The 123,054-nt window shown below is 35.7% G+C and overlaps 2 protein-coding genes and 2 long non-coding RNA genes across 4 annotated transcripts; 1 reads left to right on the plus strand and 3 right to left on the minus strand.

The window, feature by feature from the left end:
• Positions 1–5,968: 5,968 nt before the first annotated feature.
• On the minus strand, positions 5,969–6,836 carry LOC138322843 (uncharacterized). Its single transcript, XR_011208494.1, has 2 exons — positions 6,234–6,836; positions 5,969–6,126 (listed from the first exon to the last, which is right to left on the minus strand). It is a non-coding gene; the product is annotated as an uncharacterized lncRNA (long non-coding RNA).
• A 3,493-nt stretch (positions 6,837–10,329) lies between these two features.
• On the minus strand, positions 10,330–32,321 carry LOC138322844 (uncharacterized). The gene is made up of 2 exons (XR_011208495.1): positions 31,678–32,321; positions 10,330–13,623 (listed from the first exon to the last, which is right to left on the minus strand). It is a non-coding gene; the product is annotated as an uncharacterized lncRNA (long non-coding RNA).
• A 10,542-nt stretch (positions 32,322–42,863) lies between these two features.
• LOC138322845 (A disintegrin and metalloproteinase with thrombospondin motifs 3-like) lies at positions 42,864–66,452 on the plus strand. The gene is made up of 23 exons (XM_069266984.1): positions 42,864–43,142; positions 44,131–44,161; positions 47,856–48,175; positions 48,392–48,485; positions 48,862–49,016; positions 49,395–49,478; positions 49,801–49,954; positions 50,386–50,491; positions 50,746–50,889; positions 54,625–54,760; positions 55,341–55,451; positions 55,858–56,000; positions 57,699–57,762; positions 58,090–58,195; positions 58,478–58,614; positions 59,290–59,416; positions 59,637–59,726; positions 60,047–60,210; positions 60,989–61,127; positions 61,717–61,849; positions 62,134–63,316; positions 63,750–63,891; positions 64,916–66,452. The coding sequence occupies exons 1-23, from the start codon at positions 43,053–43,055 to the stop codon at positions 65,035–65,037; spliced, it is 3,975 nt and encodes a 1,324-aa protein (XP_069123085.1). The 5' UTR covers positions 42,864–43,052; the 3' UTR covers positions 65,038–66,452.
• A 315-nt stretch (positions 66,453–66,767) lies between these two features.
• On the minus strand, positions 66,768–104,214 carry LOC138322846 (uncharacterized). Its single transcript, XM_069266985.1, has 4 exons — positions 102,609–104,214; positions 71,516–71,629; positions 70,850–70,987; positions 66,768–68,424 (listed from the first exon to the last, which is right to left on the minus strand). The coding sequence occupies exons 1-4, from the start codon at positions 103,042–103,044 to the stop codon at positions 68,114–68,116; spliced, it is 999 nt and encodes a 332-aa protein (XP_069123086.1). The 5' UTR covers positions 103,045–104,214; the 3' UTR covers positions 66,768–68,113.
• Positions 104,215–123,054: the final 18,840 nt, after the last annotated feature.

Consider the following 123,054-nt stretch of genomic DNA (forward strand, 5'->3'; position numbering starts at 1 on the left):
GTAATAGGGAATACATACGATGAAAACACTACACTAATTCGAGTGAAAAATGTTCCACTATCTGCCTTTGACGGTCAAATCAAACGTGACCTTGAGCTCAAAGGTTGTGAAATTCAGAGCCTATATAGAGAAAGACTTAGAGTAGATGGATACCTCACCAATTGTGAAACCGGTGACCGAATAGTTATTGTCAAGAAGCTGGAAAATCCACTTCCAACATCAATGACCATAGGGGGAAAATACAGAGCCATGATAAGACACAGAGGTCAACCCAATGAGAACGCTCACTGTAGCAACTGTCTGCAGGCTGGCCACGTAGCCAGAGACTGTATTAACGATAAAGTGTGCAGACATTGCAAGAGCCCAGGTCATATCCAGTCTAACTGTCCTTCATTGTTGAAAGATGACAATAGCGCTGATGAAAGCTCCGATGATGAGAGCGACAGCGAAAATGACGACGAACAAATCGATGATGGCAATGAAACTAAGTCCGAAAGCCAAACGGAAACCCATAAGCATCCAATTGCAACTGATACAACCAATGTGCCCTCAACAGACATAACCCCTGTGCCCTCATCCGGATCAACAAATGTGCCCTCATCAGCAGCAGAGTCAACAGATTCCAAAGATGAGCCAAGAAAACGAAAAAAGAGCAAAAAATCAAAAGGTAAAAAACAAGAAAGTAAACAACCACAGAATCAGACAATCATAGACTCTTTCCTGAAAGAGACTCCCTCCAGAAAATCAAGTCAACTCCCGTCGGATGTCAGATCCCCACTGGATGAACTGAACAATACCCCAAAGAAAAAATGTAATGCCAAATGACAAAAAAGAGAGTATTTATGCTTAACTGAAATTTATTAAAAACAATCATAAAAAACTACATTCAAGATATGGATAGAAGGAAAGAAGTTAAAATTTGTATAAATTTATCTCTTTTTGAAAATGCCACAAAGTTTTACACAGCATATACTTACAAATGCCTAAAATATCAAGTAAGTTGGTTAAAATATGCACAATGCTATATATTACCCGTTATAATATTCCTAAGTATATCATTTTATAACAGTATATTTAGTATAGTTCTAAGTGTATCACATTATGTTTGTTGTGTATCATATAATAATAGTATATATAAATACACAAAATATTATGAAAACTGGTTAAAATTTGCACAAAGTTATACAGTATATGTGATAATATCTCTATATATACCGGTATCATATTATACCAGTATCAAATTTCTAAGTTTAGTATATTATGCCAGTTATGTGTTTCACGTGATTGTAGTACTAAGTATAGTATATTGTAACAGTAGGATATCTGTAAGTGTATCACAATGCATCTGTTATGACATATGTGAATTACATTACATTTTTATACATAAATGCTTAACATGTTATAAAAGCTGGTTAACATATACACAAAATTATATATTACATGAGAAAATATTTCTATTTATATTATATATTATCAGTGTAATATATTATACTAATATGATAATATGTGTGATATTTAGAAGAGTGTTACAGATTATTAAATATGAAAGTTTATTCCAGGAATCACTTATACATATAATAATTCAAAGTTTATATGCATATGGTCACTTAAATCAAAATATGCACGTATTGAATTATTATATCTCAAAGATAATATATCATCACAATGATATTACTATTTGCTCATATCCTAATTTTGATAAGAATAAAATTATCTTGAAATATTATCTGCAAGGTAATATTACTAAAGTGCTAAAAAGATTTTTTCTAATATTATTAGAATTCAACATATGGTACAACTCTATAAAAAGAGAAATGAAATTGAATAACCTACCTCTGATTCAATTGTTTTATTTAAGTGTATGTGTGCATACAATTTTATACATGAAAGTATATGAAGACATCCGGCTATGTGTATGTAAACATACTAGTGTGGTCGGCAGGTGTATATATGTACATGTATATATATGTGACTATGAGACTGTATGTCTGCTGTTTAGATATGTATGTACGATTATATTTTTATAAATTTTATCTGCAATACATAAATGAATAGTATACGTAAGAATGGATACATTCCTGGCTAGATCTTTTTCGAGTGTGTATATACATGTAGGTGTAATATACATAATACTTACCAAAATATTTTTACTCTTCTACATAACATGTTGCAGAAACTACATTTTTTGACTGCTAACACACAAGGTTTAGGTGATAAACAAAAACGAGAGAGATTCTATACATGGGCTAAATATCAAAAAGGTAACATAATCCTGGCACAAGAAACACATTTTACAGCAACTAATGCCCCATTCGTACAATCAGAATGGAATGGTGAAGTATTACATAATTTTGGCACCAGCCAGAGCTGTGGGGTAGCTATCTTTCTAACAAAAAACTTAGAGTATGAGATAATTGATGTACACAGAGACAACGATGGCAGGCTTTTGCTAGTTAATTTGAAAATAAATGACAATGTTTACACAATAATAAATATTTATGCCCCTAATGATAAAAACAGGAGAAATATTTTTTTTAAAAATTTGAAAACATTTACACAAGAACACAGTTTAGGCCTAATTATCATAGGTGGAGATTGGAATGAAATTCAAGACACCAAATCTGACAGAAAATCTAGAGTAAACCCCCAAAAACCTGTAAAATCTTTAAAGTCACTGATAAACGAATGTCGTTTAATAGACTGTTGGAGAATAAAACACCCAACCACAAAACAGTTTACATGGAAGCGGAAAAATGTAAATAATGAGGCTAGTAGAATTGACTATTTCCTTATACAAAATGAACTTATTCATAAAATTTCATCAACTGATATAAGACCAGTATTAATTAAATACACTGATCATCAAGCTGTATCACTTTATCTAAATGTTGAAAAAACAATACGTGGACCAGGGTATTGGAAGTTAAACAATAGTCTGCTAAATGATTATATGTACCAAAAAATAATAATTGAAGTACTTAATGAATTTAAAAAATTAAAAGAAGATAAAAGCATGTCAAGTCGAATGATATGGGATCTATGTAAAACTGAAATTCGCGAAAGATCAATTGAATATGGAAAAAAGAAATCAAAATTAAGAAAGAATATTATTTCTGTATTAGAAAATAAACTTAAAAAGCTTAACGAAGAAAATACAGACACAGCAGAAGAAATAGATCAAGTCACAGAACAGATAGAAGAACAATACACTCAAATAGCTCTCGGTTCGCAAATAAGATCACGCGCTAAGTGGTTTGAACATGGTGAAAAGAACACTAAATATTTTCTTTCTTTAGAAAAAGGAAGACAAATTAAAAAATCCATTACTAAACTAAAAAATGAAAAGGAAGAATTACTGACAAAACAAGAAGACATAATCAAATATGAGAAACAGTTCTATGAAAAAATGTATACATCAAAAAACCCAAATGTAGATGACATAAAGCAGTATTTAGGTTCAATAAATTTTGAAAAGATACTATCTGAGGAAGATAGCAATAAATGTGAAGGTTTATTAATTGAAAATGAATGCTATATAGCTATAAATAAGATGAAATTAAACAAAGCTCCAGGCTCAGATGGATTAACAATAGAATTTTACAAAATATTTTGGCCACATTTAAAAGAAATGTTAATAGATTGTCTAAATGAAGGCTACTTAATAAATCAACTAGCATATTCACAGAGAGTAGGAATATTGTCATTAATGATTAAAAAAAGATCCATTAGACTTAAATAATTGGCGACCATTGGCACTTCTAAATATAGATTATAATACATTAGCACACTGTCTATCTGAAAGAATAAAACCAATCCTACCTAAAATTATAAATACTGATCAGAATGGCTTTATCAAAGGGCGCGACATAAGATATAGCATTAGACTTATTCAGGATATAATAGAATATGCCGAGAAATTTAATATTACTGGATCTATACTATTTTTAGATTTTGCCAAGGCATTTGATTCAATAGAATGGGAATTTATGTTTCATACTTTGAAAAAATTTGGATTTAAAGAAAGTTTTATGAAATGGGTTTCAGTCCTATACAGTGATATATATTGCATAATAACAAACAATGGATGGCTATCAGAACCAGTAAAGATTATGCGCGGAATCCGTCAAGGATGTCCGTTATCAGCTCTACTTTTTGTAATAACAGTCGAGACATTATCAATGAAAATTAAGCAAGATATTAATATTCATGGAATCCAAATTGAAAATTTAAAAGAAAGACATTTTAAAATCTCACAACTAGCAGATGACACCACCCTCTTCTTGAAACATAAACAAAGACATAGCTGCTGCCCTAAATGCTATAGAAATATTTGGTAGTCTTTCAGGATTAATCCTAAATAGAAAAAAATCACTAGGTCTAAAATTAGGAATTAATAAAATAAACATAGAAGATGACTTTGAAAAGATTGATTGGTCACAAAGTGAAATAAAAGCACTAGGAGTATACTTTGGGCTTAATGCTATTAAAACATCTCAAATCAACTGGGAAAGTAAGATTGAAAAAATAAATAAATTAGTCAATACATGGAAAAGGAGGAAATTATCAATGATAGGGAAAATACAAATTGTTAAATCATTACTTATTCCTCAATTATCTTATCTTATATCTGTACTGACTATACCAAAACATATTGTAACAGAAGTAGAAAAAATTATTTACAATTTCATTTGGGAGGGTAAAAGTGAGAAGGTAAAGCGAAAAACTCTATGCAGATCATATAGCGAAGGAGGTCTTAACACACTTGATCTCAACTCCTATATTACAACTATACAATTAGGATGGATAAAAAAATTAAAAAGCAATGAAGAAAATCAATGGAAAATCATACCAAGATTATTTTTAAATCAATTTGGAGAAGATTTGTTAATTTTTTCAATGAATATAAAACACACAAAACAACTAGAAGATTTCTCTAACATTCCACAATTCTATCAAAATATCATTAATGCTTGGGTAGACATAAATGGGAGAAATGTGAAACCCCCCAAAAACATAACAGATATTGGAAAACAAATAATATGGGGCAATCAATTCATCACATATAATAATAGATCATTGATCTTTAAAAATTGGATAAAAAGTAATATCATCACTATAAAAGATCTGTTAGATGTTGAAGGATACATAAATGAAAATGTAATATTGAACATATTACAAGATAAACACAATTGGATATCACAAATATCAATACTTAAAAACGCAATACCTAAAATATGGCAGGAAAAATTAAAAAAATCAGATATATCAAAATACAACATAAATGAGAAATATTATGAACTGTCAGTTGTTATGACACCCTCACTAAAAACAATACCTATAATTAAAATTACAAACAAAATCATATACAACAACCTGATTGAGAAAATATCAGTTAGACCGATTGCATATATATCATGGGAAAACACATTTATACATTTTAAAAAATCCGAGATAGAACACAAATTAAGAAAATCCCTTCAGTTCACCTTTAAACATTTTGAAGACAATAGCCAATGAAAATATTTAAATGGAAACTGATTAACAGAGTTCTGGCAAATAATTACCTACTTTATAAATGGAAAATAAAAGATAGTCCACTATGTAATACATGCGGAGTTGAAGAAAATTACAAACACTTTTTTGTAGAATGTAAATATATTAAATCATTTATTGCACATGTCAGCGATATGTTCAGTGAACTAGTTTATTGCAAAACAAATGGTGACATTGGAAATTGTAGTGTTAGGTTATAAAATTGATTATGAAAAATATGAAGGAGTTAACTTTCTACTTACTTATATAGGCTACGTCATTTACAAGGCCTACTACACAAGCAATTGTAAACAAAAAGCAATAAACCTAGAACATTCACTCAGACGAGAATTACACTCAGTCATGAGAACTAAAAAGTACAACAAATCACCTCTCCCAACATTCATAAAATCAGCTTGTGAAATCCTCGGAATAAATCTTGACTCCGATATTCTGTGAAACTTTGATAGTAAATCCAGTTGGTTTTCAGTAAAATGACATCAAGATTCACACTCAAATCTTCCTAATCCTTCACCATAATTTTCACTGTCCTTGATAACTTTCCATGTAGCTGTCCTTTACAGTACACTTCATCTGAAAAAGATTAACAGAACGACACGTGTCATAATATATTGGAAATAATTATTTTTGTGCAATATTAAGTAAAATACACTATTTATACTGACGTACATAATACTCACCTGAAATAGTTATCTGTTCAAACCATTGTTTTCTCCACATACATACAAATACTTCGCACAGGTACTTCTCCAACGAAAAAACCACGTGTATGTTGTTTTCGTTATGATTTCCGGTTATGAGAGTTATCTTCTTCCGGTTTACACTAGTCATCGACTCAATATTTTTTTTTTTTCATTTCGATTTGCTTTATTATGGTCATCGACAAATTCGTTATAAAACTACTATAAAAGTCAAAATATATGATGTATTATTTATATGTTGCAAAATAGTAATTTATCCATTGCATAGTTCATTCGCATTTTGTCTGAGTTATGTCCCTTGAAAATCTTTGATTTAATATCCAAAATCACATTTTTTAATGTCATGGTATTGCAAATGAGACAAACTTTTAATTTATATATTCAAATACATTAACTTTATTACAATATGTTTAATAAGCAATAATCTTTGAAGGGAATTAATGGTGACAAATTGATAAAAATATTATTGTTAAACAAAATTTGTATTTATATACCATTTATATACATGTTGTACATTTTGTGTGTCTGAAATAAAAATTTTCCTGTAAAAAAAAAAAAAAAAAAAAAAAATCTTTAAATTTAATTCATTTTAAGGTTGTATTCTTCTGAGGTTTCAGTCCCGTTGAAGTCTCGTTTCGACAAAGATCAAAGAAGTTATGAGATTTTCAAACACAATTTATCAATACCTGTAGCAAGTTGCCAGTTTCAAATTTTGTCAAAAAATTACATTTCTAACTTCAGCAGATTTTTTTATACGGGGATTTTAAGAAATGGCCCATTTGGCGGCCATTTTGAAATTGTGTCTTTTTTCGCTTTGAGTAGAGCCAAAGTTTTACCATTTTTTACTGAAATTGTTTTTACTTAAATCATCACTGCACCAGCATTTTTAGCTGTATCGAGCTAATTTTTGCTGTAAATCTTTACTTGGTTTGTGATAATTAAAATATTGAGCATTAACGTATGAAATGATTCACTTTTTTCACTTTATTTTTACATTTAATGGTAATTTTAGCACTTTTATTTTTCACTCTAAAATACTGAAAAATAACAAATATTCAAGTGGAGCAAAAAATTAAGCACACGGACCCCCCATTTTTCTGCCTGATTCTGAAAGAACAACCCTTTCCCTATTGATATGCAAAATATTAACAAAAGTTTAATACCAGAACTTTTTCTATAAAGGGTTAGATTTGGCAAAAATGGCTGAAAATGGTGCATTTTGTAGCTCAAAATTAAGGGGTAGGGGTAGCATATGTTGTTATTATGAGAAAAAAATATTAGTCTTTTTGATCAAAACTGGTATATTTTAAAAGAAGACTACTGGAAAATAAATTCTACAAACATAAATACATATCAATCACCTCATTAGGAAATTATAGCTTTAAAATCTTGTGCATATGGTCAAAACGGCAAAATTCCCATAAAATCCAATATTTTGTCAACTAGGTATCTTTGAGCGACAGTAGCTCAAAAACGAGCACACGGACATATGTTTTTTCTTTCATTTTCTTTCATGGTATGAACCCCTCTTTCCAATAATCTATATGAGAAAAAAAGTTTAATACAAGAAAATTTTGACTTCTAAAATGTCTAACCTTCATTTAAGATAATTTGCAACAAATAAATGTGATAATGACTTTCTGGATAGCTTTGGTGAAAGAACGTTCAATTGTTCAGTCGTTCAATTAAACGGCATTGTCCTTTATTTATATTTTCAATGTGCTATATGATTTATTCCTTAAAGTATATTACCATCTACAATGTAAATGTAGAGTTACATGAAATTAATATCTAGCATATAAAATTACTATTGGTAGCAGAGGAACGGAAGTTTTGGGGTTCTATTGATGATAAGAGGGATAATGACTCTAATTCGGGGTAAAATGTGCGAATATAAATAGCGCATAGCTTAAAAGGAAGCATAGTTATGACAGATTTTAAAGCAATAAGCAAACTTTACCGATTACAGATTCCTAAAACATTAATTATCTTTATCAATAAATATAAGGTATAAATTGGACATTGTGCTCCTCAGATCCAAAGACAAGCAATGCACTCTTCAACATATGTAACATTTATAGTTGTATTTTACATTATATGAATCATTACGTACTACACATATGTTAATGGCAAAACCTTTTCGATACACATGATCTTCAAGTTCGTAGCAGGATCGTAAGCTATTTTGAAAATGGTCTACATTGAAACCGCTATGTATAAAACGAGCCACGTAAAACGATCTTGATTTCAACCTAACCTACGTCCCTAGTACAAAGACCACGCCGCCAGCGCGACCCACTGTAACACACTAGCATAACGCTGCTACCACGAATATCACTTATGTGTTGCATTATTTTTATGACTTTGTTATGACCAGCTAACGTTTACGACACATACCGGAAGTTTTTTTGGTTTTGTTAGATAGGGAGATACTACATGCATTTTAAAGCCACAATAAAAATGAAAACTCTTTATCCATATCACTTCCACTTTAAAAATTGGAAATGATTCCCAATATAATGATGATAATAATATTAATAGAAACCTTTGTGGTGGATCTTTCACTTTTATTCATCCTACGCGACAAAACCACCGTGTGAACGGAACAATGCCGTAGTTTTAAGTAGCATACAGTAGTGTTTAGTCGTTTCCATTTTTTTTAACAAAAGCAACAATGTAAGAAATAAAAGTAACGATATTTGTTTACATGCAATATTGAAAAGATGTAAATAAAGTAACGACTGTAAAATATTTCACTATTTTAATCTGATGTTACCGTCCTCCCCGCCTTAGGCGATGTCCTGTGCAAGCGTATTTAGCATTTCTAGGTTTGTGATATTTCATTTTATCACATAACCCACCTGATATACAGCCATTTCGCCAGTGTAATGTAACCTGCCCTCCTTGGATTTTTACAGTGCAGATTGGAAGTGAAATTCTTTGAAATGTATGTTGCAAATGCTTGCAAAAATAAACAATTCGTTCACTCGTTTCATAAAAGCTCAAATGAAATTAACACTGTAATTAATAGCTTACATATAACGACACGTTAACGTTTCATGTGCGTAGTATATACTAGTTTGATTGTGTTAGGCTTCCAACTTGGTATGCTTGAAAGCATGTTAACATACAGCTGCGTTTGTTGTTCAATGAGAACTTTTAAAGTTTATGGATATCAAATGACCAAAATATGCCAAATGGAATCGGTAATGATTCTTCCCTTGTCATCAGAAATACTTAAACAGAAAATTTTATTAAGTAATTTAAAGCTTCAGAATCTATACTGACATTAATTAGTTTGTATGACACCATTTGATATTATGAGTTTATCATTTCTGGCCCCGATTTCTCGAAACAAAAGTGCAGACTTAAGTCAAAACTGAAGATTTCTCTCTATGAAACTTATATGAAAATTTATGACTTAAGTCAGTTTTTAACTTAAGTTTGTTTTGAGAAATCGGGGCCTGGGCATGTAAAAGTATCAGTTGACAAAGTTGTCTAATAATAAAACGTTTCTTGCAATGTTTAATCTTCCTGTGTTTTTGTTGACCAGATTGAGTTTTAAAAATGATCCTCGTTTAGATATTTAACAGAATGAGATAAACTACTACTTGCAGCTGCTCCATGTACTCGAGTTGTATGTTTGATTCCTATAAAGAAACAGTCATTATGCAACTTTTTAATGATTCATTCTTCCTATATTGGAGTCGTGATTTTCATGTTTTCCTTCAGTGTTCGGTTGCTCTATTTCAAGAACAATGCAATGCATTACTCAAAATGCAGCTTTTGTTTGGATGTCTGTTTCTTTCTTTTCTTTCTTGGCATTTTTTCTTTGTATGTTTGTTTGTTTGATTAATTAACGTCCTATTAACAGCCAGGGTCATGTCCATTTAAGGACGGCCTCTCATGTATGCGGTGTGTAGCGTGTATGTAATATGAGGTGCGTGTTATGTGAGACTGCGGCATATTCGTGTTGTGTCTTCTTGTATAGTGAAACTCCCTTTTTCCTTGTTCTCACTTTAGCCATACCGAAAAGAGTTTCTTGCTTATGGCAAAAACAACAGTAGTCGATGTATTAAATAGTTTCTATCAGTCCTTTTTATTTTCGGTTATTGCATCACAAGAAATATATATACAGGTATGTGTGTTTGTGCATACAGAAACCGTTGAGGTCAGTGCTTACCCGGTTAATTCCCTGAAGGTACTTGCGCAGGAATGTTGGACCAGTAAGCACCACCCAGCGGACGTCTTCAATTGCAGACAGGGATATTTTGCATAGGAGTTTCTGTCAACTTAATCAGAAAATGTTCAGTACTGAGTAGAACAGTATTTTGACAATAATTTGCAATCAATTTCATTTGTGGGATTTCAATATATAAAAGGATTGTATATGTTTGGGTCCACAAAAACAAATCATGGTTTATTCTATTAAACGCTATCACTTGAAATGTTGACAATTCTCTGATACTAACAGTAGTCGATCATTTTGCATCACTTCAAATACAGTTGCCACGGAAACCAACCTAAGTATATCATAAGTTAAATTTAATCTGCAATTAACATTTTTGCATCTTGTGATCCTATTGACGTGCAAACTTAAAATGAAATTTAAGTGTCAACACATCCTCATTAAATAATATGTTGTTCATGCTTCTCAAAGAAATAAAATCGGACAAACTGACCAATTTTCAAATTTACAAACGCAATATACATACATTGGTAATGGTGGCAACCCGAACTCTACAGTTCAAACCCATATACGATCCTTTGCTTTTGTACATGTTATAATATGTTGTATTATTTTATTCAATGTACTAAAGAGGATACATGTATTCAATAAAGCTCCACACTATTCGACACTAACTTAAAATGATATGGGTGCTTACTGTTGTCCCTCCCATGCTTGACGAAAGTCACCGATATGCTTTAAAGTTTCACACGATTTTGCTTTAATTACATAAACAAAAATTACGAAAAAGAAGAAATATTCTTAAATAAAGTCGGTGACAGTTAACAAATACTACATCTTACTATTCCTTTTCAGTATACAAACATATTTTTCACATAATTATGTGACTTGCTTTAAATCGTCTGAATTGCAAGAACGCACATTTTTTTTAACTGTTACGGGGTATAAAATGAGGTTGAGGTACATTACAGGAATGTCTGTGAGAATTAACAGTTGCAGTAGTACATATCAAAATTGTATATATTCTAACAGATTGAACATTGCATATATATTGTAAAAGAAAACGTCCAATTAGGATCAGTGGCCAACCCAGATTACCCTTTGCAAAACTAGTGCTCTATCAATTGCGTGTTTGACGATAATTATCAACACCACATATTTCTGTCGATAGTTGACCAATTTCCGTCATAACCTGTGGTAATTTTATTTTTCTGATATTGTTATATAATTCTTTTATGAAATGTTTTATAACCAAATAGGATTTTAATAAGACAGTTCGGTTACTGACGCTTTTAAAAGAGGCACAAACATGTCGCCAGCGCGTTTTAGAATTGACCCCGTGAAATAAGTTTGATTTACTCGCCTGTATTCGTTTTTGTGCTCGGCAATAACTTCAGAAAGCTCTGTTTAGTGATCTGATTTGGATACTGTGTATCTAAATGTATCAACCTATTACATTGTACACTTTATAATTAGTAATATAACTATACTAACACGTTAGTGTAATACCAATATCCCTGGTGTATTATGTCTGCTATCATACCATTTACATATCAAGCCTCTAAAACATCAATACAACTCCACTAAATCCATACAGTATCTTTTCGTTAAGCAGAGTCACTTGTGTTTAAAAAATCAAGTATTGACGGTTGCGCCGATCATGTATGAAAATGACATCATAAAGGTGAAAACGACGTGAATTGGAAAATCGCCTGACGTAACAATTCAATAGAAGGTAATTCTGCAACACGAAAATATCCCGATAGGTTACTATTGACTTGGTATAAAACATTCGTTTATTGTTGTCTATGATAAACTACTCAGGTTCATAAACGATCACATTGATATGATGCATGTTTCCCTTAGAATATAGATACATTGTATACTAGGTTAAATATATGCATTATTGTTCTCATTGTGTTTAAAAATCATCACCAAACGCATATGTATTACTTGTTACAGTACTACTGTTGATTTGAGGTTCGATACCAATTAACACGTAATATCATAATTATATTCTGTGTGATATGTTTCTTTATTTTTGACTATACATATCGAGGGCCAGATGCATCATACAACTATAAACTATTCACTAAGCAATCACTAAGCTATTCAATATAAAACATTACGACAACGAAACTTTATAAATTCCCAACAACTCAAGACCATAAAGCTAGTGTACAGTATCGCCGATATAATCATATTAAGTATAGCAATGATTATTTGTATGCAAAGCTAGAATCTTTCAGTTTCTTAAGCATGTCAATAACGCATTGCTAACAATTTGAATTAATTTTGAATAAGCCATTTACCAAATGTGACGTCATGAAATCGTGACATCTTAATTGCCGACCATTCAAATGTATCAACAAGACCAACGCTGAGAAACTTCAAAGCCTTGCAATGAGTTTTAGTTTTCTTTCTTTAAATTACGGAAATCCCAGAACTAGAAAGCCTCATTTCCAGTGTCGGTATGACGTCACGGCCTGATCGATACGTCTGATAAGGAGCAGGCTAATTCAGAGGATGATGGATAGGCAATGTACCTATGGATGATGTTTACATCTAGATTACCACTGCTGCTCGAGCGTCTGTTTGTCTCGTCAGGGATATAGTCTTCTAATATCTGGCTGACCTAGACGTGTAGTCCATTGTATCAGTATTGCTCATTTTACACGTATTTGTTATTATTTCTAGCTACAGTGTATCTGCAATATTACTAACTAAACATTATCATATAATATTTAAAATATGTAGCTAAATACGCATACACAAATACAAAATCCTTACGCATGACTACAGTTATTAATAATAAACTATAAAGGAATGATAACTGATCATGTCACGTGACTGTTGCGACATTGCTGAGAATTTCATAGGAATGAATATTTGTGTTATATCAATATATATTTTCGGTACAATTTTTCAATGGACGAGTAGTAAGTATACATTTTATGGCTGAGATCATCACATCACTGTCCGATTAATATTTCTATCAGTTCAGGTTCTACTGTGGAAACAGGTACACACATGATGTTTCTCTCCTAACTCGACAGCCCGCGTGTGTGACGTCACTACAACACCACACACTTCCGAGTCTCAGTCCAGGGATTTTTTTTCTTGTCCGGAGTGACCACTAGACCGTCGTCCGGCGTGTTTTCTTCAATGAAGGCTTGTAACCTGCAATAAAAGTAAGGTAATATCAATTTGCCCTATGATAAAGGATGATATAATGAATTAATGTGTCCGCTCTCACGGTTCTGATCAACATTGATACAACGACGCGACGACGGAGCAAGAATTAGGAAATTCGTGTTATCGTCATCGCCTTGTTTAGCTTAACCCATCATCATAAAATGGGTTTTTGTCTAAGTTACAGTCATAAAAACATTCGTTGACTAAATAAGTTCAACAGTGGTAATTTATGGAAATGATAGTAGTACTTTGTTGTAAACCTCATCTGATCGCATTTACCAGTTTGATCATATGCCTGCGTATTAGTAGAGGAACGTAAATCTGTAATGCCTTGTATCTATAAACGTACTCATTCTCAATTTGAATAGTGTCTACAATGTTACAATCATCCCACAATTGCCTGCATAATAATCCATTAAATGATTAAGGAGATTTAACAGTAAATGCATTGCAAATGTTGGATGTTCCACGTAACAAATTACACACATCAGCAAATGATTGTTTTGGTTGTGCAAAATAAAACATTTTACAATTGGTGCCCCCGTGATGGAGCGACATGACGATTTGACCACCCGAGAGTCGTTATGTCACCCGAGGGCGTATTGTTTTATTAAATAAATATTACTGTTTCTTTCCAAATTGGACTTATTGAAAATATTGAAATATTCTGTTTCAATTGCCCATATCAGGTTAACATCGGTGTTTGCATAAAAAATGCTGGGTAGCAGGATACATGTACTATCTATTAAATATAACGTAAGAAATGTAACAAAACATTCAAACCACACAGTTTATGTTGTAACTATCGTTTTGGATTTCGTCTATGTTTTCTCGTAATTGTTGAGCTTGCGGGAGTATTCAGAATAACACGTTATACTATTACCGTACATGTACATACATGTATTTCCGATATGTTTAAACTTTGACTAAGAAGGGATCATGGTGGGAAATAACATTGTAGATTTCAATAATCTGTTTATCATTAAAAATGTTGAAAATGTCGACCAGGAATCTACTGTGTTAATTGTAAGCTTAGGCCTAGCGCACCGGAGAAAATACCGTTACCATAGTCATGCCCCGGAGTCTAAACAACTGTCAGACACGTCTCCGTACAAATTTGACGCAAGAAACATAGATGAAGTGATTATTAAGAATACTAATTAACATTCAATTAATGCTGGTTTACCTTTAACCATATGTTAATCTGTTATAAATGTTACCTAAACCAGAGCAAACGATTCGTCCTGAAGCCGCCATATCTCTTTTACACGGAACCTCTCTACAAACATCAACAGGTTACATCTAGAGACTACCCGGATGAAGCTCACGCGAGGGTGACATAACGAGGGCGACATAACGATTCGGGGGTGACATAACGGAATTTCATTCGATGCAGCGCGATTACAAAATGACATGACGATTGTTTTTCATCCCGTGATACTGTATTGACTAATCAAAAGCACTAATACATGGATGAGGTATAATAAAAGTAAATATCATCTACGGTCTTACAGATTAAAAAAACATATTTCAATCGGTACCGTAAGACAATTATTTCATCTCCAAATCATGTAATCGGGTTATAGAGTTGGAAGGATACCAACTACCACCGCAATTTGTCTTGCAGTTTGAACATAATGGCAGCCTCAGCTGCCCTTTTTATGACCTTGTATTATGACGCTTTTCCTAACCTTATCTTTCTTTCATTGCATGTTCGTTCTTTCCAATGTCTCCCACGACTCTCTCACTTTTGGCAAGTAGTTTTGAGTCATCAGTCTTGTGATGGAGGCTCTGGTTGTTATATTCCCTGGCCGAGACATAGCGAAATCATTTAAAATAGGGAGTTCTTGTTTCTGCTTAACGACTTGTTTGCCCGTTAGTTGTAGGTATAATGTGACTAGATCGTGTTTCTTGCCAGTAATCGTGAGCAATACATGCACAGAAGAAATGCGGAAGGTCCTGTTAATACAACCAAAACTGATAGGAAGTTTGACAAAGTGAAAACTTTAAAACACAAACTGCTTATCTGCTCAATGAAGGATGGAAATCGCTCTTTATAATATCGTCTATGACGACAGCTTTGTGTCACCGCTTTTATCTAGATCAACATGGGTATTAAAGGTACTCCCCCGCCGCCAGATCATAAATGGTGCTCATCATTTGAATTATACTTTGTTTTAATAGGGTATATTTAACAAAATCAAATAATTGTTTTTCTTTAGTACTTTTTTTCAGTACTTCATTCCATATAAGACAATGGTGGTAATGGTGTAAAGTAAGTAACCTTTAAAACTGAAGAAAAATTCTAATTTGTCTGTTCCAGTTTTTTATTGAGGAAAATACCATTTGCCAGCGGTGAAGCATCTTTGATAAATAACATTTTATTTTTTGTATCTTTAAGATGGTGCAATTCTTTATTATGTATAAGGAGATACTGAGTGAGTCATGGAAATATGTATACAGTTCTAATGAACTTAAATTTATCAGTGATTGTCGAACGCGTCCGATTGTTCCGCTGCTGTATCGATAGGTTATATTTTGGTATGGTGTTATCTAAGACACATTCGAACGCGCCGACTCTGTTGTAGAGTCTTAGACAGGTCAATAGGCTCTTGGTCCATCTATTGTACAGAAACGCGAGTCAATACAGATAGATTGGACAGGAAATTAAGGAGCATATTGCCAACATAACGAGACAACTCGTCCCAAGTGACTGCCCTCCAGTCCTAACTCTGATATAAATGTCGGCCATCAGACGCAAGCTATGATTGGTCTACACGTTAATGGAAGGGACTTAAAGACAATTACTGCAGCACATGTTGGCTCCCATGGGACAGCAGTGCTTCGGTAGTAAACTGTATATGTATACACACCACTGGGTGTATGTACTAAACAGTGATCAGTTTAACCATGAAAAGGTGGTACAGAAGGTAATACTAAATTCAATTCAAATTCATAAAGCACATATGATAATTATCATGTTTGTCTTTAACAGCTAAGTCTCGATGTTATCATTTATCAGCAGCTTGTTGAGATGCAATTCGTATTGTTTACAACGGGAAAACTGATGATGCAAGATAGAATGCATCCCAATGTAACTTTAGATTTTAGTAGATAATTCAGAGAAAACCTTCGGATATGGCAATGACGTATTCAAGAAAGCTTTTATTGTTTGGTCTATATGTATTTCTTAATTAATTTGAATGTAATATTAACGTCCTTGTGTATACCCGCTGGGAGATCCCGTGTTTGATAAACAATATCTAAGCTGGATGGTATTACATAGCTCTAGACATAGATATCTAATGTCATGAATTCGTAGGTAATTAATTAAATATCGTCCTGAAGGAGTCCCTCATCTAGTATACATTTTCATTATTGGAAAATGAGATAGTTTTTGTAATGCTCTTGTCCCATTGCTTAATATAGATAAGTGGAATAGGATGTTGGTGTGTACCGTACGCTTTTTCATAATTAAATTACTTATTGAAACGTTTCAAATGCTACCAGTCATCAATGTTACAAAAACAAAGATTTAATTTCATGTTACAAATAATATATCAATATCAGTAAACCTTGTTTCAAAGATACAGCTAGAACAAATGAAAAATAAATAAATTTCAATAGACATTATAACAAGATTTTCACTACAAGGAACACTAAAGGATGGCCTATGTCTTTGAAAGTCATCATAGTTATCTGTTCTCACCAAAACTAGGCAATTGTTGTACTAAATTAGATATATCAAAGCTAGCTACATAATTAAAACAGATTGCATTCGAAATCAATTTTATCCACAGACTGTGTATTATTGGTTGATGGTAGCAGTTTGTCCGCTATTGGCCAGAACAGTGTGTGACTGGTCATCCTGGCTATTGATTTTATAACATCTAGATTAATGTCCGTGCTCTACCCCAGCTTCTCGCCCTGGGAATTCGAAACTTAAGCGAGTCTTTTATATTGTATTATGTCCCCGAGAAGGGCCAATATTCGCGCTTCCTCCTCTCTAAAGAACATACAGGGATTCACAGTTAGTCAACAATTAAGCGCGTTTCTAAATTTCATCTGTCAGATTCAGTTAGGGACTCGATCAGAAACTCTAAATATAGGATCGCTGACGTCATATAAGCTACATCGTTTGTTATTTAAGGTTTATCACTCTCGCGCCTGCGCTCCGTTTTACTTTAGACATAGAAAAAATATATGCTTATCATAAAGGTACTTATCAATTAACAGACAGCCCAGTGCATGTTTCATGCATTATCAGTTTTGATATCCTTTATTTTATAGTTTTGATACATATTAAAATGTGTCAAAAAATGTTCGTAGCAATTTGACCTTGAGTTTTGAAGTCTGCAATTGGCATTGACAATGAAATACGTATTTAATACCGGATATAGAATCTCTGCTAAGCTAGATTGGCCAGAAAGCAGGGAGACCCACTGATCGGATTCTGCTATCGATTACGACAGAATATTGCATATCGCTATGTGTTTGTGGGACTTATACCATTTGAAAATAAATGAAACAATTCCATCATCCTTGCTTCATATCTGTTCACGTGAGGAAGTCTCAGCCGCTGCTCGTCAATGCACTTCTATTGATCTCTCATAACATTTTAAAACACCTTGTACTGACATTTTGGATACACTTGGATTGCGTTGCCTAGAAACGCAGGCGCTATCGTGTTTCGATCAAATCATATGCTATAGATATTTAACTTTGTTATATTGATTGATGGCATACGCCAGTGTTTTCCTCTTGATGAGGCCTCTCTATCGCTTACTGTTGTTTTCCTCTTGAGGAGGCCTCCCTAACGCTTATTGTTGTTTTCCCCTTGAGGAGGCCTCTATATCGCTTACTGTTGTTTTCCCCTTCAGGAGGCCTTCTACTGCTTACTGTTGTTTTCCTCCAGAAGAGGCCTTCCTATCACTTACAGTTGTTTTCCCCCTGAAGAGGACCTATTACTAACGGTTGTTTTCTACTTGAGGACGTCTCCTATCATTTACTTTTCCCTTGAGGAGACCTCTTTATCGCTTAGTGTTGTTTTCCCCTTTAGGAGGCCCCCTATTGCTTACTGCTGTTCGCATACTATTGTTTTCCCCTTGATGAGGCCTCACTATCACTAACGGTTGTTTTTCCACTTGATGAGGCCTCCCTATCATTTAATGTTGGCTTCCCCTTGATAAGGCCTCCCTATCGCTTACTGTTGTTTCCCATTGTAGAGGCCCCCTCACGCTTACTGCTGTTTTCTCCTTGAGGAGGCCTCCTATTGCTGACTGTTGTTTTCCCATTGTTTACCATGCAAGGGGACCCTTTGCTTACTTTGATTATTTATCATTATTAACGTCGTATTAGCAACCATGGCCATTTAAGGACGGCCTCCCATGTGTGCCATGTGTTGCAATGTGTGACTGTCTGAAAATTTCGGGAAGCTGCGGTATATTCGTGTGTGTATCTTTGTAATAGTTGAACTCGTGCCATTTTATAGTGCTGTCTCACTGAAACATGGTGTCAACTACATCGAATAAGTACGTCCCATGCATTTACATATTATACTGAAACGTGCATGCCACAAGTCACTAAAGGATGGCCTATGTCTTTGGCCTATGTCTAAGTCAAAAGGAAACCCGTTCACTACTTAGTACACTAAGAATTCTTTTCGTGAGGTTTTTGTTGATAGGACGTGATAACTGTACCTTCTAATATCGCGTGATCATAAAAAGCTACTAAAGGACCCTTATACTTTTTATTCAATTGATTTACTGAAACAAGCGCCAAACATTTGTGTGGATGGTCCGCCCGTTGTCAGTAGAAAAATTAGTGTTTGAAATACCCATAACGTTCTACAGCACGCACATATAGCAGTCTCTCAGAACACATACATGCACAATAAATTGTACGGTCCATAAATGCTCTTAAGATTAGAAAAGGTAATTTTAAAAGGTAAATGAAGGTACTCGAAATAAGCACTGCTCTTCCCAGCTACACTGACTTCTCTGGTCGTGCACTGAATCAATACTGCATGTATTTGTAGTGCAGTCAAGAGTTCATTCGGATGTAAAAAGTGATTATCAGAGTGTAACTTAGGGGCATATCTGGTCAAGGCCTGGGGCCATCACGCAGAAATCCCGCAATAATTGTCATGGGACGGAACACATGGGGCTTGTGATTAGCTGTTGATGATGAAGGGGAAAGAAAACTTATATAAATACTTCTATATGAGAAACAAATATTGCCTAATTTTCACAAGGGGGGACATTAAAGACTGTCCAGCACAGCCAATCGCCTTGTCTAATCCCATAAAATATTTAATCTAACTGAAGCACGTACTGGAAGCAGCGAATGGTCTGCTTGCTTATGATGTATGGTTAGTGACAAGCCACTTCGATCAGTGTCGGACATGAAGGATTCGTCTAATATTAAAAGAAGCAATATTTAAATTGTTGATTAGCGATTGTTTGCTTTATGGGAGTGTTGTGCAGCTACGTTTTTTGTATAATTTCTGTGGTGTTCAAACATCGATCAGCTAACAGCATTTTTGGGTATATTTAGTGGTAATTTTCCCTTTCGAAATACTTACAATCACATTTTCTTTTCTATATTTACACGAACATTCTCTCCACCTTTTCGAGATTTAACCTTTGTAGGGAACGCTATGGCTTATAAAACTTGCCGAGACATATCGATGTATGCTAACGTGTCAATGCTAGTTTATGTTCAATATTGTATTTGAGCTGCTACCTAGCTGTTCTACTTCAATCATGAATTAGCAAAAACTACAAATTTATAAAGTCAAGACAGAATTCAGAGCCTTCCTAACAAAGACGAACACTCGAATGAAGACCGCAATTAAGGTATCAAGAAAGATATTGGGATGATCAAAGTCAAGAGGAATATTAAAAATGAGATCTACAATTTAGTCAACTTTTACGATCACGAAATGGTACAACAGGTAAATGTTTTACTCTAACCTGCAGGACAGCCAGTTAATTATAAATTTGATAAAGATGACCTATTTTCAGAATCTACTCCAACACACCGTAATATCTCACTATACAGTGAAACTTTGATGTATTAATTGTATAATTGTAATATTGCATTCAATTTCCCTTCATTTATACTACATTTATTGTTTTAACTTTTAGTGTAAGCGTCTTCCAATGTTCATTGGATAAACACGATGTCATTGTGGTAAATACGGTAGAGGATATTAATTATATGTGACAAATTCTGATTAAAATTGTTTACGGTAGAACATTGAGTGTATTGTTTGTGTCAGATTTAGTATTGGTCTGTAGGCCAGCCTCGTGTTTGAGAACGGGGGACCGAGATTGTTCCAATACGGCTGATCCAATGCCTTGTATACCAGGATCAATAATCTTCCTAAAATCGACAGGAGTAGATCAGTGGCCGTACTTAACTGGACAATGCTGGACATTGCCGGACACAATCTGGTTTAGGTTGACATAAATTGGATCATGCAAGTTTGCGGTACATTGTACATTCAGGCATTGGCGTATTTAATACAATATACCATAAATATTCCAACATGCGGTTAGCGCCTTTACGACCGTGGATAACACTTAGGAGTCCCCACAAATTTTCTCTTGTGAATTGTGCAAATATCTTGGATAGAGTTTTGATGGGATGGATTCATTTCACGGTTATTTTGTTAATAAGATCAAGGCTATTCAAGGACAGCCTTCGCTGTATGCAATGTGTTGCATGTGTGGATGTTTGCGTTAGGTCAGTTGAATGATTGACCTAACGTGTTATTAATAGCTAAGGTCATTTAATGATGGTCACCTTATATGCGTTGTGTGTGAATGTTTGTATGTATCAGGAGGCTGCGGAATACCCATGTTATGTCTCTTTGTATTAGTGTAAATGTCCATTCTATAGTGCGATCCCATTGAATCATGTCGCCAAAGAGTCCTTTTATGTTGAGTGCTTAGAAGCGCTAAATTAAAACTTTTTATATATTAGTTGCGACAGAACACTCACATGGCCAAAAGTGAGGCGATATCAAGAGAGATGTTTGGAAGAAGAGAAAATAATCCAAATCAAGTCGCCTTTTTCAACCCATCGTTGCCAGCGGATTACTGAATGAACAAGAAATCTTCTATACATCCACATCGCCCTTACCAAACAATACTCATCTTAAAATCAATTTCCGCGTATTTGTGTCGCATACCCAGCATCTCAAACCAAAGTCATTCACACACGGGTTCTAAAACGCAACACATTACATATGGATGATGATATTTAAATACGTAAAGTCTATCAACCTGCATGAGTCTTTGCTTGTGTATTTGATTAATTTCACTTCCTATGAACAGCCAGGGTCATATAAGGACGGCCTCCCATGTATGCAGTATGAAGCGTGTGTGAAATGCCAGGTGCGTGTTTTGGGAGACTGCGGTATGTTTGTGTTGTGTCTTCTTGTATAGTGGAACTGTTGCCTTTTTATAGTGCTATATCATGCTGAAGCATGCCACAGAAGACACCAAACAACACACCCCACCCGGTCACATTATACTGACAACGGGCACACCAGTCGTCCCACTCCCTGTATGCTGAGCGTTAAGCAGGGGCAGAAACTACCACTTTTATAGACTTTGGTGTGTCGCGGCCAGGGGGGAAGAACCTAGAGCCTTCATCACAGAGGCGAACGCTCAACTCAAGGCCAAAAGTGAGGCGATGCCAAGGGAGGCATTAGGAAATATCCATCTCATAATATCTTATATTGTAGTGGAAGTGAAAATTATATGATCTGTATGTGGATATGTTATGGGGAGATGAAGGAATGTCCTGTTACACGAGTCAATATCTGGTGGAAAAAAGAAGGTACGAACAGGGGTCAAGTGGCATTCCATAGAATTGTACAAAAGCTAATAATAATTCAATTCATCAAAATTATGTAATCGCTTGAAGGAGGAACGATACCTCTTGGTGGGGTATCGTTTAAATGAGGATTGTTGTTTGTTTATACTCCATACGGTATATTAAAACACTGTTAAGATACATGCTACGATGGCATAGGACTTAAGTAAATACGATTGAAGGCAATAATCTTAGAAAGATGAAATGCTATTTTTCTTAACTGACGTCGTTTTCCATAACCGCTATAGTGACAACGATATAATTTCGAAATGTTTGGCCCGACATCACTACACTGCCACCTCCACACGTAAATTAGACGGGTGTTGGTGCTGTGTCTGTATTGGGTGGGGTTTGTCATCAGATTTCTTGAATCGTCAAATATTTTTGCTGAAAACTGACAAGCAAATTCAAATACATTTTTATTCCAATTTCTAACATTGTCATTAAATATAGCAATCATAAATGCCATATACGAGATATCTTTATACATTATCGTGTTGGATTATGGTAACCATTCATTTTAATTTGTCTTAGTGTGTTGATGAAGTAAACACTATGTTTCATTTGTGTACCAATCCCGTTTATCACCCCCTACACACAAAATGACACATGTGTGTGGGTGTGATGGGTTGAGATTTGTTGAACGTTATATCGACATATATGCGATCTACGGAGTACTTTTAGAGATCCGGAAATGTAAAAGTTCCAAAAGCACATCTAAATTTAAATAGTGATCTCCTAAACAAGTACAAATAGTTAGGTTTTTTAAACATACATTATGTATATTCAGGCGCTGTAATCATTTCAATAATAAAATTGTTTTGATACTTTACCAATGTAACGCTTATAACTACATACATACAAAGATACATTACTTATAACTACATACATACAAAGATACATTACTTATAACTACATACATACAAAGATACATTACTTATAACTACATACATACAAAGATACATTACTTATAACTACATACATACAAAGATACATTACTTATAACTACATACATACAAAGATACATTACTTATAACTACATACATACAAAGATACATTACTTATAACTACACATACATACAAAGATACATTACTTATAACTACATACATACAAAGATACATTACTTATAACTACATACATACAAAGATACATTACTTATAACTACATACATACAAAGATACATTACTTATGACTACCTATTTGCAACGACAGGTATTTAAGATAATCTTTTGATAATAATCTACACAGACCGTTAATTCTGGTGTGATATGTCCAATGCTATGAATTTGTACAGTATGCACTAAGTGACCCGGATGTGGCGTAAGAGAAACATCAATACTAACTTGGCCGCATTGACCTTGGGAGACTCCAAGAATATGTCAACCAAGATTGATTGAAAGCAATTGAAGTGTCGTTGAGTCCAAAGAGCTTTGCAGTCATACCTTGCAATAGCTGTTCGCAATCTAAGCCTCTGAAAAGCGTTCCGATCGAAACTTTATGCAATTTTTGTTGAATCATATGCGATACCTTATAGGGATGATAGTTACTTATTAATTCCCCTTTACACAAGGAATGCTATTCAATTGCCGCATATCGTTCCATTTCCGTTCTCAGTTTTTATTTCCACTGCACCCCATTTTGATTCGCTATTTTATTACCATGTTGAAAGCGAGTAACGTTAATGGAATATGGGACTACTATTAAGTGGTCACTGTCAGACTAGCTGCAGTAATTGTGGGACTACTATTAAGTGGTCACTGTCAGACTGGCAGCAGTAATTGTGGGACTACTATAGAGTGGTCACTGTCAGACTGGCTATAGTGGACTGTGGGACTACTATAGAGTGGTCAATGTCAGACTGGCCATAGTGGACTGTGGGACTACTATAGAGTGGTCACTGTCAGACTGGCCATAGTGGACTGTGGGACTACTATAGAGTGGTCACTGTCAGACTGGCTATAGTGGACTGTGGGACTACTATAGAGTGGTCACTGTCAGACTGGTCATAGTGGACTGTGGGACTACTATAGAGTGGTCACTGTCAGACTGGCCATAGTGGACTGTGGGACTACTATAGAGTGGTCACTGTCAGACTGGCCATAGTGGACTGTGGGACTACTATAGAGTGGTCACTGTCAGACTGGCCGTAGTGGACTGTGGGACTACTATAGAGTGGTCACTGTCAGGCTGGCCATAGTGGACTGTGGGAATACTATAGAGTGGTCAAAGTCAGACTGGCCGTAGTGGACTGTGGGACTACTATAGAGTGGTCACTGTCAGACTGGCTATAGTGGACTGTGGGAATACTATAGAGTGGTCACTGTCAGACTGGCCGTAGTGGACTGTGGGACTACTATAGAGTGGTCACTGTCAGGCTGGACATAGTGGACTGTGGGAATACTATAGAGTGGTCACTGTCAGACTGGCCGTAGTGGACTGTGGGACTACTATAGAGTGGTCACTGTCAGACTGGCCATAGTGGACTGTGGGACTACTATAAAGTGGTCACTGTCAGACTGGCTGCAGTAATTGTGGAACTACTATAGAGTGGTCACTGTTAGACTGGCTATAGTGGACTAAAGGACTACTATAGAGTGGTCACTGTTAGACTGGCTATAGTGGACTGTGGGAAATACTATAGAGTGATCACTGTCAGACTGGCCATAGTGAACTGTGGGACAACTATAGAGTGGTCACTGTCAGACTGGCTATAGTGGCCTGTGGGAATACTATAGAGTGGTAATGTCAGACTGGCCGTAGTGGACTGTGGGACTACTATAGAGTGGTCACTGTCAGACTGGCCATAGTGGACTGTGGGACTACTATAGAGTGGTCACTATCAGACTGGCCATAGTGGACTGTGGGACTACTATAGATTGGTATTGTCAGACTGGCCGTAGTGGACTGTGGGACTACTATATAGTGGTCACTGTTAGACTGGCTATAGTGGAATGTTGGACTACTATAGAGTGGTCACTGTCAGACTGGCCAAAGTGGACTGTGGGACTACTATAGAGTGGTCACTGTCAGACTGGCTAGAGTGGACTGTGGGACTACTATAGAGTGGTCACTGTCAGACTGGCTATAGTGGACTGTGGGACTACTATAGAGTGGTCACTGTCAGACTGGCCATAGTGGACTGTGGGACTACTATAGAGTGGTCACTGTCAGACTGGCCATAGTGGACTGTGGGACTACTATAGAGTGGTCACTGTCAGACTGGCTACAGTAATTGTGAGACTACTATTGAGTGGTCACTGTCAGACTGGCTATTGTGGACTGTGGGACTACTATAGAGTGGTCACTGTCAGACTGGCTATAATGGAATGTGGGACTACTATAGAGTGGTCACTGTCAGACTGGCCATAGTGGACTGTGGGACTACTATAGAGTGGTCACTGTCAGACTGGCCATAGTGGACTGTGGGACTACTATAGAGTGGTCACTGTCAGACTGGCCATAGTGGACTGTGGGACTACTATAGAGTGGTCACTGTCAGACTGGCTATAGTGGACTTTGGGACTACTATAGAGTGGTCACTGTCAGACTGGTTATAGTGGACTGTGGGACTACTATAGAGTGGTCACTGTCAGACTGGCCATAGTTTACTGTGGAATAGAGTCGTCAATGTCAGACTGGACATAGTGGACTGTGGGACTACTATAGAGTGGTCACTTTCAGACTGGCTGTAGTGGACTGTAGGACTACTATAGAGTGGTCACTGTCAGACTGGTCATAGTGGACTGTGGGACTACTATAGAGTGGTCACTGTCAGACTGGCCATAGTTTACTGTGGGATAGAGTGGTCAATGTCAGACTGGCTATAGTGGACTGTGGGACTACTAAAGATTGGTTACTGTGAGACTGGCTATAGTTGACTGTTGGACTACTATAGAGTGGTCACTGTCAGACTGGCCATAGTGGACTGTGGGACTACTATAGAGTGGTCACTGTCAGACTGGCCATAGTGGACTGTGGGACTACTATAGAGTGGTCACTGTCAGACTGGCTATAGTGGACTGTGGGGCTACTATAGAGTGGTCACTTTCAGACTGGCTATAGTTGACTGTGGGACTACTATAGATTGGTCACTGTCATACTGGTTATAGTGGACTGTGGGACTACTATAGAGTGGTCACTGTCAGACTGGCCATAGTTTACTGTGGGATAGAGTGGTCAATGTCAGACTGGCTGCAGTACTTGTGAGACAACTATTGAGTGGTCACTGTAAGACTGGCTATAGTGGACTATGGGACTACTATAGAGTGGTCACTGTCAGACTGGCTTCAGTACTTGTGAGACAACTATTGAGTGGTCACTGTCAGACTGGCTATTGTGGACTGTGGGACTACATTTGAGTGGTCACTGTCAGACTGGCTATAGTGGACTGTGGGACTTCTATAAGTGGTCACTGTCAGACTGGCTGCAGTACTTGTGAGACAACTATTGAGTGGTCACTGTCAGACTGGCCATAGTGGACTGTGGGACTACTATAGAGTGGTCACTGTCAGACTGGCCATAGTGGACTGTGGGACTACTATAGAGTGGTCACTGTCAGACTGGCAGCAGTAATTGTGGGACTACTATAGAGTGGTCACTGTCAGACTAGCTATAGTGGACTGTGGGACTACTATAGAGTGGTCACTGTCAGACTGGCTGCAGTAATTGTGGGACTACTATTAAGTGGTCACTGTCAGACTGGCTGCAGTAACTGTGGGACTACTATAGAGTGGTCACTGTCAGACTGGCTGCAGTGGACTGTGGGACTACTATTAAGTGGTCAATGTCAGACTGGCCATAGTGGACTGTGGACTACTATAGAGTGGTCACTGTCAGACTGGCCATAGTGGACTGTGGGACTACTATAGAGTGGTCACTGTCAGACTGGCCATAGTGGACTGTGGGACTACTATAGAGTGGTCACTGTCAGACTGGTCATAGTGGACTGTGGGACTACTATAGAGTGGTCACTGTCAGACTGGCCATAGTGGACTGTGGGACTACTATAGAGTGGTCACTGTCAGAATGGCTATTGTGGACTGTGGGACTACTATAGAGTGGTCACTGTCAGACTGGCCATAGTGGACTGTGGGACTACTATAGAGTGGTCACTGTCAGACTGGCCATAGTGGACTGTGGGACTACTATAGAGTGGTCACTGTCAGACTGGCCATAGTGGACTGTGGGACTACTATAGAGTGGTCACTGTCAGACTGGCCATAGTGGACTGTGGGATAGAGTGGTCAATGTCAGACTGGACATAGTGGACTGTGGGACTACTATAGAGTGGTCACTGTCAGACTGGCTGTAGTGGACTGTAGAACTACTATAGAGTGGTCACTGTCAGACTGGTCATAGTGGACTGTGGGACTACTATAGAGTGGTCACTGTCAGACTGGCCATAGTTTACTGTGGGATAGAGTGGTCAATGTCAGACTGGCTATAGTGGACTGTGGGACTACTAAAGATTGGTCACTGTTAGACTGGCTATAGTGGACTGTGGGACTACTATAGAGTGGTCACTGTTAGACTGGCCATAGTGGACTGTGGGACTACTATTAAATGGTCACTGTTAGACTGGCCATAGTGGACTGTGGGACTACTATTAAGTGGTCACTGTTAGACTGGCCATAGTGGACTGTGGGACTACTATTAAGTGGTCACTGTTAGACTGGCCATAGTGGTCTGTTGGACTATTAAAGAGTGGTTAATGTCAGACTGGCTATTGTGGACTGTGGGACTACTATAGAGTGGTCACTGTCAGACTCGCTGCAGTAATTGTGAGACTACTATTGAGTGGTCACTGTTAGACTGGCCGCAGTACTTGTGAGACAACTATAGAGTGGTCACTGTCAGACTGGCCTTAGTGGACTGTGGGACTACTACAGAGTGGTCACTGTCAGACTGGCCGCAGTACTTGTGAGACAACTATAGAGTGGTCACTGTCAGACTGGCTATAGTGGACTGTGGGACTACTATAGATTGGTATTGTCAGACTGGCCTTAGTGGACTGTGGGACTACTATAGAGTGGTCACTGTTAGACTGGCTATAGTGGACTGTGGGACTACTATAGAGTGGTCACTGTCAGACTTGCCATAGTGGACTGTGGGACTACTATAGAGTGGTCACTGTCAGACTGGCTAAGGTGGACTGTGGGACTACTATAGAGTGGTCACTGTCAGACTGGCTATATTGGACTGTGGGACTACTATAGATTGGTATTGTCAGACTGGCCTTAGTGGACTGTGGGACTACTATAGAGTGGTCACTGTTAGACTGGCCATAGTGGACTGTGGGACTACTATAGAGTGGTCACTGTCAGACTGGCCATAGTGGACTGTGGGACTACTATAGAGTGGTCACTGTCAGAATGGCTATTGTGGACTGTGGGACTACTATAGAGTGGTCACTGTCAGACTGGCTATGGTGAATTGTGGGACTACTATAGAGTGGTCACTGTCAGACTGGCCATAGTGGACTGTGGGACTACTATAGAGTGGTCACTGTTAGTCTGGCCATAGTGGACTGTGGGACTACTATAGAGTGGTCACTGTTAGACTATATGACAAATACTATGAAAAAGGTCACAAGATATCAGTATAAAATGAATAAACGTTCCCAGTATCATTAAGACATACTAATCGTCATACCACAGCATTTTCAATTGTTTGTTTGTTTATTTGATTATTTTAACGTCCTATTAACAGCCAGGAACATATAAGGTTCGCCTCCCTTGTATGTAGTGTGTGTGAAGTGCGAGATGCGTGTTTTGGAAGACTGCGGTATGTTCGTGTTGTGTCTTCTTGTATAGTAGAATTATTGCCCATTTTAAAGTGCTATATCACTGAAGCATGCTGCCGAAGACACCATACTGACAACGAGCGAACCAGTCGTTCCACTACCATTTTCATAGACTTTGGTGTGTCTCGGCCAGGGGACAGAACCCAGAGCCTTCCTCACAGGGGCGAATGCTCAACTCAAGGCCAAAAGTTAGGCGGTGACAAGGGAGGCTTTAGGAAAGATAAAGTCAGTGAGGAAGAAGAGAAAAGATAAGATCCTTAATTTAGTCGCCTTTTACGATCATGCAATAGGGGCAGTAGGTACAAATATAACGCCCTGTCTTCTCAAACACGTCAATATACGCAACAAATCACATACAAGGGAAAACGTCGTTTTATGACTTTAGGTGTTAATGGGACGTCAAAATAATCAACCGACTAACCAACGTGATAATGATATTACGTTAATTGCTTCTCCACCTCCATAAGAGAAAATTAAAAATACTTCTGCAAAAGTCAACATTTAAATAATTTCGAATGAGGTTTTGACAGAAATATGCTACAATGTAAACTAAATTCATCAATCGATAGACATTTGTGGAAATGTTAAAGCATCTTTATTGCGTAAATATACATTGGAATAATTTTCAAAAGCGTATCCATAAAACGTGTTCATTGAACCGTTTTACCACCGGGGTTTGAGGTTTAAAATCACTCGGCGACGTGACAATAGCGTATATTATATATCCGTCCCGGGGGCTCTGGACCAGTTCCCCGCTAATATAAATATCAATATGTTCACAGGGCAGCTATCTATATGTAAATTCCTATCAATTTAGGTTGGATGAAACAGACAGGTCTAAAGTTTACAGAAATGACAATTGTTTACTCACAGATCGATAGTGGCTTGTGATGATACATGTGTGTACCAACCCTTCGCTGTAACAACAGTCTGTGGTTATAGTTGATCCGATTAATGGCGACATGATTGAATGGGCGGTCTAGTTAACAAGGTGTTTGAGATAGTGGTTATCCCCTCACAGATGCTATACACTGCCCTTAAAACCTTACACGTGCAGTTTCACAAATATACATAAATTACACAAATAAGTAAACCTTTTTAATACAGGCATTAGTATATAATATTTATCTACTTATTCATCTTCTCTAACTCATTAACTGTTTTTTCGAAAGTTTTCTCAGAGCTAAATTGCCATCAAATTGTTACGTTTATGAAACAGAACATTTGGAGGGCAGTGTACGTGATTCTCACTGTGGTACACAGCAAATGGGCACCAGATAGAATAGCGTAGGGGACATGTTAGTACTACCTTATTTATTAGATCATCGTCTTTTGAATGAGCAGTGAAAGACAACGAGACTGAAGGAGCTGTTTTGCAGAGATCTACCAAAAACATAGATCAGATTAAAATGTTTGTTATGCACTTATTAACGAACATTAGAGATATGAAATTTATAAAATAAAAAAACAATTTTTAGAGGGGACCTGAGGGAATAGACAGTTTTAGTGTTTATCGTCGACGCATTTACCTCCGATATTTCCCTTCGGATACCTGTGTAATTCCAAAATTGGTATTTTTATAAAAGTGTGTTGTGTGGAATAAGGAGTGAAACTGAACAATAATGATTAAGATGACAATCGCAATTTCAAAGGGGAAAGACCATTTTGGTACGTATATACGCAGATACATCCACATAACACGGTAATTTAGACCGGTGTTTCATCTTAGTTGTATATAATAGTTCTTAATTTTAAGATGACTAAAATACTTTAACTTGAGACTGCAATACTATTAGAAACATCGATGGCTAGTCTCTACAATTGCTAAGGTAAAAGTATGATGGTACTACAATCATAATAGAGAAACAAGTACATTGTACGTCTTACTGTGTCAATCTTTTCATGACAAATTTTTTATTTGTTTTTAATGTTAACAAAATAGATGTTGAATACTATTTCAAATGTACTAAACATATGTCTGTTAATAACGTCGTCACGAATGTTAAAATATCGAGTATAATGACGTTATTTGAGACGTTAACCTGTGACTGTTTACGGCGTATATACCACACAACAACATTACGTCACGTTGGAACTCTGATTATTTGTTACAGGTAATGTTACGCTAAAACAATTGCTTTTCTCTCTCTGATACTCGTGTATTATATGACTAACAAACTAGGTAAACTACCGGATGATTAGTATCGTACGAGGTGCCTTACTTTTCGATGAAACAATAACAATAACATTAATAATTTCGAACTTAATGTGTTGGCAATAAACCTGCCATTAGTTTGGCTACTATCCAGTTATGTGACCATTTACCAAATAATGACGTCACTATACTCACTGCCTTATTGCCTCGGAAACCTTCAGTCGCTCAACGTCCCGATGGAACTTGAGGCTCTCCACTTGCACCTTGAGTTCGTCACGGTCCATTTCGGACAATATTAGTTTTTCACTATTACGTATAGGTTACGCCCTCAGATGCCAAGCACTGTCCAAAACGATGACCAACATACATTCGGCGCTACAGCCTTAACATTACTACACACAACAGTTTCTAGCCCTATACCATATAGGAGTCAATATTGTATAAAGATCAATCCTCGTCCGTCAAACTTTACAAAGTGATACAGCAAAATATCAGTCTTCGTCCTCTCGACTCTTGGTAGTTTCTCGTCCTAGGTCCGTGCAGCCTGCTTCACCTTCAACAATAACATTGTTTCTTCGTCATACAATCAATGGGATAAAAGCTGATTCGGCTCATACAATCACTCCCAACGAAAGCATTAGCTATAAGTATGTGGGACACGCAGGCCTCGCTCCAAGCACGCTCCGTGTTGGCTCGGATTTTATCTCTACATTGACGTACATCGGCTTTGGAAAATTAAGCAAAGTTAGTCATTGGGAATGAGGTATCGTGATTTTGATATTTGCCGGAGAGAGTGTGTCGGAGGTAGGCTGGCGCTCGGCTTCCCTCTTGTCGTTTGGCTTCTCGGGGTTAGTCTGAGCGGGACTACACATCTGTGCAATATCAGCTATTGATTTTACACACATTTTGGCATTTCTGGATACATTTTATAGGTCACGTTATACAACGAAGTCGTCTTTACTATAAAACTTTCCTTTCGTAACAGACACATTGCCTTCAATTTCATTCCTGTTTGTTTACAATTTCTATCTTTACAATGTTAGTGCTCAGGTATTTTGCTATATAAGACGTACTACAAGAGAGCCCCGTTTCGATCTTATGAATATTAATGTAATATTATGACGGTATATATGGCATTAGGATATGTATTAAATGAGGGTGTGTACGGTTAAATAAGCGGACATCTATAAAGTTGCTTTTTTTTTCTATGAGATTGTTTCTGCTGCTCCTATAGCATGATCGTATAAGGCGACAAAATTTAATATGTTATCTTTACTCTTCCTATTTAACTGGATACCGCCTCACTTTTGGCCTTCTGTTGAGCCCTCGCCCCTGTGATGTAGGCTCTTGGTTCTGTCCCCTGGCCGAGACACAACAAAGTCTATAAAAGTGGTAGTTTCTGTTCCTACTTAGCGCTCAGCTTTAAGAAAGTGGCACGACTGGTTCGCCCGTTTTCTGTTGCTTGGTTTCTTCGGTGGAAGCTTCAGTGATATATAGGGATTGGATTTTGCTTTTATATTAACCATGCTTGTATGGAGCAATTCCTCTAAGAATATATTCAATATGGGGCGCGTTTTTAACGCAATACAAATATCAATTGTAATGGAAGTTTTCTTTATTTCAATTTTGCAGATTTAGTTGCCATAATAACAATATGAAATATGCACAAATCAAACGAATTCATATAAATATATATACAAAATATCGATATTATTTGCCTGATATATCTAATGAAAACGAAGGATGTTTCCGTATACACTCCGCGTTTCAATAGAGAAGATTATGTTTCAGCTTCAGTACACTGGTGTTTCTAAGCGAGGTCTTACGATAAAGGAGCGACCGTCACATTACCGGAAAGATCAGGAATCACACCACCGAACAAGGTGCAGACCTTGTAAGGCATTAACTTCTTCAAGTCGATAACCGTTCATCACTAACCATCCCTTTGACTAGTTCTATTACTTTTGTATTTTCCGTTCGTTGATTGTTTTTAAATAAGCAAGTGATAAACGTTTGAGGGTACTACGACAAATTAATTCCAATTCTACTTATGCTAACGGGAACTGATACTAATGTCAATCATTTGCAGGATACGACAAAATGCAGTCACCATGTTAAGACTTTTGTTTTCAATATTCACCAAGTCAAGTAAGTTGTACATAGGGCTAAATTCGACATGTTCGAATAGCGATAGAACGAGAAAATAAAGATCATTTGAAATCTAGCTTGGCAAACTTGATTGAAATTTGGCATCGACAGAATGCAAACCTTTGTTCAAAGAAGGAGTTGATTATTAGTTCAATACACACTGTAATTACACGCCATACTAAATTCCTGTATTAGTTCTGAATCTAGTAATTAATAGATGTTATTCTGACGAAGTCTCGGTTAAATCCTATTCTGAAGACCTGGGGACACATTAAATAAGCCAATAGCACATTTGAGTTCTAAGATACCCGAGGATAACATTCTCTGACTGGGACACCATAATTCTCATGCGGGTTGTAAAGCGGATGATACATATAAATCCAATATGGTCACTATATTATCCGCATATTGAGAATGCATACGACCACAGCATTATTCTGGGTATTTATCTATTTATTATCTATATATTGGTTTCCTTGATCGAAGGTTATATGCCACTATCCTACAAAAATATCAACATAGATTCTATACCATAATCCTAAAACTATAGTCAAATATTATGTATTGATCCAATCCAAATGAAAGCCTACACTATCCTACAAAAATATCAACATAGATTCTATACCATAATCCTAAAACTATAGTCAAATATTATGTATTGATCCAATCCAAATGAAAGCATATACTGATTGGAAAATAAAAAGTCATATACTATGCTAAACATCCCGGTCGACGATATGTTATCGTTGCCAAATTACACATAACCCTTCTCCAATGTAACTGTATGCGTACATTTATTTACTGGAAAGGGCCAACATCGAAACAGGACAACAGTGGATAAACCATTAATGTGTCGGTTCTATTTCAAATGTCTCGCAATATAACGTCATAACCTAGGGGGTCATCTACAGTTCATAGCTTCCAATGACTGCTCCACAGTTAATTCAATATTGTCATGTGACTGTCATGTGACTCTTCCACGATCCCTGACCTTTTTCCCCGATGTTTTATCTATGCTACCGATGGGAGTTACAAAGGACGAGGGTGTACGTATTTGTCTTTGACAAAAACTGATGGTAGTAATTACAGAGGGCATTTAGCTGACTGGCATTCAACTTAATGATGTTGAAAGAAAAGCTGATTGAATAGCCTGGATTGTTTCGAGGGTATCGATCCAGGAAGGAGTCCTATCAATCACCTTCTATCGACGCCGCACTTTTATGCTGTGTTGGGATGAAGTACACTTCCCTGTCGGTCTGTCTGGTAGATAATCCGAGAAATGTCTGACTCGATTTTAGTCCGCCAGCTCGTTGGATAATCTGGATCCTATCCTCATCACGGTAGTTCATATGCTTAGCATTTGACCCGAAGATGGAGGTCAAATTACTGCCATAATTAAATGACCTAAATCATCGTTTATCGTCCATTATCGTCCGCCGTTGCTTTATTCTTTAAATTTCAAAATACTACTCACTTCTGATGTCAAATTGTATTTCAACTAATTTGGCGTAAAACATCTCTGATAAGGAAATCTTGTCTTTATAGTTGTGTCGTATGTACTAAGGAACTAACTAGAGAGGTCCCGTGCAAGCTTATTGTAATTACTAATTTATGAAATTGCCTTAAAAGTTTTTTTGTGAGATACTTACGAAGAAAGTATATTCATTTTATGTTTTTTTTTCTCCTTTGTTATTTAAATTCACGTTTTTTAATATATCCGCTATATGAATTCCTTTATTGTAAGAGGCGACTAAATTTGATTTGTTTTCTTCCTAAGTAATTTATTTTGTCTCCCTTGCTTTACATTGGTATGTCTCTGAGGCAGGTGTTTTCATTTGGTGTAAAAAGTCGGCAAGATTATTACGTTGTAGGTTGCCACGTAGGTGTTTTTATCTTATCTCGTTCTGCAGTTCGGTAGGGAACATCAGGTTGGTTTTGTTTACAATACTCAATTAAACGGTTGAAGTATTCAGGATCTGAGATTTTTAAAATCCCACGGATAGTTACCAGGACTGTTAAAAGACTGCATAACGTACTGTGCGTTTGGTCCAATTTAGAAAATCACTAGCGGCAAAAGATAATTTCGTACTTACTGTATACGTATACAGCTTACCAAACAAATGTTTCTCAAGGCCGTATTTTACTGAATAATATCGCATTCCCTGAAATATTTTCATAGTTTAAATAACATTGCATTTTAAATAAAATCTTGCAATATTTAAGTCTCTTTTGTTTACTATTGTGTCTATTTGAAAGAAAAAAATATTAACTCCTATTTACTTTATATGGAAATGTTTATACACGTATAACATTATATGTAATGCCTTTTTTGGTGTGTTATATAATACATGTACGGTATATACATATATAGTAAATAGGTGAATGTATTTTATCATTATAATATCTAATGTAACCACAAGCCCTCTGCCTCAGGGTCAAATTCAAATTCAAATTCTTTATTTGCATTAAGTTTTTCAACTTATTTGCTTTTTACAAAGAATAATATCAAAATACAATTTGCATACATACAGGATAAGTGGAGAATGGACAAAGGGTCGCGAGTTCGAATCCCACGTGGGGCTAATAAACCCAAACATGTCATGTCAGAACATAGTCGACGATATTATTGGCTCGGGTAGTCAATTAAGGGTGTTCATTAAATAAACAAAAAAACTGAGCTTTTGACATACTTGATGTATGTGTTTCGTCTTATGAAAAAAACAAATCCGACTATAATACGTATCATGTCTGAAGTCTTGTAAAATGTCGTACTGTTAAGCATAGCTTTGCCTGTTTGAGTGCCATTACTATAAATACCAGATTAATGGCAAGCATGCCTTGGACCCTGATCACGAAAAGTGGGAGCCGAATTGGCCCCAGACGCTATGTTAGAAGTCATGTTTGCACGAAAGAAAATGGCCAAGTGGGACTAAAGTGGAAGGAGACATGCAAGTGTTCGAGCAACTTGTGGAATGTCGGGCCAATGCCGAAACAAATATAAAAGAAGATGCAGGGGAAATTGGCTAGTCTACTAACTTTGGTTATATATAAGTTCTTATATGTCCAACCCATATATCCGTGATTAATGCGGTAAGCCGTTCACGGCGTCGTTCAGCCTGTCGCTGATTGCATATTTTATATGATATGCTTTCTCGGATCATCCTCATTATCCTCTTTCAAACCGTATTGATTATCGATGAATGTAACTTCCAAATTAATCAGAAAATGGTAAATCCTTGTAGCTGTTTTACTTTGAGTGATTTTCATCATCTTTTCACAACAAAGGCACAAACTACTCAATCGAATGGAATACGATATTATGTGTTTGCATCTAACGCTATGATTCAAGGTTGGGCGATGCAAAATAAATATTGTTACATTAGATAATGAGGAAATATGAGAGATACTCATTAGAGAAGTTTTACGTTGTTTATGAAGACTCATAACATGAAAAGGAGACGCCGTTAAGTATTGCTATGGTAACAACGATCAAGTATGAAGTGTTTTATGTCACAGCTGTATCTATGGATGCTAGGAAGTAATCCTAACCGTGTAGAGAAAAAAGATTACCGAATTTTAAGGCAATGTGTTTCTTCATCAAGGCATTAAACACATATACAAGGCCACATGTTATGGAAGCAACAATAGAAAATTAATAGGATGCCAGGTACACCTCTTCGAATCGTGATCATAATGATGACAAGATACGTGTACCTATATAATTGTATGGACTAACACCTTGATTAACATTGCGGCCTAATACCAACTGCACACTAAAATAAAGGAGAATGCACAAGGCGCTTTCTATACTGGATTCAAACTATTTGGAAAAAAAAACCTATTGTGATGAACAATAGACAAACAATGACTACATGAATTACAAAAAAACGACAAATGTCGATTGTACTAAAGTACTGAGACTCAGCAGTCATCCATGCCAGATGAGTTGCCCTTTAGCCTCACCGGTACGGTGATCACGTACGTCTTTGGCAACTAATTAATTACCATGCTTCTATTGAATCTGAAGGATATGATATATTCACTGTAATTAACAAAATTGATTCACTGTTCAAATCAATACAGTATCGACGTACGTCATATAGTTTTATTACACAGATCCCAAGAAATGATCTGGCGTATGCAGATTTTAGGACAAGTTTAAGGCCAGTACGTTCGAATGAGTGAATAATTCGCTCAGAGATCTTACCGGCCTACCCAACATCTTTGAGTAGGTTAAGGTAGAAACATTAAGGTATGGGAAAGTTCCAACTCTCGTATGATCTATTCCTCACAGCGGGCTGGTGGAGACATGTAATGCGACTATGCCAAGGCTAACAACAACGTGAAATATAATCGGTTCAGTGAGTGAAAAACAATGGATTATAAGATTTTAAATGAGCAACGTGAATATTCCCCGTGCATATGGAGTGTAACATACATACATAAATGTTTCTTGAGTATTCCTTCTCATATTTAACAGTACATGTACAACATGATTGTAGCAAAACACAAAAACGATTGACAACATTAAAGTGCAGACTTTATAAATGTGACAATGTAGTTTGAAATTCAAGTAAACCATCAATTGTAATTGTAATTAACGTTGATACCAATGCATTAATTGTATCGTGATTGTTTCATATACTTGATAAAGGTGGTGTAAATGTTAAAGCTAATGTTAAAAAAATCATATAGAAACTGCCAACAGACCGAATTTCTTTAAACTTTACATATCGAAAGTACTACTAGTTGTACCCCTTTTAAAGAAGACTACAATTTCCTTTTGTGATTTTAAAAAGGCCCAAATGGCCTGAAATCTCCGTGTTCATTTTTCATAAAACTGCCTCCACAAATATACATTAATATGTCATCTTCTGTTAAACATTCTACATTTATTTATTCATAAATCATTTGTGTAGATTCTATACTTTATATCTGAGTATTTTTGTTCAGATTTGAACGGACAATTTAGTTTTAAATACTTATTTAAAAAAGAAATAACACTTTCTGGAAAATGGTAAACGAAATATTGCTCTGTCATCTCATTTCACGTACCTATAAAAGTCGGTGTCCACAATTTTGTCCGGCATTAAAAACATTCTCAGGACATTCTCTGTCTATGAGTAAATTTGTTTTAAAATCCAAATCTGAAAAAACAGTTTTTGGGAGATTTAAATATAACGAGTGCAGGTAGCAACAGAACTGTTAATAGACAAAGCTAAACATTTCCCGACTCAAATTTAAGTGAAAATTAGTGTATAGTAATAATTGTGGATGCTAAATATAATGGTAACAGTTTCGAAAATATTAGATGCAATGGTAACAAAATGGAGGCCTCTGATTGGCTGAAATTTAGATAATTTCAGATTTAAGTGAAAATTGATACAAAGGGGTTATGAGGTATGTTGAATATCATGTCATCGCTTTCAAAATGGTTGTTTGCCATGTTAACAAAATGGGAGCCCCTGATTGGTGGAGATTTAGATATTGTCAAATCTAAGTGAAATTGGTATATAGGAATTATGAAGTATGCTGAATAACATAAGAACACTTTTGAAAAACTTGGTTTCCATGGTAACAAAATGAGCGACTCTGATTGATTGAAATTTAGATGTAAGTGAAAATTGGCACATGTTGGTAATGAGGTATGCCGAATACGATAGTAAGAGTTTTGAAATACTTTGTTGTCATGGTAACAAAATAAGGGGCCTTGATGGGTTAAAGTTAAAATTGAAACCATTGTGGTGTTAGTATTCTTTTTATTTTAAACACATTTTAATTGAAAATCAAATATAATTCTGTTTTGTTCTTTACTCTGCTTAAATTCAATTTCAACACTTTTTATCTGCAAAAGAGGGAAGAATAATCTTAATTTGTATCTTGAGTTTGAGTTACTAACGAAAATACATTCCTTTCTGATTTTCTAAAAATTTATTATAATAAAATAGACACCATTTGCCTCACCCAAGAGCATATCTTTTTTGTACTGTTAGGGGAAATGCGAAATAAGAATCCGCTAACTTTATAGAATATATGTTAGTATACAAAATTATATCAGTAATTGTTTTTTTATCACGGCAACTATGGTTAATTTTAAATTTACAGTCACCAAGGACAATTTTAGGTCACCTGAGACGAAGACCTATTCTAACCGCCTTTTGTCCGTCGTGCGTCGTGCGTCGTATGTCCGTAAACAATTTACATTTTCGACTTCTTCTCCAAAACTGCTGCAGCAATTTCAATGAAATTTTGCACAAACCTTCTCGGGCATAAGACCAATCAAAATTGTGAATTATATGGTCCAGGGGCCAAAAGGGGTAAAATTGAATAAAATTTCAAAAATCTTCTTCTCCACTCACAGATGTGTTGGAACCAAATGCCCTTCATAGAGAGAAAGGTCTTAAGGCCCTTTATACAAGTTGTGAATTATATGATTCTGGGGTCTCTCGTTTCCCCCTGGGGAGGGAGTTCAGTTTCCTGTAGTTTATATAGGGAAAACACATTTTTGAGCATTATTTGGTCCTTTGTTAAAGGAAATTAGTCGAATTTTGTCAGAATTATCAGTATAAGACGGCCATTGAATCTTTTTTACAAATTTTCCATGACTGACCCCCAGGGGCCTTAGGGGCGGGGTCAAAAGTGGTCAAAATAGGCAAAAACTTCAAAAATCTTCTTCTGAAATTCTGCAAATGGTAGAATCGAATACTCTCTATAGATGGTAAGGTCTAAAGGTCCTTTACAAATTTTGTGAATTATACGACTCTTTGCCCTGCAGGTAGGGCGTTAGAATTGTACCTGCTGCTCCTATTGCATGATCGTAAAAGGCGACTAAATTTAGGATCTTATCTTTTCTATTCTTCCTAACTGACTTTATCCTTCCTAATGCCTCCCTTGGCACCGCCTCACTTTTGGCCTTCAGTTGAGCGTTCGCCCCTGTGAGGAAGGCTCTGGGTTCTGTCCCCCTGGCCGAGACACACCAAAGTCTGTAAAAGTGGTAGTTTCTGCTCCTGCTTAGCGTTCAGCATACAGGGGGTGGGACGACTGGTTCGCCCGTTGTCAGTATAATGTGACCGGGTGGGGGTGTGTTGCTTGGTGTCTTCGGCGGCATGCTTCAGTGATATAGCACTGTTAAAAGGGCAAAAGTTCCACTATACAAGAAGACACAACATGAATATACCGCAGTCTCCCGAAACACGCACCTCGCACAACATACACGCAACACTCCGCATACATGGGAGGCCGTCCTTACATGACCATAGCTGTCTAAAGGTCCTTTACAAATTTTGTGAATTATACGACTCTGGGGTCTCACGTTTCCCCCTGGGGAGGGGGTCAAGTTTACAATGGTTTATATCGGGAAATTACATTTATGAGCTTTTTTTGTTCAATTTTCATAGGAAATGGGTCAAACTTGTTTAGAATTATAAGTCTGAATAGCATTTTAATATCATATCCATATTGGTCCTGATCGACCCCATGATGGCAGAGAGGCGGGGCCAAAAGGGGCAAAAAGGCTAAAACTTCAAAAACCTTCTTCTTCATAGAATCGAATACTCTTACAAATGGAAAGGTCTTGAGGTGTTTTGTTTTTTTATAAAAATGTGAATTATATTACTCTGGGGTCTCACGTTTCCCCTTGGGGAAGGGGTCAAGTTTACTTTAGTTTATATATGAAAAACACATTTATGAACATTATTTGCTCAATTTTCATAGGAAATGGGTCAAACTTGATATGAATTATTAGTCTGAGATATAGGTCTATAACATTCATGTCAGTCCTCGCTGTACCCTAAATTTCTGTTCTTTCAAAATTTGACATTCTGTACTTGAAAAATCTATTTGTATTCAAAAGATATTAAATATCATTATAAATGGGTATACAAGAAATATTGATGTATTATTAACACAAAAAATAAAAAAATAAAATATATGTTCAAAAAGTTACCATAAGAGGTCACATAGCCAGAGTGTTGTTAGAAAACATAATTTTAGGCCCTTAATGCCTTTTTAAAAATTGCAAAATATATAAAAAGTGCATATAAAGTAGTCATGTACCTAGTCCTGTAACACTGCAAAATTTAAAAAAATAAGAGCGTAGGCAGATTTTGCAACCCCACATTTGATATTATGTACAGTCGACGTAGTATGTACGGTTTTCCTAAAAATCAGGGAAAATACTTAAATTTCGAATGAGACGAAGGATTTCTCTCTGCAAAGACAATGATCCAACTGTATGTTTTATTTTGTTATCACGTTGGTTCTGTCTTATTGACGTTAGATAATTGTAAGACCTTAGGAAAATATATAAAAAATCATTTAAACCAAATATTTATTAAACAATACGATATGAACTAGTAGAACTATATAACACACATAGTCAAAAAGGTACTAATATTTCATGTAATGATATAACTGTTACAGGCTATAGTTTGTAAATAATTGAATGGCCGAGACACACATGTCAATTCTCGTTATTTCCTCAATACAACATACGTGGGACCAATACTTTGTCCATAGTCATTATATGTGACCATCGCAAAGAAGTAACTGTGTTGGAAAACATTGAACTGCTGTCCTGGTATTTTTCATTCAATACGCACATATATACGATTATCTTTAATCATTTTAACAATTATAATTCATATCAATTGGGGTATAATTATAGATCTACAGATCTAGATCTGAAGTATGAACGAAAATGATAAGTCCTTAATCATTCAGTGAGACAATGACGCAGAACCAATAATTTATTTTCTGTTGTATATACTACTTAATAGACCACCAGCGATGATATTATTGTACGTTAGTCCACGATGAAAAAGTCCCTTATCACATCCAATAAAAATCTAAAATAGTCAGGGCAAGATCCCTTTATACAAAATGTTTAGCTTATCATGTTTCGTGTTGAAAATTATAAATTAAATCAAGATGTCCTTGTACTCTTTTTGTTTTTATGGAAGTAACAACCGTGGGAACAATACCCACATTAACAGGAGAAGTGAGCCGGGTAAAATGCTTTGTATGCACGTTTGTCGATCTACAGACGGGCGCTCGCCGACATACAACATCCAGTTACAGATAACACACAGTGAAACTAAGTGACGTCACGCCGATTTGTGAAAATGAGGTCAAAGGGCAATAAATTGTAGATTTACCAATAATATTGAATGGTTTAGTTTAATTGTTATGTCTTTGCCACGTGTTATTATGGTAGTCTGATCGACATGAAGTAATTGCCGACACGTTTTTGCTCAGTACGCCTCTAATAGGCAAAGCTTTTGTTAAGGTTACCGTTTCCAACATGGTTTTTGGTAAGAAGTGAAGCCTGTCGAGGTATATAGCTTCTGGTTTTGCTCTTACTCTACAAACATCAACAGGGACTCGTTAGTGAAAACAAGACGGACAGAATCATAACAAACGTCATGTTGTCATCAATTAAGTATTCCACGATATTGGAAAATGACGGTCTTCAATTTTTAAGACTTGTCATTGCGCTCGGCTTCAGTTTACAGGTAAGTCAAAAACGCACGTGGAATTAATTTTATTCTAGTTAAATATCTCATAATGTCATAGGTTTTTTTTATTTATTGCTTAAAAGGTAACATTAAATTCGTATTATAGTAGTTTGAAAGTTGTAAGTTGTTTTAAATATTTCACAATCATCGAACAGAAGTTGATTATTTGTTGCATTATATTGTGATCTACAATATCAGTTATTTTCCATATTTTAAATAGACTACAAATATTAAGAATGGAGAGTAATGATGTAGCATCATTGTATAAGTTTCACCTAACTTAGTTTCACTATGTGTTATCTTTAACTGGATTTTGTATATCCATCACGGGTAAGGCTATGTCTTCTATACTTTTTGCTACTGTCGTTTCACAATGCATTTTAAATATGGCTTAAATTGTCACTGTCGGCAAGTTCTATTGTTTTCTACTGCTAAATGTTACCGAGTGATTTACGACGTCACATGAGCCACGAGTACACATCTGTAATGTTTTGGGTATACGTTACAACCATGTGCACTGCTTGCCCGCTCTGAAGATCGTAAACGAGCTCCACTAGAGCTGTGTTGTTCCTCTGTTATGCTATGTGCATTAGCACACCCATAAAGCACTGTGATGAAGATACACCTCTACGGAGACAACAAACACCTGGCTTCTTTCTCACACTTAATTTTTCTAAAGCCTCTATTCATATATTGCACTGCGTCAAATCCACGGTTATGAATAAAGTAGTTCTGTATATAAATGGATTAGATTACAGACATACTTTTATAAAGTTCTGTTTTGTTATTAGTTAAAAATGTTTAACCTTGGTAAAGTCAATTGATATCATAATTGATATAAGTGATATCTCATATGTATTTGGTTATGTAAGGTAAATACAATTAATATTAATCAAATTATTTTCTGTACTTGAGACAGTCATACATTTACACCAAACACTTTCATTCAAATACCATTGATATACGATTTCATTGTCTGTTTCAGTTTGTCAATTCTGTCGGAGCAAACAACTTTGGTAAGTAACAGACTTGTATAATATATATCTATGTGCCATTTTTAATTATTGATTCATATTGTCATGAGACTGTGAGCAATGTAAAACTTTTCCCATTGTTTAGTATAGTTTTGTTGTTATCAATGTTTATTTTCTGTGTTTAGTAGATGTTGATGAACGTTATAATTATGTAACTACAATGCATGTATGTCTGTACACTCAAAGCTATTGGTATAAAATGGAATATTTAAGACTGAACACGGTATAGGAAAGCCTGGTGGTGATCTGGCAAGGGTCAGTAAGACCAGACAGTACACCGACATAACACTTGTAACGTATCAGTAGTAAACATCACTAATGTGTTAACATCAGTAGTAAACATCACTAATGTGTTAACAGGAGATCACCAATAAACACCAGCAGAGGGGTTTCCAAGTGAAATTATTTGATAAGAATCAAGGTTGTTTGGTATAAGGTCGTTAGTGATGTCAAAACAATCCAGTGATGTCACTACAGCACACGTGCTGATGACATAGGGGTTTAGTTGTTTAAATTTATTTAAGACATACAGTTTCTTTTTAAATATCATTTAAAAGAGAAATTAGAAGCCTTCATTTTCTTGGCACTAAGAATCATAAATATTAAACCATTTCAACATTTAAAAATACCCTTGTTTTTCAAGTATTGTCTATACGCATACAATATAACTTTCTTGTAATATTTTGTCGTGTAGGGGAACAAGACCATAAGATACGACAGCCGAATTATAACACATAATCACCCACTAGTTTAAAACTTCGAATAGGAGATTCAGCAGAAATATAATGACCAAGCTAAAATTTAACGAAATGTTTCAAGTCTACAAACTGGTCGCGAGCCTACGTGTGCCATAGAACAACAGCAAATGTGGATTTCGTACTGTAGGTGAAATTAAAAATAAGATAACGGAACTGCTGTCGGCGATGCTGTGCACACAAATCTGTGGTAGATTCAAGTTTCATCGAAGATAAAATTGTAAAAGGGTACTGTTAAATCACCTTTAATAACCTGCAGGCGTAGTGTAAATCATATGTTTGTTAAATTGTTAATACGCTTAAATGTGTGACCCTGTCTTTCCCAATTCTTAGCGCGTTCATTCCCTATCGGAAGAGTCTGAACTCTACCACTTGCCCCGATGTTTTCCGTTCTGGTTTAACGCTCAGTATAACGAAAGTGGGAATGATTAGAGAGGGTGGTTGTTTTAGAAGGATAAACAGTCTCATATAACATGTCAGGTGATTTGTAGATGGTGTTAAGTTTAGAACAAAGTAAAAAATGATAATAAGAAATAAAAACAGTAATATTTTAGGTACTATTTTGGTAATCTTAAACAGTACACTGTTAATATTTCGATTTATTCATACATGTTCTACTCTCCTAGTTCATGAGAAAATCAGTGATTGTGTAAAAACTACCTGCCGCAGAAAAAAAGGAAATTAATCCTGTAATTCTATTTGCTAGCATTTGCAGTCTCGAATAATAAAACTTGCCTTGATATACAAACCAAGTGCGTATGACTCAGACAGTTATGAACAGCCGCGAGGTATTTTTTGAAGAAGAATATCTATTAAAGTGCGATCGCTGTGAACTTTATTGAAAGTAAAGTAACACATGCATATGCACATTGCAGACAGGTGCAACACACCGAGATTGCACCACAATGTATGTTCTGTGAACAGCCAAATGCCTTTGGTTGTTTAAATGGAGGATAACATTATCAGGCGCCGACTTATCAAAACAAATTGCAGACCTAAGGCAAAACTATTCTCCTTATTTTACATACCGGTATATGATTTTGTTGAACCAAAGTCAGGGTTTGATTTAAGTTTGTTTTGACCTTCATTCCAATGAGAATAATAGGTACCACATAATACCCGGTAACGTTTGTGCGGGACTATTGTTTCTATTTGTGATGGAATGACGTCAAATGATGATATCTCGCGCTAACGTCATTTCAGCGGGAAGATTACAAAGGGCAACGTTCCATCATCACTGGAGATACCAGTCCCATTTCCATTACAAATGTATGCAAAATAATTCTTTTGATTGTTTGTTTGATTCAGTTAACGTCCTTTTTAACAGCTATGATCACGTAAGGACGGCCTCTCATGTGTGTTGTGTACTGCGTGTATGTTGTGCGAGGTGCGTGTTTTGGAATATTGCGATATATTCGTGTTGTGTCTTCTTGTATAGTGGAACTATTGTCCTGTTTATAGTGCTATATCACTGAAGCATGCCGCCGAAGACACCAAGCAACACACCCCACGCGGTCACATTATACTGACAACAACTCACACAAACAAAGCAGTGTTATACTGACTATGTGATAATAAACCAAAGAGTATTAAATGCGGTAGCCAAATCCGTATAATCAAACGAAATGTCAAAGACTTTAGAAAAATAAATACGCTTAACAAACCAAAACTCAAACCAACTGGATCCGGTTTGTTATATTATTCCAAGGATATCGAAATTGGTGTTGAACAAATTTATGGACCACAATGTTCACATTTCTCCAATGGCACCAGGCTATGTACTACCCTTCATGTTTTATGTCGATTGATATGAAAAGTGGAAATGATATCAATCATTAACCAGCTTAGTGTAAAAATCACATGGACAGATTAATCTGGTGTACTTATGTAGGGTCACGCGAACTGGATAATTATCACCTCCAGGCACATCGATCGATGGAGCAGGATTTTATAATATTTAAGTAAATGTCTCATAATTTCTTGTGACGTAAATGATTTGAAAAGGTAGTAAATACATTTCATTTCTTTCTTAAAAATCAATGAGATTAGGCAGAGAATCATCTGTAAACTATTTAAAGCTAGTTAAACGGTAAAAGACGAAACCATTAATAAATCGTACTGTGTTTTAATGAAGTGTCATTTTAATGTAAAGTTACAAAATACCAAAGTTAAATACATTACATAGACAACAGCAGCATTAGTCTTTAAAATGTCTTATCCTTATATAGCGCTGACATATTAATGTTGCATCCTTTGTTTCGATGGTTTTATAATTCATCTAAGGACCAATAGCAAAAAAAAAAAAAAAAAAAAAAAAAAAAAATCTGAGATCAGTCTTGATCAGCTTTCTTTTGAATATTTCTTTACATATACTATTGAAACTTTAACATTATTTTGTAAACAAGCTTTTTGTACAATCAACGATCTGAAAATCAAAAATATTATACTCCAAAATAGTACACAATAAACATACATACTGCTACTGTATTTTAAGCTTTAAACGTTGATTCAGAAATGATAAATAATTAATCATTTTACTTATCCTCTGATTGTTTATACCTCCACAATAATTACACTGGTGTCTGGATTCAGTCAGTCGTAAAACATCGGTATTGTTTTCAGAGAAAGAAACAGCGATTAAGGTTTGCTTGAGGCCTACGGGACAACAGAATCGTTTTATGAGTGTCGGAGTTGTCTTTCTTCGAATCTCTTTTCCCAATGCTTGCTGACTACTCCTAGTGAAATTTAAAATAATATATAATATAATTTTATATGTTTTTTTTTTTCAAATAAGTGCCTAGCCGTCTAAAATGTATTATACATACCGGGAAATCTCCAACTTAACATAAAGAGTAGCAATCACCCTGCAACACTGATGTTACTGTTATATAAGGTATTTATATAGTGTTTTCAATTGACAGGTTCAGACATTGGTTCGCTTTGTCCTGATGCAGAAACTGATCACGTTTACCCCTACCTTATTGATTCCGATGGAAACTTTTTATCATTTTCATCACGACCTGAAAACTTCACAGATAAGTTAACTATATCATTTTCAAGGACAAAAAGACTCACGATTTTAGAAATATCAAGACAAGTTATCTATCCTGATTCTGGGACTCTTTTGTGGACGGAAGGTAATGAAACTTATTCCGAAGAATTGTCTGAAAGATGTCTGTATCAGGGCCGAGTTGTTGGACACCCCGACAGCAGTGTGGCAATCTCCCTTTGTGACGGTCTAGTAAGCTGTTTTCATAATAAAATAACAATAGTTTAACTGTTTTAAATTTTTGGTTGTAATACATATTGAATATGCTACCATTACATTAAAAGATTATTATTATCGTTTTAATTTCCGTTTTAATGAGAGGTTGATCACAATATAAGAACATTTTAGATTTTGCAAATTGATGTTATATGCTTTATATTCTACTATATATTTCCTATTTTTAATCAGAATGGCTACATTATGACTGAAGAAGAAGAAATGATGATCGAAAAACGCCCAAGCAACACATATCATACTCTTTCTGTGTGTAAAATAACGAACGGTAAGTGCATTTAAAAACTGAACAATAAAATATAATAACATTACATACCAATAAAATAAAAAAATAGTAATCAGCATCATAGGTAATTATATTGAATCAGTATATTAATTCAAGGTAAAATTATGTACATGGGTTTAAAATTTCGTTATTGAAGCATTTCGTATATTTGGCAGTTTCTCCGTTGATATAAATCGTCTATAACCCCTAAAAATATAGATGTTACTGCAATTTTAATTTTTAAAAAATAAAAAATTACTATAAAATTGCAATTGCAGAGTCTTCTGATATACTTGCTATGGAGATACCCCTCTATCAAAATAACGAGTGACTACGAACACTGATGATCTTAAATTTCTTTATCTTTACATCAAATTAGATGACAAACGTCAGGAGGAAAGGAACACGCGCAAACGAAGAGCTGTACCCGGAAGTAGGAAGTATATGGAAGTGCTCATAGTCGTTGATACCAAGACTGTGGATCTTGTTAGCAATGAAGCAGTGAAAACATACGTCCTTACCATCATGAATATAGTAAGGACTTTATTATGTCAAAACGAACTGCATTTTATGCTATGATATGATATAACGAGCTGTGTTATAAACCACTTTGAAAAATTGAAGAATTAAAAGATAGTTCAAAGTGCGTTTAATATGGTGCAATCCAATGCAGTTTGAAATCATTTTTCAACCTGCGTATCTTTTCCATGTCGGTTGTAACAGAGATGAGTGGGTTGGTTGGTTTTAGTGATGTTTTCAAGATCATCCAACGGAGAATAGGATCAACCTAGCTATGGTATTCATGTGAGAGATTTAAATAATTTTTAATCATATTTGTAAGACATACCTTGTATTACAAATATTTCTTATTATTGTAATTTTATTTAAAAACAATGACTCTATATATTACAGGTAAATCTGGTTTATAAACACGAATCACTTACTTCAAATATTGAGGTCGTTACTTCGAAGATTATTATGATGGACAAGGCTACGGTTGGTATATTTTCAGTAAAATGTAATGGCTAACATGTTCCTACAATGTAAAGACAGAGAGAATGATTCTTTTAATTTTACGAGGCAATGATTCCAATGCTTATATATTGTAGTTACAAAGACAAAAAGATAATATACCGCCTTAACACGACATATTGAGGTAAAAAGAAATAAGTACTTTGTAATATTACAAACAAAAGTAACTTAAATAAGATCAACGAACACATTAATAGTTACCATTCAGTTACAAAATGAAATAAAAATGTTATAAGTGATAAGGCTAACTTGATATAATTCTTAATTGTGCAAATTTATTTGACAGGAAAAAAAAGTAATTCGGGCTTCAGATGCTAGAAGGACAGTGGACAACTTTTGTAGATGGACTACGGTGCAGGCCTATAACAACCGTTATTATGGTGGCGGCATCAACTTTGACGTGGCAGTCCTCCTCACCAGGACGGTCATGGGACCAGCAGGTGAGAAGACATTGGCTCATGTTGTATTCCTTAATTTGGCAGGGGCATTGGCGATTTCCTCTTTGATATAAATGTGTGTGACAATTCTTTGCTTATTGTCAATTTTAAAAGAAACAAGCCATAAAAGTCATATCTTTATTTGAAGATACCGGTATTCTAAAGAATTAATTTGACTGAGAACATGGCGACATTAGTTCCCTCTAATAAAAACAACGATTAAATAACCTTTTTAACCATTACCTTAATATACTGTCCAAAAGTACAGGGCATTACTTCCAATTCAATGACATTACTAATGCTTTTATTTCTTCTGATCTTACTTATATATCTCCCTCACTATTCGGGTACAGGTTATGTTGTTTACATATCCCCCTCACTATTCGGGTACAAGTTATGCTGTTTATATATTCCCCCTCACTATTTGGGTACAGGTTATGCTCCAATCACCGGGATGTGTAACCCGTCCAGAAGTTGTGCTGTTGTCAAGGACGACGGATTTACATCGGCCTTCATTGTGGCGCACGAAGTAGCCCATGTGTAAGTAACTAAACGGTACAATTCCTTATCATTTGTATGCAACAATATATAACAGGCAAACACACTTTCAAATTAAGAAATTATTTGAAAGTGAATGCCTTACATTTTGAAAAAGAAATTAGACAAAAATTAAATAGAAACATTTTTCTTTGAATTGGAATTTAACAATATGTCAAATTGGTTCTTAATGGGGAAATATTATCCTATTATATATGAATTGATATAACCATATTATTGTATAACATTTCTAACAGTATTGGTCTTTATCACGATGGGCATGGAAACACATGTCGTGGACGTCAGTATGCCACTGCTATCATGGCTCCTATGGTTCAGGCTAATCTCCAGCATTACTGGTGGTCAACCTGTAGCAACGACCGCATGAATCAAATGCTGCCGTAAGTATTTCATGACACGTATCCATACCAAATGCCCTTTGCACCCCTTAAGAGTATCCCTCTTTCCAATTGTAACTCCAATAGTATCTAATATCGTAATTATAAGTGGATGTCTCTTTAATGAAATGTTGAACAACGTTACAAGTAATCTAACAAAACGTTGTAACTAATTTCGCTTAATATTTACCGCTATTAAAAGTTCTTACGAAACATTTGATATCAAAGACATCTTTTAAATGCAGCTATTAATCTCTTTAACCATTTACAAATGATGTCGTGCCAGGGGATGTTTGTAAAATTCCGTGTTTGTGTCTGCCCTAGGTATAGATTTACAAATTCTCGAACCAAATGCTACCTCTAGTATCGCGCTAAACATATTTACCTGGCCGGGCTTCCGTGTATTACGCTTTTCTAGTGAGCATACAAAATGTTGTATAGAGAATCACCTCTTATCTAACTCCATGTTGCCGCAATTACTTCTATATCCATTGATTACAACTCTTGCTTTTCGACATCTTTTATGTTCTAAAGCTTTAGAAATCACTATAGGAAGAGTATTTGAGAATTTTGATATTTTGTATTTATTTATCATAATGAACGTTTGTACATACAAGTAATGTTAAATGTCTGCTGTTTACAATGTTGGCACTTTTTAATTAGCCAAATGATTTTAATACATCCCTACTGTATGATGTTATCATCAGAATTTACCTCTCGTACCTGTTGAACTCAGTATTATCAAAAGTCACTAGATATTGACAAAACACAAACGCGAATACTTCCATAATCAAAGGATATTCTCCCTGATTGTAATCAATGCTTAAATAATTCAGTATAGTCTAAAAATGGCACGCAGTATTCAACAGCAGTTGAATACTGCGTGCCATTATTAGATCATATATACATTGTGTAGTCCATTGTCTTTTGTGTATATGGTAGTCCTTCGTTGTACCGCTACCTTTTGCCTGGTGTCGCTGTTGGTGTTGTAACAGGGGGGGGGGGAGGAGGGGGTATATAACGGGGTTTTATATAGTGGGAAAATCCAAAATATTTTGCATAGAGATACATTAGGGTCAGCGCCATATTGCATGCTTTTCAGAATATCCTATTTTTTCTGCGCTCATGGTAATTTAAGGAGTGAAAGGGTGAAAAATTCTCATTTTCATTTTTTTCAAAGTACTAATTAAATAAATATAAGAATTGAGATAATATTTTTTGAATTTTTTGCTTGTAAATTTTGGGTTTGTAAAGTTCAGTTTGGAAAACTGATGAAATATAATTTTTTTTAAAGTAGGACACAGTGATCTACTTAAGAATTTGTTAGATTTTTAGCATTAAAATTTTAAATATTTAAAACTAAGATTTTTCAGCGATATTATAACTTGAGATTGATGTTAAGTATTGCATTTGGATCTTGACAAGACCTGCATAAGATGAATGCATCCTAAGGTCACATTGGCTAGGTCACGTGCATAAATTAGGTCCTATTCAATGTATGGTATCATCTATCCACTAAGCATACGCTGTTTTCCCATGTGTAAGCAGGTTTCTAAATTATTTAGGATTATTTTATCAGCTTATTGCAAGGAACGACTGCACTGAAGGTAGGATGTTATAACTGTACCTCCTACCACATTGCAATGATCGTAAAAGGCACCTAATTTGGAATCTTAATTTCGTGGATACAGAGATGAAAATACTCAACCATTTCAACCATTTCGAAGATTTCTGGCATTTGAATAGTATTTTGCCATGATCTTCTTCCGAAAACTATATCCAAGGCTCATATTTGCTGGGTCTCGTGCAAAAATTAGGTCACTTTCAATGGAAATGTTAAGAGGAAATAATAAGTAACATCTACATTGCAAGTATGATGTTAGAATTACGCCTACTACCACATTGTATGATCGGAAAAGACGACTAAATCTGGGATCTCAATTCTAGTGGCTACATAGATAAAAAAGATATATTGGATATCTGTCTCAATCATCACATAGAGAAGGTTCCTCTATCATGAAGATTTTATTATCACCACAAACCAATTATTTCCAAGAAAAAAAAACCCTGTTGTAGTGAACGCTAGATGTTAAACACTTTATATTGTTTTCTAAAGCCACTAGATAAAGGTTCCTTTTACGATCATGCAATGGGGCAGCAGCCACAATTCTAGTTGTTGCTTGAGATTCTCTCGTAAAACAAACTTAATGAGCTTAAACACTTGCTTAGGTATGGAAAACTCATAAGATATATAATTGACAGGATTAATTCCCGTCACCCACTTCATGTGACCCTAAGATGCAATAATCTTAAGCAGATCATGATATAATCCAAATAAATAAAGCTCTATACGTCGCTATGAAAGGGTTCAAAAAGTAAAGCAATTTCATCTAAATAACCACAAAATTAAGATTCCTCATTTAGTTGCCTTTTACGATCATGCAGTGGGGCCACAGGCAGAGTTTTAATATCCTACCTTTAGTGAAGGTATTGCGTGAAATAAGCTCATCAAACAAGCTGAAATGGTTTAAAAACCTGTTTTTAAACATGGGAGAACAGAGGATGCTTAGTGGACTGATGATATCATTTATTAAACATGACCTAATTTATGCACGTGACCTAGCCAATGTGACCCTAGGATTTAATTATCTCAAGCAGGTCATGTCAAGATCCACATGCAGTATTAAACATTAAATTCAAGCTATAAAATCGTTGAAAATCTTATTTGTTAATGCTAAAGTGGAACAATAATGAACTAGGTCGCTGTGACTTACTTTTCAAATGTTTCATCAGTTTTCAAAACTGTTTTTTTATGTACTGGTGTAACCTAATGCGATCACTTCGAATACCATTCGATTCATACGCGTGCCAAAACAAGCAGGTTTACTGTGAATACGCTTCAGATTTGGGATATAGGGATGCCAAACATCCGCGTAGTTTATCGGTAAGGAATACATCCTGCCCCTCGTCGGAATTATATTACACAGACAAATTGTATTACAGAGTTCACAGTCAATATGATGTTCATACACCTAACCTGTATGAGTCGGTAACGCACCTGCCACGTGCCGACTTCTAATTGGATCAGACGCTCGGAAGAGGGACATACTCGAAGTCTAATTCGATTTCAAAAATTTCTGCCATGACATCCCCGACCTCTTCTCTAGCTTGTCTCGTATTGTTGAGATAAAGGATCGATACCAATTGGACAAAGCCAGCAAACACTAAAACTATCTGATGTGTGGACTGTCAATGTGGCAGTACTTAATTTCAGATCAATTTTCTTTAATATGTTTGAACATCTGAATCAGTTAAAATGGGTAAAACATCAAGTTGTTTTGCCTTTGTGGGATTTAATTCGAGCCGTAGACAAGACGTGTTGTTGTGGGAAAATGTGTTCAAGGACCTATGCAGATGTTAATTATAATTAAAGAGCAATAAATATCAAGACAACATAAGCGTGAATAATAAAACATTGTGATAGTTGTATTCACAGCAGTCCATTTTAACAGTTTTCTAACTTTATATTGAATAGGTAACATTTTCCATTGCCACAAAATCCATCCGAGGTATATATTCTAAAATGGACTTTTACCACAGTCGGTCTGTGATGTTATAATGACAATTTATCAAACAAACTACCTTCTTCCGATACATATAGCACGGATATGAAGTAAAATACTGATTAGTTAAATACGGATGAGTTTAATTTCATATAGTTGTTTTATCATTTGATAGGCGGTTGACTTGTCTTAACAATAACCCACTCACCAGAGAGCATTCGGATCACGTGACAGAACCACTCGGCGATCTTTGGTCATTTGATCAACAGTGCCGGTACGAGTTCGGAGGCAGGCACACGGCTTGCAGGGCGGTATGCAATACTATATATGCCAATTGTATTTTATTATCATCTTACTCAATGAACACCACTTGTATCATTTAACTCTTCAATATTCAAGTTTTTGTTGAAATGAAAATGGACATGTGTAACACAACTTAGCTTTATGAGCTGACCGTATATACTCATTTCACTGCTCTGTATTATGGTATTATGTAAATATAACGATTTTCAATAGTAATGCCAAAATTATTTTTATCTCTTATTTATATTTATATTTGTAAAATCAAAACCATTGCCTGTTAAGTATTGAAATTATCAAAATGTGTTTTTTTTTTTTTTTTTTTTTTTTTGGGGGGGGGGGGGGGTGTTTGTGTGTGTGTGTGTGTGTTAAATATAATATTAAAAGCTCTTCTTGATTTGTGACTATGAAAATTACAACACATATAACTTTAATATATATACATTTATAGTGTATCAAAATATCCCGTTTAAAAAAAATGGGACTATTTGCATATAGGTTTGATATTTAAGTTTCTCTCTTTATTGTCAGATTATTGAATATTAAACTGAAATTTGAATGCGTGATGGGTTTTTTCTGTCTAATGAACAGTACTACGGAGATCTTTGCGCCCAGCTATGGTGTGGTGACGCGAGTGGCCGGAGGGTTTGTAAGACGAAGCGGGCCAGAGCACTAGATGGTACCTCTTGTGGCAAAGATAAGGTAAACATACAACTACTCATTATTTCTATATAATACAAATCAGTAAACATGCGTAGAAATGTTTGATATAAGTTACTGTATCTTAAAGGAAATTGAAAAACCAGGACCGACTCTTATCAATGAAAATCGTCTTATTGTGCAAGACAAAACATGTGGGCCTAGCAACGTCTTCAATATAGAGTTAGCATTTGCTTCTTTTGTGTTACATTTCGAGGAAGTGGCTATGATGTATTTGCTATTATAATGTTGATTTTAGGGTAAATTGACAGATCCTTTCTGTTGTTTCTTCGTACTATGCTTTCCTCCAAAAATAATAACTGTAACGCGTTGTTAATCACAAAACATGTGTCATAATTTAATTCCCAAATACATAAGTGTTCTTATAACTTGTCATTTGTTACAACAGTCTTGTAAGAGAGGAGTATGTACCTACCATGGACGTAAAGATCCGGTGAACGGCGGTTGGGGTGAATGGGCGGCCTGGGGAGCATGCTCAAATGATTGTGGAGTAGGACTGAAGCAACGATCCCGAATCTGTAACAATCCTGTGTAAGTGATATATAACTTTACCATGTTAATGGTCAAATATTCAATTTCACATGGAGACACAACGCGAACATATCGCAAAAACACACTAAAACACACAAGATAGCACAACCCGTAAACCTTCGGCAGCAGGCAAGGCATACATGTCTAAAAATGACCTTATTATAAGGACGTCACGAACCATGAAAATAGTGTATTTTCGTCGACATTTTCGCTACAACTCAGGTGAAATTTTAAAATATCCAATAAACAAATGAAGATCAATTAAACCCGAGTCACCAAATTATTCACATCATCGTTCTATGAACCCCGAGTTGAGGGTTTTTAGTCTTCTCTAGCAAAGAATTGATATCATCAATATTAAATGTTGTTCTAAGTTGAATCTGTTGAGACAATCGAGATACTTTTTTTTCGTCTTAGAAAGCGTACCAATCGAAATTATGTATTGACATGCATTATAAAATCGGTCGTCTAACAATGGCATCATTGATTTGTCAATACTAATATCTTACACATCAATGGCTGTTCAATATGACCACGAAATTACGATTCCTTTGACAAGATATGAAGGTCGAATGTAACCTTGTCTAATATCAGAAAAAAATCTAGTTTACATTACACGTTTCTGCTCCATTATTATCAAATGCAGACAATAAATTGGATGTTTACTTAATGCATGTCTATACATGTAACGGTACAAATAAAATTTTATAAATCTACATTTTGATAAGATTATTGTCATGTTTAAACGAACATTGCTTACAAGCACAAATAAAAGTCAAGTTTATATCCAACTAACTCATCCTTCCATTGAAAATTAAAGGGACATGAACCTAAATAAAAAATATAAATTTGAGTAAAATACATATTTAAGACGTGTCAGATACCTTACTAAGTAATATATATCAATTATTGTGCAAATGTGTCAAATAAAATAATTATGATGGAAATCTTTCTGTATTTTGAACCGGCCCGGTCGAATTTTGTAACGATAGTATAGTAGTGTTGAACTTTAGTGACCTCCCACAATGCACTGCTCAAATGTAAACAAAATGGTGGGTCAAAAACGAGGGTGAAGCGAACACAAACGAATTTTGATAGAAAACAGTATACGTCAAGAGTCAGTTACGTGCGCGATTTGGAAAGTAGTTAAATACAAATGGATCGCTTAAATGCAGGAGACGGGAGCAACTCCCCACTTTATACTTGCGAGATGTACATATGTGCAATAAGTCAGGAACCTCACTTCGCGGTGCCCTGTCGAATTGACTTTTGACTTATCATTCTTACGCTAAATACAAATTGTTTTATAACAAATATGGCTTAAACTTCATTTGTCAACCATCGTAAATTAGAAAATAATCTTAAAATGTTGAAATCTAATATTCCTTGTCATGTCAGTAAGTTTGTTGTTCTTTATAACCTCGCTTTCAGCCAGCTTTCGTTTTGTATTCCAAAAATAGAAAATGACGGTCTATTTTTATCATTTTTGAGGTATGTATTTCCCACGTTTTCCTGTCGTTTTGGATAACAAATCATTGTAATAAAATATTCAATAAACATCTGAAAACCATATCTAAGCAAACAGAACAAATTATTTAAGGTTCATGTCCCTTTAAATGCAAAATAACAGTTTATCTTAATTTTGGGTCATGTCACTTCTGATTAAACAGTTGTTTTCATTTCATTGCGTTCTTCCAGTCCAATGTATGGAGGTCGTTTGTGTACCGGCGATGAGGAAAAAATCGAGACTTGTGCTAGTGAGGTAATCCGGCATAATAATCACGTTAAATGTGTTAGAAAGATCGATTTAGGAGGAGGCTTGATTGTTTAACATATGGGCAGAAATAGAGGATCTTACATGAGTCGCAATATAATATTAGACTTATCAAACGAATTCAATAATTTGATGTGCCACGAGCCGTTAGGCTATTTCAATTTTAACTTCACATTTCTTTTTTAAATTAAAATAACCGCCAGTGTTTGTCGTTGCATTTGTTGTTACGCGGATTCTAAATAGTGTTTTCTGGTATTTGCATCCATGTTGTCGTTATCATTATTGGGCCAGTATTTACGGTGTTATTGTCCACAGGTCTGTACGTCCTACACGGATGTCAGGGCACTTCAGTGCACTGTTCTGGATGCTCTCCCCGTGCGCTCATCTCGAAACACGTGGTTACCCTACCAGACGGACAAAGGTAAGGCAACCACATATTTCTGTATCTATAAACATACGTGGATGGAAAAAAATGATTAAAGAGAAAACCGTTCTTGTTTTCATAAAAGTGAATAAGTTATATTATATAGTAAATACATAGAAAACAGAGGCCTTTTACACGTTGAAGTGTTACACCGTAATATAACCAACACTTAGTAACCTAGTGTTATTATCATAAATCTTGATAAATATGCATTTTTAGTAAATGTCAGGAATCATTTCTTTCTTGAACATCTTCCCCTGATTGGCTGACGAACGACAGAAGATCAACTCTGTTCTCTGACATGTATCTCTAATACTACTGGTGAAATAGCAACATTCAAGGACATCCCTATGGATAATGGAACTCCGTGTAAATACGACCCGCCTTACGGGATCTGTATGGATGGACGATGTGTGGTACGTCGCATCAACATAGCTGTAATAGGATGAAAATGTGACTCGTACCATATATAAAGCTATACGACTATAACGGATCAATTACAATTGATATTTCCTGTGCATTTTTATATAATATTCGGTGGTTTCTAATTGTTTTAACATAATGTATAATGTAAGTTCTTTCTATCAACATTGTCTTACGTTCTAAAGCATTAACTAGAAAGCCCCTTGAATTGTCCACTTAAAAGAGTCATTTAACATATGTTAAGCAAATAAAAAGAACAGCAGCAAGCAACGTTGTAGTTCAATATCAAATACAATACAAATCAACTAGCGTTCTCGTACGTAGAAACAATTGGAGTATAGTTATATGTCAGAGTGCCTTAACGTGTAGGCAAATATAACTCAAACTTACATACCCTCTTTTGGGAAATCAAATGCAATAACATTAATCAAAATAAATATTGAAAATATTGAAAATGATACGGTATTTTCGCCTTCTGTTGTGGCTGAGGAAGTTTGTCAAACGTAATCATATTATTTTAGAATGATACATCCTCTATCAAATTAAAACATATGTGTATTATATTGTAATAATTTGATATACTTTCTGTAAATTTCATTTAGATTGTTTTACTCATAATCAATACTATTTAATTTGATACAACTATGTAATATGCCCTGGGTTGCTAGGCAGTCGGATGTGATGGCGTTATCAATTCTACTGTGTCGGAAGATGCTTGTGGAGTGTGTGGAGGAAATGGCTCTGAATGTAAAACGGTGGAAGGCCGATTCCGCCGGAAGTTGGCATATACTGGAAGTACGTATTTGCAGAAAATGAAATCCGATACTAAGAATGAATAAAATCCTCTTTTCTTATAAAAATTCTATTTTGATAATAGACCAATAACAAATAGGAAAACATCAGTAGTATTTTGTACTAACGGATACGATGATATAGTGCGATCGGCATGGAAAAGAATGTTGTGGAAAATAGATAACCTTACATGTTTGAAATAATTGGTAAAAATACATTTCAGGAAATGACGTCTATGAGAAAGTTCTTGTCCTTCCAAAGGGGTCACGCTGGATAAATGTGACAGAAACAAAAAGGTCTGCACACTTCCTCGGTAAGTTACAACAGCCTCAACGAAGTTTGATTGACTTGGTGATTTTTGCTGTTTATTAAATTCCACTGCCTTCTGTAATTGATAAGGTGAAACAGTATCAAATGACGCCGATCAGAAACTACATTCGATTGTGTGGTATGAATACCGCATGATAACAGTCCAGTCAGGAGTGAGTAATTTTGATTACCTTTCCCCGAACCTTTTCTACTGATCCGTATATGATATCAGAGTTCATATTTTACTGGGATAGTTGAATCATGACGGATTGAAATTTGAGGTCTTGTAATTATGTATTGCTGATGTATATTATATTTTCACAGCACTGAAAGACCCGTACTACGGTTCATACCCATTAAATGGATATGGCAAGCTGGGATCCCCCAAAAAGTTTGTCTCGAATGGTGCCTGGTTTGTGTACAAGTCCAAATGGAATCTGGAGTCCCTAGAGTGTATCGGCCCTCTGCGGAAAGAACTTCACTTATATGTAAGTATCCTGTCTGCATGAGTATATGTATGGTGAAAACCTTAAATCTAAGCGTGATAATTATCAGTAGGTTTTACGAGAATATGTCTTTAAAGTCTAATTCAATACATACGCAAATGAGAACTCGGTTAATTTAAGCATGAACACTTTTTTCAAACATTTATACCTAAAGTTAATGATATTAATCTTCGATTGAAGTTTAAGTACATTGCTGTTGCATCGCATAAAAAACTAAAACATCGGTGTAACCTTGGTCTTTCATATGGTAGTTTCTGCTCCTGTGCTTAACGCTATGCGACTAGGTTGTTTCTTTGTTTCGGTATGATGTGGTCAGGTCAGTTTTTCACATCATTACGTAGTGTTATTTATGTTTTCAACGTAAGAACAACCCAATTAGACGAAAAGGGGCTATTCTCATTCCATGTTTTCTTTTTCCTTTATTATGATTGCCTTTCCCTCACTGTCTCACATTACATTTGATCTTAAGCCCGTCTAGATTGAGTTCATTTATTGATACTTATATAAATATAGGGGGATAATGAATATTTAGCCCGTTGTAGCTATAATGTGACCGTTAAGGGTATGCTTTATTCATATATACAGCAGTCTCCCAAAACACGCACTAACCACAAGTAACAAATCGCAGATTTCTTAAATAATATTTGCTTTTGTTATTTGTTTGTATACTCGGTTCCATGTAAGCACCATTATTTGACCAAACATTATAGTATTGAAAATAATGCATATTGATTTATTTATTGTTTCATTTCTACCTCAGGTGTATCCACAAAATGCCAATGAAGAGGCTGATATACAGTATTCGTACACAGTGATGAAGGACGATTACACGTATGAAAGGAACATTTACGAGTGGAAATATGAGGGTTGGACGGATTGTAGTGTCACCTGTGGTACAGGTATAGATAAGCATATACCCGATCCCAGGAGCAATTTATTCTGACGTGTAGTTGCCCCCGGGGAATATGTAACATTAGCTGCGGTATTATGAATTATTAATTGATCAAATCCTTCCCATTCACTTGGTTCCGCCACGAAGTAAGATGACAATCTTGATCCATCAGATATAATGACGATGAAACACGTGCATATTTTTTGTATACCACGTTATTCGCGAGCCAGATTGTATTCTGACAAAGAGATGTGGTTTTCAAATAAAATCAGTTTAATTATGATATTTTCCAAGAATGTAATTCATGAATATATTTAGAACAAAGTGGTAACAATTGAGTTATTTTTACATTAATAGAAGATTAAAGAATAATTATTTAATGTTGCCGTCGAATTTGATTCAATCTCACTAAATATAGTGATTTCCTTAAGGAATAAATAATATCTTTTATATAAATTTCGTATTTTATCACAAACATATGTTCGGTAGAATACACATATAAATGATTTGTAATAATCAAACATCATGTTGGAAATTTGTTTGGTATAATATATTACAAGTAAGCTCCATTCACAAAATTGGTTTATGTTTTGCAGGTGTTCAGAGATTGGTGTATGGATGTTACCTTGTAACAAACGACACCAAAGTTGACGATGATAAATGTAAATACTTGGAGGAAGAAGACACTCCGCCTGTGAAATGTGAAAGATTACAATGCAGTGCATTTACGTAATGATTTGAAATTTGTCTTTTACTCAAAATATCAAAACATTTTGTGAAAAGTATTTTTCGCAATGTTAAGAACGTGTATTTTATATTGTGTTTTGCATTGTCATTATATGGGATTCTATCGTCGCATAGTGTCGTGACTTAACTAGGGTATACATTAGAACTAAAAACCATTTATGCATGCTTTCCATGCATCAAAACGATAAGGCGCTGAAGAACTACAGCAGAAAAAATAATCAGTACTAAATTAAGTCCCCGATTTAAGTTGTGTTATGTAATTGCAGATACTACTGGACGATGTCGGTAGAGTGGAGCGAGTGTTCAGCCCCATGTGGTGACAATGGGACCCAGACACAGCTTTATATGTGCGAGATGCGCAACTCTGACGGAACAGGGGACGAAGTGGCCCTCTCGATGTGTAGCGGCCTCCCTCATCCTAACTACACACGTGACTGTAACAGGATTCCGTGTGTCACCACCGCGATTCCCAACATTTATACGTGGATCGTTTACAACTGGAGCGACTGCAGCGCCACATGTGGTGACGATGGTGTTGCGATCGCTACTGTTGAATGTATAAGATTTTCCGGTGACAATTCCACAGATGTGGTTGATAACAGCTTGTGTTCCAATGAATCAGAACCTAATAGGACACGGGTGTGTCCTCAGGACAAATGTATTGAATATACATACCAATGGGTATTGTCGGATTGGAGTGGGTGTAGTGTTAGTTGCGGGGAGGGTGTAGAGAGGTTATGGTATGTGTGTGAGAGGGAATCAGAAGGGACATTAGAGGCTGTTTCAGGGAAATTCTGTGATAATTTACCGAGTCCTAATTCAACTCGGTCTTGTACTAGGGACCGATGTTATGAATATCGCTGGAGTGCATATCAGTGGAGCGAATGTACAACCACCTGTGGTAACGAGGGTGTTCTTGAAATAATGTTTATATGTGAGCAGTTATCACCTGACAATGAAAGTGTCACAGTTACTGTAAATAATAAATTTTGTCATCACATTCCAAGACCAAAATCTACAAAATCCTGCAACCGCACACCATGCTATGCACACCAATGGGTGGTAAATAGCACAGAGTGTAGTGAAAGCTGTGGTGAAGAGGGCGTTTTAGACATGGTTTACGCATGTCAGAAAGTTACCGAAAATGGTACGTTTGTTGAATACGTGGATAATGAACATTGTGCAATAATACAGCGACCTGACGAAGAAATAGCTTGTAATAGAATTCCATGTCCCGTGCAAACTTACACTTGGGAAACCTTTGACTGGGCACCGTGTTCACACTCTTGTGGAACTGAAGGAATTCAGATCCCAGTATTGAGTTGTCAAACGTCAGACGCTGAAGAGGTCGACCCAAACATGTGCGGACCTGTGACTTCACCTCCAGCATCATTAGAATGTAATAGAATTCCATGTCCGAGAGAGTGGCAGTCTAGCGAATGGTCACAGGTGGGTGTTCGAATTTGTCGCTAAACAAGATAGATACATGTTCGAGGATTACTCCTTCTTCACCATACCACATGGTATTGTATGAAGATGTAGAATCACCCATAGTTAGTATTATCGTTTTACATCTTGCAGCTTTATGTTCGTTCAAAATGCAATGTTAAGCTTTTAACTTCAGCACCATAAGAGTGCCGTCACGCTATATATATCGTTTCGGGGCACGCGTTCTCTTGAGCAGCACGCGTTCTCTTGAGCACCATAAGAGAACGCGTGCCCCGAAACGATATATATAGCGTGACGGCACATAAAACTCTTCACTTCACCATAAGAGAAAAATGAAAAATGGATTGGAGCGATTAGGTTTTAAAATTCCTTGTTTAGATAAATTTACTGCACTGCACGTAAGTAATACAATAATTTATTGATAATGGTACAGTGTTCTGCAACATGCGGTGGAGGGAAGAAAACTCGAAACGTATACTGTACTCAACCAGATACCAAACTTGATGAGAGCAGGCTTTGTCTAGGAGAACGACCGAGGGCAGAAGAAAACTGTAACACCGGCCCTTGTTCTAGAAGTAAGTGAAATATTCGCTAGTAACGGACATATTTGCCAAGTTATGCTTGTAACATTCCACTTTTGCTTATAAATATCCTTTTTGATCCTTGATCTTCAATATTTTATCATGCATCCAAACATTGTAGTAACGGACATCACATTGTAAATGGTTGCACAAAATCATGTTATTACGAAATTTTGATACCGGTGCATACTGGAATAATTCAAAATGTGGATTTATTGCGAAATGCATTGTCCACTACTTAGAAACCATATGTTCTAACGAAATTCGTTTTACAATGAATGTTACAATTTCTGCTCTTGTTTAGTGCACAGCATAAAAGAAGTGGGCGACTAATTTGCCCGTTGTCAGTATAATAAGGCTGGGTGTGGGGGGAAGGGGGTATGCTTAATATACATTATAAAAAGAACGAGAGTTTTCACTATTACAAAAAGAAACAAAATACGAATATTACACAGTCTCCTAACGTATGTCTATATACATTCACACACGCAACATATTGAAAGCAGGAGTGTTCGTCCTTAGATGGCCTATAATGAACCAACGACTGTTGATCACATAGGTACCATTTTTAATGAAATTCTATGATGCGAGTCATGTTTCAATACGATCGAAAGGGAAATTGAAACAAAAGAAATAAATTGGCGTAATTGCATAGTCAAAGTTACTTTTTTTTCTCTGTTGATGACGAAAAAATCTAATATAAAACAAAAAGGACAATGATGATTGCAGGTAGTTAAAATATACCAACGATTTCACACACTATCAAAAGTATCAAAATAAATCATGTGATCATGCCATCTCATTGTATGTTCACATAGAAGAATTCCAATTTGTATTGGGGTTAAATGGTCAATGGATGTAGTTTGTCTTACCTAGATCTTTCTAATCACTAATTACACACATGGACACCCCCTCCGCTCCCAGCAGCAGCATCACGTATTTTTCATGACACTAACCGAGAAAGGTCATATAAATTAGATATCTAATTATAGCTCTAGTTTTGTTAATGTTGTTTCAGGTCGGCGCTGTGTACAAGATAGAATACGCTCATGTCGGCGACGTGCCTCACGGGCTAAGTGTTCCTATGCCAGTTACAGTAAGATGTGCTGTAGAACATGCATGTACCTACGACTGGGGTAAAACACTGAGAGTTAACGGGCCCCTGTGAAGGATCACATCATAAAACAATAACACTGTCACAATGTTTGTATGATTGCATTACTATGTCAGCGTCCGTCAGAAAGTAAACTGGCTGCAAAATGTGTAAATTAAAGTCAGAACTCGAGTGTTATGAATAACTTTATAAAATTAGCTGTTAAATAGCAGTGCTTATAGAGTGGTTTAATAGATGTACTGTATGATGCAGTGACAATAAGCATGAACAATCCATCAGTATATCTAAAACTGTGAAAAGTTAAGAAAAAGTTGCCAATATTAAATTATGTAATAAGTATAGTGAGTATTAAAGAAAACGTGAAGATAGCTCAGAGTAATATTAACTAAAGGATGAATATATATCGTCTTTGCTATTTTGCTAGATGATGTGGTTGTAATGCAAAATTTCACCTTGGCCTATTAGTCAAACAATTTGGAATGGCCAAAAGTTTGGATTTCATCAAATATTTAGCATGATCGAGCAAACTTCAACCCTATTACTTAGAAACTGTGCTGACACTGCACCGTGTAGCAATTTGCATAAATTGCTGTAGACAAATCATTATTAGTTTTAGGCATCAGTTCGCCATGTGATATGAGTAAATTGAACTGTAATTATAGGCTTGAAAAAAACAAATCTGTCATTCTATGTGACTTTGAGAATAGTTACTGTCACTGTAAATAATAGAACTATGTGTACTTATGCGGACATTGTTAACCACTGAAGGGTGTTGTATATGCTGAAAAAAAAAAAAAAAGTGCCATATATAGTACAAATGCTCATCTCAATATAGTCTGAAGATTTATAGTACAAAATTGGAGATTTATAGATAAAAGGAAATGAATGGAAGCATGAGAGTAAAATACGTTTTGTAGTTACAAGTATATGTTTGCCAATGTTTTAGAACGAGCATGGTTTAAAAAGAGTTCAAAATTGCGACAGTTACAATAAAAAGAAGACATGTACTTTGTGAAACTGTTATAAAGGGAACAGTAAACTTAAATAATTAATATTTTGTTGTATTTAAAATATGTTGGTTTTGTCATACCATATGATCGGTGAGACAACCGTTGATTGTTGACTAGAATGTACCACAAATGTAGTACAAATTGCGGCAACAATGTTCTAGTGTTCTAAAACGTGACATAAAGTGTCACAGATACTGTTTTTTATATTGACAAAACATAGATATTGATGGTATTTTGTAAATATGTACAAAATTTTAAAATAAACTGTTAATATATGTACTCGATTAATTTATGCATAGTCATATGTAGTTTTGTTATTTTATTATCCACCTGATATCCATTGATTTCGTGTAATTTTTTTCCATATGTCACTAGTGTAATATAACCATTGGTTGGAATATCATTGTGACGTCATGACAGAAACAATAAAATGACGTAACAGTGGGACATAAAAGCGGTCACCGCTGGACTTTGGCAGTACATTTTGACGTGAAATTCTCCGAAATGTGTGTTGTTTTAGTAATATGATACATTTCAATTTGTGTTCATTTCATATGAGATTTTATGAATCTCGTCTCAAAGTTTTAGTTTAAAATGAAACCTTCTAAGTCTCGTTTCATAAAATCTCATATGAAATGAGGATAATTTAAGATTTTACATTTATAAAATCCGATCCAATTTGTACATGTTTAAACAAGCACGACGACCGAAAAAAAAATAAACATAGAGAGAACAAACTACTAGAATATCTTTTCAAATTTATTGCATTCATAATTGTAACAATTTTTATAAAAATCAAAAAAGTAATAATTACAATGTTTATTATTGGAGGAATTGAGCCACCACCAACCATACGTACTCACTCTGTCCCTGAATTGTGTTCAGTATTTCTTCCATATAAAATATGTCTTTCCTATATCCTTTGTCGTATCTATATCCTCTTTCCACCCTACGTCAGTTGCATATTATATATATCCTTGATTCCTTCTTTTTGTCTTTCACTTGTCATTTAAATGAATGCATAGCTTTGGTAGTTGATGAGCGATATTTTATAACTATATACACCACTATTGTAGCTACATATTTACGTTTCCTGTGATAGAATTTAAGATTCGGGATAACCTCTTAATGATTTTTTTTAATCTTAGACCATTCATCTGTAATAGTGAAACCAAAAAGAACACAGCGCCATTGTGGTTTTATCATTTTAACACAGTCCATTATCATCGACAGACAAAGACAAACAAATTGAAGACCAAGCACTATGCTGCCCGGTTGATTTTACATGAAAACTGTGAGGGCGTAAAATAAATATATTGTACTTAAATCATGTTAAAGACTTATGTATATCACAATTTTCTATTGTCTCCCTTATATATTTTCTAAGAGGAAGCATGAGCTTTGAAATGATCGGACAAGTAAAGAAGTTATTTAAGTCAAACACTTTCTTTTGAGTATTGCGTAAAATAAGCATTTTCCTAAGAAGGGATTTCCTTTTTTTAAATTGGATTCCTTATTTATCATATGAGAATGCCTGAGTTCCATAAAGTTTAGGTCACAAGTGTTTCGTTTCCATAGTAACGCAGGCGAGCTATGTAAATAGTATATACATGTTTTCACAGTAAATTACATACGTAGTTAAATGCTGTCAAATGTAAACCAAAAACAACTTTGATTATTCTCAGATTGTTCACGTGAAATGTCATTCAGTGAAGTATTTGTAAATAGAAATATATTATATGTACAATAATTACATTTGAAATTCCACAACATCCAGAAACTAATTAAGAAACAAAGAAGGAGATAAAATAGGTATCATCGTCTTAAGGATGATAATGTGTCTAAAAGTGTTGGACAATGAAGATAAATATTGCTGTCATACACAACTTATAACTGTGGTTTTGCAATTTAGACTTTGACATGTGTCCTGCACATACAGATCTATATGAAAAATATCATGATTTATCATTTTTCCATTATGCATATTATGTTAAGCGTATTGTATTCATAAGTATATTGCATTTAATGAAGTCAATGAAACAAACTCAAACAGTCTCAAAAGGGTTATAAAAAGGAAGATTTAAATGCTATATTATTCAAAAATATCATTTTCGTCCATATATGTGACGTAATCAGGACTTGTGTACGTCCTATGCCTGACGTAATTTGAGCCAGGACTACGGGAGTGTCGTGGATCTTGCGCTTTGTAAAGCCACACAAATGATGACGTAAAACACAGAAACACACAAATCCAGGCGAGACCAAATGACCAGCCAAAGCTGTAAGTCCGGGATTCGTTGATTACCTTTTTGTGAGGAATGAGGTAGCCGGCAAGGATTTCTGTCCGACGAAGGATGTGGCATTTACCATGGAACAGAGCTATCGCTAACGTCAACAGAAGACCTGGAAGAGATGTCAACCGATGAGTTAATATGTCATGGCCTTAGAATATATTCCGAAATGATATACACTATATACATTGTTTGTACTGTAAGCATGTATACAGATACACTACCAAATCAGATCATATATGAAATGATGCAATATGTTTCTTTTTCATTTGATAACGGTCATTTCTAGAACGTTAATTATCATTTGATTTATTTATAGAGGGAATAACCCACGTGAGAATATTTTGTAAACTAATAAAAGTCCAGATTCTTTTGATTAGAAATATTTTCGTATAAACACATGATCATCAGTGTGAGAAGGTTCACGTTTAACCTACTAACTGGAAATGGCATGCATGGTGGACGTATTCTCTTTATGTTTTTTCTATCGCCTGTGTGACTATTTAAGGTGAAATTGCCTTCCATATATAGCTTTTAATAAGTGCACTTGATTAGCAGTGCAGAACCTTGAGCATTATCACGGGAATACTCAGCTCTACACCGGATGCTGCTATATTTGGAGTGATAGAACTAAAAATAAAGACAGAAAAGGCAGATAAATATAACTTAGACCAAAATAAACATATCAATCTCATTACAAACTGTGAAAATATTGAGGACATCAAATACAGCGACAATATTGTTCCAATTGAAATAAGCCTTGGGATAGAGCCACAATGTGTTGCTATACAAAGTGTGGCAGACAACGCGATATCGTTGTACCTATTCTTTCATAGTCATCTTACTATTACAATATAAGCAATCTGCCTAGCACCCGTGTTAAAGAGGATTCTAAATCTACTGACGCATGCTTAACTGTTCTAAAATAAAAAGGTTAAAAAGAATATCTGCAATTGACGTCAGTATGCTATATCACAGCGTTACAGAACAGAACAGAGCGATTCTGAACCGCCGTTAACGGACCGTTGGCACAGACCGTCTCCGTACATATTTTGTAACAGGAGCTGACTTTGATCATACCGAGACATGTAGTCAGCCATGCGTATCGTTTTTATGTTTAATCCTCTTTCTAAATTCTCTTTGATGATAATGTAACAGATATCGACTGAGACCTTATTATTCAGAATGTAAAATGCGCCATTTTGAAATTCCGCAACACTGGTGTATGTGGCAAGTGTATGAATAATGCATCGTATTGAGTCTGTACATAATAAGCCAGACTTTAACATTTTGTATTATTTAGAAACACTGTTTGTCGTAACATTTTTATTGAAATTCACTGAAAAGAAACAGTGATCAGCATATCGAAGATAAATTGTGTTGTTGACATGCGCACAATATATATGACAAGACTTCCGTTTGAATGCACTGAATTCATGAATAACGTGTATCATGTAACAATACATCTATACTCGATATGAATAAAATGAAGAAATCAACGTTGCGAATATTCCCCATTTCACGTATGTAAAAATAAATATATAAACAAAACAATAGTTGACCCAATGGCGCTATTGGTCGAGTTCACGTATTTGCTACTTAGACAGAAATTAACCGATGGTTGAGAATTACATTGTCACAATTTCAAAGCAGGAGGTGAATGGTTATTTCACCTTTTCTTAACTTTTTCATTTTCTGCTTAATTTGCAATCGTCATATTCTGCATTGGGATGATAATGACGTGACTTCAGCATTGTGTGATATTATAGTTATATTGCCATGGCTGCATAGAACTGAGCGCACAGGTTTCTTTACCCTGGGGACGATTTTTAGAATCATTCCATGCCTTAGAGGTATATGGGTATTTCAATCCTCAGACATTCACAAATCCCCGAGGATTAAAAATTGTTGTACCACACCCAAGGTATGGGAGTATTTTATGTGTCACACATACACATGAAAATGATAACATAATATTCAGAAAAAAACATAGCCATGGGTCGATCAACTTGACGTCAAAATATTGATGACGTTAAACGCAATATACGTCCAGTGTACTTCCACTTCAAAAGGTTAGCGCGCGAAATCTGCCATATCCTTGGTTTTGACAGAAAATGTATCACGACTGAAAACGATGACTGATCAATGAATTGAGGGAGAAAGATATATCGTACTCTGATCGAAATTGTTAATGGTTTTGCCTCACGTCGCAATAATGATATATTTTATTGTCTTATTATCTTTCCTGTCCATACATTTTGCTTGATTTAATCGATCTTAGTTATGGATTTACACTATTCTTCGTCTTTTTTATTTCAATTCAAATAATGTATAGCTGAACCTTTCTAAGGCGTGAAAACTATTTGCACTACTGTGTTATATCACAGAAACTGAGACTGCAAGCGAGACATGTAGTGAGATGTCAACGGAAATTTTGAAGTACATTTCGCAAGTTATTTGAACTGTGATACTCTCTTCTGACCCGATGACATTTACGCCTGCAGATCTTGTTCAAGACGTCAAATTCATCTACTCACCGGCGACAAGTGAACAGCACGAGGCAAGCACGAGCACCCGAGTCTGTCGTCCTAATAACCCGTATCCTCCTGTCACAAGGCCCGTTACCATGGACAACATGCAGAGTAACGCGAAAGCACTTGCAGCTCTCTCCAAATCTGAAACAGTGTAAATATCATGACAAAACATAACAAAGTAGTTTACAAAAAGCAAAAATACTACTTCAGAATATGTGACATTTTACTGAATATGAGATATTGATATATTAATCCGTTCGAATGCCAAATACTCGAAATAATGAATTTACCGTAATTGTCCACATACGTATTTTACACAACTAATCCTCTAAACGTACCTACAATACTGAATCATTGAATTCCAATAACTTTATAATATGTCCGTTAAAACATAGCCTCCGGTTTCGACATAACAATGTATTATTAATTCACTTTAATTGAAATCAAATTTTGCTGAAATGAAATTGACATAAGAAGGTTTGTCTTTCTAATAATTCAAAAGTACTTTTGATTGTTGAATATCTCTCAATGTTAATGTTAGCAAAATCAACGGCATTGGTCAATATTTGATGAACAGGTCTCCGATTAATATTTTAAACGCATATGGCTCATCGGAGTACATATAAATATCTTCAGTATCTGTGTATTGGTGAACAGGTGGTGACTTACGTGGTACGGCGTAGAGATGTGTCGTGTCCAGTGCGGTTAACCCGTCACGGCCGCTTAGGTACTCACATTTTGTCTTTCGTTCTTGCATCAAATTGAGTCTAAGACGGACACCCTCTGCAACGTGTTATCGTATGAATTAATATAAATACACAAAAACACATTTTGAGCTTGATCATTGGCGATGTTCTTGTTTTAAATTCCCTTATAATTGCGGAAAGTTTGCTTATTTGGCATTGAAACATAGACAAAAACATTCGCCCAGGAATAATGTTGAATACTACCTATTTTATACACAGTGGTGTGTCCTGATAAGAGGACAGAACAGAGATATTTTCTGGTAAAGGGGCGAGCTCTCTACGCTAGTCAAAAACATTGAAGAGGTGCCAAGTAAGACAGTAAGAAGATTTTGAAAGACAGTGCAAGATGAGAAAATGAAAAAAAAAAGGATTTTATTTTTATACATAATAGTGAAGTCTTGCCAGCTTGTAAAGTATGACTTGAATTCATAGAGATCTCTTTTTTACATGAATATGACTTTGCAGAATATAATGTGGACGCGTTTGCTGAACATTCATTTGCTTGTTTTCTGTACCACCTGGATTTGTAATAACATAGTCGGAAGGGGCGATGGTAGGCGTAATGTGCATATATTATATTAAGGACAAGGAAATCATTGACACGCCTGAAGGAAACACGTGCCTCTTAAAACGTCACCTCCGTCCATTCTCATACGAATATATAAGGAGAGAAAAAAGGTTTCAGAAAGTCAATCCATTGCATGCAGAAGATATGTTTAAAACATGTGTGTGTTTGGCTAGATTTCGGAGGAAAGACACAGCTACAAAGAAGAAATTCGACTTCATGCTTCACGTTGAGAGTACAATAAATGTAAGAGAATACAGTCTTTTGTACTTATAAATGTGTTTCGCGTGCTTCTTATGCATGCTGTTGGTTACCTTGTCCTATATGAATCTTATGCATGCTGTTGGTTACCTTGTCCTATATGAATGTTAAGAGATAGGTATGCTTCTTTTATGCATATTGTTGGTTCCCTTGTCCTTTATGCATATTAAGAGATAGGAATGCTTCTTTTATGCATATTGTTGGTTCCCTTGTCCTATATGAATATTAAGAGATAGGAATGCTTCTTTTATGCATTTTGATGATGGTTCCCTTGTCCTTTATGCATATTAAGAGATAGGAATGCTTCTTTTATGCATATTGTTGGTTCCCTTGTCCTATATGAATATTAAGAGATAGGAATGCTTCTTTTATGCATTTTGATGATGGTTCCCTTGTCCTATATAAATGTTAAGAGATAGGAATGTTTCTTTTATGCATGTTGATGGTGTCCTTGTCCTATATAAATGTTAAGGGATAGGAATGCTTCTTTTATGCATGTTGTTGGTTCCCTTGTCTTATATGGATATTAAGAGATAGGAATGCTTCTTTTATGCATATTGTTGGTTCCCTTGTCCTATATAAATGTTAAGAGATAGGCATGTTTCTTGTATGCATGTTGTTGGTTACCTCGTTCTAAACAAAAAGGTGACAGAAAGTTAAGCTTGAATTATTCCCTGCAAGAAAATAACTAATATTTCTGGTATATAAGCTACAAATACATAAAAACAAATGTTTATTGTGATCCCGAGAACAAAGCTCAGACTTATTTGTAGAATGTCATGTTATTAACCAGCAATGGTCAACAATTAATCAATTTTTACGTAATCTATACACATCGGATATACTTTTTTGGGTATAAATCGCGGAAAAGGTGTGCAAATTGGTCTTTCTTTTCCATATACATGACGAATAAAATAAACAAAGGCATCTCTAAACCTTAGTGGTCTCTCGCCTTACTGTCTGATGCTTGGTAATTGTTGACGAGCTTCAGAAAGAATATAATAATACATGAGGGCCAAAACAGCCCAGATCATACCTAGCCAGTGATGCTTGGAACACCTACAGCCACATGTTTTACAACTATACCACACCATTTAGATAGGTTAGATAGAGGTGCTCGTAGGCGGCCTGTTAGGTATATGTGATAATATCATTTTTCAGCAGACAATCGAAAATGAGCAAGTTTCATACTAACCCCTTGGTCGAATTTAATGTTTTCTCATTTTCCCAAATAAAATCACAAGCGTATTCTCGATAACTTTGATAAGGTAATAATCCTTATGCTACGTTTTACTCACTGATGTTTGTATTGTATTTTGCCATATTGTTTTCAATCTTGTTTTCCTTACTTTTTTTAATGCCTGCCATCGCGAGAACACAACAAATCGCTGTTTCAATTGAAACAGATTGGGAAGCCATAGTTCAAACGATGATTTGTTCTCGTGATTGGTTATGGTGGTAGCTTTTATGGTATTATAAAGAATGCCAATGTATTTATCAAACAGACATCAGTAAGTTAATTATTTATGTATACCTATAGACCTTATCTTCCAATATAAGTAAACTGTGTTCATGCCAGATTCACCGTGTACACACTGGTGACCGTAATATATAATTACGGTCATTAAAAATGGATGCCGGTGAATGTCGCTTTGCTTCAGCTTTTGTTGATTTTGATATTTTATAATGACTATGAGGATTTCCATTTGCACACAGACAATTATTTGTACCTGCTGCATCTCAGCACCATTTCGGATATGCGTGAAAGCGACCAATATTTAACACACGAAGCGCTGGAAAGATATCCCCGAGATGACTATAATTCCAAAATACGATGACCGTAATATCTGAGTTTGATGACAAAAGGATGACCGTAATATCTCACAGTGGCCCATACCGATGTCCATGTATTTTCCATTAAACAATACGACTGGGAAAACGGAGAATGGTATATTTTGCGCCAGGAATCGTCCATTTGTCTTCTTACCCGTTAAAACCTTCCTTTCGGACTTATGGTAAACTCGGATTAGGAGATATCCGTAGCATATCCAATCAAGTTATCAACAACAGTATTTACAAATTCCACTATCTCATTAACTAAAGAAAATGTTGATTGATATTCCAAATCGTATATTTATACGTTTAATTAAGTTAAAATATTATATACATTTACTACAGAAATACGGTATAAACAGGTACTCTATGTATGCGATAACTATACTCAAACCAGTATCACGCAAATGAAACAAATTAAATTAATAGCCATCGAGGAGTTGATAAAATCCTTTTTTCAAACAGGATCATGCACCTAACAAGGTAAACACACTACTATATCATCAATTTGAGTCCATAAGCTGCAGCCAAAAGTTAGTTTACACTGGCATAGCCTCGGGTTCGGAACCAGGACCTCGCATTACCAATTTATAATAATGGAGACCATCTTATCACAGTGAAACCAAATACCTATTAATTGGTTTTCTCTGACCAACATTTTAGACGTTTTGGGGATCTATATAAAAAATCCTCTTCTACATAATTATCAATTATTAAAAAATTATTTCATTTCCTTAATATTGACAGTAACATGTTTCTGATATTGATAAGAAAGTGTAAAAGTTTAAAACATGATGATTAGTTTTCACCGTGAAGTACTTGTACCTGCTATATACACTAGTAAGCATAACGGCATGACTATAAAATATGTTTTGAACCCTGTCAATTGGTTTTCCAGATTTTCCCCCCAGATTTTGTCGAAATACAAACACAACAATTTAAGAGTCAACAGTAAAACCTAAGTTAGCCCTGATGCATAACACTTTTATCAACAAAGTTATGTTCAAATACACCAAAAGAAGTGATACATTAACTGTAGTGCAACTAGTACGGCAATGATGTTTCGATCCGTTTCCGGTATCGCTTCGATGTACAAGTACCAAGCAGGTAGGTTCCAACTTTTTGTGTTTAAAGACATTGCGCATAGTGTTACAAACCGATATTCAGCTCAAGTGTTAATTATATATCCTACATTGTATTAGGATTGTGATTTCAGTACTCGTATTTATCCTACAATTGTGACACTTGCATACAGCTTGATACGAGTTCCTAGCAAAAACTTCAAGTTTTCATCTGAAACATGTTTATTTTCCAAGATATCCATAAAAGATAATTGAATAACAATTAAGTAGGTTCATATGTATAAATCTGATGTGCGCTTTGTTATATTTGAAGAAGAATAAAGAGAGTGTGACCCATTGTTTACATCGTTGTGTCAGTCTTTGCGCAACGATTTTGATAAAAAAAAGTGTACGGTTTCGAGTTTGAAATTGCAATGGTTTGGTACTTTTTATCAAATCTGTTAAAAACACAGATCCTTATTACCACTCCGTTAAGTAGAGGATCTGACAACATCCCATAGGGGGTCACGTCCAGATGAGATTTATACCACGTGTGCATCAAATCAAATGCAGGTTCTACAACTTACTTCATCAATTAAAAACGTCATTTCGTCCCAGTAAACATTCACAATTAGCTTTGTTGTTTTCTTTGGGCGAGATGACTTCATACACGAAAATAATTCTGGCAGGATTTCCAAACAATTCCGTCCTCTGAAATTCATCTTCAAGATTTTGGAGGCAGCAATTTGATTGGCCATTTCCAAAGGTCACCTGGACATGACCCCTAATGGGCTGTTGTCAGATCCTTTTATCCAACGTAGTGATAATAAGGATTTGTATTTTAATCAGATTGTACTTTATATATGATGGCATCTTTATGCGTAAGATAATCCAACCGCAACGTATTAACTTCAGGAATCTGAGAATTAGTTACAGTTTATATAATCTTGGACCCATCACAGTGTCCATAAACCAGACGTTAGAGGGGCCTACATCGAGAATCAGTAAAAATCCTATTCTTCATTAAACACGTATAGTACAATGTAGAATAGGATGTTAACCTATTTTTTTTATCTAGACCCCTTAAACGTCTAAAATGGTCTATGGGTACTCTGGTGGGTCCATGATTACATTATTATTAATGTTCATAAATAAATAGACTGTAAATAATTATCAGATCCTTGTGACAATAATTACATTTGTCCAGGTCACCTTTAAAATAATCGTTTGCCGCTGTCCACTTGGTCACGCTGACCGATGCATATATACTATTATTAATTAGATACATTCTAATTTTACGAGTGATATTGTGTACCTGCATCTGATATGTACTGATTTCGTATACTGTTTTTATGCGCATCATTACAATGCCTATAGGCCTAGTCACACGAACATATATATCCAATATTTGATGTTAAATTAAGAAGTTTTTATTTAGAAAGCTTTTGAATTTATGAAACTTTTATCGCATACATACAAAAACTATTTTGGGAGTTCGTTTTAACGTCCAAATTTGCTGTAAACATGACATAGAGTCGGACATAGAGTCCCGCCGTCCTCGAATCCAATAGTAACCACAAGAATCTGAGAATTAGCTACAGTTCATTTCGATATGGACCAACCAAACAGTACGTATTATTGAGAAAGGTGGACAGCTCCCCGAGAAAAAAAAAACAACAAGAAATATGTACCCCGCCTACGCTTTAGCGGCCAGATATCATATTTGTAGAAAGTCTTAAGAAACAGGTTACTACCGTTGGGAAAGAGTGATAACTTCCCTTTTACAATCGCCTAAAATGGTCCATGGGCACTGTGTTAGGTGTACATTGATACAAACTGTAGCTAATTCTCTGATTCCGGTGGGCGTAAAGATTTTGTTTCTTGATGTCCCTTCATCGTTTTCGAAATTACGTCAGATTGAATGTCCTGCTTGTTAATAACCCAAATTAATATTGCCACTGTACACATGTACAGTACCTATGTCTGGCTATTAAACCCAAGGTATGATAATTCTGAATATCAACATTGACAGTTAGATTTTTGTGTACTAATAATTTCTTCAGAGTTCAATAGGTCACAAAAACAAAACTTTCTTTATTTGAAGCTTTCCTAAGTCGCCTAACCGCATACACGTTACATAGTATGTCTAATGAATTCAATTCTAATAATAGTACAAAAATTGGTCCATTTTCATGTCATCATCTTCAAGAAAGAAATCCGAAACCGCTCACTCAAATTTGAGACACAAGTGTTTCGGCCGTACGCTATTGAAACTGCAAACAGTTGCGACACTAGTCTGATATCGAATACAAATTGTTGAATTTCATAAGTATTTTCAACATTATTGTAAACAAATTATATACAATGGAAACGGGAAAGTCTAAAGATTTCCAATATTGAATCACACTAAAACTAACCCTCAATATGTCTCCAAATCGAAACTGAACGAAAAACTAGCTGTATTTTCTGTCATGTGTGATATTCAAATGCATATATATTTTTTTTTTTTTTTTTTTTGGAAATATAAGAAAACAGACAATAAGACCTTTTTTGTCTTGGTTGAAACTTCTCATACTCTTCAGCAATCACTGCATACCGTGAATCATAGAACCATCCGTAACCCCGGCAAATTAGTTATATAAAGCACAGTACCGTGGTCGTCATGTCGCCGAACCGATACCGGAAATGGATCAAAACATCGTTGCTGTTCTAGTTGCACTACAGTAGTATATGGGCATACAAAATATCACTACAAATGTAGCTCAAAAAGGGTCTAATATCGATCTTAAGTGCACATGAGATTCGTGCCAAGTCCCTGTGCTACTACGTGTACACAGTAGTACCAGGTAATAGGCACATGTATCTATTATAGTGTAAAATATTCTTTATATAACATGTATGCACAAAGCTAATGACATGTACATGTGCAATCTGTATATTTTGAACATACACGCATAACCTGTGACTATACATGATTTTGTTTGTATCATCTTTTATTACATGTAAAAACAATTGTACATACATAAATATTTACCGAATCGTTAAAGATGCCCCACCGCTGACAAATGGTATTTTTCACTATCAAAAACAGGAGTAGACGATTGAGTATTTTTCTTCAGTTACAAAAGTTACTTACTTTACACCATTACCACCTTTGAAAAGTTTGAGCTTCTAATTTTACTTAAAGTTAAAAATATGAAAAATGATTTATTGCATCCCGAACAAATCCTGTGGCACTATTTCCTATATGAAATGAAGTACTGATTGCCCATGCACCAAAGGCAAAATAAATTATTTCATATTACTTTTTGTGTTAACTAGACCGAGACACACCAAAGTCTATAAAAGTGGAAGTTACTGCTCCTGCTAAGCGCTCAGCATACAGGGAGTTGGACGACTGGTTAGCCCGTTGTCAGTATAATGTGTCCGGGTGGGGTGTGTTGCTTGGTGACTTCGGCGGCATGCTTCAGTGATATAGCACTATAAAAAGGGCAACAGTTCCAATATACAAGAAGACACAACATGAATATACCGCAGTCTCCCCAAACACGCACCTTGCACAACATACACGCAACACACCGAATACACGGGAGGCCGTCCTTACATGACCTTAGCTGTTAATAGGACGTTAATAAATCAAACAAACAAACAAAACAAACTAGATATATATATACACGATTAAACATCAATTATTGTTCAAATGATGAATATCATTTATGCTCTGTCGGCGATGGAGCATCTTTAATTGTATTATGGGTAAAAATAATACCTCGGCCGTTCCCTGAGTAATGATATTGGCTAGGATCCCTTATTTTGATTAGAGATTTAGATTGTGATTAAATTATCTCTGTCTCTATTTGATACAATAAGTTAACGTTTTACCAAAATCCACTATTACTTCATTATATGTAAAGTTTATGAGAATGTATTAGTAACATACATTATCATTACATGGTCATTTCTGGGTACTAATGTTTGCTGGAATATTTAAAGGAACAGATGACACGTTTTAAAACTATGTACTGGTTATGAGAGGGTAATCATGATAATTGAGCTGTAAATAATGTAATTCCAATGAAGCCATGTTTTTGTGTAAATGAAAATTGTCCCATATCAACATATTTAATTATAATCAACAATATGCACTGACATATATGATTTAAATGAAACAAATGTCAGTACCGGTGCCAGGTTTGAATATATCGCTTTAGTTTACATATTTCAGCAAAAAAAATCGTCTTAGGTTACGGTCATCCGAAAAAAGTATTACGGTCATTTTGTTAAAGGAGAGCCACGTGAGATATTACATAATGCCGATGGTCAAACATTTCAGTAAAGGAGAGCCACCTACGAACGTTAAGTCAACGGAAATAGTGAGAATTATCAAGAGCTGAAATGGTAATACAATTAAAAATCTAGTATCTTCATATACGGAAAATCCATAGAATACTCGCTGTGACTGTACATATAGTTAGATGTATCGTAGTATGTTGTCATTAAGCAAATGCATGGAATCGCATTGTCCAACGCATGTTACCTTTGATTTTGATTTGATTAGTTTAACGTCCTATTAACAGCTAGGGTCATTTAAGGACGTGCCAGGTTTGTTGGTGGGAGGAAAGCCGGAGTACCCGGAGAAAAACCACCGACCAGCGGTCAGTACCTGGCAACTGCCCCACTGGAATATTATTGATAAATCCATAGAAGATTTGTATGATTATTTTAAAAATTTAAACAAAGGAGATAACTCTAATAATAGCTTTGATGGCGAAATTGGTGATGGGGTATTTGATGATTTATTAGATAACGAAATTACCGAGGATGAAATAACTTGTTCTATTGCCGGTTTAAGTAATAATAAGGCTCCAGGTCATGATGGAATTCTAAATGAATACTTAAAATCCACCGCAGGAATTCTTATGCCATTATATTGTAAGATACTTAATATCATATTTGATACGGGCTTCATTCCAAGCTCATGGAAAATAGGGGTTATAAAACCTATATATAAGCGTAAAGGGGATCCGAACAATTTAGATAATTATAGAGCAATAAGTCTTGTTTCTTGTCTCGGTAAAGTTTTTACATCCATATTAAATTGTAGACTAAACAAAATGGCTGATGAAATAAACTTGATAACTTCTGCCCAGGCAGGATTCAGGAAAAACCATTCTACAACTGATAATATTTTTATTCTACATGTTCTAACTTCTATCTATTTCTAACTTGGTAAAAAAAACTGTTCTGTTCGTTTGTTGATTTTATAAAAGCTTTTGATTCAGTTTGGAGACTAGGTTTATGGCAAAAAGTTCAAAGAAGCAATATAACTGGGAAAATGTTTAAAGCAATAATTAATCTATATGAAAATACAAAATCCTGAGTCAAAAATGTAAATGATGTATCTGATATGTTTACTTGCAACGTCGGTGTAAAGCAAGGAGAAAATTTGTCACCCTTCTTATTTGCTATTTTTCTTAATGATATTGAAAGTTTTTTTGAAGAGCATGGTGTCAATTGTTTGAAGAATATATATTAGATTTAGGTAATACTATTGGAATGTATATAAAACTATTTGTAATTCTTTATGCAGATGATACAGTTATAATGGCTGAATCAGTTAACGATCTACAGTCAGCCTTAAATAAATTTGAAATTTATTGTGAAAATTGGAAACTTGAAGTAAACACAGATAAGACAAAAATTGTTATTTTTTCAAAGAGGAAGTCTCGAACTCGTCCTCATTTCACATTATTAGTTTTAGAGATTGAAATTGTAGATTCGTTTTCTTATCTAGGAATATTGATGAATTATAATGGGAGTTTTCATAAAACGAAATTGAAACTGTTGGAACAGTCAAGAAAAGCTATGTTTGCTGTTTACAAGAAAATAAGAAACATCCCTCTTCCTATTGATCTCCAGTTAAAAGTATATGATTCCCTTGTTTTACCAATATTGATGTACTCAGTAGAAGTATGGGGCCACGAAAATATTACAGCTATAGAAAAGCTTCATTTACAGTTTTGTAAACGTATACTCGGCGTTAGGAAAAGTACGTGTAATTACATGGTATATGGTGAATTAGGGAGATTCCCTCACTATATAGAGGTTAAAAACAGAATTATTATGTTCTGGCACAAATTGATTACTACTGATAATCTTTCAAGTAATATATATAAGTTGATGTTAAACTTGCAAACAAATTATATCATGGAATTCAAATGGATGCATAATGTTAAACATATTTTTGAAGAAACTGGTTTGAATTATATATGGGACTTCCAGAATGTATGAACATATAATAGAGAATATTTAAAATCTATCGTAAAACAAAGATTACAAGATCAATTTGTACAAAAATGGTTTAATGATATAGAGAATTCATCAAGAGGTCGTACTTCTATTTTTAAAAGTAATTTTGAATTTGAAAAGTATCTTGTGAAACTAAAGCCAATAGAAAACCATCATAAAATTCAGAACCTCGAACATGCACTTACCTATAGAAACTGGAAGATGGACTGGGACCCCTGAAGTAAATAGAACTTGTAATCTATGTTTTACTGATATTGGAAATGAATATCATTATTTGTTTCAATGCAGTAGTGAAATGGTGAAACGTTTACGAGAAATGTATATACCAAGTTACTATTATAGAAACCATAGTGTTATCAAAATGAAAGGCCTGTTTACTATATGTAACATTACTGTTCTGACAAATAAATGTAAGTTTTTGAAAAACTATTGATTGAGCATGTACACCATTAATACATGTTGTAATGCACTGTTGCGCTATGGGCCCAATATACTTGTATGTTTATATTATTTATAGTGATCTCCTGTTACATACTTGTATGTCTGAGAGTGAAATAAAATCTGAAATCTGAAATCTGGTATTCGAACCCGCGACCCAGAGGTGGAGGGCATGTGGTAATATGTCGGCACATCTTAACTACTCGGCCACCGCGGCCCCGATCGCATGTTACCATATATGGGAATGTGTTTTATTCCAAACGTTTAGTCAAGTCGATGTATCGTATTATGCCTTACATCAAACTTAGTCATTGTAGCTGTTTTATTTAGGTAGATGTTTCATCCTATGATCTATTACATAGTGGCAGATCAACAGGCCTTACTCCATGGCGGTATGTCATTGTGTGCAAATCAAACAACGCACCCATTTGCTGGAGACAGCACATACATATTATCAGGAAAGATTAGACAGTTTTAAATGATTGACTGGCTTGAATTCGACAGCAACAAAATATGAAATTATGGCGTGTTTATATGGAGATCTCAAAGTTTGTACACAACTATGGAACGATAGGGAATGCTTTTACATCTACGTGTAGTGTGATTTTATGCAAATACAATAAAAAACAAATCCCTCAGGAAATGTTTTGTTCCAGCGTCCTAGAAGCAGGACTATCGTGGGCTGTTTTATAAACAACGCAATTTACTAGCGATGTATTGACAGACCAGCCCATAAATGTTTAAGCCGTGAAAAATCCACAACTAAATCTCGAAGGTGTTGTTAATGCTATATCGAGATCAAGTGATCTTTTATAGATGTGATCAGGTGCTTTTAAACCCACCGAAGCGAAGACAATGGTAAGGTGTCCCGAACGCTCTATAGGACCGCGGAGCTGTCACTGTCAACTACCGCTATGTTGTTTTTTTATTTACCCGAGATAATGAACGAAGAGCAATTCAATGGGAGCAAAGCATTACCGTTTTAAAGCGATTTCAATAAATGAGAGCATCATAAACATTGTGATTGATTAATGACACTAATATCAAATGAAATTGTGGTTCTTGCACTAAGTCATATACTAGTTCAGGTGTAAATTTTCAAATAGTTCAGGCTTATTACACATGCTAATAAGGGAATGTCATCGTTACAGTGTATCCACTCCTCTCTATTGATGTCCTACACAACAGTGGGTTCGTACCTTACGGCGGAGTCTCACCTCATGGTGGAAACATGTATACGATCCAATGTTTAAGACTACATTGTAATTGAGTTTAGTATGTTTAACACACTGTTACGTCACAACTGAGTGTATATTTGTATACCAGTACATATCAAATGAGCTATCATCATAGGACAGGAGTTGGGTGACTGCGACACACTTATATCTAACAAATGTGGTTTAGGAAAATGAACAACATATCAAATGTTACTTGGTTTTTATGTTTTATATAGCAATTCAGCCCAACGTCACGTTTTCTAATAAACTTACATGTAACTGCTTAAGAACATGATAGAAGAAGTTTAAAGTCAAACAGTGAAACTAATTTAAGTTTTGTAAAATAGCAACATTTCATAAAAACACATATGAATATAATTCACGTTTCGCATACATCTCGATATGCATGCAAACATTTGGAATGCACTGGAGAGTTGTTTTAATATTTGCAATACATAACATAATATGAAATATATTTTTTGTGACATAATACATTGTTTCTGTCCCTGGAGAGAGTCAGATACCAGTGTTTTGTTTGGCGGCAGGTTGAACCGTAGGGCGGGCTGTTGTAAAACCTTGATTATTCCTTGGAACCGTTGGTGCAGACGGCCGGAACTCGGAAGGAGCGTTCAATTGTACTCGTCTCTACAATTACATAAGGGGCGAACGTACCGTTATTCTTTGCTCGACAATCAAGTAATGTAATGGAGTGGAAATAGTGGACGAACCGTGAAGGATAATTTGACGTGTCTGAAAACTACTTTCTTCCTAACTGAAGAGCAGCATTTCCTAGGAGCCCAAATTACTTTGGACATGCAATTTGGTTGTTGAAATAATTTACTGTCGTTTTGAAAAACTGACAGACAAAGAATTAATTCCCCTCCTCCTTTCATCCGATTGTACACTAAACAGTCCTGCCACAGAAGGGTACACGTAGAAAGCATGGCAATAAAACATCCATCTTTCTGTAGATAGACGTGTGTATGATAGAAGTTACATAACGGAGCTATTATCATGACCGTGTGTTATTTTATTTCAGTAGTCATCATGCAAGCACAACACGCTGAAATTTATATTATTCCATAAACCTATAACTCTATAACGTGTGTTCCTTACACAGTAAACGTTATTGCTGTCATTGATATTGTTTTATCAGCGGCCGCATTAATGTTAAGGTTTTACACAAAATTAGATCGGGAATGAAAAGGGTCATATCTTTTGGAGAAATGTGGGAACAAAGACTGAATTACTTTCAAATACAATTCATCCTCGTGAAAGTAGTACAAACACGGCCATTAGGTTATCAGCTATGTGAAACTTTGACAATCAAAACAATATATAGTTCTGAAACTGTTGAACCTATGCCAATCGATACATTGACGATACCAACTGTGACCAAAATATCACCTATCTGTTTATATGTCATTAACTTTCACTCGGAATACATTTTTTACTCAAACTAATACTTTGTCCTTGTCATCGTTTCCCTCATCCTAACAGAACTAGATGTTGATTTTGTCTTTAAGGCGTCAGTTCTTGCATGGTCAGTATGTATGACAAAGGCTATTGCATCGATTGACCCAAGAATAGGAAATGAGATTAATATAGTATACAAACCTAGTTGTGTCAATAGCTTTGCACTCAATTTCAACAAACTTATTATACCATTTTAATCGGAAACTGGCAACGAAGTGAGGTGTTGCTATGGCAATATTTTACAAACATTTTATGTGCAAATAATCATCTAAGGCGGTTACATATGTAGAAAGACCCTCGTGGTTTGATCCCTGTTCTAATTAGCAGTAAAACATCATCGTTTTCGGCGTACTTCTAAAAGACCCGCATAACTATCAATAAGGTGGGGCCTAATGTAATTATCGACCCTGCGTATTATGACACATAACCTCAGTCTTTTTTCAACGGAAACAAAAACAACTAAGAATTGTCCTGTCAACACCGTCAATTTTAAAAAAAACGAGATCGAAATGTTAAAATGAAAATAGATAAAATCAAGTTAAATGTGTGCCCAACACTATAGCGGATATGAAGACAACCCCAGACAATACAAAATTACCCAATGAACTTTAACAACTTTTTCAGTTTCTAGTTTTTTTGTGATATTAATGAACATTACCGCTAAACGACCTCCCGTGAGGTGTCGCTATTACAAGTTAATTCGTTAGCACTACATTACCGACCGACATTAGCTGCGAATTCATCGATCATCAATTTTGAAAGCTGTTTGGAATTTGATCATAACGGTATCAAACGCTTATAAAACATTTTCGAAATCGACTTCATCAGGGAAATGTTTCTAAAATAACAAACACTTCTTGTTTATATCTATTGTTGAAATACACACGACTTTATATGTATATATACTATGAGACCGTTTAACTACTAAAGCTATATTCCATGGTAAAGAGCGACTATGTTAGAAGCTGTTTTGAGAGATGGCCATCCTCAGATGTTGATACACCCGGGTAACATTACAACAGCTGTATCGATCTACACGTGGTCATGTATTTGCACCAAAATCGACACGTTTGAAAATCATATCTTCTTTTCATGTAGCTCTATGAGCACATAACCACAGACGTCATGTAATAGGGGACGTCTGGAGAGTAGTACCCGAAATTAAAGATCATAGGAGATGGCAAATGGAGTCACTTGTTTATTGTAATGGCTGACTGCAGGATGATTGGTTGGTTGATATACTAATGGTTAACAAATTGCACTCACGTATTACAGCTAAACAAAAAATGCTGCTTCCCTAAAATTCTTGTTTTTTTTGACGCAATTTTATACATCGATGACATTTGATAAATTTAGAAGTACACGATATGCCACGATAGTAATAAGTGACCCAGTGGGCCTTATCGCTCAACAAGTTATTTGTAATTACTTAAAAGAAACTGTTACAATTGAAATATGTCCCACCATATAGTAAAGGGATATCACCAGACCTGAGTTGAATAGAAGTGATCTTCATTACTAATTTGACAGAGAAATCCGTTCACATAAATATATATATATATAAAGTAAAACTTATCACATTTGGCACCGCCCTACAGATCCCCAGAGGGTTTGAACAAACAATTTGCACAATTTGAATCTCCACCATTTTACTAGTCATTCATACTGTTCATACCATACGTTAACGTTTACCATACGCTAACGTTTTTAATAAGAATATCGTCAAATCACCCAGTTTTGGTAACCACAGGTGGACAGAAGTTAGCCCTACAATATCTAAGTATGTATTCCCACCATATATCACAAAGGTATGAATATTGTTATGCAACGCTTAGTTTGAGAGAAGTCATTTGTATTGAAATAGCCGAATGGACCCCTTTTAGCCCCGCCTTCAGGCCACAGGGGGTCATCCCCACCATTTATACAATCATGAACCCTTGCTCCATAAAAAATGTTATCAATGCATTATGAACTTTTTTAATGTATGGAATTAATCAAATTATTTTTATTGGTTTCGCCTAAAGTGAGACATTCCGACCATTTGTATAATCTTATGTTTAATCGGCCTTTGAAATGACTTAAGTTATTGATATGACATCAAACCTAATATATTAACCAATCATAGCTGCTCGGATCATAGGGTTGTAATAATGTTGTCATGCGTTCCACATATTACATTGTAACTGCCACACATATGGTTTTGGGGGTGTGGTAATGTATATCCTAGCACAACTAGCAGTAAATCTGCTGTACAATATGTATGTGTTACCGCAACAGTAATGTTTGCTGTTGATACATATCACTAGCTTGTCATCCATTCATTTTTAATGGCAGAATTTCCTTCTGTCGTGTTGTTTCGCTTTGGATTCATCAAAATATGATGGTTTGTTAACAGTGTGCTGAACCGAAATTCCACATACAAGTATGACTTTGTCTGTCACCAATTATCATATAACCATGCAGTGCTTATTTTATAAAAAGGCCTGCCATTTGTCACACAAGGTTAATATTTTGTTAAACGTATTCCCCATTACTTCCAATGTCTACCTTTTACATGGAAAGGACGTGGGCTATAACTAACTTGCTAAGAAGGTCACATACACACGCTACATGTCCAATTAGTAAATCCATGCAGTAAAATATGCGTGTACGGTTCCGTTATCTGACGCACTCTGGGTCTGTGCCATTGGATCCAATTTAGTAATATCAAGTATTTGTTAATTCCATATTGAGTACTAACATAGAAAAACTCAACTCGTATTTACCCAAATATGAAAAAGTCAACAAATTGGATTTCGACAAATGTAGAATATGATGCAGTTTATCATATTGTCTGAAATTTAATATACACAGAAAAACCGCCGTCGAACAGCGTAGCACATACAACATTGATAAAGTTGGCAAGTTCCATTTATTACATTACTACTAGTCAGTACTATTTCCCAGGAGAACTATCAGTGACATTCGCTATATAATAAATGTCTTCATACCATAGGCAGTGGGAAGTTAATTCTCAACAAGGTATTCATATCCTGATAGCAAATTTTGCAATAGCTTAACATAACACCAAGTATTTTAGAAACTAGGAAGTCATAAATACTCATACATATAAGTGCTTATTGAACTATAATAATACAATGTTCTCATTTGTATCAGTTGTGTTCAGCAACAGTAGGAAGTCGCTAAAACTATATTTGGCGTAGTCTACATACAGACAATGTTTTGATATATTACTTGGTACCAAAATCTACCAACAACAGAATTAAGGAACTATTCTTAAAATCATGATATTTATATCTACTTGCGGTTCTTCTCTTTCACATTTCACACTCGTTTAGGCAATAAGTGTATTCTTTGATATCACTTGTAAACATATGTAGCGGGATTGGACTGGGTCGATCATCGGTGCGACAGAGCATTCGGCTAGTGTTCGGAGGTCCCGGCTCGAATCCCGGTATGACCGCTTCATTGTCTGCTCTCCTGTTACACATAAATCTAACAGCAAAAAGGACTTTTACATTTATATAGTCCGTACTATAAGTAATGTTCATAACGCATCTTGATGTTTGTAACTTCTAGCTATGATACTATAGTTTGAAATGTCGGTTATATTTTACCACAGGGACCTGGCACGAAATTTTTTAACGACCAGTTACCTCGTGTAGGTTTGTTCCACTTCCGTCCCACTCTACTGGCCCTCCAAATAATGGTACTTTTATATATATATATATATATATAAAATCATTGTATCCTAATGATTTTTTTTTCGAAATTCAAAATTTCAAATCACTAAATATATCGCAAGCGGTTTTATAATTATGTATTTATGCATCTTTTATGTTGATGTTGATTTTTGATGTTAACTCCAGCCATGAACGGTTGACAAGTTTTAAACAACGATGGTAAACCGGTAATGTAATGTCACATCAGCTCATCAGCTCATCGACATCGAAGACGACATCTTGCGAGAAAGCACGCTTACTGATAATAATAAATCATTAAGAACTAGTGAAAGAAATGTGTGACACTGTAATAACTATCTGACATTTCCTATTGTTATACAAAGGCAATACAAATTTACAAAATGAATGTGTTCATTCTAAAAGACACACAACGTTTTGAAAAGTGTTATGGTATTAACGGATACCTCATTTGTCTACTTCGGTTGAAAAATATCAATGTTATGACTATTTTTCAATTTTCAGTGAAATTCGAGATGGTGGCCATCTTGATGACGCCATAATCGGAAGTTTATCCCAACTTATAAAATGTTAACCTTTTGATTTGTGATAAGTGGATAAGTTTTCAGAAAAATATTGGATCGGAGGTTTTATTTGTTTTTTTTTTTTTTTTTTTTTTTGGGGGGGGGGGGGGGGGGTGCATGTGGGATCCTCTTAGCCCATGGCCTATGGGGTATTTGTGTGCATGTGTGATCCTCCTAGCCCATGGCCTATGGGGTATTTGGTATTTGTGTGCATGTGTGATCCTCCTAGCCCATGGCCTATGGGGTATTTTTGTGCATGTGGGATCCTCCTAGCCCATGGCCTATGAGGTATTTGTGTGCATGTGGGATCCTCCTAGCCCATGGCCTATGGGGTATTTGTGTGCATGTGGGATCCTCCTAGCCCATGGCCTATGGGGTATTTGTGTGTATGTGGGATCCTCCTAGCCCATGCCCTATGGGGTAATTGTGTTCATGTGGGATCCTCCTAGCCCATGGCCTATGGGGTATTTGTGTGCATGTGGCACCCTCCCAGCCCATGTCCTATGGGGTAATTGTGTTCATGTGGGATCCTCCTAGCCCATGGCCTATGGGGTATTTGTGTGCATGTGGCACCCTCCCAGCCCATGTCCTATGGGGTATTTGTGTGCATGTGGGATCCTCCTAGCCAATGACCTATGGGGTATTTGTGTGTATGTGGGATCCTCCTAGCCCATGGCCTATGGGGTATTTGTGTGCATGTGGAATCCTCTTCGCCCATGGCCTATGGGGTATTTGTGTGCATGTGGGATCCTCCTAGCCCATGGCCTATGGGATATTTGTGTTCATGTGGGATCCTCCTAGCCCATGGCCTATGGGGGATCCTCCTAGGCCATGGCCTATGGGGTATTTGTGTTCGGTATCTTTGATGGCATGCCTCAATGAGATAGCAAAAAACCTTTCCCTATTGCAATGAGACTCAACATGAATATACAGTTGTGTGACCGCACAACGTTACACGATGTGCGGTGTGCGCACGATATGCGCACGATTTATGCACGATGTTTGGTCTGTGCGGTAGGAACGGTGTCTGGGCGATTGTTATCGTGGTTGATATAAATTTAGGAATTCAACTTTATTGAGTAAACAAGCGAAACGATGATGGGATTTTATGTCTACTTCATTGAAGACATGGTCAATCTAAATGTGATATATAAAGGATATCCATTAAATAACAAATATGTATTTTGTTTTGTTTTTGTTTACGTACTTGTGGCTGCTAAACGGTCTACCGTACCGGCTTATTAGACCTTTACAATGTTGATTTTAAACATCTTCAAACTTTTTTTTTCTATTGTTTATTTAACAATATTTCAGTTCAAAATTTTATTGTGTATAAATAACTTAAACAAAACTATTTTAAAGCAAGACAGCTTTAGTTATTAAAACTATTATCAGGTGGTCTCGTTAAGAAATTACATTCAGATATTTAAACTTAACTATACGCACAATCGTTTAAAAGATACATACATTGTACATGTATGCAGTGTATTATGTACATATGCATGTACATGTAGCTACATTTATTCTAGATACAGTAGATTATAGATAGGTTTTACCAGAAATTTATATTGTATATTATCTAATTATCTGGTTTTACGTACGTTCATCCAGGTATTCACTTCCTTTTCTATACTAGATCTGTTTGAATAGTATACATGATTTTAAACGTCCTTGGTATATGTATACCTGAGCCAGGGTGTATCTCCATTTGCCCACTTTTTATAATCTGATAATTAGCAGAATGTTATGACAAGGATTATAGTCTATTTCAGAGAAGTAAACCAGGATTTACCTGTATTTTACCTGTAAATTGCACCTGTGCTACTGTACTTATTACATAAGGGTATCATTTATACATAACATGTACATGCATGAAAATTTTATTACATGGAAACATTTATTAATATGTTTGTCTTTTTGTAATCTCAGTTATGTTCTTGATATTTTCATGTTAATTGAACACATCAAACATGGATTTAATAATTGGTACTAACTTCAAAAGTTCTTTCTATATTTTTGACAAACATAATATATATATATACATACATACAACTACTGTACATTAAACTTCATCTTCATATACACATAAATGCTACCTAGAAAAATAGTTTATGGTAATATGTATCATACATTTTATAATATATATATATATAGCCTCTTTTCATTAGAAATCACCTTTTTGACAATTTTACTGAAATACACTGCAATTTATCGTCATTTTTAGGGCCCCATTGTTCCAATTTGCCGACAAAAATCTTACTTTTACATTCATCATTGGACAGGTGCGAACTATCCGAAGTAGAATATATCATATAAAGTCATCATTAGCTATAAAGTTACTGTTTTTCTAGGAAAATTGCATGTTCAAACTATCCGGAGGTTTACTAATTTTATATAAGTTAACGAAATTTCAAAATCAGCAAAACGTTGAACAATTTATTGCTCTTCCTATGACACTTCGCCTAAAACTTGGATGCAAATTTGTTCTTTATTCTTGGTATTTCTCTATTTCCCCACTTTTGACAAACTATAGGTAGCTCAGGTAAATGAATACAGGTAAGCAAAGGTAAAAATTATTATGAAACGGACTATAATTGGTTTTCCATTGTTCTCCTATACCAACACTTTTCTTTGTTCTCTAAAAAGTGGGCAAATGGAGAACACACATGTATATGTATACCTGAGCCAGGGTGGTAGTTAATTTGAAGGTAAAACAATTCCTGGCCAGAGGGCAGAACTGGTGTCAGAGCGGCGAACTACACATACACATGCACACGTACAATAGCTAGCAATATATATAATGTAGGTAGGTTAGGGGTGGGTGGGGCTGGGGTATAAGGGAGCCGAATGAGTAATGTCTCGAAGCATGTTTTATACAAACATACATGTACATGTACGTAGTATACATAATTATTAAACCCCTATCCCTAAAAACGATAAATAAAATACAAACAAGATACAAATCAAGGTGTATACATTATCTCCATTTTGAGAAGAAAAAAAAATCAATATTATATCAATTATTCTCAATTGAAATAATAAGCGCAATTTGATACAAAAAGTAGCTATACGTTTATTGTTATTATTATTTGAAACAATACCACACATGGGGTCCAGTAGACTTTACTAAACTAATCAGGTTATACAGGTACAGAGGCGGTCACAGCATGTCATCAATTGAATTGAATGCTATGATGGACCCCCTAGGGTTAAAGAAAATAGATATACCTTACATGTGACGCCTGACTGATCATCGTCTCAGTTAATTAAGGTGTCACCTTCTTAAGTGGTGGGATGGGGAAAGCGGGAGAAAAAGGGCCCTAGGCCAAGTGACCATAACAACAGCCCTGTGTGCCTATAGTTTACAGTTCACAAGTCATTTACATACATTGTACGTGTATGCAGGTACAGTGAATACCTGTATCCCCACGTACATGTACATGTGTACACTGTACAGTACATTTATATAAGTGTATGTGACAAACTTCGTTACCAATTACATTGGGTACACTACACATGCACGTGTACATCTACGAACGTATACGTACATGTAATATTGTAAAATATTGTATTTGATGTGTATGTGTAAACACTAAAACAGATCTACATGTATGATTAAAATGTCTCTTGACAACATATATTATATATGACACTTCACATTATTTTATGTTCATATCATCACTTTTAGTTAATAAATTTATTTATCTTCTAATACAAGTACACAAATTAATATATATTTCGTGCATATCCCTAAAATGACAGTACAAGCAAATTAGACTCCTCAACACGGTCCGTTTATGGAATGATTTCGCAAATTTAATTGACCGATAGTCCCGATCGCTCAGCTGTGCGGTCCGTATCGCACAGCTGTACATGTGCGGTGTGCGATCCGAACCGCACAGCTGTGCGCACGATGTGCGCACACAGTTCTTGGAACGATGTGCGGTCACACAACTGTAACACATACACACTCACTCTCACAACACATCCACATATATACAGGGGTTATAAATAAATCGTTAACAATCGTCGTTTTATATGAGGAATATGAGGGTTATATAGGATAACGTATTCCGTAATATTGCAAGGACACTGTTAATCCAGGTAACATTGTTACATTACTTATTATTCGTTTTGGGACAAACATAGAATTCGCCATGTTTTGAGAAAGAAAGAAAAAAAGCAGGTACAGCATTAACAGATGCATGGTTACCAATACACTTTATTAAACCAAACGTACTTCCGGTTACAGAATCCACGTGACCTAAATAGTCAATAAAATAATTGGTTCTTTTTACCATTAAAGACACATACGTTTGGCTGTCGATTATTTACATGTAGCGGGAACTACAACCTACATGCCATGTGATCATTCATTCTCTCACATAACCTCCCAAGGGATCAATGCAATTATTGAATACCGTGTCCCCCTCATTTGTTGATGAATGCCGTCGTTTATATGCCACAGTGGGGCCATGTCCCATAGAGATTTCACGTGTATGTGATACCAATGTCGCTCTCCAAGAATACCTTCTACCATTAGTATCCAACATGCCGAAGCCAATCATTCCTATATATCACTGTCAGCGGTTTTTAGTCTGGCTTTTATTTTTATGTGATAATCACTGCAATCCATTATTGTCTGTTTCTAGCTACGTGTTGGTTCATACAGAAAGGTTGATCTACTACAATGATAACACATGTCATATTTTGAAAATAAAATATGTAAACTGAAATATAGAAATACTATTTATTACAAAATGTCTTCCCTTGCAAAGAGGAAGTTTCCCAACGAATGATATGACGATAACCCGTACACCAAAAGCATGCTCTTCATATTTATGTAAAAAATACATAACTTTAAAGATGCTCCACCGCTGACAAAGGGTATTTTTTCACTATCAAAAACAGGAGCAGACGATTTAGTATTTTTCTTCTGTTACAAAAAAACTTACTTTACACCATTACCACCATTGAAAAGTTTGAGCTTCTAATTTTACTTCAAGTTAAAATTACAAAAAATAATTAATTGCATCCCGAAAAAATTCCGTGCCACTATATCCTTTATGGAATGAAGTACTGATTGCGCATGCACCAAATGCAAAATAAATTATTTTAGATGATTTTTTCTGTTAATTCGACATATATATACATGGTTAAACACCAATTTTTGTTTAAGTGATGAATATCATTTATGCTTTGTAGGCGGTGGAGCATCTTTAAAAAAAAAAAAAAAAAAAAAAAAAAAATCAGTCGTCAGTTTGTTCCGAGTAAGATAATTCTGTTCTATAACACCGACCACAATGCCATGTCATGATATCTATTAGGTCATTATATGATATTTCGTTTGAACATAGATCTAGTCTTGTTTGTTAAGTATTAATGCTTGACGACCCATCGTAATTTAATTAAAGCGTTCAAAGCAAAACAACACGACATACTATCATAAAAATCAATGGGAAACAAACTAAACATACAATGAACAACATATATTACAGATGTGATCACACATAAATATAAAAAAGTGTTAAGACTCTCAAATATTATAATCAAAACCCGCCTTTGTAAAGCTGTTTTAAAATTACATTCAATATTTGTACTTATCGTGTTCTATGTTATTATGAAGATGTGGCAAACGAAAAACTAGTTTTCGTCGAGAGCAAATGGCGAAGAATTAAAGTTAACAAATAAATTCATTAATGGAAATGAAATAAATCTTCAACGATTGTAAACATAAATCAGCAAACTTGCAGCATTTTTAACTGAAGTTTTTTTTTTCTTTTATTTTGAGAAATGCAAACAAAGCCGTATTCTACTACTTATTTGGATTTTATTAAGACGCGTTCTTAGATCAATATACTTTTTCGCTTCCGAGATTAGGAAATTCCGAGACAAATGATACATGCCATGGATCCTCTGCTAGTTTTATCGATACGTTGTCTTAGTTGGCTCTTTTTAGTTGCGTAGTCTGTATTTGCTGATTAACAACCAGTAACATACGCTCTCTCGTAATGGCGATACCGGAAAGACTTACGTTATTGTATACGTAAAGGTATAAATAGGTAAAGGTTTCGTCCCAACCTCAGGATACTAGCAGAAATCACCTGTCTAAAGTAGATCACCAGTCTCCCCTGGTAGTGCACAGGACCAATATTTAAGTCAGTAACAATGGGTGTTTTCAAGGGTCTTTACCTTACTCGTTCTTCAAAGACATACATTTTGTATTTAACAATATCGTTTGTATAACATAACACTTTGCTCAGAATTCTCGAAACAAACTTTAACTAGAAAACAGATTTTTTTCTTTACTAAAGTTAACAACTGAATTGACTTAACTCGGCGAAGTTAGTTTGTGGATGAGGTTAACAACTGAATTGACTTTACTCGGCGAAGTTAGTTTGTGGATGAGGCTTATTATACTATTAATAGTTAGGGTCTGACATTGTAAGACTATCTCCTGTGTATAGAGTCTGACATTGTAAGACTATCTCCTGTGTATAGAGTCTGACATTGTAAGACTATCTCCTGTGTATAGAGTCTGACATTGTAAGACTATCTCCTGTGTATAGAGTCTGACATTGTAAGACTATCTCCTGTGTATAGAGTCTGACATTGTAAGACTATCTCCTGTGTATAGAGTCTGACATTGTAAGACTATCTCCTGTGTATAGGGTCTGACATTGTAAGATTATCTCCTGTGTATAGGGTCTGACATTGTAAGACTATCTCCTGTGTATAGGGTCTGACATTGTAAGACTATCTCCTGTGTATAGGGTCTGACATTGTAAGACTATCTCCTGTGTATAGGGTCTGACATTGTAAGACTATCTCCTGTGTATAGGGTCTGACATTGTAAGACTATCTCCTGTGTATAGAGTCTGACATTGTAAGACTATCTCCTGTGTATAGGGTCTGACATTGTAAGACTATCTCCTGTGTATTGGGTCCGACTGACATTGTAATACTATCTCCTGTGTATAGGGCCTGACATTGTAAGACTATCTCCTGTGTATAGGGCCTGACATTGTAAGACTATCTCCTGTGTATAGGGTCTGACATTGTAAGACTATCTCCTGTGTATAGGGCCTGACATTGTAAGACTATCTCCTGTGTATAGGGTCTGACATTGTAAGACTATCTCCTGTGTATAGGGTCTGACATTGTAAGACTATCTCCTGTGTATAGTGTCTGACATTGTAAGACTATCTCCTGTGTATAGGGTCTGACATTGTAAGACTATCTCCTGTGTATAGGGTCTGACATTGTAAGACTATCTCCTGTGTATAGGGCCTGACATTGTAAGACTATCTCCTGTGTATAGGTTCTGACATTGTAAGACTATCTCCTGTGTATAGGGTCTGACATTGTAAGACTATCTCCTGTGTATAGGGTCTGACATTGTAAGACTATCTCCTGTGTATAGGGTCTGACATTGTAAGACTATCTCCTGTGTATAGGGTCTGACATTGTAAGATTATCTCCTGTGTATAGGGTCTGACATTGTAAGACTACCTCCTGTGTATAGGGTCTGACATTGTAAGACTATCTCCTGTGTATGGGTCTGACATTGTAAGACTATCTCCTGTGTATAGGGTCTGACATTGTAAGACTATCTCCTGTGTATAGAGTCTGACATTGTAAGACTACCTCCTGTATATAGAGTCTGACATTGTAAGACTATCTCCTGTGTATAGGGTCTGACATTGTAAGACTATCTCCTGTGTATAGGGTCTGACATTGTAAGACTATCTCCTGTGTATAGGGTCTGACATTGTAAGACTATCTCCTGTGTATAGGGTCTGACATTGTAAGACTATCTCCTGTGTATTGGGTCTGACATTGTAAGACTATCTCCTGTGTATAGAGTCTGACATTGTAAGACTATCTCCTGTGTATAGGGTCTGACATTGTAAGACTATCTCCTGTGTATAGGGTCTGACATTGTAAGACTATCTCCTGTGTATAGAGTCTGACATTGTAAGACTATCTCCTGTGTATAGGGTCTGACATTGTAAGACTATCTCCTGTGTATTGGGTCCGACTGACATTGTAAGACTATCTCCTGTGTATGGTCTGACATGTAGATCTCTGTAAGGTGACATTGTAAGACTATCTCCTGTGTATTGGTCTGACATTGTAAGACTATCTCCTGTGTATAGGTCTGACATTGTAAGACTATCTCCTGTGTATAGGGTCTGACATTGTAAGACTATCTCCTGTGTATAGAGTCTGACATTGTAAGACTATCTCCTGTGTATAGGGTCTGACATTGTAAGACTATCTCCTGTGTATAGGTCTGACATTGTCTGACTATCTCCTGTGACATTGAAGACTATCTCCTGTGTATAGGGTCTGACATTGTAAGACTATCTCCTGTGTATGGGTCTGACATTGTAAGACTATCTCCTGTGTATAGGGTCTGACATTGTAAGACTATCTCCTGTGTATAGGGTCTGACATTGTAAGACTATCTCCTGTGTATAGGGTCTGACATTGTAAGACTATCTCCTGTGTATGGGTCTGACATTGTAAGACTATCTCCTGTGTATAGAGTCTGACATTGTAAGACTATCTCCTGTGTATAGGGTCTGACATTGTAAGACTATCTCCTGTGTATAGGGTCTGACATTGTAAGACTATCTCCTGTGTATAGGGTCTGACATTGTAAGACTATCTCCTGTGTATAGGGTCTGACTGACATTGTAAGGTCTGACTTGTAAGACTATCTCCTGTGTATAGGGTCTGACATTGTAAGACTATCTCCTGTGTATAGGGTCTGACATTGTAAGACTATCTCCTGTGTATAGAGTCTGACATTGTAAGACTATCTCCTGTGTATAGGGTCTGACATTGTAAGACTATCTCCTGTGTATAGGGTCTGACATTGTAAGACTATCTCCTGTGTATAGAGTCTGACATTGTAAGACTATCTCCTGTGTATTGGGTCTGACATTGTAAGACTATCTCCTGTGTATAGGTCTGACATTGTAAGACTATTGTAAGACTATCTCCTGTGTATGGGTCTGACATTGTAAGACTATCTCCTGTGTATAGGGTCTGACATTGTAAGACTATCTCCTGTGTATGGGTCTGACATTGTAAGACTACTCCTGTGTATAGGTCTGACATTGTAAGACTATCTCCTGTGTATAGGGTCTGACATTGTAAGACTATCTCCTGTGTATTGGGTCTGACATTGTAAGACTATCTCCTGTGTATAGGGTCTGACATTGTAAGACTATCTCCTGTGTATAGGGTCTGACATTGTAAGACTATCTCCTGTGTATTAGGGTCTGACATTGTAGACTACATCCTGTGTATAGGGTCTGACATTGTAAGACTATCTCCTGTGTATTGGGTCTGACATTGTAAGACTATCTCCTGTGTATAGGGTCTGACATTGTAAGACTATCTCCTGTGTATTGGGTCTGACATTGTAAGACTATCTCCTGTGTATGGTCTGACATTGTAAGACTATCTCCTGTGTATAGGGTCTGACATTGTAAGACTATCTCCTGTGTATAGGGTCTGACATTGTAAGACTATCTCCTGTGTATAGGGTCTGACATTGTAAGACTATCTCCTGTGTATAGGGTCTGACATTGTAAGACTATCTCCTGTGTATAGGGTCTGACATTGTAAGACTATCTCCTGTGTATAGAGTCTGACATTGTAAGACTATCTCCTGTGTATAGGGTCTGACATTGTAAGACTATCTCCTGTGTATAGGGTCTGACATTGTAAGACATATCTCCTGTGTATAGGGTCTGACATTGTAAGACTATCTCCTGTGTATAGAGTCTGACATTGTAAGACTATCTCCTGTGTATAGGGTCTGACATTGTAAGACTATCTCCTGTGTATAGGGTCTGACATTGTAAGACTATCTCCTGTGTATAGGGTCTGACATTGTAAGACTATCTCCTGTGTATTGGGTCTGACATTGTAAGACTATCTCCTGTGTATAGGGTCTGACATTGTAAGACTATCTCCTGTGTATTGGGTCTGACATTGTAAGACTATCTCCTGTGTATAGGGTCTGACATTGTAAGACTATCTCCTGTGTATAGGGTCTGACATTGTAAGACTATCTCCTGTGTATAGGGTCTGGCATTGTAAGACTATCTCCTGTGTATAGGGTCTGACATTGTAAGACTATCTCCTGTGTATTAGGGTCTGACATTGTAAGACTATCTCCTGTGTATAGGGTCTGACTGTAAGACTATTGTAAGACATGTACTCCTGTGTATGGGTCTGACATTGTAAGACTATCTCCTGTGTATAGGGTCTGACATTGTAAGACTATCTCCTGTGTATAGGGTCTGACATTGTGTAAGACTATCTCCTGTGTATAGGGTCTGACATTGTAAGACTATCTCCTGTGTATTAGGGTCTGACATTGTAAGACTATCTCCTGTGTATAGGGTCTGACATTGTAAGACTATCTCCTGTGTATAGGGTCTCTGACATTGTAAGACTATCTCCTGTGTATAGGGTCTGACATTGTAAGACTATCTCCTGTGTATAGGTCTGACATTGTAAGACTATCTCCTGTGTATAGGGTCTGACATTGTAAGACTATCTCCTGTGTATAGGGTCTGACATTGTAAGACTATCTCCTGTGTATTGGGTCTGACATTGTAAGACTATCTCCTGTGTATGGGTCTGACATTGTGACTATCTCCTGTGTATTGGGTCTGAATTGTGACTATTGTACATTGTAAGACTATCTCCTGTGTATGGTTCTGACATTGTAAGACTATCTCCTGTGTATAGAGTCTGACATTGTAAGACTATCTCCTGTGTATAGGGTCTGACATTGTAAGACTATCTCCTGTGTATAGAGTCTGACATTGTAAGACTATCTCCTGTGTATTGGTTCTGACATTGTAAGACTATCTCCTGTGTATAGGGTCTGACATTGTAAGACTATCTCCTGTGTATAGAGTCTGACATTGTAAGACTATCTCCTGTGTATAGGGTCTGACATTGTAAGACTACTATCTCCTGTGTATAGTGTCTGACATTGTAAGACTTATCTCCTGTGTATAGGGTCTGACATTGTAAGACTATCTCCTGTGTATAGGGTCTGACATTGTAAGACTATCTCCTGTGTATTTGGTTGTATTTGGTCTGACATTATAAGACTACCTACTGTGTATAGGGTCTGGCATTGTAAAATTATCTCCAGTGTCTATACAATGTGTTGCGTGGGTGAATAATACCTGTGCTGTGACTCTTTCTAATAGTTGTGCTTTTGCCATTTCCATCACGCTATCTGACTTAAACACGTCACTAAATAAATACCCCAAATTCCATCACGCTATCTGACTTAAACACGTCACTAAATACCCCAAATATCACACCTTACGGGGTCACATCAACAATTATAACAACATATGACAATTTAGAATCATGAGACAAAACAATCTTGGGATAGGTGAGCAATATATATAGACCTGATTTCGGTGCTGTATTTTCAACAGATGAGATATTCAAATAGTTCAAGTACTAGGATATTATGATAATAAATGTAGTTCTAATATTGCTGGCATCTGTTCGAAATAAATGGTATCTGACAACTTCTCCTAAATTACTATGTCTATTTCAATGACACTTCATCAGGTTTAGATGTGCAACCAGTTTTAAATTTGGTTGCCATGTTAACATATGAATGTCCGTAACTTGACACATCATATGCCTCCATTAGAATTACCATGGCACTTTAATGGGGGACCATTTAGTGATTATCACTGATATGTAGTAGTGGAAGATGAATTACTTACCCATTGACTTACATGCTATTTTACATTGAAAAATATTCCAGTGAGATAGATAATGTGACCGTGTGGGATGTGTTTGGTGTCTTTTTTGCTATGTTGCAGTTTTGTAGCACTTTAGAAAGGCCACGAGTTTCCAATATTGCAAAGGGTCACAGCACGAATAAACCACAGCCTCCCAAAACCACACACACATCCACACAAAGCAACCAATTATACACATGGGACGCTGTCCTTAAATAGCTATGGCCGTTGTAGCACACTTAGCCTTATTAACCAAAATAATAATTAAACTGTAAATAATTTCTGTTTAAATAATCGAAATACAGGAAGTACCTTACCGCTGGCGGGTTGACTTTTGATCAGTACAAAATTAAAGACTGCCTACCACCCTATTAACCTATATTTAACTATAAGTTGTGTGTATCATGTAATGGTTGCTGAACAAGAGAAGCAAGTAGTATAATAAATTTATGTAATTGCACTTAATTTTTCTGTTGAACTCGTATTAAAACATAATAATAATTGCTCGTCATGGAAACCTTTTTTGAATGCTGATCGATCTTAACAAATTATGATTATTTTTCCATCAGCAGATATTGCATTGCATGCCAAACTTCTTTCTTATAAAACAATCTGCTATGTGAAGATTTATAAAAGTTTAATTTTTGCTTCCCCTAACTAATGAATCATGAATGTAAGTACGTGTATGACACACATGTATACCAATGAATAATTACTTGAAATGTGAATATATTGGACTATTGGGATGATTAAGACAAACTACAAGGATTTGAAATACGAATATTTTATACATGTTGGATGTTTCCAAATTGAATATAGGTCATTTTGCAGAGCTACACCAACAAAAGAGACAATGCGTGCTTGAATTGATTTGTAATGCTAGGTAAACCTCATACACTTCTGGGACATTGAGGTGGTTTATCGGAGTGCCGACTTATCCTATGTATATATACTGGGTTCAGGGACTGATACATGACGATATATGCTGATATCGATCTTAAAACGAAACCAATCTCAAGGAGGATAGTTAAGTCGATTAATATTCAACATGATGTTCCCCAACAGGCACACAGTGTCATATATTTTGCTCATTGTCAAGTCGAATTCTATCAAGTTTTTCAAACTGATGAACTGTTCTGTCATGTTTATTTTCCTGAGTCCTACGTGAATTAATTCTGTTGCTAATAATACTGTCACAAAACTCTCGGAAGCCCATAAAGAACCCACACTTCGTTGCGACCGATATAATGCAAGCAAGAAATCCATTTGCGTGGTTTTTTCCACTTCCTTATTGTTTCTGAAACTTTTCCATAAGGCTAGACTATTAAGGATCAGCTGGATGTGTTGGAAACACAAAATTACAAAGTATATATTTAGTTGGCAATAAAGACTTGGCGAGGAAGTGAGCCTAAAGCTCCGCTGGATACGGCAATTCGTTAAGAGAACATCGACGTGCTGAGGCTTTGTGATCTGACCCAAGGGGAGGAGGGCAACACCTAGACAGGATCGGGTCCAGCAGAATCACTCAAACATACATACAGATCAATTATTCGCCCACCTTCTATCAGGGCGCTATTGTCTAAGAAATGTCTAGGGACTATATTCAGACGAAAGCCAACCACTGCCCATACATTACCACATGTAATTATAATGCATTCCAAAAACATTTCGTTCAAATATATACAAATAGAATACAAGATAGTATCGTCGTGTCTTTAATAGATAACTCCGACAAAGAACTTTTAATTTGTTACATTGATTTTTTGTCGCGGTGAAAAATAAGCTTACCTTCTAGTGCATCGCAGTCTCTGAACAAATTACCATACTGTTGGAAAAGTATAACAACTCCCGCCTTCATATGTTCATGGATATTACCGGACCGTCGTGATCCAGGTCTAACAACTTTTGATCCCGACATATTTGTGTGATCCTGGGGATGTTTATGGAAAAAATTCCTGGCAAATATCGGTGGTTCGTACAAAGTCTCGTTGTGATAATGCGCCATTGTATTATATACGTATTTCCGTTTATACCAAAGCTCCATGTACGAGTTGGTGTCGGCTGGCCGTACCAATTCGGTGTTATTAGCTCCGAACAAACTTATATTTAATCTAGTCGAGTTAAATCCACGATATTCCCAATAATCTGTTGTCATGGATACGATCAATAACACTGTTACATTTCCTGCGAAAATCAAACTACTATAGTTGCAAATCTGTACCATTCCCGATTGTTACCTGTTCAGGTAAGATGTTCCCATCATCAATCAAGTGTCATATGTCATCTCAGACTAGCACCATTATCAATGTTTACACCCTTACTTTACTAAAGTTCCTGTAGAGTAAACTAAGTAAACCCAGAATTCATCGGCCGCACAAAGTCCTGATACTGCTGGGCTCCATCCCAAGTGTTACCTGTGTATGTTCATACCTGCTGAAGACAATACACTATCGTGTTATGATATTAAAACATACTTTATCAATATTCTAAACAGCGTCACACCTTCTCCTTAGCTTGGTTCAGGTCGAAATCCTAGCAAAACAAAACGCTCCAAAATCAATAACATCCCACAATTTGAAACATCCAACTTTCGCTCTAGAGAACATAGTATCTCCTTTCTCCACTTGGTCCGCCCCAGTCGAGTTTAGTCCTGGAATCACTCAAGTGTTACACAATATTAATATCAGCACACGTCTATCTATTTATAAACACGATACTCTGTGAAATCTGTGAACGTGTTACTTCTAGACATAGAGTGAATAGAATGGTTGACAGGTCCACAAGTGTATACGTGGCTATAATCCCGGTAAGGTAGTATGTTCCCACCGTACATTAACCAGACCTTTTTCATTTGTTAAACATTTTGCACAAGCGATCTCACTCATCTAATATTCATAGCACACGCGGAGCATTTCAAATTAAACTGTCTTTATGATAGGCGCATGAATATTCTTTGAAAATTAAACATCTAAGCATTTTAAAGCGCAAATAGTAAAACCAATTAGTGTCATTTGGCAAACGAACAGTGTTTTAGTTTTACCTTAAATCAAGTCTAGAAGTCATTGGCAATACCATCATGGTATCTAACTAGCCGTTGAGTCTGAATTATATAGTGATGCATGCGATAACATGTCAGACAGGTTCACATTTAAAGTCATTGTGAATTGTTTTGCTAATTAGCATCAAATTACTGAAGGTGTTGACGTGAGGTGTTAACTCCGAACCTGTCACACTATGTTTCCTCCATCCATGGTACCACCCGTCAATCCAGTCCCTCTGCTCCGTAACATTCAACTCAACTTTGACAATTGTACGACAGAGAACTCTGAATTATTTACGCTCAAACGTTAATATTGGAACTGTCGCATTGCCATCGTTCTCTGCCAAGTGTCGGAGGCACAAACCCGTGGGGAAATCTAGTGCTTCTGTCCGCAATACGTCATGAATGATTTCTGGAAGGCGGAGAGAGACAAAGAACCGTAAACAATCGGATAGGTATACAGACTAATTGTATGAAACAATTGGGCCAATTGTAGGTAGGCTATGTACACTCGGATCGTCCTGTCTCGTCCTCGGGGTTCATATTACAATGTGATGGGCGTTATTTTACCAATAAATCCCCTTGTTTATCGGGCTATTTAACAAATATACTATTGATACCATGATATCATCTGCAGAAATTGATCTTCGACAAAGCAGTTTAATGTGATCCGCGGTAACCATCTATTCTCTAGGTACCTATTTACTTGATAATCTTGTCCAAATTATTTGACACTCGGTACGTGAACACACTTATGCCATCTGGTGTATGATATAGATTGATCATACAGTTTGTATCTACATTGATTCCATTTGCTTCTGATGCAATTTAGTGATATGGAAGGATGGAAAGACGATCCCCAGAATAAGCCGAGCATGGTCGCGATATGAATGTGGAGTCGGTTACCAAGTTATAGGATATTTATGAATTCCCAGGATGGGACATTTGATAGGCCATGTTCCCCAAATGTATATATCTATTATGTAGCAAGGGCTGTGTGTGGTTATTTGTGTATACGAGGATGAACCAGTGATAATAATCTCAGTCTATACATCTTAATATCGAAGGAAGTATTTATTATGTAGAATTTACACTTCGCCGCATACTGAAGCTCGGTGTATACCGACACAGGGTTAACGACTCCATCATACATGTATTGTAGCTTTAAAACAAAAGGGAGAATAATCGTAATGTGTCACACGACTGTATAGGCAATCTTCGGTCTCTTCATTGATTTATAGATCGATTATTATTACGTTATAATGTAGCGAAGAGATTGAATGTTTTGATTCAGAATGTCATCACATTAAAAGAGACAGAGGCTCTGGAAACAGTCCTAGGATGTTTCTCCTAAAAACTTATTTTACATGGAATCAAAATGTGTTACTAGTTTTATTGTATAAAGTAAATGAATAATAAATTGTCTAATTCTCATACATCTTTCACATCACCCCTTTTGATTGGTTTTGACTAGCGTGTATGAATGTCTTGATTTGGCACGTGAACTTTTTGATGCAGTGTTGGATAAAACGTTTGATATTTTCACTCTTTCTTCGCACTAGCGAAAATATCTGACTTTCCACATCACAAGATGAAATACATCTGTGTTCATCAAAAAATAAGGATTGTCCTACAAATATAATCTATATTTTCACCGTAGGATCTTATATTTTACTAACAAAGAAAGGTGTACTAAATCGCTGGAATCAGCCGTAAATAGAGGGCAACCAACATTGATTTGACCCAAATTTTGTTTAATTCATCTCGTTATGAGTATACTCAAAATTTTGTGTCATATTTCCCAAATATAAAATAAAAAAAAAATATTTCTAATAATTCAATCCAAAATAGATAATCTCTGCAAAATTACAAATTTATGTTGGAATGTTTTGTCAATAAAATAAATACGCCATCAAGCCAATCAGAAGCGACATTACAAATAGCAACGTCATTCGTTCCTTAATTGACCTGATTAAGTAAAATTTTAAACCCAAACAAAATGCTCGTCACACGTAAAATTGAAATATAAACTGTTTCGCGATAATTTATCTTCCAATTCCAATACAGAAATAATCGTCGATACCGAAGTGAGGATCTAGTTTCACGACTTTAATATTAAGGTCATATCGGTTGACCACAGTTCACATGCTAATTAAACTTAAGTATACAGATAAAATTATTAACACAATTATCGCTAGTGTACGGAATAACCTTTTCGGTCAAGCGTTGCTTGATTGGATCTACATTGTTAGTCGACCTTTAACCTGTATTGATACACTGTATTTAAATGCAGAATCATATTCTCATCACAGTTATTGAAGCAAATCATGCCGTCTAATACCAATCCTGGTTGTCCATATTATCAGTTGGGTTATGGACATTGATGCATTTTTGCTGTGATTATTCCGATATTCATTGGACAAATTTTCATATCAAGAATGAATAAATCGACGTTATTGCAGAAACCCAGCAGTCTAGGTCTAGCGCGTTACGGCGGGAGGGCCTGGGAGTCGGTAACTTACGACTCCGGGACCAACACCGGAGACTTCCACACTGTCGATATACCATAAACCTGTCATAGGGCCGCAAGCGCAAATTGATTATCCTTCGTTTTATGATCTTATGAAGGGTGTTCATCGTCCGTCTTGTGCTTACCCCCCGGCGACGGGGGACTCCGTTGCCATATTCCTAGAACAAACCAGTATAATATGCAATAAATCCGGCTTTGTTTGACTCAGTTTCCATTGTGTATGGAGATATGGAAAATCATCGTGACGTCATTAGTTTTCTGGAGAAGAGCTAAGTCTGTTCAATTTCAGTTGTGACATTAGGGGTGTATATCCAAACTGAGACCATAATAAATGTTTTGGCTCTAAACCACACAGTTTTCTGCATATGCAGTAGTGGTAGAGCTTCAGTATACCACTGTAGAGCAACATGGCCCAAACAATAGACTACAAAAGGTGAGGAGGGAGTAAAACACAAGAGATAGATACACCACAATGTGGATACGAAATGGCTTTATGATTATACAGTCTATATGTATCATTATAACATACATAAGATAACTTCAACTCAATTGATATACAGCTTGTCGTAAAACAGAAAGGTCAGGGTTATTTCTCCTAAGTTCCTTTTGTTGCAATTTAAAATACTTGTTACATGTAGACCGTAAATAATCGATGAAGAAATTCGGAGCTGAATTAAGGCTCCATTAACATGCTTTGAATATTAAAAACGTGACAAGAAAATAAAATAGTACCCGTCCTTTCAAATATTTTAAAAGATTGATTTTCTGTAGCAGTATTGCCCGTTCCTCAACCTCCCAAAGGTTTCAATTTCAAGCCAGGCAGTTACCAATTAAAATGAAATTGTGGCGTTATGAGCAGGCTGATACTAATAGAGTATTATTAAAGCTATAATTGGCTTGTGCGGTTACCACTTCATGAAATCGTTATTGGTATTTTTTATATGTTCATAATTATAGTTTAATAATAACAGGTCGTAGTAATACTTTAAATCCTTTTAAGCATTGATGTCACTATTTTTTAATTTTATCGGGGTATGAAAAAAATTTGTTTGCAAACTGTTTCAATCCGCGTAGCGGATTCTCAAAAAAGTTTGCAAACAATTTTTTTTCATAACCCGATAAAATTATAAAATAGTGACTCATAACCCGATAAAATTATAAAATAGTGACCTCAATACTTATAAGTGATTTTATAATATATTTGATAAAATGAAGTATGTTTAAAGGTAACATTATAGTGGTTTTTCAAGGGATTCTTTTTTTCCGAATCAATACGCAACGTCAATGTCTCTATTGTGACGTCACGATAACGTCGGGGTTTCGCGCCATTCTCGGATTTTCTTTTCATTGTGGTATGCAAAAAATATTGGCCAATCAGAAAGCCAGATTTGGTATGAAAACAAAGAAAAATTAATTTTTACTAAATGACAAAATATAGCAAATATTGACACCAACAAATGTTCATTTATATAGTGTTATGAGAAATAGAAAGTTAATTATTTAAGTATTTAATGGAAAGTTTTATTATTTCATTCATACAAACATTTATATATGTGTTAAATTTTAATATTTTATTTACATAGGTTCGCGTATGGTCGGTCACTAGATATAGTGTTGTTGATGTTGCTTGTAGACATGGCCTTCAGTTGAGCGTCCGCCCCTGTTAGGAAGGTTTTGGGATCTGACCCCTGACCGCGATACACCATAATCTAATGGGCTCGTTTCTATGCCTGCTTAGTTCTCAATATAATGAGAGTGCGACGACTGGTTTGCCGACTGACACTATGACATGACCGGACAGTATGTGTTTGTTCGGTGTCTTCGACGGCCGGAGTTAGTAAGATAACACTACTAAAAGGCATTACTGTATTACAAGAAGACACGAACACGAATACGGCTCAGACATTTCATACATGGCAGTCTGTCCTCAACTGGCCCTGGCTGTTGATATTAAACCTAATAAATCAAACAAATCCTACTAGGTTTTTATATTGTAGATTATTAATGTAGCGCTATCCAACTGTAACATACTATGTAAGACCATCGATCACTAGGTATTGTCATTATACACACGACCCCATATTTGTTTTTAATCATGTCCTATTAACAGCTTGGGTCATTAAAGGGTGTTACGGGTTTTGGTTAAGCCAAATCTACTGTCAGATTTCTTTCGATATTCTAGAGATTGGTTGCCAGTCTTCATCCCTGTATGCAATGCTTTGTTGTGCAAATGTCTGTTTTGATACTCTGGTATATTCGTTTTGTGTCTTCTTGAAGTAGTTGTTTTCTTTCACTGAAGTATGCTACCAAGGACACCAAACAAAACATCTCATCCGGTTACATTGTACAGAATACAGGCAAACCAGTCGTCCCTGATAATTGTGATCCCCCAATCGGTAAAAAGGGAGATGTTAGGAAGATAAATGTCAGTCAGGAAAAGAAGAAACCTGAATTAGACATTAATTAGATACTGTTCCTCCTAGAACCCCGGATTCACTCCTCGTAGTCTTGACACGTCCTTAAATAGTCCAATGAGTTAAAACGATATAAAACAAAATACACTGAAAAGCCATAAGATCGCTAATAGGTGTTATGCTGATTCCCGATTTCTCTTTTACAAATAGTTTATGTCCACATAATTCTCGAATAGGTGCCTTAGGGTTAGAATAAATGACGTAGGCGGGAGTAATGGTATTTCAAGTGTGACGAACTCTATGTATTAGAATGCGCCTAAAATACACAGCAACACGATAACCTCGCTGTAAGTCAAACTTTACATTTCAGAACGAGATCGATATTCTCTGAAATGCATCATCCGTCAAAAATGAAAATTCTTCCGGGAGTTATAAAACAAATGAAGTTGGCACATTTTCGTTCTTTATGGTTAGAGAAAACAGGGAAGTTTGGTCTTCAAAATCAATGGGGGCCCCTTACATGTTGTACTGGTGATATCGTTCGGGAAGTGCATGTAGGGATACTACGTTCAATCCACTTCAGTTCATTTATTCGATAGCTGTTAGTCAAAACAATTAGAGAAATTTACATCAATACTTGTCCATATACCACGACGACTAAACCAAATTGACTCACATATTTTACTATAATCTGATGCTTCCAAAAATATAGCGTCATCCAATATTAACAATGTTAACTATAAAGATAGTGGATATACAAAAAAACACAAACTATTAATAATATTGAACCTGAACGAACTTTAAATATTTAAAATTAACTGACAATGTTATATCATTGTCTTTTGCTTGTTGAGAAATATATATATATCTAATTATGTATTGCAGTCCTCAGATCAATTAAAGTATACAGGTATATATATTGTAACATCCGGTACTCTAATATCGATATTACATATGCTCTGCAGGTAGGGCGTTGTTCCTACTACCCCTATTGCATGATATCGTAAAAGGCGACTAAATTTATGGTCTTCTCTTTTCTCTTCTTCCTACATGTAACTAAATTTCTTCTTACTAATATTTCACTTGACAAAGCCACACCTTTAGCCTTCTGTTGAGCGCTCGCCCCTGTGAGGTAGGCTCTGTCCCCTGGCCGAGACACACCAAATTCTAAAAAAGTGGTAGCTTCTGCTCCAGCTTAGCGCTCATCATTAAGGGAGTGGGTCGACTAGTTCGCCTGTTGTCAGTAAATTATGACCGGTTGGGGTGTGTTGCTTGGTGTCTTCGGTAGCATAATTCGGAGATAGATAACTAAAAAAGAGCACAGTTTCCGTTATACAAGAAGACATAATATGAACCAATATACCACAGTCTCCCAAAACACGCACCACGCACTTCACAGACGTTATACACGGCATGCATGGGAAGCCGTCCTTACATGACCTTGGCTGTTACTAGGATGTTAATATAATGAACCAAACCAACACCAGATTAAATAAAAACACTCAGTATAATGAAGGCAAATAAAAATCCTTATTTACCACAAACATTGTAACGTACAAAATGTATGTGGAGGATAAAATCCACCATGGGTACTTTAATAACGATTGAAATATTGCTTCCATTATCAGCAATGTTGCTGGTTTTCGTCATGAAATCTAACGGAAATAGGCGAAATCTGGAAAAAATAACACTGATGCATCTTTAATATGATTTCAAAAAATCAATAATCAATTTGTAACATCTCAAACGATTCATTTCATTGACTGAACAAACGATTTATAGCCATTTAGCCATCAATACATGCATTTCATTTAGAAACACGGATACACAATTGAGGTGTTTCTTCTTCTGTATTTAAAATAATGTAACACCAATATTTCGGGATTCACGTACATGTGCATCATATATCTCGTAGGTCTGCACAAAGAATTGATAAATATAAAATATATACACCTTCACCGCCATAGCATCCTGGTTTCAGAAAGACTGACACAAAATCGACTTTTCTGTTAATTTACGGATTGGTTTTTGAAGATGCGTAATGCAAAAATTAAAAAAGGTACTTTTACGCTTAAATATTTGTAAGATTGAGATATAACGCGATTTGTTTCTCAATCCGTTAACCAGACCTGGATGGGGTTTGGTAGGTGGCGCCACTTGTCTTCCTGTGTGGCCACTACTTCAGTATCCCATCAATTTACCAGCCAATTTACGCTTTCGTCTGTCGATAGACTAACCTTTGTACTAGAGCAGGGTAACGGTACTGATAACAGGGTCTCAGAGGACATATTTCATGTCCTTCATAAACTTTTTTCTCCATCACTTTCCGACTACGATCTCCTCGGGATTCCACTAACGGACAACTTTATGGTTGTAGCGGCTTTCTGATTGTCCATAGTGCTGTGATCACAATTTAATCACTTTCATCTATTATTATTTGATTTATCTCCGTTGGATTTAGTTTATCACGAGATAAATCGAATTTGTTGGCTCTTTGGAGAAATATAAGATAATAATCTCTTCTGTAATTGAAGGATTAAATGTTATTTTCTGATACCTTAGCACATCTAACAAGTTTTGGTGGTGTGGAATGTAATGTACCGCCGTGATGGAGATGGACTAAATCCAAACATGTAACGCCAGATTGCAAACACTAGCTATAGTAAAACAGGAAAAGTCAACAATTGTCTAGATAATTAGGGAAATCATAAATCAAAATACATAAATACTACTTTATTGTAATAACCATGAATTACTTTGAAAATCAGATGAATGTACGAAATTCCACCAAAAAATAATAAAAACTTGACCCTGATCTTTATCAAATAGAAGACAAACACAAAATTGATATTTACCACGACTAAATTTTAATTGAAAATATTCAATCAATATTCAATCAATAACAAAACCTACATTTGAATACTTAGCCTTAAATGGTATATTAAACTATATCTGAATACTTTTAACCTACTAAAAAATGGCAGAACTTGGCCAAGGCTTCAACATGAGAATTAAAAACAGCTAATATTAAAATGGAAACTGGGAACAGGAAATTCCACCAAATAGAAGCTGATGTATATGATTTTTTTCTCCAAACAATCTATGGGATCAAATATTGTGCACCTTCCCTGTACGTAAAATGGATTAAAAAGGATTTATCTACCTCCCAATTGGAGAGTTCACAGTTATAGAAGGACAGGGGGCATAACTCTAATGTCTTCATCCGATAAATTGAACTAATTGAGATACCATTAGTTCTTATTATTTTGCGCATGAATAAAAGTGATATTTTAGCTACCAACTGTGTTGATGCTTCATAGAGCGAACACTAACATATAATGCATATTTATAGTATGCGCAATCCATACCTATTAAATAAAATTAATTTATAATGATAATAACATTACACCTATAACGGGACTAGTAAAATATTACAATGATAATAAAATTCTACCCATGTTTGCCCTAGATAATCATAATTTCCTTTACGTTTCAATCATAAACAACATCCTGCAATCTAATTAAAATTAGACTTGTAATTCCGCTCTACTACGATGCTCTACGTTACGCTACAATTGGGGCGTAACGTAGAGCATCGTAGTGGAACGGAATTAAAAGTCTAATTTTAATTAGATTGCAGGATATTGTTTATGATTGGATATAGTTAAATAGCTAGGCCTCGAATATGGACTTTGGATTCGTTGCCTAGGAATAGAGAAATCAACAACACTGGCCACACAATTCTGTGTAAAGAAGATATCGGAACGAGAATATGTTTCACGTTCCTCAAGCTAGATCACTTCCCAATAATAACTTCATATCACCTGAAATATACCTGTTTCATTTGTCACCTCAGATAACATTCTGTGTTGCATTTTCTTATATATTGTAAGTTAAACCAAATTGCAAAATATGTCCTATATACTGCAATTTACAGTAATGAGATCATTGTAGGCACACAACAAACACGCCTGATAGTGAATTGAGTTTGTTCTCGAAATATGAGGCTTAATTGAAATAAATATTTTAATCATGTTTCCGAATTTAGGTTAATTTCTACAATAGAAGCTATCTTTAAACCCCATCAGGGGATTACCGCTATTTTATCCAGAGAGGACGAATCACGCCATATCCAGATACATTTATACGAGATCACTGTACTGGTACAAAAAGCGGTACTTCTTGGTGATGCTTTTATTATTGATTTATGAAGGTCGGATAGGCAACACATACTATGATATCATCATCGATATCATCAACATCAAACATCAATGTAAAAAGGGCTATGATTTGGGTAATAAGCCTAGCATTAATGCTAAAGTTTGACGAATTTTATTAGTTCATATGCACTTTAGCCTGGTTTGCAAGGTCAGCGTAATACCGCTGTCTATATAAATGTTTCAGTTGTTTTAATGTGTTTTATTGTTTTTGATCTGAAACTTTATATGTAATTGACTATTGTATTTAGGGATAAAAGACATCAATGACATATTTTTCCCTTCTTTTTGCAGCATTTCTAAGATGGCTGAAACACTCTTCCTTTTACATACGATTGACGATTTTTTTATCAGAAAAGTGGCAGTGTTACAGTGTCCGTAGTATTCTTTGGTGTCGATGATTCTAGCAAAAAGATAGTCAAGAATTCCAGCTGCAGGGAAAGCCTATGATAGTAAACATCATTACTGGAGATACATATAATACATAGCATTCTCTAGCATAACACTAGAGAGCATTAAATATTATTTAGTTGAAATCGTCATCATGGGTACTATAGAAAAAAACATTTGTATGATATAATTAGAAATATTTGCACAAAGACAACTCATAAATAGTTTTACTCACGAAATCATTTAAAAATTTATGAAAAGCAAGTATCTAAATTTTTTCTTGGCATCCGGTAATGCGTTGTTCTGGTTGTCCTCGAGGATAAACACAATCATGATTTAATGTTAATGTACCATTATGAATTATTTGAGTTATTGTTATTTCCTTAATTGCACACACCCTACACTTACTGTAACATGTTTTTTCTGTGAATGCTTTTTAAAACTGTATGTATTTGTATGCACATTTACTTGGCAATTTCATTTTTTGATAATAAAAGCCTATATTTACCCACATACTAGTCAAATGTATTACCAAAGTAATATTGCAGTATCGGAACATACATATAACTTGTTTGAGGATAACAAACATTGAATGTTTATATTTCCATGGAAAGGGGCGCAACTCGAGTTTTAATGCTGTGCAATGTAAGCAAATTGTTCTGAAGTATAATCAAATGTGCATTTAAAAAAAATCACTTTATTGTCGAAGTTGTTACGTACTTTCTCGATTTCATGGATCAAATAATTAAGGCAGGCAAAATGCCTGTATAGTCGTCACTTCTTAATTGTATCACTTTGATTATGTAAGTTTTTTCACCGCAAGAAGAATTTGTATGAGAGGATACATATTTCAAACAGTGCAACAACATTTTCTCCATATCTGTCTTTTTTCTCATCACACTTGATTTATTATACTCTCCACTCGGTTTTATTATCTAATTATTACATGAACGCTTGCGACACCTTTCAAACAATCCCAATCTAAGTATCTTGCTTTCACTGCCATCTACACGCATACCTCCCTTCCATAGCTATTGGCAATACCATTTGGTTTGATTGTTTTAACGTCCAAAAACAGCCAGAGTCATTTAAGACATGAGGAGGAAAGCTAGGAGGTCTCTTTCGATTGATTTAGGGAAATTTGAATGCGGATTGAGTAGTCAGTATTCGATTTGAAGTACCGTGTAGTTGTCCTATTTTGATAACACGACACAAATTTCTTCTTTAAAGTGCTGTCACACTGAAATACACACACACACACACACACACACACACACACACACACACACACACACACACACACACACACACACACACACACACACACACACACACACACACACACACACACACACACACACAACACACACACACACACACACACACACACACACACACACACACACACACACACACACACACACACACACACACACACACACACACACACACACACACACACACACACACACACACACACACACACACACACACACACACACACACACACACACACACACACACACACACACACACACACACACACACACACACACACACACACACATCCTTACCTATGATACTTAACGGGACGCCACTCCTTCAAAGAGACCTGATGCTACATTTGTTTGATTAATTAACGTCCTGCTAACAGCCAGTGTCATATAAGGGCGGCTTTCCATGTATGCAGTGTGTAGCGTGTATGAAGTGTGCGGTGCTTGTTTAGGGAGGCTGTGGTATATCCGTGTAGTGTCTTCTTGTATAATTGAACTCTTGTCCTGTCTATACTGCTATATCCCTGGAACATGCTGTCTTAGACACAAAGCAACACCTTACCCGGTCACATTATACTGACAACACAGAGAAAAAATACCGATACCGTAACCATGAATTGGCTTGGCATGTGATATAAGAAAGATTGGATAATGTGAATAGCTTACCTTATAGTATATTTGCACAGTAGAACGTTCAACCATCAAATACAAATGTAAAAGAATAAGCTTCAAGGAAGGTTTGAATCTTAGGAAATATTTCAATAGTAAAGTGACACTTGAAAATTATTAACTGTATGTTCCATCAATACAAAAATACATTAAAGATAGTTATACCACATAAGTAGTGACATTTTATTGTACATGCAAGCAATTTCAAAAGTAGTGCTTACATTAATAATTCTCAAAAGTCTTCATGAAATTGAGCAAACGTTTATATTTGTAATCCAGATGTGTCATGTTACCAACATTTTGCGAAGTACGATGTATTATTCCATGAAGCCAAAAATGTGATATCTTTTACATCACAGAAATCAATGTGGTCATTAAGATTGGACATGACAATTTTTAGCACAAATCATGAACCAATTATACCGAGACATAATTAACATAGTAATAGATATAGATGAATTATACAGAAAACAGCGAAAAAGTGGGATGTACGTAAAGAAAAGGTAAGCATTTGATACGTATAAATGTATCTTTTCTTTATTTGAGGTTAAGAAGCGTGCGCAAGTTATTGCATGATTTTCGTCATTTTAACATATTAAACTCTCGCGTCGGTGGAATGAAACAGATCACTGTAATTCCTTAGCTTGTATTGATCTAACCTACATCTATGTATACACGCTCAATGTATAACTGCAATTTACAAAGTGGTCTATATGCGTTACGTCGATATGCAGATATGAAACATTTTTGTTGGTAGTTATCAGCACAAAGTCGGTTTTAGTTACCACTATAAGAGAGGGTTTTGTCATGTGGTGTTAGTTTCCTTATTGTCTATTTAGTCCTTTCTTAAAGTTATTTTGACCCGTAAATACCTGGCCCCGATTTCTCGAAACAAACTGAAGTCCAAAACTGACTTAAGTCTTTTCATATAAGTTACATAAGGAGAAAAACTTAAGTTTTGACTTAAGTCTGCACTTTAGTTTCGAGAAATCGGAGCCTGATCTACTTTTTAGGTTTGCGTTCGAGCAGTTAACAACAACCATGTGATACTATACACAGTTCTTTATGACGAAATTTTTATACTTTTGCTGACTTTTTGGAATCATAACCAAGTGCAAATGAAATGTGGAAATTTTATGTTAATTAATTAGGATTCAGCTGTATTGATTCAGCATGTAAGATCCAAAGATAAATGATCATAGACACATTAAAGTCTTAGACAATAAGTCATTTTGCGGAACGTAACTGGATGCTAAAATGTGGTGTAATTATTTCAAATAGCACATATCCAACCAATGATCACTCAAACTCAAACATAAACAATTGTGCACGTGTCTGGCATTTACGAGCTAAAACGATGTTGAAGAAATAGAATGAAAGCAAAGCTGAATGATTCAACACTTAACAAAAACCGTGGTCGTAGATACACTGTAACGTTTGTGAATGGCATGGAAATACAAATGTAATGCAAAATGTGTCGTTCAATATATGATGACATTGCAGGATGCATGATATCTGGATTATAACAACATAATTAAATATTGTCATTATGATGTGTATTGTGTTTACTCTTACAGTCCCAGCCAGGAGGATGATGAGAAACACCTGTGGTTGTTACTATAAATTTACAACTACATGTCTATAGTAGCTATTAGTTTCACACAATTCTCTGTATAAATGTCAATTCCTTGCAATGTGATTGCATTAGGAACGGCAAACTGCATGTTGTCGAAATAAATACGACAGCAAAAGAAGATTTCTGGTTATATTTTTCATCAAGTTTGATAGGATTAAAATGTCTTCAGTGGCCCTGCAGGTAAGTTCGCCCGTTGTCAGTATAATGTGACCGGGTAAGGTGTTGCTTTGTGTCTTAGGCAGCATGTTCCAGGGATATAGCACTATAAACAGGGCAAGAGTTCAATTATACAAGAAGACACTACACGGATATACCACAGTCTCCCTAAACAAGCACCGCACACTACATACACGCTACACACTGCATACATGGGAAGCCGCCCTTATATGACACTGGCTGTTAGCAGGACGTTAATTAATTAATCAAACAAATGTAGCATCAGGTCTCTTTGAAGGAGTGGCGTCCCGTTAAGTATCATAGGTAAGGATATGTGTGTGTGTGTGTGTGTGTGTGTGTGTGTGTGTGTGTGTGTGTGTGTGTGTGTGTGTGTGTGTGTGTGTGTGTGTGTGTGTGTGTGTGTGTGTGTGTGTGTGTGTGTGTGTGTGTGTGTGTGTGTGTGTATTTCAGTGTGACAGCACTTTAAAGAAGAAATCTGTGTCGTGTTATCAAAATAGGACAACTACACGGTACTTCAAATCGAATACTGACTACTCAATCCGCATTCAAATTTCCGTAAACCAATCGAAGGAGACCCCAAAACTATACAAAGACATGATAGAATGCAGTCTCATTGTTTTAATGCATTATATAACAGATAACTGATAATAATGTTATCCATCAATAGTGAACATGATCGTACACAAAGTACTGGAATATAGACAGAGAGCAGATATATTACTGAAATAGAAATTACAAGAACGATACAATATAACGAGAAGGGGAAAGATCAAGTGTATATCAAAATAGCAACTGTTATTAGTAACAACATATTTATGCAATGGGAAAATCAAAATACAATATGTTGAATGTCATAAATATATTTTTTATTTCGATTTAAGCAACCTGTGAGTCATATCAATCACTTTTAAGTGAGAAATATTTTCTCTCTGTTTTTCCATGAGTATATTAAATCAGTGTCGTATTTCAGTTTTTATATTTAAACATGCAGTACATCATTGATATAAATCTGTTCATTCTATTTTGCAATCGATTTTACTCCTTTACCTATAAAATCATGGTAGCAAAACATGTAAAGCAGTATTATTTGAGTCGTCTCCCTTTAGTTAGAAGTTTGAATGGTTTTCTTTGTTGTTATCTCCATATCATAGGGTAGACGAGTACACCCACACACCATCTGTATACATTATATATGTTAAATATGCCTTATCCATGTGTGAGACCAGCTGATATGCTGAACATGTGATCAAGTTTAAATAAAATCAATTATTATTTACAGGACAAAATCAGTAGCTGGAGATGTATTGTGTTAATTTTAAAACATATGGTATTTTATCCACATTTACATATATTTTTTCAGTTTTGTGTTACTCGGCTGTTTGGAACGTAATTGTGAGTAATTGATCTGGATTAAAAGAATGTTGTTTTTATTCTATAGCTGTATCGAAATGTATTGATAATGAGGTAAGTACATATGTTCATTATGTTCTTACCCAATAAAAATACAACTCCGATTCAACATCAGTTGTTATTTCATAGATTGCATTTTAAACCTAATTTGAAACACAAATCCTTTCGAAAAGATAACTATAGCAGATGTAGACTGTGATACTATTATACTAAATATTTATTGTCAACAATCAACTCCATGTACTTACCTCGAAGTATTACCCACGGCCAATTCGCTGGTGCTGGTTATATGAAATTTATTTATAAAATCATAGAAAATGCCTGGTTTTTCTTCCGGCGGGCTATACCATGTTGCGGAAAATACGCAGGAAATTAACAGTACTGATATGTCTGCGGACAATTTTTTTACTGGTAATTCTCAAAAATGCACCGTCTAACTTTTATGTTTTATTTCAACTGTAATAAATATTTTGCATTCGTCCATGCACTTTCGTATATTTCTAGTTGAAAATGCTACAGTTATAGATTGTAATGATTATATATATGTAACTACCTCACGTTATTTTTTTATTCACGTGTCATGTGCTTGATATACACATCTGTGCTCTTCAGGTAGGGCGTAAGAATTGTACATGCTGTTGGGCGCTCGCCCCTCTGAGGAAAAAACTCTAAAAGTTTCTGTTCTTGTTTAACGCTCAGCATAAATGGATTAGGACGACTGGTTCGCCTGTTGTTAGTATAATGTGACACTGGCTGTTAATATAAAATTGTTTAATCAAATAAACCAAGAAAGGTTTGTCGCTTGGTGTCTTCGACGGCGTGTTTCACCATTATAAAAAATAATTTATCAAACAAACAAACAAACCTATGAGACTGGCTACCAGAGCCTAAGTTGTTGATAAGACTTTCTCATCCATGACAGTTCTTTACTAGATTATCTACTAGAATCAGACATGTAGAAGAAACAAAATAATCAAGCCAAATTTTAGTGATTTAATATTCTTGAGACTGGTGGTAGTCTATATCTCTCTATGTAATGCTTTGCTGAGTGTCTGTTTTGAGGCTCTGACTAGCTTTGACTGGTTTGCTCGTTTTCAGTATAATGTGATCGGATGAAGTATGTTGCGTGGTGTCATCGGCGAAATGCTTCAGTGATATAGCACTATAAAAAGGGCAACAGTTCCACTGTACAAAAAGACACAACACGCATACATCACAGTCTCCCAAAAAACACAACCGCACCTTATAGCCGCAACAAATCGCATACATGGGAGGCCGTCCTTATGTGACTCTGGATGTTAAAGGGACGTTGAGTTTAAGAAACCAGCATATATACATCTTATATTTTCCCATGTCATGTGATGATTTTTATGGATATGAGAAAAGAACGAAGAGGCGAAGAAAAAAATCCTTTCGGAGGAAGATTCGGTGGTTGGCAAAAAGATCTCTGTGGAATTATAATATTGGAATAGATACATATAATGATACATCTATCAACGAATGTTAAACTGATTAATATTACATGGTAGCTAAATTCTATTTCCAATGTGTAGAATTATAATAAAGTTATAAGTATAACATTTTTTTACATCTGCATATTAAGACATATAACATAATAAGTACAAATGTCAGGCAGGCAGTAGTCTGTTTTGATGCTTTACATGATTATTTGACAACAGGTTAGCTTTTTCATGGCGATAAAGTACAGACGTGACGTGATACATTGCTATCGGAAGAGGACTATCATATGCCCCCGGGAAATTGTTCACAACTCATGAATAAATCGGATTTAAACCAAGCTTTGGTCCCCGTCCCCATGGACTAATTAAGGCATGTGTTTAATTCGGGGTTATCTCGTATCTTCATACACATCATCCGGATATTTTTATTTCAATGCGGGCTTCTCTCTCTAAACCGAATTGATGCTATTATTAAGAACAATCAAATTCCATTTTACATGTGCGAGTTCGAGGTATCATGGGTAATTAAATATGGTTTATCCAAAGATGATATCAGGTGAAGAATAAAGTCCTTTGACAGTTGTATAACATAGCAATAAATAAAATGTATATTGAAAATATTTTAGCTTGTGTCTAAATGGAAAAAAATGAAAAAAATGTATCATTAGCACGCAAATGTTATAAATGATCCATAGAAAAAGTGAAAACTCAGCAATTGATACATCATTTCGTGCGGTTGACTATAAGGGATGTTTGCCCAAATCTGACATATCCGCATTTTCGGTTATCCAGAGAGATTCAGAATTATGATCGGTACACCTCTCCCACATCTGTCAGGATATTATGTTATGGGGTATACAATTGAACACGTCATGGCGATGCATAATGTTGGACCACCAAACTCCTAATTTCAACGAAATTCGATTTGTGTATAAAGTTCATGCGGTACTTCAAACATTGCTTTTGTCATTCGGGTATTTATAGACAAATTTGACAATAATTTATTTTTCTGGTGGGATCTGGCAGTCAGGGTAGAATCGGGTTGACTCCAGCACCTTCTGACAAATATCGGTATACCATAGAATATCATACAGTGGCGTAGGAAGATGAAACGTCATGGGGGGCAAAGGTCCTCAATATTTTGTAACACCCCCCCCCCCCCCGCCACACCTACAGGAGGAGATTAATTCAACTCCCAACCATATAATAAATGCTTTATGTACATTTTTCATATATCACTAAATTTAATCCTTGTACACATTTATAGACAGTGGGGTCGCTAAAAGGAAATTAACGAATACGCAAATTGGCCGAATTAGCGTGTGAGCGTCGAAGGCGCGAGATTTTGGTGTTTTATTAGGGGTCTGAGGGTGACCCTCGGGATGAGTTTTATGTATTTTGATGATTTTGCGATCGCCCGACAGCGCGAGATTTTGGTGTTTGGGGGGTCCGGGGGTCTCCCCCGGGAAAAAATTACGATTTAGAATGGCTTAGATGAGTTTTACGATGCATTTTGATGAATTTGCGAGCGCCCAAAGGCGTGAGAATTTGGTGTTAGGGAGGTCCGGGGGTCTCCCCCGGAAAAAAAATACGATTTAGAATGGCTTAGATGATTTTTACGATGCATTTTGATGAATTTGCGAGCACCCAAAGGCGTGAGAATTTGGTGTTAGGGGGGTCCGGGGGTCTCCACCGGGAAAAAAATACGATTTAGAATGGCTGAGATGAGTTTAACGATAAAGTTTAATGATTATAAAGCGTTCTTAACATGGTAATTTTTCGATTTAAAGCTACCTGCATTTAGAAATGATAATTGTGTCGTCATAACATTATGCAACCCTACTCGATCTGAATATACCGGCTTCACACCATCGGCACATTGTTGTGTAACATAAAAAAATGAATTAATTGTCTCGCTAAGACATATAAACAAATTGATCTTTTAAGAGACATTTTTTAAATAGCACATAGAATCCCTTGATGGACATTTTTAGTCTAGTTTGTGTGTATTGAATTTTCACTATTTAAGGTTTGACATTATGTGCTTGAACGTTTTAGGAAATGCGCCGCGCAGCGGAAAATTTTCTAGAATGAAGTACGAAAAATGTGTAGGAGGACCCTTTTTTCTTTCAAATAAGCATTTTTAGAAAATTTCAGTCGGCGAAAATGGGGGGGGGGGCAAAAAGACATGTTTGCCCCCCCGTCATGGGGAACGGGGGGGGGGGGCAGTTGCCCCCCTGCCCCCCCCCCGCTTCCTACGCCTCTGTCATATATCATGGAAGTTTTGTTAACATCATGGTACAGTATCTACATCATTTTACGGTTGCCTCCCTTACTGCATTATCTAGTTGTTTCTGAATAATCTTTTTATAAGATAAAGGTTTCATTGTTGGGTCGAGGTGTCCATTTTGACGGTACATATTACATCCATTGTTATCTCAGAATTTTACTTTCCGAAACAAATTTTTACCTTCATATTATCACAGTGTTATTTTAGTGTATGGTGTATCAATATATTAAATTCGATGTTCATTTCTTTATTTAATCAACACCTTTCATAAAGAGGACTTCTAATAAAGGTTTCATAACTTACAGTGTTTACTGTATCATTACAAATGAAAATACTTAAATCATAATATATTTGTGTGTTTAATGGCTAACTAAATATAGTGGATATCTTAAAATATCAATATCTCACGATATAATATCCCTAAGGTGTACTATTTAACCTTAATAGCAGTAAATATGTAAACTTATGCACTCAGCTAACCAACACTGACACAATGGGAGACTGAGTAATTATCTTTTTAATCCTCTATTCAGTAAAATGTATGTCTGAACGCAAATCTTACATTAATATATTGTCGATTGTGCGTCAGATATTTAGATTTTGTTGTGATAATTTATTTGAAACTCAGCTCCCTTGAATGTCAGACACTAAGCCACAATGCTACGACATAGTATTTTCTTCCCAGGATACAAACTTGAGCGGAAAGTCTACGGGGAAATTACCTTTC

The sequence above is a fragment of the Argopecten irradians genome, chromosome 5, assembly GCF_041381155.1.
Source record: "Argopecten irradians isolate NY chromosome 5, Ai_NY, whole genome shotgun sequence".
In the NCBI taxonomy this organism is placed as follows: domain Eukaryota; kingdom Metazoa; phylum Mollusca; class Bivalvia; order Pectinida; family Pectinidae; genus Argopecten; species Argopecten irradians.

What these genes read in the sequence shown, in the direction of transcription:
- LOC138322845 (XM_069266984.1), top strand. Translation starts at nt 43,053, where the DNA reads ATGTTGTCATCAATTAAGTATTCCACGATATTGGAAAATGACGGTCTT. An exon ending in TCTCCCTTTGTGACGGTCTA is followed by an intron (nt 48,176 to 48,391) that starts GTAAGCTGTTTT and finishes ATTTTTAATCAG; the next exon opens with AATGGCTACATTATGACTGA. An exon ending in GAAGTTGGCATATACTGGAA is followed by an intron (nt 59,417 to 59,636) that starts GTACGTATTTGC and finishes AATACATTTCAG; the next exon opens with GAAATGACGTCTATGAGAAA.
- LOC138322846 (XM_069266985.1), bottom strand. Translation starts at nt 103,044, where the DNA reads ATGGTACAGATTTGCAACTATAGTAGTTTGATTTTCGCAGGAAATGTA. An exon ending in AGACTGCGATGCACTAGAAG is followed by an intron (nt 71,630 to 102,608) that starts GTAAGCTTATTT and finishes AACACGTTGCAG; the next exon opens with AGGGTGTCCGTCTTAGACTC. An exon ending in GTGCTGTTCACTTGTCGCCG is followed by an intron (nt 68,425 to 70,849) that starts GTGAGTAGATGA and finishes CATCTCTTCCAG; the next exon opens with GTCTTCTGTTGACGTTAGCG.